Source organism: Carassius auratus, chromosome 49, assembly GCF_003368295.1.
Source record: "Carassius auratus strain Wakin chromosome 49, ASM336829v1, whole genome shotgun sequence".
Taxonomy (NCBI): domain Eukaryota; kingdom Metazoa; phylum Chordata; class Actinopteri; order Cypriniformes; family Cyprinidae; genus Carassius; species Carassius auratus.
Window position 1 is genome coordinate 5,223,166 of NC_039291.1, and position 124,124 is coordinate 5,347,289.

Genomic DNA, 124,124 nt, shown 5'->3' on the forward strand with positions numbered 1-124,124 from the left:
TGCTTCTTGTACATTTCACAGCAAAGTGAGTTCAAAGTGAAATGCCCAGTGAGTGGTGCTAAAAGCATGCTCAATTTTATTCTAAACATATGAATGTGAATCATGCAACTTTTTTATGTTGCTTGTAGAACATGGCAATTTGGAAATTAATTGTCCAGTGATTTGAGATGAAAGACTAAAATCCCCAATATACTTAAGGCAAAGTAATTTTTTGGTTTGCTGGTCTTTTTTGTTAGTAGTGGTATAATGTTGCTGATAGTGGTGTTTGAATACATACATAAATATGCAATTTTTTCTAAATAACAAAATAAATACACAACAAAAATTACAGCGGCGGGAAAACAGCAGTTAAGAAAGCATCTAATCATTGCCATGTGTTCATGTTTGCACCAGCTCTGCAATTCTGCACTCTAGTCCAGTCAAGCCACATTTATTTAGACAGCATTATATAGAACAGATTGCTTTAAAGTAAGCAGCTTTAGAGTATTAAACATGAAACAGTGTTAGTGCCACTTAGTGTCAACTTCAGTTTCTATAAAACAGCTCTTCAGTGTGTACAGTGTGTATGCTTTTACTTGCAGATATCTGACCTTGATTAACTGAACAGAAGAAATGAACCAGAGAAGATTTCTACATCAAATAAGGTGGAACCACAGGGACAAACCTACCTATTACATAATCACCATGAACCAGTGGAAGTTTGAAGGTGTTTACCATCCAGAGTGGACTTTTCTGGAAAGTTTGCTTTAGTAAGATGTTTCGAACTCCCAAAACAAACTCCAAATGAACTTCATTTTGGCCTGATTTTGTTCAGTTGATGTCACACTAGTTCGTTGTTCGATTTCTCTTGAAGCATATCCGTGCTTAAGGTGTATGTCAACTATAGCAGCAAAACTCTGCTCATAGCTGCTGAAAAAGCTAGAACTCTTTGAGGTGTGTTTGTAGCAAGTGGGTTTAATATGTATTTTTTCCACAGACTAGTGTTCATTCCATGGAGATTTATTCCTCTACTGTATTTTTCATCATGCAACTTCTGCAAAAACTGTCAGGTGAACAAACTGTACAGGAATATTATCAGGTTGTTTTAAAGTTCCTGGTTTGGCTTGTACCTGAAGATCAGTTTGGATCTGGTGACCAGTGTCTGTCTAGGAATGTACCTTCATAAAAGTTTATAGTTTTGGCATTTGGTGCAGATGATTCCGTTTGAAATTGATCGTACCAGTTCAGTTTTCAGTAGGCTTTCAAAAACATTCTTCTGAGTAATGACAATTTTTTTTATTTATTTTTTTTTATTAAATTAAATTAAATGTTGAATGTCCTGAATTATTATTTTGATTGTTAACAATTAATCATTTTCTGTTTGTTTTAATTGACCATATATCCTGTAGATTTCATATAGACAGCATATTTAAATACAATCCACCAAATAATGAAAATATTTCATAGTCACTGTGTTGTGTCAAAAACCAACACAACATTGCCTAGCATTGCAGACGTATGCTTCATTCTATTTCTGATATAAGCTACTCTAAGAGTATGTTCTACTTTTGACTACAGGACAAATGGATGAGTGAAGACTTAAGGCCAGTTCACATGATAACAATAAAGTTTAAATAATGCATCTAAACCAACAACATGTTTATTAGATCCTGTACCCACTAAATTACTGAAAGAGTTGTTACCTGTAGCCTAAGAACCGCTTCTCAATATTATTAACGTTTAAGCTGTCGGTTATTAAGCCTCTTATTGGGAAACCACAACTAGATCCTAGTGAACTGACAAATTATAGGCCTATTTCAAATCTTCCATTTATGTCTAACATTTTTGAAAATGTTGTGTCTGCTCAACTGTGCTCCTTCCTGCAAAAAAACGGATCTGTATGAAGAATTTCAGTCAGGTTTCTCAGGCCCCACCATAGCACAGAAACTGCATTTGTTAAAATTACAAATTACTTGCTTCTTGCGTCAGATCAAGGCTGCATCTCATTGCTAGTTTTATTTTATCTTAGTGCTGAGTTCGACACCATAGATCATGACATACTCATAGATCGATTACAAAACTATACAGGTATTCAAGGGCAGGTTCCAAGATGGTTTAGATCCTACATCTCCGAACACTACCATTTTGTTTATTTAAATGGGGAGTTCATCTCATTTATTACCAGTAAAACATGGAGTGCCCCAAGGATCCGTCCTAGGTCCCCTTCTATTTTCAATATACATGTTGCCCCTTGGTAATATTGACCAGTGTCTGTCTAGGAATGTACCTTCATAAAAGTTTATAGTTTTGGCATTTGGTGCAGATGATTCCGTTTGAAATTGATCGTACCAGTTCAGTTTTCAGTAGGCTTTCAAAAACATTCTTCTGAGTAATGACAATTTTTTTTTTTTTTTTTTTTTATTAAATTAAATTAAATGTTGAATGTCCTGAATTATTATTTTGATTGTTAACAATTAATCATTTTCTGTTTGTTTTAATTGACCATATATCCTGTAGATTTCATATAGACAGCATATTTAAATACAATCCACCAAATAATGAAAATATTTCATAGTCACTGTGTTGTGTCAAAAACCAACACAACATTGCCTAGCATTGCAGACGTATGCTTCATTCTATTTCTGATATAAGCTACTCTAAGAGTATGTTCTACTTTTGACTACAGGACAAATGGATGAGTGAAGACTTAAGGCCAGTTCACATGATAACAATAAAGTTTAAATAATGCATCTAAACCAACAACATGTTTATTAGATCCTGTACCCACTAAATTACTGAAAGAGTTGTTACCTGTAGCCTAAGAACCGCTTCTCAATATTATTAACGTTTAAGCTGTCGGTTATTAAGCCTCTTATTGGGAAACCACAACTAGATCCTAGTGAACTGACAAATTATAGGCCTATTTCAAATCTTCCATTTATGTCTAACATTTTTGAAAATGTTGTGTCTGCTCAACTGTGCTCCTTCCTGCAAAAAAACGGATCTGTATGAAGAATTTCAGTCAGGTTTCTCAGGCCCCACCATAGCACAGAAACTGCATTTGTTAAAATTACAAATTACTTGCTTCTTGCGTCAGATCAAGGCTGCATCTCATTGCTAGTTTTATTTTATCTTAGTGCTGAGTTCGACACCATAGATCATGACATACTCATAGATCGATTACAAAACTATACAGGTATTCAAGGGCAGGTTCCAAGATGGTTTAGATCCTACATCTCCGAACACTACCATTTTGTTTATTTAAATGGGGAGTTCATCTCATTTATTACCAGTAAAACATGGAGTGCCCCAAGGATCCGTCCTAGGTCCCCTTCTATTTTCAATATACATGTTGCCCCTTGGTAATATTGACCAGTGTCTGTCTAGGAATGTACCTTCATAAAAGTTTATAGTTTTGGCATTTGGTGCAGATGATTCCGTTTGAAATTGATCGTACCAGTTCAGTTTTCAGTAGGCTTTCAAAAACATTCTTCTGAGTAATGACAATTTTTTTTTTTTTTTTTTTTATTAAATTAAATTAAATGTTGAATGTCCTGAATTATTATTTTGATTGTTAACAATTAATCATTTTCTGTTTGTTTTAATTGACCATATATCCTGTAGATTTCATATAGACAGCATATTTAAATACAATCCACCAAATAATGAAAATATTTCATAGTCACTGTGTTGTGTCAAAAACCAACACAACATTGCCTAGCATTGCAGACGTATGCTTCATTCTATTTCTGATATAAGCTACTCTAAGAGTATGTTCTACTTTTGACTACAGGACAAATGGATGAGTGAAGACTTAAGGCCAGTTCACATGATAACAATAAAGTTTAAATAATGCATCTAAACCAACAACATGTTTATTAGATCCTGTACCCACTAAATTACTGAAAGAGTTGTTACCTGTAGCCTAAGAACCGCTTCTCAATATTATTAACGTTTAAGCTGTCGGTTATTAAGCCTCTTATTGGGAAACCACAACTAGATCCTAGTGAACTGACAAATTATAGGCCTATTTCAAATCTTCCATTTATGTCTAACATTTTTGAAAATGTTGTGTCTGCTCAACTGTGCTCCTTCCTGCAAAAAAACGGATCTGTATGAAGAATTTCAGTCAGGTTTCTCAGGCCCCACCATAGCACAGAAACTGCATTTGTTAAAATTACAAATTACTTGCTTCTTGCGTCAGATCAAGGCTGCATCTCATTGCTAGTTTTATTTTATCTTAGTGCTGAGTTCGACACCATAGATCATGACATACTCATAGATCGATTACAAAACTATACAGGTATTCAAGGGCAGGCTCCAAGATGGTTTAGATCCTACATCTCCGAACACTACCATTTTGTTTATTTAAATGGGGAGTTCATCTCATTTATTACCAGTAAAACATGGAGTGCCCCAAGGATCCGTCCTAGGTCCCCTTCTATTTTCAATATACATGTTGCCCCTTGGTAATATTATTAGAAAATACAGGATTGGTTTCCACTGTTATGCTGATAATACTCAGCTGTATATCTCAACGAGACCAGATGAAACTTGTAAATGATCTTAGCTAACAGAGTGTGTTAAAAATGTCAAATATTGGATGACCAATAATTTTCTCCAATTAAATTCGGATAAGACAGAGATATTAATTATTGGACCAAAAAACAGTACACAGAATCTAGTAGACTACAGTTTGTAACTAGACGGATGTACTGATACTTCCTCTACAGTCAAAAATCTGGGTGTTATATTAGACAGCATCTTGTCTTTTGAAAACCATATTTCCTGTGTTACAAAAACTGCATTCTTCCATCTTAGAAACATTGCCAAGCTATGAAACATGTTACTTGTTTCTAATGCAGAAAAGCTAGTTCATGCATTCATGACCTCTAGACTGGACTATTGTAATGCACTTCTAGGTGGTTGTCCTGCACCTTCAATAAACAAGTTAAAGGTAGTCCAAAATGCAGCAGCTAGAGTCCTTACCAGGTCAAGAAAATATGATCATATTACCCCAATTTTACAGTCTCTGCACTGGCTACCTATTAAGTTCCGTATCAGTTACAAATTATCATTACTTACCTATAAGGCCCTAAATGGTTTAGCTCCTGTGTGCCTAACTAGTCTTCTACCATGTTACAATCCATCATGCTCCCTAAGGTCACAAAACGCTGGACTTTTGGTAGTTCCTAGGATAGCAAAGTCCACTAAAGGAGGTAGAGCTTTTTCTCATTTGGCTCCCAAACTCTGGAATAGCCTTTCTGACAATATTCGGGGTTCAGACACACTCGCTCTGTTTAAATCTAGATTAAAAAACACATCTCTTTCACCAAGCATTTGAATAATACATCTCATAATTTGTGACTGCAAATGCATCTGATCAAATGCGTATTCTTATTCTTTAGCTTGGGTTAAACTAATTCATTTTACTTTGTTGGAACAGCAGCTACGCTAATGATGTCTCTGTTTGTTTCTCTGTTTTGCCACGGTAACTAGGATTTACACAAACTGTGTAAAGATATGATGCTGACCCCTCAGAGGACCTCAGATGATGCTAACCCTGAAACAACATACAGAACTAACAAATATTGCTACAAGTGTGATTGCATCATATAATGATTGCTGTTAATAATGTTCTTCGTCTGGTCTGATTTTTCTGAAAAATCCTGTCATATGCACATAAACTGGCAGTCACCACTTATAAGCTACTACTAAATATTGTACAATTACATTTTCTGTAAAGTTGCTTTGTAATGATTTGTATCATAAAAAAGCGCTATACAAATGAACTTGAATTGAATTGAATTTAACTATATAGCTAGTATTGTATAACTGGTATAGTTTCTTTGTGTGAATGGGCCTTTTTCATTGAGGTGATCTTTCCAGAATGTTCACTTTGATGTGTTTAATATACTCAGTGTATTATTATTAATGATTAGTGAATTTGTGCTCTGCATTTAACCCATCCAAGTGTACATACACAGTAGTAAACACACACCGTGAACACATACCTAGAGCAGTGGGCAGTCATATTTGTGGGTCGTGGTATTGAGGGTTGAAGATAGCGTCCATACAAACATGCCTGCACTGGCCCTTTACGGGGCCTTACTTGTCTGTGCAATGTCTCTCACTACTATGGCGAAGCTGAGGGTAGTTACTTCAGAAACAGAAAGAATGTGCTGTAGCTTTTCAGTTTTTCTTAATTCCAGAATGTATGCACACAATTTGTACATTTTGTGCAAGCTTGTGCGCTCTCTCCGTGTGCAGCAATGTAGCAGCACATTAGTTTAGACTGGAGATAACAAACTGTACAACTTACAACATGCTTTAGCCTCTCGCAGTCATCCATCGTCATTTTAACCTTTGTCCCAGGCCATGAGACACTTCCTGCCCAAACGCTCCAGCTCAGCCTCTGCCTCGAGTCATCCCAGGACTGCGTCGACTCAGCATCAGAGCAAGCCTGCCCTTTCTACCTCCCAGGCAGCACCCCCTAAGGAGCAGCGCCAGCCCCGCTAAGCGTGCTACCCTCCCGAGACGCCAGGACCCCCGGCCAAGGATTGTGCTGGACCCAACACCTCCAAAGTGTTCCTGACCCCTTGGGAAGAAAGAGGAAGGAGCAAAGTCATGCCACGGCCTGACCACCCCAAAAGCTCTCTCGCCTAGTTCCCCCGTCACCCCGTTCAGTTCCGGGTGTTGGGGACTAAGTGTTTGTTCTGCGACCTGGGTTCACTGTTGTTGTGCCGACGCAAAACGCCATTGTTTTGCCTTTAAGCCTCCCCAGGGACGTGCTACACACCATTGCTCAGGCAAAAGCCCCATCTACGAGACGCCTCTACACCCAGAAGTGGTCAGTCTTCGTTGACTGGTGCTCAGCATGAAACAAAGAACCTGTTGAGTGTGATGTATCTCCGATACTGTAATTTCTCCAGGAGAGTCTGGACAAGGGCCTCACCTCTTCCATACTCAAGGTATACATAGCATTCCAGAATTATATGCTCCTATCGCTAGCCAATCAGTGGGTTGAAACAGCCTCATTGTGCATTTCCCCCCATTTCCTCTCACTGTTCCCACTTGGGACCTTTCCACAGTCCTCAAAGCACTCAAAGGCCTCCCTTTGAGCTGCTTTGGTCAGCTGACCTTCGGCCCTTATTGTTCAAAACCACTCTGCTACTTGCACTAGCATTGGCAGCAGCTGTCGCTCATTACTCTCTCCCTATATATTGGCTTGTCTCACGTCTTGTGAGAACGTTGTTTCATGTCTGGTAACTGTTCTATGCTTCTGTGTTTTTCTGCGTTGGATGTCCGTGTCTTCCCCCAGAACCTCATCCACTCTTCATACCTCCACAAGCATCACCACTTACCTTCGGCTCGATTCCCCCCAGTTCCTGTGCCATCCTCTCCTGCTGCCAACTCACCATCACCATCTGGATTACTCACCGTCTCCCCACCATCTTGGATTGTCGTCTTCCCATCATTGTGTTGTACTTCTGTTTGTTTTATTTTCTTTAAATTGTTGAACTCGCACTTGTTTCCAGCTCCTCCTTCACCCAGTCGTCACAATATCGTTCTATGTTACTTCTCTATAGGCCTTGATTGCCCCATAGGAGTAAGGCCTCTTCGTGGGCCTGGTCTAGTGGTGTCTCTATAAAAAACATCTGTGAGGCAGCCGGCTGGTCCTCGCCATCCACTTTTGTCAGATTTTATAACCTGGACATTCCAACCTTACTCGGGTCCTCTCTGTATAATATGACGGCCTCTGTAGAACTCTGTCATCATGCCACTTCTAGGGCGCTAGCTCCCTCTTAGCAAGTGTAACATAAAGGGTTTGACAGGTCCGGCCTCTCACACTTGTCCCCTGCACCCCAAATGTGTCCAAGATAAGTCTAGTCGTTCCCTGTCGTTGCACGGTGTGGTTCAATTCATTCCCCATACGCAGTATGAGTGAAGTATCGAAAAGGAACATACTCGGTAATGAACATAACCACAGTTCCCTGAGATACAGAATGAGTACTGCATTCTATACTGTGCCACAAGGCTGTGGCTTCAGTGTTGTCACTTCAGCTACGCCATGCAGTCATTGGTTCAAAATGTTTTCCAGTTTGAACCAATGGCCATGCAGTTTCACTGCACTATTGAAAAAGGCTTCATCATTGAGGGAAAAGGAGCTTTTCCCCCATACACAGTACTCGTTCCGTATTTCAGGGAACCAATTTTATGTTCGTAACTGAGTACATTTTCAACAGACTTCTAACAGCTCCTCGCATTGTCAAAAAGAGTTTGCTACAACTAATAGTTTCAATAAAGAATATAGAAAATGTTCTCAATGCATCTTCCAAGGTAACAAGACAGAGCCAAAGAAACTGTACACTACAGATCATAATGATAAATTGTGCTCAGTCCTTCAAAAGGAGGTTGATGTAAACACTTAAAGTATGTAATTAAAAATGAATGTCCAGTGTTACACTGTGTCCCCTTAATTGACCATTTTGGCTTTTTCTATTTAGAGGCTTTTTAAGGCATGTTGGAAGCACTGATTATGATTGAAAATCCATCATAATTTCTGCACTTTGGTTTGGCTTATTCAACAAAAATCAATTCATATTTAACGGTTTCCATGTCTTTATATCTGTCACCCATCACTATGCCACATGACCTCATTGTCTCCAAAAACAGAGTATCACACTCCCAGTTTTCATGCTCGGCCCTCTAGCCTGCTGCATGTACTGTATGTGCTCAGCAGGTCTTGATTTAGAAAAAGCTTTCTGCGAGGGCGTATCAGCTTTTATCAAATGTCAGATAGGGTGGTTTGCTTTGAAGTCTTTCTCAATTTTCAAACAAATCATGCAGTAAGCCGTGTCTTGTTTAATGAGACGATGAAAACTTGGCTAGAAACTTAGCTAGCTCACCCAGAGATGACCATGAGAATGTTGTTTTAGACTAGTTTGGGGTTTATTCCCATCACTGTATACCAGACGTTGACCTCACATGAAAAAAAAATGCATGAGTAAGCTTATTCTTTAAGAGTAAACAAGATTGTGTGTCTGTTTGTGCCTTCTATGCTCTAGTAAATCACATCTCTCTTTATCTTAAAGCTGAATTAAAACAGTCATGCATGTTTTTTTTGTTTTTTTTTTGTTTTTAACACTGTTTATTACAATTGAACTATCGGTAAGCTCCTCCCCTCGAATGCAGACTAGCCAATGGGAGTTGAGTATCAGTTGCACGGGGAGCAGAACTCAGACAACCGTTTCAGAGTCATTGAGACACATTAGATGATCCGAAGCTTGAACTGTTTTAAAGTGGTTTATGCTTCAAAAATGGAAAAACAATATGTCTGGGGTACTTGTAACACTTATTCCAGGTATCCTAAGAGAATGGGCAATGGAATTTATTTAATTCTATTTCATAAACCCAAACAAAACAAAGCAAAATATCCATACGCATTCACCCCTTATCCCAATGAAGACAAAAAATAATAATTTTCTGGTTGTAATACTGTCATTAAGTTGAAATTATCATCTGTTCAAGCAGAACATTAATGTCATCTTGTGCTTTAGAAAGTTATCTCTGGCCAAAACTAGCTAATTTTGAAGTTGGTGAGTCCAAACTGTTGTCGTGTCTTGTACAGTGTACGGCAAAAACACATAAACGAAGGTCTACATTTCACTGTCTCTTCATATCAAACTGGTTAAATGTCAATTAATATAATCGTACCCTGTGATACATGAAGTGTCGATCCAGGATGTTCTCATCAGCGATCATCGCAACCGTAACATGAGACTTCTCCCACTTGCATTGTGATCTGTAAAACCTTGCTTCTAAATGAATACCTACAATATTTATTTTAAAATCTTTTATATCCCTCCATGGCATATTTAAGTCCCACTTAAATGGTTGTCCTTCTGTGTCCAAAATGTATCAAAAAGATATAGGGACAAGGTTTTCACACTAACAGCTGTCATTGTAAAGCCCCTTTCACACTGTGATCCCTGGAAAATACATGAATACTGTATCCCGGCAATTGGTCGATAGATTTTGCCCCATTCACACTGCCAGTGATTGCCCAGAATATGTGCATGAGTTTACACACAATCCGTAAAGATCCCATAAAGACACGTGGCATCAGGATGTTACGTGTAATGTATGAGTCGAAAACGCTAGGCACGTTAACTCTCACTGAAGCTGGTGAACGATCTCAGCATCAGCATGGAAACTGAGGAACTAACTGATCTCTGCTTCATTACAGTTTGCACATATTTTTTTTCATGCAAAAGTTGATCTGCCTTCAAAACACCTGGTGGAAGACCTGTGCGATAACATGCGTCTACGACAAATCCTTTATGGCATTAGTTCTGGCTTTTTTTCTCACATCGCTCGTTCCAGGACTGAATGTGGCAATGTGACTAGGTACCCGACCTGGGATCAATCCTGAGACATGGTTGCGTTCACACAGAAGGCGACCCGGAAATGCACCGGCAATTTTCCGGGTCCAACGCGCAGTGTGAAACGGGCTTAAGACAGTTAGCATCTCCACTTGTTTGTCTGAGTTCGCAACAGTACCCAAGGGGGGCAGGGATTACCCATAGGTCAATTCTTATGTAGTAGAATTACTCTTTGTTGTTTTTGGATTCATTTATTATTTTATTTCTAGTGTGCAGTTTAATCAACACTGTGTTGAGCAGACCAAATAAACGTAGCCACTCTAAAGAATAATTGGTTAGACATTGTGCTCTAGGGATCCACTTTTTTGGACTCAAGCAGACACACAAATATGCATCACCTCAGTCTTTGTTTTGACTGTGGTTCTACCATTGGTCAGTTTTACCCACCATTTTTCCTTTTGTTTTCATTCCCATAGCAAGCCACTTTTTTGCAACATAGACATAACCTTGTTTCCTGGAAATAAATTGGCTAGAAAATGTAAATAACTTTAAGCTCTCTTTCTGAATTTACAGAAGGTGCGTCTAGCGGTTACAGTCCCAGATACGTTTGACTTCCAACACCCTGAAGAGTAAAACCATGACATCATGTTTTACCGCATCTGCATGGTGTTTGGGTCTCGCCAAAGCACTTAACCAGAAGATTCATTTTTCCTTACATTCGACTGAAAATCAATAGTGCGTCACTGTACTGAAAATCCTGCCAGCAAGCTTTCAGTGGTTTGCTGGGCTCATCTTTTCATCTCTTCACTTCATGTGATTTTCCACAAACAGAAGACATATGGTCACTGGTGCAAACCTCACATTGAATTTCTTCAGCAGTTTTCATTTATCAGCATTCATCTGACAATCATAATTCTGTCATATTACAGACAATTATTTCAGATAATGCCAGATGAGCTGGTTATATGTAATATTGATGATAAATAAACAAGTATTGAAATTTTTTTTTAGTACAATTAAAACTCCACGAAAACGATTTTACCTCATATTTGTGTGTTTTTTGTATGCATATTGAAGTATTGTGCTATTAGCTTAGCAACATGCTGGCATCAGACTCTGTTAAAATCAATTGCAGATCATTCAAAGTCAGTCACTAATGAGGATACGTGACTTAAAATGCAGCTTTAAAAGGAAACTAGCTTTAGGAACAGAATTTCTGAAAGCATAATGCACACAGTTATTGCTTGTTTCAGTTTCATTATGTAAAAAAAGCATTGCCTCACTGTTAAGAACAAATGTAGAGGCACATCAAAGGGCATTTCCTGTGCAGTGTATTTCAATAGAATACCAACACCGTTCAGTCTTTAACCTAATGCATAAAATTGCATTTACACACATGTAAATGATGAGCACATGGAAATTTGTTCTGTTTATGGCATTAAAAGAGCCACACAGCCGGGAAATCAAAAATTACCTGTATTACAGCGTATGATGTAGCTGTCCATCAGTTTAAACAATGTGCAAAGTAATTAAACCAAAAAGTACAAGATTTATAAAGTTATTGGTTTCTAAAGTAAGGAGTCGACTCTGAAACGCTGAAACGAGTCGTTATAGATTTCAAATCTTTTGCCCATCTCTATGTACATCACTATAACACTTTGCATAATGATCTCCGCCTACCGTCTTGGGAGAAACAAAACTGGGACCTTCCCCACCCCCCACACAGATGCTCTGGTTGGTGTGATAGCATCATATCGAGGAGACAGTGTGTTTTTAATTGTAAAGGCTAGTTTGTTTTATTTTTCACTGCCAAAGAATGAAGATCAGAAGAACCAATGGCTAAAATAATTTTTACCACAATACCAGAGCAGTACAACAAATCCCTTTTGTTGTGTTCACAACATTTCACTGATGGATGCTTTTCTAATCTCGGTGAGTTTAAGGCGGGATTTTCAAAACGTTTGGCCATAAAAGATGGTTCATTACCAACTTTATTTGGACCAACAGGCATCTCCGAATCACAACCCGAAGTATGATTATGTGTTTGTTTTCTCCCGAGCATCTTATCAATTTGTGTGCTGTCTGCAGCCTGTCTGCGCTGATCATCATTTACAAACACGTCATTAAAATGAAGTGTAACTCCGTGAATACTCAACGAAGAGACATGAGAGAGATATCTATAGAAAGCTTGACATATCTACTTTAAAATTAAACTACTTTAAAACTAAACTGCTGCTAACAGATATTGTGTGATAAAGTAATCCATATGAAAACAACGCGATGTCCGTTTTTCACGTCTCCCTTCATTATATCTAATGTGACCACGCCCCCGCGCTGAACGCGCTATTCAGATTCAAACTGAAGCTCGCGGCTTGAATACACCCACACAGAAGAAAAACAGCGAGACTGTTCAAGTTTTTATTTTACTATTTGCTTCGCGGTGAGAGGAATAAGACATAATTCACCCCAAAAAGATGCTAACGCGTTGTTTTCCGTGAAGTTGTGTGCAGAACAACCAATCAAAACTGACTATGTCAGTTGACCAATCAGAACACAGTATGCTACCGAAAGGTGGGGTTTAAGGAAACTGAATCTTTTGAACAGCTTCGATTGAACCGTTTGGGGATCTCTGAGAATCCAGGTAATTTTTAAATTATATTTTGACAAAATGACATGACATTGGAAATGCACTAAAAGTTGCTTGCACTTGTTTAAATGTTGCTAAATAGCTAATGCAGTCATATTTCTAGTCTTATAGCTGTTCTGAATACAGTTAAGAGGAACTGAGAAAAATGGTAACTACTCTGACCAGTTATCATTAAATAAATTGGTCTCTGAAGTTGGTGGTCAGGACCATATCTGAAACTTTGAAATATGACTCTGCCGAAAAATATTTTAGTATTTGGTACTATAGATCTATAACTCAACTGCTTTTTTACTACTAGTGTTACATGTTGGGTTTTAAATGTTGATGACACACTTTAGATGTCTCTGTTAGGTCACCTTTTACTCCTTGACCTTGAGGTATCCCTTTGTTCTGTTAGAATGACAAACCTTTAGCTGACCTATGACCCTGAACATCAGACACTACCATAGTGAATCCAGATGGAACCACACTAAAAGAAATACACAGAAAGTCACAGTTAATGTCTTGTTTTGCCATAAACCAGTATGTTATTGTCACGGTTTTACGCTGCCTGAAGGAATACGGAGTCGAGGATAAACGGAATAAGGTTTTTAATATATCCAACACAGGGGATATCCAACATGGAGCACAGAGGTAGACACACGTAAGTAGCAAGTGCAAATGGTAATGAAGACCCGACAACACAGAACTGAAAGGACAAGGCTTAAGTACAACAGATAATTGGGGAAACACAGGTGGATGGAATCATTAAATTAACAGGGACATGGAACACATGAGGAAGATAATGGACACACCTGGGAACTAATCAACCACGGAAAGACAGAAACTGGGTCACGGGCAAAAACACATTAAATGAGTCCAGGTGTGTGACAGTACTCCCCCCTCCCGGTAGGTGCGTCCTCGCACCGTAGAAACAACAGGGGGAGGCGTAGGTGGGAACTTGGGAGGAGGTTCCGGTGGAGGACGGACTTCCAGGAGGGGGCCAGCAGACAGGGACCACAGAAGGAGGAGCCAGGGAGGAGACGACGGAGGAAGGAGCCAGGGAGGAGACAGGAGCAGGAGGAGCCAGATGGTCCACCAGAGACCAGCCAGGACGGAGATCCAAGGTGGGGTCGACGGCGGGAGGAGCCATGGTGAAGGAAGGGTCGACGACACCAGGGGGCCGACAGGCGGAGACTGCACCGGTGGGTGAGGAGCCCAAGATGGAGCAGCACAGCCGCAGAGCCAGGGTGACGACGAGGATCCGGAGGGCCTAGGTGGAGCTGAAGGCTCAGGCGACCAAGGTGGAGGCGGGGTCTCGGCAGACCGCTGTGGAGCCGGAGTGACCGAGGATGGAGGTGGAACCGGAGGGAAGGAGGAGCCTGACAGAGCCGGAGGGATGGAGTGACGAGGTGGAACCAGAGGAGTGAAGTCCCGAGGCGGCGGATGGTCGACGACTGACCAAGGTGGAGCCGGAGGGACGAGGGAGCCCGGTGGAGCAGGTGGGATGACAGGCCACGGTGGAGACGAGGGAGCTAAGAGCCAAGGCGGAGCCGCTGGGTCGAAGGACCGAGGAGGAGTCCAGGGCTCGGAGGCTGGAGGCGGAGACAGGGCCTTAACAAGCCAAGGCGGAGCTGGAGACTGGCAGTCCAGCGGCGAACCATCGCGCCCCGATGGCGCGGACTGAGGGTGAGCTGCGGGACTGACTGGCACCAGCAGGGATGACGAGGAACTGGCTGGTCTAGGAGGAGGAGAGAGGAGAAGGATGGGAGGAAGGACAGGAGGATCAGGACTGGACGGAACCAGCGAAAGAGGAGTAGAGGGACCAGCAGGTTTGAGAGGAGGCGGGAGAGGGAGGCTGGGAGGGAATACAGGAGACACAGAAGATTCAGAGCTGGGCGGAACCAGCGGAGACACAGAAGATTCAGAGCTGGGCGGAACCAGCGGAGACACAGAAGATTCAGAGCTGGGCGGAACCAGCGGAGACACAGAAGATTCAGAGCTGGGCGGAACCAGCGGAGACACAGAAGATTCAGAGCTGGGCGGAACCAGCGGAGACACAGAAGATTCAGAGCTGGGCGGAACCAGCGGAGACACAGAAGATTCAGAGCTGGGCGGAACCAGCGGAGACACAGAAGATTCAGAGCTGGGCGGAACCAGCGGAGAAACAGAAGATTCAGAGCTGGGCGGAGCCAGCGGAGATACAGGAAACTCAGGGCTGGGCGTAACCAGCGGAGAAACAGAAAACTCAGGGCTGGGCGTAACCAGCGGAGAAACAGAAAATTCAGGGCTGGGCGTAACCAGCGGAGAAACAGAAAACTCAGGGCTGGGCGTAACCAGCGGAGAAACAGAAAACTCAGGGCTGGGCGTAACCAGCGGAGAAACAGAAAACTCAGGGCTGGGCGGAACCAGCGGAGAAACAGAAAACTCAGGGCTGGGCGGAACCAGCGGAGAAACAGAAAACTCAGGGCTGGGCGGAACCAGCAGAAATGGAGCAGAGGAAATGACTGGAGGAGGTAGGAGTGGGAGACTGAGAGGGTATACAGGGGAGTCAGGGCTGGACGGAACCAGCGGGGAAACAGGAATATTAGGGATTACCTCCGTAGACCAGTCCATCAGATCCAGAACTTGCTCCATATAACTTTCAGAGACTGTATACAGCTCACCCTCAGTCGCAGAAGTGTGGGCAGGGCTTTCCTCCACGCCCTCGATCTCCACGAGGACTCCCACGATGCACGGTGTTGCCGGCTCACTCACCTGGTCAGTCGCGCTCTCGAGATCTGGCTCCCTGTCAGTGGATGGCTCGGACTCTGCGGCTGCGGTGGGCTCTGGCTCCGTGCGGCGTGATGGTGGCTGGCTGGTCTCTGGGTCGGGAGTGGGGCTGGCGAGGTCCTCTATGGGGCAGACGGTGAGAGGTGACCCATTTCTCGCCAGAGTCCACTCCACGTATGCGGCGAAATCCTCTCGAGGACCATCTTCGGACGACAACGCTCTGCATTTGGAGTTCAGGCTGGTGTTGTAGAAGGTGCAGAGCGCGCCGTCCGGGTAGCTGGTGGCATTTGCTAATAGGAGAAACCATCTGGTGTGGTCCTCGAGAGAGCGTTCTTCCTGCTTCAGCAGAAGGATGAGGAATTCGGGACGATAGAGGGGATCCATAGAAACACTAAGAAAAGAAAAGACTTTGAAAACACAAAAACAAAACGGAGGGAAGAACACGCAGTTTTCTATTTTCTCTTATTAGGTCGGGTCTTCTGTCACGGTTTTACGCTGCCTGAAGGAATACGGAGTCGAGGATAAACGGAATAAGGTTTTTAATATATCCAACACAGGGGATATCCAACATGGAGCACAGAGGTAGACACACGTAAGTAGCAAGTGCAAATGGTAATGAAGACCCGACAACACAGAACTGAAAGGACAAGGCTTAAGTACAACAGATAATTGGGGAAACACAGGTGGATGGAATCATTAAATTAACAGGGACATGGAACACATGAGGAAGATAATGGACACACCTGGGAACTAATCAACCACGGAAAGACAGAAACTGGGTCACGGGCAAAAACACATTAAATGAGTCCAGGTGTGTGACAGTTATAATGAGGATGTTGTAGAATTGTTTTTTTTTTTTTTTTTTTTTTTGAGAAACAAAATTCACAATACTACATATGCATTAAGGACTCTAACCAGCGAGGTACCTGAGAGAAAACCTACATAACAGTGCTTTAAATGCACTGGAGAAACCATTTCCCTCAATGACATTAACATAAACAGAACAGTCTGGGGAGAAATCTCTGTGAACTCGTTCCCATCATCAAATAAACTTCAGTAACTGTAGTAACTTGGACTCGGAGCCAGGAAAAGCAGACCCCAAAGCTACAAACATGGTAAAAAATAGTAGTAAAGCAAAATATTTCATCAGCTAACAAAAGATAAGAGAACGTCGTCATAGTTTGGGAAACCTCATCTGTGACTGAACACTTTCTGGCCTATGATTGTATTTATGAGGGTTCACATTGTGATGACAGAGTATAATGATGAACAAAACCATTTCTTAAAACATTTACTCATTAAATAAACAAACTCAAAAAAGGACGTAAGTCACAAAGACTTTCCCGTGAAAGAAAACAGAATTCACGAACAGCAATTATTGCATCAGCACCTACGTAATAGATACAGTGGGAGAGCTAAAAGGATTTGGTTAATTCACCATACAGAGCCTTAATTCACTTACACATATTCTTAAACAGGTCATTTAGAGATCAATAAATAAATGACATACATCCGAAGTGGAACGGAGTCCTTGAAACACTACATTTGCAGATGTATTTTCTTTTACCCATAATGAACAGATTCAACAACTGAAAGTGTGTTCGGCTGGTCATGTGATCTCAACATAGCAGCCACCATGCATTTGTAAACATATTTGTCAAAAGAACAGCTCTTTCTTAAAACTGTTCTTTAAAGCAGTTTTAAGTGAAAATAAATAATTAGTGCACCTGTAAGTTGTTTAAAAAGACATACTACTGCATGTGGTATTGGCACCTTTGATATTTGTCTTTGCCATTGTTTTGCAGATATATTTTTCCAGGTTGTGAGCCACACAAATAAATGTAACATTAAAATACCATTTTAGTGGGATGTTTAGTTGAATTAGCAATATATCAGATATACCAACGATCACACTATATAGTGGATCAGAAAGGAAAGAAAAAACCTTTAATATCTCAAATATTTCTACTGGACAGAAATGAGTTTACTTTTAGATTGAATGGAGATTTTAGCTCTAGTCTCCTGCTTCTCAAACTTGTCTCCTGAGACAAAAACTTTAACACTCTCACATTTGTCTTCTTTAATGATTTAGAAAAGATCTCAAGAACAACACAGACTGTGCTTAAATTTTTCTCCTAAACTAATGACTAATGTTTTAGAAAAGACCTCATCATCATCCCATTACTTTTTTCTGTGTTATGATAAAGGCATCAGGTACATTTCCAACAACAAAGAAGACAAATATGAGACCCCCGAAATCTTAAGCTTAAGAGAAACCTGAGCACAATGTGTGATGTTATTGAGATCTCTTCAAAACATTTGAAAATACAAGTGTGAGACATCCAGTGTCTCTAGCTAAGGAGAAAAATCTTAGCACAGTGTGTGAAAATGATGTCCCTTCTAAAACTTTAAAGGAGACAAGTGTGAGAGTTTTTGTCTCAGGAGACACGTTTGAGAAGCAGGAGACTCAAGCAAAGATCTCCATCTTAACCTCATTTCTGTCTAGGAGAAATATTTGAGATGTTAAAGAGATCTCTTTCTATTTAATTTGTTTCTCCCCTCTGGTTAACTTCAGTGTCATTTATCAACACAATTTCAATCAAACACAATACATGCATTATCATATTTGAAGTTGTTTTATGTAGAAAGTGTTTTATTCCACAAAAATTTTACAGAGGACACTATTTCTGCATGCAGGCATGCGGAAAAAATGGGCTGTACAAGACAAACTTTTTAATGTTTAAAAACAAAAAGAAAACACTGATACACTCCCTTATGAAACAAAAAATATATTGCAGTATATTGGAAAATATCATGTAATATATTAGGCATATATTCTTATATATATTTATTTTTTCCAATATATTGCAATATATTGAAAGCGGCAATCATTTGTATATTTTGCAATATATTATATAATATATGTATCATCAATATATTATTAAATGTATTCAAATATATAAAATATTAGAAAATAAAAAGGGAAAATAATATACTACAATATATCACAATATATTTTAAGAAATATATTGGTGAAAATATTTTCCTTTCGTAAGGGCTAGCAGACCTGCAACCTGGACTTGCAACACCTGCACCTCGGACAGCAGGAGTTCGAGTTCGCTAAAGGTACTTTCCTGCCCCTGTTCCCTTCTCACCTGTCCAGTAATTTCCTGTCTCTGCTCCTACTGTCTTTACCATTAAAAAAAAAAAAAAAGTAATAAAGAAAAAAAGAAAGATCGACCGCATTTCTATAACAGGGTCTTGAAAGGGATTATAACAAGACAATAAAGAGATCTCCCATGTTTCTCACAGTTCATTCTCACCTTGTATTCCTTTCTCTCAGATATTTCACGTCTCAGTTGTGTCTACTTATTTCTCCTAAGAGATGTTAGGACCACTTTCCACCACATTCTCAGTTTTTACTCCTTTTTTTTCTCCAAATATTTCTCAAGTCTCATTTGTGTCCTTTTCCTACAGAATTTTTGTGTTTTGATACTAAAATGAGCGATATGTGAGAATCTTATCTAAGTCTCTTGAGCTTAGGAAAAGCAAACACTGAGCAAATCTTTTTTCCTATGGTATATCTTGTTGAAAATGGCACATGACGTTGGCGTAAAGTTTTGGAAAAGCTCTAATCCGTTGCATAATTTTTGAAGAATTTCCTTTTAAAAATAACTGCTTAGATCATTTCAATTCACAATGGTGGTGTGACGGATTTTCAGGCTGCTCTTGCTGTTGATAACTTGCCATTTTGAAAAGACTGCTGTTAGGTGTTTCTTTCATTTAGAATTTATTTTTCTTTCTTTTGCATGGAGGAGGACAATACATTCAATTCTCACAGTTTAAAAAAAACTCTCCACTTATTATTGTGGGGGGAAAAAAGACAATAAAGTGGAAGTGGAGTTGCCGGAGACCGGGGCAGAGCCCGAAGAGCAGAAAGCCAGGGTGGAGCAGTTGGAACTGGTGCCCTTTCTGGGCTTAACTGGGGATCTTGAGCCATTCCTGGGCTTAACTGGGGATTTTGAGCCATTCCTGGGCTTAACTGGGGAACAGGGGCCCTACCTGGGTTTAACATTGGGAACAGGAGCCCTTCCTGGGCCTAACATGGGGAACAGGAGCCCTTCCTGGGCTTGACATGGGGAACATGAGCCCTTCCTGGGCTTGACATGGAGAACATGAGCCCTTCCTGGGCCTAACATGGGGAACATGAGCTCTTCCTGGGCTTAACATGGGGAACAGGAGCCCACCGTGGCAGAGTAGGTGGAGTTGGAACCCACTCCTGGGCCTGACATGGGGAACATGAGCACTTCCTGGGCCTAACATGGGGAACATGAGCTCTTCCTAGGCTTAACATGGGAAACAGGAGGCCTTCCTGGGCCTAACACGGGGAACAGGAGCCATTCCTGGGCTTAACATGGGGAACAGGAGCTCTTCCTGGGCTTAACATGGGAAACAGGAGCCCGTCCTGGGCCTAACACGGGGAACATGAGCCCTTCCTGGGCTTGACATGGGGAACATGAGCCCTTCCTGGGCCTAACATGGGGAACAAGAGCCCTTCCTGGGCTTAACATGGGGAACAAGAGCCCTTCCTGGGCTTAACATGGGGAACAGGAGCCCACCGTGGCAGAGTAGGTGGAGTTGGAACCCACTCCTGGGCCTGACATGGGGAACATGAGCACTTCCTGGGCCTAACATGGGGAACATGAGATCTTCCTAGGCTTAACATGGGAAACAGGAGGCCTTCCTGGGCCTTACACGGGGAACAGGAGCCCTTCCTGGGCTTAACATGGGGAACAGGAGCTCTTCCTGGACTTTACATGGGAAACAGGAGCCCGTCCTGGGCCTAACACGGGGAACAGGAGCCCTTCCTGGGCTTAACATGGGGAACGGGAGCCCACCGGGGCAGAGCAGGTGGAGCTGGAACCCACTAGGGGGAGAGTTGGAGCCCATCAGGGCGGACCAGGTGGAGCTGGAACCCACTCCTGGGCCTGACATGGGGAACAGGAGCCCTTCCTGGGCTTAACATGGGGAACAGGAGCTCTTCCTGGGCTTAATATGGGAAACAGGAGCCCTTCCTGGGCCTAACACGGGGAACAGGAGCTCTTCCTGGGCTTAGCATGGGAGCAGGAGCCTTTCCTGGGCTTAACATGGGGAACAGGAGCCCTTCCTGGGCTTAAAATGGGGAACAGGAGCTCTTCCTGGGCTTAACATGGGAAACAGGAGCCCTTCCTGGGCCTAACACAGGGAACAGGAGCCCTTTCTGCCCTTAACATGAGGAACAGGAGCCCACCGGGGCAGAGCAGGTGGAGCAAGAACCCACCAGGGGGAGAGCTGGAGCCCACCTGGGCGGAGCAGGTGGAGCTGGAACCCACAAGGCGGGGCAGGCAGAGCTGGAGCCCACCAGGGTGGAGCAGGTGGAGCAGGCAGAGCTGGAGCCCACCAGGGCAAAGCAAGGAGCCCCCACAGCTGAGCAGATGGGATAGAAGCTAACAAGGGCAAAGCAGGTGGAGCTGGAGCCAACCAGGGCATAGCAGGTGGAGTTGGAGCCTACCAGGGCGGAGCAGAGGAACACCACAGCCAAGCAGATGAGACAAAAGCCCCCCAGGGCAGAGCAGAGGAACACCACAGCCGAGTAGACGACCACAACAGCTGAGCAGATGAGACAGAAGCCCACCACAGTGAAGCAGAGGACCACAACAGCCAAACAGATGAGACAGAAGCCTACCAGGGAGGAGCGAGGACCACCACAGCGAAGTCGATGGCACAGGAGAGCCAGTCTGGTTAGATGGGACTGGAACAGATAACACAAACAGATTAATGGTGGCCTCTGTGGCCATGATAAGGCAGGTAGAGAGTTCACAGATGGCCTCCATAGCCATGACAGGACAGAACAAGAGTTCATAGGCAGCATTCATGGCCATGACGGGACAGGCGGGGAGTTATTGGATGGCCTCAGTGGGCATGACAGGATAGGAAAAGAGTTCATGGATGGATATTACTGACACCTCAGAAGGTTCTGCAGCAGTTGCTGCCACCTCTGGAGGTTCCACAGCAGTAACAGTCTCCTTGACAGCAACACAACAGGTGGAGAGAACATTGCTGGGTGCAACAGACATGATGTGACAAGGCTCTGGAAGTTCAGCTGAGACGTGACGAGGCTCTGGATGATCTTTTGTGGTATGATGAAGCTCTGGAAGATCTGTTGAGACGTGATGAAGTTCTGGAAGATCGGTAGTGATTTGACTGGGCTCATAAAGATCAGCGGAGACTTGACTTTGTTCACGAAGATCAACGGTGACTTGACTTTGCTCACGAAGATCAACTGTGGCTTGACTTGACTCATGAAGTTTAACTGTGGCTTTACTTGACTCATGAAGTTTAACTGTGGCTTGACTTGACTCATGAAGTTTAACTTTGGTTTTACTTGACTCATGGGTGTTAATGGTGATTTGACCTGACTCTGGACGGTCAGTGGTGACCTGACCTGACTCTGGAAGGTCAACAGGGACCTGACCTGACTCTGGAAAATCAACGGGGACCTGACCTGACTCTGGAAGGTCAATGGGGACCTGACCTGACTCCGGAAGATCAACGGGGACCTGACTTGACTCTGGAAGGTCAACTATGGCAGCCATTTTGTGCTTGTGCAGTGCCGCTGGGCTGGTGGCCATCTTGTGCAGAGGTGCTGGGCTGGCGACCATCTTATGCAGTGGCGCTGGACTGGCAGCCATCACAGGACGAGGCTCAGGAGTGGTGGATACTGCAAAAGTGCCGTGTTCCTCCACCACAACAGTCACGGTATATGCAGAGCTGCTCAGCTGAAGTGTCAGATCAATGTAAAACTGCAGAGTCCAGTGAGGATCATGCAAAGGCATGAGTGAGCCGAGCGGCTCAGATAGGCCACCATGAAAAAATATCATCAGGCATATCTCGTCCATGATAGACAAATGGGCCAACTCAACAATGTCCCTCACATAGTCCTCGATGGGCCGAATTCCTTGACATTGACACATAATTTGGGCTACTAGGTTCATGACTGACCTGGATGTACTCTTTAAGGCTGCTGGATCCTGGTTTGTCGAAGTCTTCTGTAAAGATGATTTAGAGATGTTCGGATCCATGTGCAGTACTTTATTAACAGAATGGTCAAAGAGGCAATGATCAGATATCAGCGTCAGGTATGCAGGGGACATCCAAAATCAGAGACAGTTCCAGGCAAAAGTCGGGGCAGGTGGCAGAGAATCAAAGTCGGTATACACAATCCAAAGTCAAACACAGAAGTAACAAACACTAGGAAACTAGGAACTAAACAAGACTTTGCAATGTGAGTGTGGATGAGTGCAACCTTTATAGTGTCACTGGTAGGAAACAGGTCAGGTTCAATAATTAGTTCCTAGGCAGGGGTTTATGGGAAATGAAGTCCAGGATGTACTATGTCGTATGAAAGTCTGAGTGGTGAATGAAGGGATGAGCAGTGACCGGATCATGACAGTATGTATATGGTGCCATATACCACTGTTTTTGGTGTTAATTAAAATGAATACTATTCAATCTATTTTGGTTACATTTTATTTTAAGGTGTCCTTGTTATAGTGTAATTATACATTTAAGTACTGAATAATATTACAGTACTTACTATATGGTAAGGGTTAGGATTAGGGTTTGGTTTAGGATAACTTGCTTGTAGCTATGCATAGTTAATTTTTAATAAAATAGTAAGTCACCTTAAAATAAAGTGTTACCTATTTTTTCAATTGAAATAAATCTGAAATGAAATATAATATAATAATATTGTAAAATCTATTTTCCATGAAAAAAAAAAAGACGTTTCCTTTTTCAACGTCAAATAACAGATGAATGTAAAGAGAGCGCTGGAAACACACAAGTCAGCAATATTTCTCATATATTGACATTAAAGCTGTAATCGGGCCTTAAAAGTTAGGCCCGACAGGCCAGAACCCGTTTAATGATCAAATATTTCAAATATGCGTGCACACACAGCTCTTTTGTCAAGAATGAGTCATCTATACATGTTTTAACTAGGGCCTTTAACGCGTTAATTGAGATTAATTAATTACACAAAAAATAACGCATTAACTAAGATTAATTAATTACAGAAAAAAAAATTCCTGCATTTTTAATAACTTATTTTTGCACCGCGGAACGTTTCTCACTGGATGAGTTTCAGCGGACCGATTATACTGAAGCACCAACTAGCGTTCGCATATCACTGCAGCAGCACATCGAGCCTCAAGTATAAGCTCAATGCAAAACATATAGCAGCTAGCGTGGACTTTACACTTTATGTTGAACTATGTATTATTTTGTTGGTGCAACAGTTTATGTTGAACTCTTTATTGTTTTGGCCAAGGTTATTGAGAGTTGGACTTAGTATGTTATGGCCTCTGAAGCAACAGAGAGATGTTTTCTAATAGTCAGTGTTTCTAATGTTGTATTACTTAAAAACACTTTAGAGAAGGTTCCAGCACCTATAAGCTTCCTGAATTTCTGAAATGTACTATTTCTAAATTGTTTCTAAAAATGCTATTGCTACACTTCATGGCAAAAATTGCTCTGGTCTGCTAGACTTGGTTGAACAAAAATAAACAATATTTTGTTGCTTAAGCTTATGTATTCAGTCATTATTCAATGGTATACTATAAATCCATGTGAAAAAAAAATTACTTCTCACTGTTCTCAGGTCAAATATTTATATGCGATTAAAATGCGATTAATTTCGATTAATTAATTACAAAGTCTCTAATTAATTAGATTAATTTTTTTAATCGAGTCCCGGCCCTAGTTTTAACATAATTTATTCATAACTAACGTAGACTAGGCCACTTGGAAGTTGGAATAAAGAAATAAAATAAGTCTTCTGTGACATCGTAACATCTCAGCACTCTAAATAGGAATAGGCTTATTTAGCCTATAAACCTTAGACCGTAGACCAACGCACCAATAAAACGAGTATTTTTTAACAAATTAAATTAAGATAAATTTTGAATTAAGATGGGTATTTGGCAATAACGAAATTAAGATAAAGGCTCCGCCGGATTTGCTTCGTCACTAGCAGCTGACATTTAATAAAAGAATAATGCCAAAGCGTATATACTCTGTCCACATTATGCATTTAAGATTCAATTAATATATAGTTATCATTTGAAAAATCTTAACTCACAAAGATTAGGCTAAGCTTTCATGTTTTTGTGGAGGAAAATGATTGAATCCACTGTAGATGTCTTCATTGTGTTCATGCGCTCACTGATGGTGCGTCATTATTCACTCATTATTCTCATTATAAACAGGTCAAAAGTTTTCCAAACCTCAGACTTTGCTTTAGTTGCTGGTGCAACCAAAACATGTTTGCCAGAGGCAAGCCTCCGTTTCACCTACTCAGCATACATTTTGTCATCTTTCTCGCACTAATCGAAACACATCACATGACTGCTCGTTTACCTCACAAACCGGAGCGCAAGCCCGAGCCCGGCCTGAGCCCGCGTAAGATGATATAAATAAAGCCGGAACCTAACCAAACCCAAGATCTTCAGCTCTAATTGTCATGAAGTTTCATGCAGAATAAAAAACAGCAACAGGAGTGCAACATTCTCGAAAAAAATATATATATGCAGAGGGGACTGCTGCCATAACATAAATGAAAAGCATCACTGAAGGCTTCAACCCAGCTGCATTTATGATTTAGGCAATTCAAGGCAATTAGGCTGCGCAAGGTGGGAGTATTACTGCCAATCTTTCACCACAAAAGCCGGTCGCTGTCAGTTGGCAATGGTGGCTCCTATTCATAACTCAGCATCTCCTGTAAGAGGTCGCTTTTGACGTCACTGGGTCAGGCGCGTATTTGCTGGTATTTTCTGTCTAGCTTTCGCAACGCATACTGCACTTTTGAAATTCTTTTTTTGTTGTTTTTCTGCTTGTTTGTGAGTTTTTAAATTGTTTAATTAAAAATAATAATAATAATAATAATAATAATAATAATGTACAAATTTGGTTAAAATCGATTCCCTATGTTCATTTTCGAAACTTGTTTTGGTTGGTCCGATCGATTGTGCAATCGATTTTCGAACGAAAAGTGACAGCCCTAATGCCTACCTTCACATTTTAGAATAACAGCCAAGGCCCGGTTTCCCGATAACGCTCACTCTTAGCGTGCTAAGAAGACCTCAAAAGATATATCTTACCCAAGTTGTTTATGTTCCTAAGTGTGTTCCCCGAAGTGTCCCTTAGGAAGCTCTTAGCACGCTGCCTCTTGCGTCTGACGTAACAAGAGTGCTGTCCAAAGTGAGGGTGCTGAATTAGTTGGCATCGATTGCTCAGGAATCGATTTTCCACTTCATACGATGGTGCAATACAGCGTTAAGAAAGACAACACGTTCAATGCAAATGAAATATTCCTCTAATTATTATAGTAACATTTATTTTAACATATTTTAACTTATCAGCAGAATATAGACTATAAATAAAATTATCAAATGGTCAGTAATATGTTCACACGATATGTTGTGACGGATAGACGAACCGGGTATCCCTCGCTAATCATCCATCCCGTTGTTGTGCCACTCGTGCCGCTTCTTGACATGGGTTTAACGACTAAAAAATATGTTATACACTTTTATATTAATGGTAAGGTACTTTACAATCATAATTGATTGGCAAGCAGCTGTAGTTACTTCTGTTTAATGCGGTATTGATTGCCATTGGTTAATGTTTTCAATAAAAAGCAACCTATCTACAATGAACAGAGAGAGACAGAGTTAGATACAAAATATGCTGGTGAAGCAACGTAAAAAGGGGCACCAAGCCTTTCGTCAGAGGAACTTGAAGTTTTGCTGGACATTGCCACCAGATCGGAGATCACACCCATATGGTCCACTATAACCTGCACGTTTATGGCCATGTCTCCCTTTCGCGATATGTACGGCTGATCAATCACTGAAGGATGACAGTGCTGACAGTGCTGTCATTGTATTGACAGTGCTGACAATACAATGACACGTTCGCTGCCATAGTCAATATAGTTGGTCGCTTACTGGAACCCACCATGCCATTTATAGATCTTAGCCATTTAGAGACAAATTGTTTGCCAGATTTTAATTATCCAAAAATTGTCAATTTGCTTTAATTACATTACGAAAAGGCCTAGGCTAACTACAACCACATAAAGTCAACTTCATAAATAGGTCTGTATCCATTGCGAACATAATTTATTATGAGTCTTAAAAAATAACATAAAATCATTGTTGAGCCACAACATTGTCAACATACCATAGTTTGACTTGTACTTTGCTGCGCTGATTTCTAAAGACTGCTGTACAGTAGCGTCTTGAGCTCAAACAACGCTAAGAGAGAGCTTACGAATGGTCCGGACCAACCTTACGAAAGTATAACTTACAGAAGATATACTTAGCGTACGAACGTGTCGGGAATCGTGCCATAAGGTTAAGAGAGAGGTTAAGGAATAGGTTAAGAACTACTTAGCGATAAGAATGTTTTGGGGAACCGGGCCCAAATCATTAACTAACTAAGAACAACAAACTATGAAATAACACAAATGTCCGTCAAAAACAAATCAAAAGCCAAAACAAATCAAAGCTATTTTATATTTTAGCCTCACCAAAGCTCAAAATTCAAGAGGTTTGTAGCATGGATGACTTTAAACCATATTACTAATGGAGTTCCCCTGTTAAAATAATTTTAAATACCTTATTTATAGACCTTTTATATTGCCATTCAAACTTATTTCAGGTATTTAAGTATAAGCTTATGATATTTAGATTTTTATCATCATGAGAAGCATAAAGTTAGTCACTCAAACTGGCAGTGTACCATAAACCAGGATTATAAAAACCTATGGTAATGCCCCTCGACTTTAGCTCTGATATAAATGAAGAAGAATGTGCTTCTACAGCTGTAGTGGCGTTTAACATTAGCTATATTTCCTGACAAGTCTTTATTTTTACTGGCACCTCCTGATGGAGACTTGTGCTTGTTTGATGATCTGCTCAGCAAGACTGCTATACTTCTAACAGCAATGGATATCATATGTAAAAGAGATTATCCAATAAAGATTACTTACCTTTTCCCACAATTAACAACTGAAATTGAATAGTATGGGAGGATTTATATATACCCTGGTCGTTTCATATTTCTTAATAATGGATACTTCCAACATGTGGCTTGCAATTTTATTGTGCATTGAGCACTCATCCATTAGTCTACTTCCACTGACAGAAGCAGAGAAAGAATGTAGGGCTCATCTGCAGTATAGAAAGGTCAGACTTTAGCTATGATAACATACCAATATGGTGTCCTCTTCAAGCCAATTTCAAAATAAGTCAACTACGTATGTCTACTGTACAAATGCTTATGTAACATGTTGTGCATACTTCCAAAACAATTTGTTTCCCATCTTGCCAAGTGAAACTATTACCCTTTCTAGAACGTAACTCAGAGACCATACTTTTTTTTTCTCACAGTCTTGTTATTGCAAGGCTATGCCGTTATTGCATGTCTAGTCATGTGATTTTTAGGAAGTGAGTGTCAATGAATTGACCCTTGTAATCAAGAGGCAGACAGGGAAACACTCATGTTACCCGTCCATATGTTGAGGAATACTGTGGGTGGTAGTGACGTAAAACACTGAAAGAACGTTCTATTAACCTCCAAAAAAAAAAAAAAACATTCCATTCATTCAAGGCCACTTTCATGTCCAGTTTGACATGAGTGACCAACAGCTGTGGGGTGAATGACAAAGATTATTTGAAAAACATTCATTATGAATGTATACATGAGGTTATTTATTGACATTGCTTGTCTCCTGCATGGGCATCTTCTTGTCGTTATGGTAAAGTCATTGATAAAAGGATGTTTTCTCCAATACGTACCCATGAGGCTTGTTCTCACCCCACGGGGAGCCCCTCCACCTACAGATGATGAGAAAACCAGCTGTGGCCCCAAAAGGGTAGCTAAACCTGCATTAACATAACGACTGTAGACTTTAGCAGTCTTAATGTGTTTCAGGTAAATTATTAAATGGACAGAAACATAAAAATACCCCAGAAAATGAACTGAATAAAGAATGTAAAATATATTTCTTTATATTTCAGTTTTACAGTTTGTATCTTCCATGTAAATTAAATGCACTCAAGTTTGGGGGGTTTATTTTGTAAAATGCTTTTGAAAAAAGTATCTTATACTCACCAAGGGGGCATTTAATTGATCAAAAATAGAAAGCAGTAATATTGTGCAATTTGCCAAACATTTGCCAAAAAAAATACAAAAAACAATGGTACTGATTGACATCAATCCCAAAATGCAACAGATCTGTTATTCTTGGGAAGCCGGTGGCACAGTGACACAAGCTGTCACAAAGACTTAGGCTCTAAAATGAAGCATAAAATTTTGGTTTCATTCAAGCAGTTACACAAATACACATCCTCCCAGTTCAGATTATTGCTCTCTGAAGACGTTTACACGTTTCCAAAGCTCAATTAAAATGTTTGATTGTAATAAATTAGGTCAACACACCCACTGGAGATATTTGGGGAGTTTTTCTCACAAATGCAAGTAGGTCCTAATGATAAATGGACTGATGTTGTTTGATTTATGAGCTATCCTAAGTAAGAGCCAAACTAAATGGTCATCCAGGGCTTATTATTCAGGTGTACCCTCTCCTTAAAGCCTACAAACATCTCTGTTATCTGGATAACTTCAGGGCACCCAAAGCTTAAATACAGTTAAACAGTAATTGTGATCTGAATGTAGTAATATTTTTTTTTTGTGGAACATAAAAGAAGATATTTTGAAAAACGCTTCTTCCTAAAATCGTATATAACCTACATAATAACTCTACATAAGATTTTGTCAGAAATGGGGCAGCTTTTTCATTGTGTCCTATTTTGAGGATATTAACCTAATTAATAAATGTCACAGTTGGTTTTGGTTGGTGTTCATGTTTTTTACTTAGTATCCATGCTCTTAGTCTAGTTTCCTGGTTTGTCATGTGTTTCCTGTTTCCTCATGTGTTCCTGCCATGTGCTACTCTTGTCCATGTGTCTTGTTCTCAGTGGTTGTTTTGATCATGCGGTTCTCTGTGCTGTTTTCTCATTGGTTCCTTTGTTGTATGTGTCAAGTTTTCATTGGTTGGAATATGTCAAGTGAACCCATTGTTTGATAGACAGACAGACAGACAGACAGACAGACAGAAAGATATCCATTATGTTTCATTGTCCATTGTTTAGCTTTGTTCATGTTCAAGTACTTGTTTAGTTAAGTCAAGCCAAGCCAAGCCTTGTCTTTGTTTATTATGCACTTGGTGCACTTGGGTGCTCATTCAACTAGCCTCCAGTGGACGTTCAAACAATAAGCTTAATTTCTTTTGTTTGGATGGAACAGTACAATCCTTATCATGCCCTACAGTTATCCATTAATCTTTCCAACCCAACAGGAGCAGTAGCATGTTATTTGCTGTGAACTTTAAATACTTTTGAACTGTTCTGTTGGGGAAGAGTTTATTTTATTTTCCATTATCAAGCCATTTTGCTTGTTATGATTAATGAGATCACCAATGGAATGTCTGGATATTGTATCTTTGTCATCTAAAAAAAAGGTGATTAACAAGTCTCAATAGACAAATCTATGTGTCACATTTTTAATAGGCCAAAAGCAAATGTACTGGACAGGGGATTATAGTTAAGGTCTTGTCTTTGGATGCTTCTTTTGTTGATAAAGGCAGGGGCATTTTTAGACCACAGTAACCGTGTGGGGGGGGGGGTGGTTGGGGGTGGCAGACAGGGGACACTTGTGCTTTTAGGGGGCACAATTTAAAAATTCATCTTAAACTACTTAATATCCTATTATTCATTCAGTAATTTTTGTCATTTTTAAGTCATGTATCGCTGCAAACTGGAAGTAATCTTTAACAATTTCAACTGAAATGAATGTTTCATCATGTTTCATTTATTTGACAAAATGTCCCTAATGGAAAAAAATACAATAAAACCAACACAGAAGATTTGAATGGTTTCCACAACAAAAACTATTAAAAACATTATAAACAATAAACTTTTAACCATTAAAACCATTAAAAAAAAAAATCTGTGTTTTGGTACATATTATGATTTATTGGTTTTAACAAGCCACCTATGGAAGGCAACCTATTAACAGTAGAGATGAACAGGGTCCAATACAGTTTCCAGTAAAACCAATACAAGTCCCATAGAGGAGCAATTCCAATAAGGTCCTCACACTACAGTGCTCGGGCCCTAATTATAAACAATAAAACCATTAAAAAAATCTAATGGTGTGTATTGTTTTATTCAGCAGGGGTATTATATATATATATATATATATATATTTGTATTATTTAAAAAATTCCCCAAATATATCATGAAATATCTCGATTCTCAAATATGTGCAGGTAAATGCATTTTGCACCTTTGTAGTTCTCTAGTAAAGTAGCCTTATAGTGTTATATTAACTTATATTAACTTTGCATAAAAATTGTCTATTTACTTAACACAACTGACTTTGTATTTAATGTGAATTTAACAAAAACACTGTAAGTTACTAATTAGCATAACACTTTTATTGTACAAAAAGAGAGCAAAGAAACTTTATCTTACATTTGTACATCTTCAATTTGCGTATTTCTGATTAGATAAATAGCCAGATAATTCAGTCAGCCAAAGCGTGTGGAAACAGCATGTTTCAGCGATGTCTCATATGAATGCCTCTGATTGGTCCTTGCATTCATAAACTCAACACTGTATGATATTGGTTATAATGTGCAATGCTTTAAAAACCTGTGTGTGTGTGTCTCTGGCTCTGTGCCAGCCAGCGAGCGCAGATTTGAATTTAGCAGCTTGTGATGTTTTCCCTTTTCTTATGTAGCCTATAGTTTACTGGACAAACTGCGCATTTAACACACACACACACACACACAAACTAATCCCCCCCACCAGAACCGCCCCTGAATAAAGGCTTTCTCAATTAGTCATGATAAACATTATGAACAAATAATTTTGCTAGTATTCCATGATAGGAGTTTAGACTGAATTCCCAACTTCAGTTATTGTCATTTCAATAAATGTAAAATCCCTTCACAAGTGGAGAGAATGAGGCTATTCACATTTTTGGCTTTGGCTGCAAGGTCTTGAGCCAGACGCATGGCAATATGGCTGTGGTCCATCTTTTGTTTATTGGGCTTGGGAACTGTAAACACTAAAACCTTAAAGCTGTAAATAAACAAGAGGGTATTGAGTTCATGTATTTTCCCACTGTGAATTAAATTAACATAGTAATATTTTCCTTTCAAGAGTCAAAAAGCCCTTGGCATGAGAGTGGCAATTTGAGTGAAAGAGACATTTTTTTCACTATGGGGAAAAAAGAGCTGATAGATTTGTTAATTCTATACCCAATGTTCTTTGTGAACTGATTTCCTGGAAGATATGGTATCCTATTCTAAGAGTTCAGTAACTAGATGTCCTTTAAAAGTGCACCCCCTGCACTTTCTGTAGCTTTTTGTTTGAAACATTGAATTTTCAATCAGCAGACAGTGTTATGGCAGTGTTATGGGTGCACTGGATAGATACATTGAGATTTATACAAAACAGTGAATAGTTTGAGTTGTATAGATAATGAGCCATTTTATGCAACATTTGACACCATATTCAAATTGAGGAACTTCATAGCTTTGGTGCTGCTCTATTGCACACCATTACACACCAATCTGATTGATTTAAAAGTGAAATTTAGTCAACATTAAAATGGCTGAGATGCAATCAAATCAATGAAGGTGTGCTTTACTCAGTGCAATGTAAGATCTAGTTAAACATTTCATATTTAACAACTGTTTATGTCTGATGCTTATATCCAGTGATGCAGGTTACTTCAGTGTTTTGTCAGAATTCACCATTTTGTTGTTTAATGACAAGCAAATCTTCATGGCTTCTTATGGAACTATTTTCATTGGTCAACTTTGAAATGTAAGTTAATGATTGATTTTAACTTCTTGTTTATAGAACTGCATTGAACAGAAGAATAAGGATGTGAAAACTTAAAATATCCCACTGTTAACATATCCCATACCCAATGAGGCACATTCCATGGTCAATATCTCTCTGGATTGGCTGATGATGTGTATTATGGTGCAGAATGTACTGTTTCTATGGTATATGGTGACAGTTTATATGAGGCTGTCAGAGCACATACACACAATGTGCCTGGAAGAATGCATGACCACAGTATCTCACTGAGTCTGCAATTCATCCTGTCTGAATCCTTTGTGTCTTGTCATTTTATTTGCACAGGAATCCCTCGGTTCCATACCACTCCATGCCAGATGGGAGAGTGGAGACAGTATTTGTTGTGAAATATGGTTTTTCAAGAGATTGCAGCTGGAAGAGTTGAAATATAAGAGAAATGACGAGGGCACTTTAGAGTGCAAAATAAATTAGGAAAAACACTCAACTCAACCATACTAACATAAATTAAGAGAGGACTGCAGCGTATCCAAGATGTTCTGGTAAGAGGTCACCACTGTGGACATTTCTTTCTTGAGAAACCAATCTGAAGCATGTGGCTTATCTAATGTCTGAACCAAAGACAACAAACAACTGCATTCAGAGCCAGTAATATAACATAAAACTGGGTTTTCATGACCACAGTGACTGTTCACACCGACTCTGCCCAGGAGTTTATTCTCATTACGCAAACACTCGATCCAGCGGGCTGGGAGCTATCAATGGTTACGTCAGACTTTTTCTCACCTGCATTATCTAATGAACTCCAGGACACTACATACTGTACACCCAAATCAAACATCTATTAAACACCTTTGAATATTTCCCATTTTCTGCAGTGACCCATAAAGCTGATACGTCTGGCGTGATTTTGAGATAGAAAAACACTTTTTATCTCAGACTACATCCTGTCAGTGTGATTTAAATGCAAGTTTACAGCTGAGATGTCTGCAGGGTTTTATCATCGTGATGTTTACAAAGGGTTTCTTCTGCTTTTTGTGATTAAGCCAAGTTCCCTTTCATAGGTTCCCTCAATGCTGCGTATGATGCTACGGGAAACAACACCTGTATGTCTATTGTCTGAAAGCTCTATTATCATCCTGCCAATTCATTGGCCAAAAGCGCTAGGTAATACATCACATACATTTATAAGTGTGTGCTCTCACCAATTTCTTCAGATTATTCTTCCTTCAGGAAGCATTAGCTTAGATATTTATCTGTTAGGCCTTTGGAAAGCATTTTCTTATCTTGCACCTATCTTGTACCATCTTCAGCTCCATTGTGGAAGTCATGGACTTTGCTGCTTTCTAAACCATGTAGGGTCAAGTCCATGTTAGTCAGGAAATCCTACAGTGCATGGTCTGAGGACATGCTTTGTAAGGCTCTGTCCAGCTGCAGAGCAGCTTTTTGGCCCTGACAAATTACCTAGCGATGTGGCAACATCTTCCAGGATTGTGACAATGGGTGCTTCTGGTCCCCAAAAAGGATGGTGGTTTGAATCAAATTTTTGAGATTTGTGCAGAGGCTTTCATACTCTAATGTTGAAAAAAAAAATTTTTGGCGGAGTGGCAATAGATCTGTTTACATTGAGCAAGACCGCTCATTGCCCGCTTTGGTTTTCCCTGTCTCCCTTGTCACCTCGATGACTTGATGCACTGATTTAGGAGTGGCCCAAGACCAGTCTGTATACTTTCACACAGGTTTGGCCTCTCCCGGCGGTTTTGCTCAGGGTGCGGGTGGATAGGGTAAGATTTCTGCTGCTCGTGGTCCCATTTTGGCCCTCTCAGGTATGGTTTTCGGGCGTCATCAATATGTTTGAGGGACCCCCATGGGAGATTCCCCTTAGACCCGACCCCATGCCTTAAGTGGAAACTTTTTGTTTCTCTGTGCAGTCTACTTGGTTTGCATCCAGTATACTGTGCAGTGGGTTCAGTGCTGGAGTTCCTACAAAGTAATTTCTCTGTGGAGATGGCACCAGCTTCTGAAAACAGCAGCGTACTTTATAGCATCAGTCAGCTGGCTACTGCAATTTTCCTCACTGTATATTTGTCACGCTGTCAGTCTCTGTTTTCCTGGGTGTCCACTAATGAGCTCACTTCTCCTTAGGCACTTCACCATAGGCACTATAATTCTTCTAGTCTGGTCCTGTCTTCACAGTAATTGCACTCCAGTTAATCGCACCAGGTGCAGGAAATGTATTGTCATTAGTCTCACAAAGTGGCCACCAGTCCAGTGCTACTGTGCAAGATGGCCGCCAGCTCAGCGCCAACGCCCAAGATGGCCGCCAGTCCAGCGCCACAGCACAAGGTGGCTGTCAACCCAGCACCAAGAGGCAAGATGGACGCCAGCATAGCGCCACAGCACAAAGTGGCCACCAGTCCAGCGCCACAGTGCAAGATTGCCGCCAGCTCAACGCCAACGCTCAAGATGGCAGCAGAGACGTTTTTTTATTATTTCTCCAGGCTGTCACAAATCCTAGAGATTCCCAAAACTGTTCACGTCACGTCAGCTGAGCCAGCACCACAGTATACACCAACCAAGCGCCACTGCTCAGCATGGCCGTCGCAGTTACAGTGGGTTTTTTTTCTGAGTTGCGTCAGGTTCCGGTTGACCCTCCAGAGTCGAGTCAGGTGTTCATGGACCCTCCAGAGTCAGGGTTAGTCACCGTCGACCTTCCAGAGTCAGGGTTAGTTACCGTTAACCTTCCAGAGTCAGGGCTAGTTCCAGTCGATCTTCCAGAGTCGAGCCAAATTCCAGTTGACTGTCCAGAGTCGAGTCAGGCTCCTGATGACCATCCAGAGTCGAGTCACGTTCCAGTTGATTCCCCAGAATCAAATCAGATTCCTGTTGACCTTCCAGAGTCGAGTCAGGTGCCCATTGACTTTCCAGAGTTGAGTCAGGTTCCGGTTGACCCTCCAGAGTCGAGTCAGGTGCTCATGAGTCAGGGTTGGTCACCGTCGACCTTCCAGAGTCAGGGTTAGTCACCGTCGACCTTCCAGAGTCAGGGTTAGTCACCATTGACCTTCCAGAGTCAGGGCTAGTTCCTGTTGACCTTCCAGAGTCAAGTCACATTCCAGTTGATTCCCCAGAATCAAGTCAGATTCCGGTTGACTTTCCAGAGTCGAGTCAGGTTCCGGTTGACCCTCCAGAGTCGAGTCAGGTGTTCGTGGACCCTCCAGAGTCAGGGTTAGTCACCGTTGACCCTCCAGAGTCAGGGTTAGTCACCGTTGACCTTCCGTAGTCAGGGTTAGTCACCTTTGACCTTCCAGAGTCAGGATTAGCTACCATGGACTTTCCAGAGACAAGGCTAGTTACCGTTGACCTTTCAGAGTCAAGTCAAGTCAGAGTCAAGTCACTGGTGATCTTCAAGGGCAGAGTCAAGTCACCGTTGATCTTCAAGGACTGAGTCAAGTCACCGGGAATCTTCAAGAACTGAGTCAAGTCACCGGGGATCTTCATGAACAAATGCAAGTCACCAATAATCTTGAGTCAAGTCAGCACCGATCTTCTGGAATCCAGTAGAAACACCAGAGATTTGTCCTCCCGTTGGTCTGGCCACACAGATGTGGTCGTCTTCTGCTCCGCCCTGGGGGACTTCGGCCTCGACCACATGAATATGTTGACATGCTTTAATGTAAAAACACATTATTTTTCAAATAGTGTACATTATTGTAGGTCCTCTGTGCTCGCCTCTCAAACGCATCGTTTTCTATGAAGTAAAACACACACGCACATGCACACACACACACATCCACACACACACACACACACACACACACACACGTGTTTGTTTTTGTGAAAAGTGGGGACATCCCATAGGCGTAATGGTTTTTATACTGTACAAACTGTATATTCTATGGCCCTACACCTAAACCTAACCCTCATAGGAAAATTTTTGCAATTTTTGGGGACATGGGTTATGTCCTCATAAGTCACCCTCTCCTTGTAATACCGGTGTCATACCCATGTCATTATACAACGTTGTGTCCTGATATGTCACAAAAACAAGAGCACTCACACACACACACACATGTGACGATTGGGTTTTGGGAAAAACACAAGGAGAGGGTAGATCCAAATGCAGGTAGTCTTTAATAACAAAGAGGGTAATTAAAAAAAAACAGTACTAGGAAGACAAACAAAACAAAAGTGGGAACCGGATGAAACGGGAAAATCGGAGGAATGAAAAGGTAAGGGGAAGTCTCGGGAGACGAGAACATTCGTACACATAGGATAAGGACTCCATACAGACAACAGAGAAGGACAGCTATATATAGGGAGACTAATGACAAAGGATTGTCAGCACCTGTGCGATTTAATTGGAGTGGAATTACTGTGAAGACAGGACCAGACTAGCGGAATTAAAGTGCCTGTGGTGAAGTGCCTAAGGAGAAGTGAGCTCACTAGGGAACACCCAGGAAAACAGAGACTGACAGCGTGACAACACAAAGCTCTGCATTGGAACATTCAATAGCAAATACTTAATCTTATAACAAAACATCAGGTAGCTAATTCAGAAGTGCCAGATTGTCATAGCAAAGCAAATTCTTTATTTTAATTTTATTGACAAAAACATGCTATTCCAAATTATGCCCAATGTCCTAAAAATGTGCCACCTAAATGCTGTGAAAACACACAAGTGCTTAACAATGTATTAGACCACCTGTCATAATAGAAAAACACAAGTATTTTAGGATTAAAAAAAAAAAAATTAAATCTAAAAATATTATTGTCATATATTGGGCAAATAACAAATTGAAACAACTAAATAGTGTTTATTCACATAGTATAAAAAATGGCATCCTTTGCCTTTGATAACAGCTTGCATGCATGCTGAAATTGTTTATGTACTTTTTGACTAATTGGGTATCTGAATAAAAAAAATAACAACAATAGTGCTTGACAGTTTTTTCTGCCTCTCTTTCATAGAGAACAGCAATAATTATATTATAGCATTAGAAATAGCCTACTACTGTAACTAAAGAACTTACGCATATTGAAGGACTAACCAATACAGAAGACTAAAAAATTATTTTGGTAATTGACCAACATTTGGCCAACATTGAATACTGTTAGTTAAGAGCAGCAGTGGCACAAATCTTACAAAACTGGTTATAAACCTTACAAAAATGTGTTATAATAAATTTCTTAATCACTGTAGGCAATATAGTTTAAATCTATAAATCAAACATTTAATTAATAAAGATAATTAAGATGAATAACATCACAGTAATGCTCGTTATGTGCACTTTAATCATAGTAAGTCTCCTCTGACTGTCATTTCTTATCCTGTAAAAGCGTGACATTTATATTCAGACTATTACAAGCTGCTGTCCCTTCAGTTTCTAGTGCTCTCATAAATGACTTGCACCGCATGTTGACTTTTAAACATAAATTTAATTTAATGTAATTTCAGTACAATGAATGTTTTTGCGCTGAATAGTGTCTCCCTCTCTACTGTGTACTGTGTATCTGCTTGAAGCTTAAAATAAAGGTTTCTCATGTTTTGGGCAGCCTGGATCATTTTCTTTTCCTGCAGGAGCTTCTTCTGTTTCCTCCATTATGTTTAGATGTATTATTAGATGCTTTATTCAGTGCTGTAATTTGATGTGACTGGCTGAAATTGTATGTATACTGTGGGAAGACCCGACTAATCAATAATTAGAATCATGGTTGATGATTTTCATTATCGGTAATAATCGATTTTATTATTAGTTGTTGCAGCCCTAAAATAATGCTAAATTTCTACATATGATGAAGAAATAAACTCACTTGGATGGCCTGAGGGTGAGTACATTTTCAGCAAATTTTCATTTTGGGGTGAACCATTCCTTTAACTTTATTTGAAATCACATCACTGTTTATGTAAAACTCTTAATTAATCATATAGTATATGTCTTTAAAAGGTCTTAATGTAGCATTAGTAATGCTAACACACTATTGCCATAATATCTATTCTGTAAAATGTTTTGATAGATATAAATAAACAGTAAAGAAAAGAAGTAAACACTACTCGTATACAGTAGAACTTCAAAAATGTAATTCTTCTGAAAAGTAAAGTAGTGCCATGATTGTTTTGATGCTGTATTATTAAGTGCACTATGTAGATTGTGCTTGATTTGTATTCATAGCTTGATTTTTATTCATAGCTTATTCATATTCATATTCACACAAAATATTCTCGTAATTCGCTTTGGTAAGAAAGCACTTGCCAAAAACATACAGTAAATGTAAAGGTAAATGACACAGACACTGTTGAGAGTGTGAAGGACAGTGGAAGTTGCTGAAACAGTCAAGTTTATATTGAGTAGACTTAAATTCGAATTAAATTAACTGAAAAATGAAATTAAACACTGAAAAATAGCTTGGCTTTGAGTTCACCAATGCAATGGTTTCAGCCCTTGCTAAGGCAATAGATATCCTCAGTGAATACTTTATGTCAATAAAACTTACTGCCATCTCATTTAATAGATGTATATTACAATGAATTATTTGTAATGCTTGTTCCCCAAAGGGATATACCAAACTGTTAAAAGCTGAAGTGGTAGGACATGAAGATGGTCCCACCCCAAATGCACACCGCTGTCTGAACCAATGTCACTGTCTTGATCAGGATCCTCAAAAAATGACTGATAGTGCCATATCTATGAACAACCTCACTAGCAAAAGAAAAATAAAATTAATCATGATTAATTGCACTCTTTTTGTGCACATTTATCTTGAAATTTAAGCATGCATCATTTCTCCATCATTGGTTTGCAATATATGCACACAGCTTTACATCATTCAGAATCAAAGTGCCATCTGATTTTATTTTAATAGAAATTTCCATCTACCATGGTTTCAAAATTTTATGTACTGTAAATGATGCCATTTTGTATGTTTGTTTAATTTGTGATAAATTATCTTGACCCTTTAAGGATTTTGAATAAGTAGCACATTTTAGTGCGTTTGACAGCCATTTATATATATATATATATATATATATATATATATATATATATATATATATATATATATAGTCAACTGATTCAAACAAACTGTGTTTAAATGCAATCATGTATATCACGGTTAGCTCTTATTTATAAATTAAATATTTGATGGATCACTGACACTGTTTTCCCATGCCTATTTACATGACTGTGTTTGATGTGAAGCAGGCCTCCTCATGATCATTAGCGTTATTAGTGGCCCATGAAAGCCAGTGGTCTCCTGCCAAATTCAGCAGTAATCCAAGCACACAAGGACAGGTTGGCCAAGAAACCATGGCTACTGTTATATTTGGCTGTGGCCCGATCAAACTGTATTTGTCTTTTCAGACAAAAGCTCCTCAAACAGGACCAAAATCTGCAATTAACCAAAAAAATTCAGCTGGCCTTACTACCAGGTAGTGTTTACTAATTAAAATGTGTTTCTTGAAAAGCTCTGGCAGGAGGGTCACGTTTCTAAGAATACATCCAGTGGACTGCATTCATCCAAACACACACATTTTGTGTGTATGTTTGAGTATGAATATTAAACACATTGAATGATTTCTATTCATAAATGTATTTGTTTATTTTTGTGGATGTAGGCGATTATTTCATGTATTTATGTATATATATATATATATATATTTATATATATATATATATATATATATATATATTTTTTTTTTTGTGTAATATATATATATATATATATATATATATATATATATATTACACATATAGGTTTATATGTGTAAAGCTAATAAAAAATTATTGAGGGACCTACAGGAAATATGCATAAACATCCATTCTAAGAATTTACCTTTTACATTAACTTGAATATAATCCCACTTCTCAAATAACACACATTTTGTACAAAATAATAATAATAATAATAATAATAATAATAATAATTATAATAATAATAATAATAATAATAATAATAATAATAATAATAATAATAATAATAATAATAATAATAATAATAATAAAGCATTTACACAAGCTGCACATTTCTCCTCCAAAACCCTCCAGAATGAATTCAATTGTAAATGCACTGTCACCAAATTTTTTTAGTTTGATTTTACATAGAGAGGAACATGTCAATTTAGACAATTTCCTTAACCATATAATCGTTTATAGGGTTTTCAGGAATCCAAAATGCTTATGTTTAAAAACCAGCAGAACGTTACCATGTTTACCACACCGCAGACACATGAGTGGCTTGTTTTAACACTAGCCTGTGTTTGAGCTTGGCTGTCATAATGCAAACACCACAGGGTCTGGCTGAATTCTACCTAGCACTGCAGCTCAACTCTTAGAGTCCCATGTTTTTAATGCTATGATTTACAGCAATGTATACTTCCCCATCTTTTGAGGCTGGACACAAGGTTCTGTTCATATGTGTATCTGTATATGAGAATGGGGATTGTGGGAACACATCTTATAAACTCTGCTTTCGTATTTGAAATTACCCTTGACCCCCAGACTTTTGTACCAGGATACACCATACTGTTATATTATCTCATGTGCAGTCCATTGACACTGAGCTTTGAATAAAAAGTCAATCCTTGTGAGAGGAATGTCATTTTACAATTCGGTCCAGCTTTGTCACGGCTCACTGCTGTATCTCTACAAACCATGAGCCCTCTGTATTACCTTCACATTCAGGACATTACATTTATGCATGTGACGGAGAGCATTATTAAAAAGGAATAATATTACACTCACAGACAGTATAAGCAGATTTTCTAAGCCAAAATTGGTTTCACAGTTCATATATTTTACCTCAAATATTTTTCCCTTTATGCATGATTTGGGTGAGAAAATCAACACTTGCAGTCTGACATGGAAACATTGGCTCAACTAGTGGCATGAGTTAAGGGTGGCACTATCTATTTGAAAGACCAGCATTCAATAAACTGTTTGAAAACAGTCATTACTTTTGCAGTTCCGTTTGGTGCCAGTAGTGGGCTAGAAATGACCAGTATTATTATTTGCTAAAACTAAAACTATAAAACTGGGTTTCAATCATTGAAATAAAGCTGAATTTAAAAGAAAGCATAAATATTAGAATGAAACTAGATGGATGAAACTTTTTAAACTTATAAAAATGCAATAAAAATTTGAAAGTAACAACTATACAAATAAAATTAGATGGAGGACTAAAATTACTGAAATAAAAAATAAAGCTAAATATACAAAGCACATAGCACATAACAAAATTACTAAAACTTATAATTATCAAAGAATGATAACTATAAAGATAGTTATAACGATAACTATATTCACGTCCACAGCATAGCACAGTAACGTTCTGTAAGTGCGTGCACAGTTTTGTCATCTGCTGCTTTTTTTAAAGTCGGGTAGATTTTGATTGACTTTATTGTATATCATCAATGTTTTTTCCATTCATCATTTTCCATTCATTCATTCAGTTTATAACAATAATAGTATATAATTATATAATAATATATATATAGATAATACTATAATAACACTTTTGTGTGTATTACAATCATGAAACCTGCTTTTTAAAGGTCCTGCCCCAAATGGTTAACATTATGTGAACTCTGTCTCAGATTGAAGGTCTGGAATTCATGACAGCTTTCAACCGACATATCGAGCAACCAATCACAATTCATTTTGTTCATCGTCATGTTTCGAGGCATGGAAATGTCACCACAATAAGAGACCGGTGTGTAAAATTCTCTGACATATTTTAAAGAATCTATGCCGTGTATTATTTAAATATTTCTCATGCTTTTGAAAATCCAACATTTAGTTGATCCTAGTCTCGCGTAGCGGTCTGGAATTCATGACAGCTTTCACTGGCCAAGGCCCGCCCATGAGGCCGTTTGACTGACATGTCCAACAACCAATCACAGTTCGTTTCGTTCATCATCACGTTTCAAGGCGTGAAAATTTAGCCACAACAACAGACCAGTGTGTAAAACTCTTAGACATATTTTTTTTTTACATGAAATGAGTTTGACTTTGACATGAGAGTGCAGAAAACATCTTATCTACAGTATATGATTTAAACTTTAAAGTCAATGCTTGTGCATTATTTTCAAAAGCCTTAATTATTGCATAGATTGGATGTTGAGTTCGCATTTGCATGTTTAAGTATCTACTCGGGCCTGAGATGGCTTGAGCCACTATAGATTAAAAGCTGTTAGACACTGATGGTCTTGGCATATTTGTGCAGCAAACACATCAGTATTCACAGGCTGGTGAGAGGAGACACAGACACCCAACTGGAGCATGAGACCAGAAGCACTGGCTTGGCTCAAAGCAGACTCACAATACACAAATATGAGAGCATTTAAAAAAAAAACAATGTCCATCCTAACAGACAAAAACTGGTGTATCATATGAGAGACTATATTTACACAATACAGTATTATGGTATTACACAATACAGTATTATAACTTACAAAGCCCTTGTAGTTCCTTCACAAACCCTTAGGGTCATTTTCTTGCCACTGTTTAGTCACATGACTACATTTATGGCTCATGTGATTGGTTCAAAAACACTTTAAAAAAAAAAGTGTCCATAAGATTTCTAGTAGGCCTACATTATATGTGGTTATACTCTCATTTATATGGGAAAATATGTTTTATATGTTAATGGTTTCATTTATATATATATATATATATATATATATATATATATATATATATATATATATATATATATATATATATATATATATCTCGACATTTAAAATATGTAGTATTTCATTATTTGTGACAGTTTGGACCAAAGCTGTCCAATTCCCAGCTGTGGTTATATTAAGAATTTTGCCTCACGTCAACAAGAAAGGACAAAAGCCTGAACAATGATATGTGGTCCCAAATATTGGCTTTATATAACCTTTCATTTTCATTATTAAAAAGAACTGGTATTTCAAAACAATGAGGTAGGATCATACAATCCAAACTGAAGCCATGCTTTTTTTGCAGTGGAGGCAACAAGTTCATTTCTGCACATTCAGAAAAGTAATTAAGGGTGTAAAATGAGTTGGTATGCTTCACTTGGCTCAGACATTCTCAGTGTGTAGGCTTTACAGTGCAGAGAGCCAGCAGCGATGCCTTGGCTCTCCGGGTATTGCTTGTATTCATGCAGTGCTTGTTTAAACATTTGAGGAGCACATGAACAGATGGATGACTGGTTTCATCAGGAAGTTACGATGTTCAAACTTGCAGGGGGGCCATTCTAACACTCGTGTCAACAGCCCAGGATCCAAGCAGACCAATCAGTCAATATCATAAAACAGACCCTGAAAGACATTTCGGGAAGGCAGGCTGTTTTCTGAGAATGGCTTTTGATGGGCCAACACATTTGAGAGAAATGGTCTTTCTCCTTGAGGATGAGGAGAATGTGTAATGACACCAAACAGGACTGCAAAATATTTAAAACCACGATTATTTCATAAATCGATAAATCATGTATAAATCAGTTGAGAAATGATAAACATGTGGATAAACAGAGAAAAAGAATCATCAGTTGATCATCAAAAACATTCCATTAATATATATAAAAAGACAAATTGCAACATTTAATTTAACAATAACATTGATAATTAAATTATTAATTGTACAATTATTACAAACCCCCCCCCCCCCTTTATATATTGGCCTTATATAAATTTACCACTTTGATGGAAGAGGGCGGTGCTAAACCGTCAATCATTTTCCCAGATTTTACTGTTATTAATAAACAACATGACAATACAATACATTGAAATACAATAAAGTGCAATTCAAATATAATTAAATAATTATTGTATAATCACATATTAAAATGTAAAAATACAATTCAACTAAACAACTATATAATCACATAGTAAACATTTTAAATACAATGAAAAATATAATTATATAATCGCATATAAAAAATAGTAAAAATATAATTAAAAATATAATTATACGTATAATTTCGTTAAACTATTTAAATAAAAAAATGCATTAATTTATCTGTTTTTATTAATTGTATTAATTTATTTATTTTTTTATTTTTTTATCTACTTAATCGGCTTACTGATTTCTCAGCCCCATTTACAGATTTATCAAATTAAGTATTGTGTAGCTCTTATGGGCCATCATAACACATTGCATTTTCAAGAGGCTTTAGTTATTAGTGCACATTAATGATGCTGCACCCATGGCACTGGCAGAAAGAATTACAAAAAAAGAGAAGCCAAGTGTTGACAAGGTCACTCTTATGACCTCAGTGTGATACTAATCACCTTTTGGTCTTGGTACATTTGCAAAAGCACTTGGGCAGAAAGTCAGTGCAGTGGTTTGGCCAAAAAGTCCGATTTCACACTAACCGTATGAAAGCCGTGACTTAAACACCTGACATCATATTCTGAGAATAGCAGTGGAGAAGGGTGCTGAATGGTGAGTTAGAGCATCAAGCATATATTCATGTGCCAGTAACAGACAACAGCCAGAGCCACATGAAGCAATATTTCTAAGGATCTTGCGAAGCACTCAGGAGTGTATATCACACGTGTCCATGGAAACTGGATTTTCTGCCCACCTCTAGAGTCTGTCTTTCTCTTGCACGACACAGAAAAAGCACCTTGGAAGTTTCCATCCACCCCACCCATTCGGAGACCGGGATTGCTGGCACTCCACGTTGAGCTGTGTGGGACGATATTTATCTTATACCCCAGGCCAAAATCCTCCCTTTCTCCTCCTCAGTTCTCTTTCGTCTTATTACAGTCTGTCTGATCAGAGTTTTTCCTTTTTGAGGGCAGGGCACGCTTTTGCTCCTCCTTTAAGATAAGCAGGAGAGATGTTTCAGACATGTCCTGGGCAGTCTATGGAATCAATGTGGCCAAATATGAACCATATTCAGAGATATTTATGAAGCCATTGCAGTCTTGATTACAAGTTTATGAGTCTGGAGTGAATAGAAACCACACACATGGTCAGTTCCATGAAAATGATGCCACTTTCAACCTGGTTTACCCGTATAAATTCAACAGTGCTCTAGTATTATGCTTACTTAAAAGCAACTGTTGTGTGAGCAACACAATAGTTCATACAAATTATAGTCAAACAAGTCAAGTGTGTTGTGACACTAAAGAAGTGGTGTTGGATTTCAATGTTGAGATGAAACCAGTCTTGGAATATACACTCAGAATGGGAAATGGTTCAAACAAGCACACCACGTCAGCAAAAGTGGCATGCACAAAGCCTGGAGCTTATAAAATACTTGCTAAGACATTTTGTGTATTCATAGACGAGATTCTGCTTTTCCAGATTCATTTGTTTTATGACAACCTAATGGGCTTCGGTGTAAATGTGAACTCTATGAAGTGTGAATCATCCCGATATATCTTACATTTGGCCAGAACACATTAATATGATGACATCTGTGATATTTATAAGACAGAACCACACCCGACACAAAGTGATTTTAATATCTGAAGAACTGCACTCGAAAGTCATGTCTTAAAGGGGTCATATGATGTTGCTAAAAAGAACAATATTTTGTGTATTTGGTGTAATGCAATGTGTTTATTCAGTTTAAGGTTAACAAACATTATTTTCCACATACTGTACATTATTGTTGCTCTTCTATACCCCGCTTTTATGAAACAAGTTGTATTTTACAAAGCTCATCGTTCTGAAAAGCGAGGTGTGCTCTGATTGGCCGGCTATCCAGTGCATTGTGATTGGCCGAATACCTCAAGAGTGTGACTGAAATGTTACGACCTTACCATACTGTGATGCAGTGTCTCCATGCGACGATACAAAACCAATAAAACCCATTACAAACAAGGCATTTGCTGCATCCATTGGGGACATTATTACTGATTATAATGACTTATACTGTCTTTTTACGTGTTGCGTGATACACAGTTTTATGGTTTTATAAGGAAACAACAAGCACTGCTCTACACTGCTCAAAACTTGAGTTTGAATCATCAGTGGCAAATTATTTAAGTAAACGTACTTACAGACTGAGTCAGAGGCGCCAGACTGTCCCTGTAAAGTTGCAGTTGCCCCACTTTATAGAAACAGCCTTTGTGCACAGATGGCATTGTAGTCTACTCTCCCAGGTTCAGGAAACAGTGCTACGAAAAAAGCGCTGCACACATCTGAATATTTGGGTTGAACTGTTCTGGAACACTGTTGTAAATACAACATAATCACTGATTTCTAATTGTGTCCTCTTTTGAAAGGCCAAAGTAGTTTTGCTTTCAAACGAAACACACAGTGTCTCCAAGACATGGCAGTCAGCGGCAGCAACAATTCTACAATGAGAATAAAAGTTATGCTTCTTTCTTTGTGTAAACATTTGGGCGGCGTTATGCAAATCTTCCCACACAATGACGTAGAGATGTGGTGGCGTGTATAAATGAGCCGTTTTAGGAGGGCATGGAAGAGTCTTAACTTTCATTAAGAACATCTCTTTGGGTTTGAGATTTTAGTCTTTGCAACTTTAGGGATCTTATCTATGCACAGACAGCTTGTAACACTCCAAAGAGAAAGGAAAACTTGAAATTGCATCATATTACCCCTTTAAATTTTGGAAGACGATGAAAACTTTCATTCAGTACATTCAGTAACTGAAAGACACCTGCTGAGATTTAAACAGCTGTAGCAAGATGTCGAGTCCAACCAGATGTGGAATAGCCTTGGGTTACAGTAATATATTCCTTCAGCTTTATCTCAGCCCACTAAGAGGTCACCTTTAACTTCTTATTCTTAAGTTACAGAGCAATACTGCCACCTCATGGTGATTGTGGTTCTACACAAAATTCAAATTATGCCAATGGAGAGTCCCCACAAGGATAGCACGGGTTTTTTTTTTTTTTTTTTTTTTTATGGGGGTTGGGGGGTTGGGAGGGTTGGGTTGGGTTGGGTTGAGATTGTAAAAATGTGTGATGGGTAAGTTTAGGTGTAAGGCGATAGATAATACAGTTGGTATGGTATAAAAACCATTACCCCTATAAGGATAGTGAACCAGACTCTGTGGGCATGTTTTTATCAGGACACAACTCTGTATAATGACATTGGTATGACACAGGTATTACAAGGAGAGGGTGACTCATGAGGACACCCTGTATGTACCTACTTAACCATATTTCGGGGACAAATTTGTTCCCAAAAGTGAGCTAAACCTGAACAAATCTCCAAAAACCTCACTTACAGTTTTTAAACTGTAAAAATGCAGAAAGTTTTCTGTAAGGGGTAGGTTTAGGTGTAGGGTTGGTGTAAGGCAATAGCACAAACAGGTTGTACAAAATAAAAACCATTACGCCTATGGAATGTCACTTTTAGATAACTTAGTCACAGCTTGATATATAAAACAAGTTATTTAAAGTATATAAGTTGATTTAGTTTGTATTCTAATGTTCCTATAGGCCACTATAGGATAAAAAAATAAAATTATGTAAAAAAAAAAGAGAAGTATAAAAATTGAATTAAACTAACTAAATAATAGTCTTAGACACAAATTTCTATTACTATTTCATAAAATCTATCTTAACAAACAAAAAATATAGAAATACCAAAATAATCTTTCATGATTCTGTTGAAACAATCTGATACAATGCAGTTCAACATCAGTTCAAACTAATTTACTTCAACAATATGAATCTTCCGGACTGCATCATACTTCCCTGTTTTGGGAAGATTATTAGCATTGTTGAGACATTTAGTTGAGAGCATCGGTGAAATTGAAACATCACAGCATATCACATGAAATAGGGGCTATTTCTTCCACAGAAAGTCTGCCTGAAAAATATAAAATACAGTCTTTAGTATATAATAAAAACAACAAGCCAGTGACCATATTGCTGTTCCCTACCAGCAGAGAGCACTTACAGCAAAAACCTTGACCGAAATATCATTCACACAGGATTCGTTTTTAGGATATGTGTATTTAAATTTATTGGCATTCCAAATGTTATCTGTAATGTTTATGGTCTTGTCAGGCAGAATAAGCAAAATATTGAAAAAACTGTTAAGGTTGGTGTGTGCTGCACACTGCTGACAAAGTTATTGATCCTACACAAAATGTACGTACAGTAGCCAACGTATGCAGGAAATATGTTATATCAGTTATTATAGTAAATATTACAAAACAATAAGCCTATGTTAGTATATTACACTATATTGTATTGAAATTCAAAGTTTACCGTGCAGGGTTTTGGAAATAAGCTTCATGCCCTTAGTGTATGTAGTTAGTATTGTTTCTCTAAATGCATCTCTTTGTGGTTATGAAGATATGAGCAAAAATGTCAAAGTACTTATTATAGCACCATCTATTGTCCGATCGGGGTGTGCGTCTGCAACTGAGTAGAAGGGGAGATTTGGGACCATCCTGTCAAATTTTATGTTTTTAGTACCTACTGTACGATTTTGGCCAGGCAGACACATTTAGGGCAGAAAAAGAAAAAGAAAATCAGTACAAATAAAATAGGGTTTCAACACCTTTAATGCTTGGACCACTAATAAGCAGAGGAATTCCCAGCATTAAACAAATAACCATTTACACGCTAAGGACATTTGCATTCTTTCAAAGTCTGCATCCAAGAAACCTGTGACTTTTGCTGTCCATTTAATGCACAGAAGCAGGGAAGCTTTGGCACAACACTTTGGGTGGGATGTCTAGCAAAAGACTAAGAGTGCACTCTACACATTGTACAAGTTGACCACATGAAAAATGTAGACAAGGTTGCCAATTCACCCTCAAAAAAACACTTGGTATCAGGATCAGAGGTGGACAGTAACAACATTTTTCATGTCATTACTGTACCTAAGTGTAAGTATCTACATTTTATCTGAGTATTTTCATTTCAAGAAACTTTTACTTCACCACATTGTATTGTACTTTTTACTCCACTACATTTCTTAAAATCATGATGTTCCTTGTTATTTTGAACTGTGGAAATTATCTTCCACTCTGAGACACGATACCGGTGTCCAATTCATAAACAAAACAGGCTGCGTTTCTCAAAAGCTCTGTAAGCTAAGCTGATCCTTGAGACCATTAGTGGCAGTGGATCTATGATCTACTTGGGCTCATTGTGCTTTTGGGAAATCAACATCAGTCTAGGTTTTAAGTAAAAATGAAACATGACTTAAATCAAATTTGGCCTGATGGCTTCATAGACACAAATCTTTTGACAGTATGATAATCTCTACTAAGTTGTTTGTAAAATAATTTTTCCTTCCCATATTGCATGTGAACTGACTTATTAAAGTGGAATAACCTCAAGTAGGTTTTCCATTTACCCAAGAAGACCTGGCAATCTTTTTAACAAACCTGTCTGAGATTGATACCAGTTATCTAAAAGATATGAAAACACACACAACTTTACTGTTATTACTTGCATTTATACAGTATTTATTACTGATGATTATACAGTAGTATTTTACATCCTTTGACTTATGCAGAATGATGCAGAACAGACAAATTCTCATCCTACATAAACACTTGTGTTTATGAACTTACGTTGGATTATACAAAATTGATGTAATGAAATCATAGAGTTTTGTTTCTGTAATTGATTTTACTGCAATTGTGATCAGCCATTAACACAGACATTTTAGCACAAGACAGACTGGCCATAAAGGACCTAGAGCATGAACTGAAGACATTTAAGTTGGTTTAATGACCTTATTCAATGAAAAGATGCACTGTCGGTTTCTCAAACTGCTTTGCTTCTTATTATGAAAAAAAAGTGCTTCTTGTGCAACAATCATAAAACTGTTACAGTGTATATGAGCCAAATGTGATAATAAACATACCTTATGTTGAGACAGTCCTAACAGCTGTCTCAAGACACGAGAAGTCTCCTTTTAAAATAACTGAAAGCCAGGTAAGTGGCGCCCCCTATCAAGCCAATCAATAAAGAGGCACCAACAAAGGTTGGAGCCTTTTTCTTTGCCACCCTGAATGCGGTGGGCAGCACAGCAGATATTAGGATGTTATTGACATGTCCAAGCACTCTGCGGAAAGTCGGCCGGTTCAGGACACGCTCATAATACGTCTCCAGGTTGACCCGGGTCCCATTTCCCCAGTACCGACGGGACAAACCCAAGAACTTGAGGCGGTGAAGAGTGACAGCGAGAGAGACATCAGCAATGCTAAAGAAGTCGCCACAGAGCCAAGCCTGCTGACTGCCCTCTTCTGGAAAGACGATAAGATTCCAAAATTTTATTTTGAATAAAACCTGTTATGTTCCAACATCAAACACATTTTACTTGAAAACACTTGAAAACACTTGTACAATGCACAATAAAAAATAAAATGTAGATAAATGCTTAAATTCCAAAGCTAGTTTTAAGGTTCTCTCAAATATTGTTTTATTAATTGAACTAAGTGGCACAACTTTTTTTCGGCAATTTCAATTTGTTCGATCCTTAAATACGATATGCCTCATTCAGCCAATACGTGCGTCAACACAACTAATGATTTCTTGCTCAGTAAATTTTCATTTAGTAACACTAAATTAATTAATTTTTTGATAGTGGTTAAGGACATCCAGGATATACTTTTTAATAGTTGAACATACTGTAAGCTTCAATGGTGACTACAGACCAACGCTACTTCTGCGTCATCGAAGGGTAACACCCCTTTTTGGGGGAAAACAAACGGATTCCTGATACAGAACTCGCTCCAGGGACCTTTTGTTTTTCATTGTTTCTGATGTGTACAGGCCTGACAGACACAATTACAAACAGATATTGTATAATATTTATATTGTTTAGTCCTAGCCTGCGAATATTTGAAACTTAAAATCAGTTAACAGCCAAGGTAGCATGCCTAATGAGAGCTAACGTTAATCACGTAGCTACTAGCAGCTTCGTATTTCTAACTACAACAAAACTGTCAATAGCTTAAATCAAGTGAAATATGATCCAAGTATACCACCGACTCCTCTTGACATGGCCTCATCGTCTAGTTTATCATACTGTGAGTATGTTAATTACAAAAATGGGCTACTTGGTGATTCCACGAGATAATGGTAACGTTAGATGTCCATATTTGGCCACTGCGTGGGGTTATTAATCCAGTTTTCAATCATTTCAAAGGGAAACCTCTGTAAACACCGTATCCAGTAGCTTCTTTAAATACCTCTCACGGTCCTCGGCCGGCAAAGAGAGTGTGTATGTTGTCATTTTTGCTATCAAGAAATTAGAGTGAGTTCTGTATCAGGGGAATCCGTTTGTTTCCCCCCAAAAAGGGGCGTTAACCTTCGATGACGCAAAAGTAGCGTTGGTCTATCAGCAAATGTAAAAAGATGAACTCTTTACATATACACTACACTAGTTATTTAGGCAAGTTCTGTTGGTCTGTCATGGCTGTTTATGTAGTTTCTAGAAAGTTGTCTTAGTATTTAGGTTTTGTAAATTGTAAAAAATGTAGTTGCTTTAAATATATTACACACTATACACACACACACACACACACACAATATATATATATATATATATATATATATATATATATATATATATATATATATATATACACACTGCATTTACTGTTTAACAAAAAAATTGTGATGGTCCTCACTGCAGAACACAAGATCCAGGGGGCATGGATGGTTCCAGATCCAACTCCTTCCACCTTAAATATACCTAAACCTACCCATCTTAACCCACCTGATCCCAACACCCACCCATCTCCACCCCTAGATGTGGATCCAACCACATCCTCTGGACCTTTGTTCAGCAGTAAGGGGCTACTGAAAAATTCTCCCACCTGGTGTCTCCTCAATCCTCCTCTGCAGCTCGGTCTCAACCTGATCTAGAACATTCTCCAGTTCATCCAGGAGTTTCTTCAGGTATTTCATGTTATAATGGTCAAACAATTTACTCTAGAGATTCAAACAAATAATGTTTTGTGAAATTTAGCAATCACTTTCTTGATAAACAAGCCTGTAATCTAAATGAAGTGCACATATTCAGTGAGATCAACTGTGGCCTTATGTAATGTGCTACAAAGAGCAGATGCCCAGAAAGGGTAATCATACAAATAGCTGGAACTGAACACTGCATGAATGTTTACTTACTTTCAGACGCCTCTGTTTTGCAATATAAGCATCTTTAAGATCAGGATTCTCCGCTGCTAGTTTCTTAAGCTCAGATTCCGTGTTTAAAATCTGTGCTTTAAGACAGAAATAAGACGCTGTTAAAGGAATAGTTCACCCAAAATTATTATTCTCATAATTTAATCACCCTCAGACTAGGGGTGTCCAATTCTGATTTAGGAGGGCCACTGTCCTGCAGAGCTTAGCCCTCCAGGACTGAGTTTAGAAAACCCTGTCTTTAGGCCACACAAGAATAGTTTGTTTCTTTTTCAGAACAGATTTGGAGAAATTTAGCACTGCATCACTTGCTCACCAATGGATCCTCTGCAGTGAATGGGTGCCGTCTAAACAGTTGATAAAAACATCACAATAATCCACAAGACTCCAATCCATCAATTAGCCTCTTATGTGGTGAAAAGCTGCATATTTTTTATCCATAATTATATCCACAATACATCAAGACATTTTAATACGTCTTAAACATTATATTTCTTTCTTCAATGAAAAAAGCTTTCCCTTTTGAATTGGAAGAGAAATATACAAAAATCAATCACAGTTTACAAGCATAAACAGTCCAAAACAGTTGTAAACAAATATGTCTGTAGATTTTGAGAGGACTAAAGGAGACGTTTTCACTGGAGGAAGTGATATTATGGATTATGGACTGGCATTTAGGCCAGAAGCAATATTTTAGAGTTAAAATGACTTAATGATTTGTTTCTCGTAAACATGCCGCTTTTTTTTACTTCACAAGATGTTAACTGATGGACTGGTGTCATGTGGATTACTTGTGGGTTTTTATCAGCTGTTTGGACTTTCATTGTGACGGCACCCATTCACTGCAAAGGATCCATTGGTGAGCAAGTGATGTAATGCTAATTTGCTTCAAATCTGTTCTAATGAAGAAAAAAACATCTTAGATGGCTTCAGGGTGAGTACATTTTAAATTTTGTTTCGAGTTAACTATTCCTTTAATTCATAGTATTCACAAAAAATGTAAGGTTCATTTTAAGTTATTTTGCTCGGTCCCCTTCTTACTGCGAATGTGGGTGGTGGCATAAGCTGGGATGTGGGAGTCTACGGTGATCTCTGGGTGGAGGATGCAGCCATGAGTGTATGCATCCATCTGCAGTGAGTCCAGCAGTTCTCTGTAATGCTGAACTCGATGATAATACGTGCTTCCCTCTTCTGGGATCAGCTTTGGGGTATGCTCTGATTCAAAGAAGGGCACAAAGCACATATACAATATGCTTTAGAACCCAAAAAAGGAAGCTGCTATCTACATGAGCTGATCTCCAGGGCAAATATCTTATTTTGACTCACCCTTCAGTGCCTCTCATGCTATCCAAATTTCTGCACAGGCATGGAGAACGTAAAATGGTACATGCAAACACAAATGCAACAAAATGAAAAGAAGATAACATATGCACTGAAGACAGCAAAAAAAAAAAAATAAATAAAACGCATAAGCCTGCAGTATCAAACAATTACAGCTTTTAACACATTGGAAATCAGCTGAAATCTAATACAGACATCATGAAAATTGACTTTTGTAAATGCATTTGTTAAATGTGTTTGTGTGTAAATGTGTTCAGGTGCAGGAGTTCATTTGTTTAGTCATGCATTTATTGAACCGTCTGATGCATAATTGTTTAATATTTTTGATAGAAGCCTTTTATACCCTCAATTCTGCATTTATTAGACCAAAAATACAGAAAAAAATCAATAATATCAAGTTATTTGAGTGAACTGTTTCTTATTTTAATGTATTGTAAAATGTAATTTACTTATGTGACTGTAAAATTTGATTTTTAGCAGCCAATATGCCAGTCTTTATTGTCACATGGTCCTTCAGAAATCATTCTCATATGCTGTTTTGCTGTGCAATAATATTAATTATTTTTGGCGCTCAGCTATTAATAATGGTTCTTAATATTATCAGTTTTTGCTGCTTAATTTGTTCGATCTGGTGAATCCTTGCTGAATAAAAGTATTATTGCAGCAAATCAGCATATTAAAATGATTTCTAAAAGATTACGTGACATTGAAGACTGGAGTAATGACTGCTGAAAATTCTGACATCAGTGGAATAAATTTTATTTTATTTTACATTATAATAATATTTTATAATATTACTGTTAACTGTATTTTTTATAAAATAAATACAGCCCTGGTGAGACATTTTCACAAACATTACAAAAATTGTTATTATTACAAACTTTTGACTGGTAGTCTAGAGATACTTGGTAAGCCATGTTGAACTAACTATATAAATAAACACAATAACATATACAGTTAAAGGGAAACTCATATATTATTATTATTATTATTATTATTATTATTATTATTATTATTATTATTATTATTATTGTATGTGACATCACACCGTGAAAGAATAAAAGGATTTGAAAGAAATGTGGTGAATGCCATGCATTAGAGGGTTCATCAACATTATATGCCCTTCAGTACTCTTGTATCTATAGCATTTTACACTGCAGTTCATGCATTCTGTAGTGTAAATACTATTTTACACATAACATTAACCCCAAATCCTTAATGTTTACCATCACAGAAGTTCTGCTCCAAATAGTCCATGATTTGTGTGGGATCACAGATGACATTGTCATTGTGAACCAGCACAGGAACCTCTCCGGTGGGGTTCAGGCGCATAAACCAGGGCTCATTGTGTTCACTCAGAGGCAGACTCACATCATTCTCGTCACACTGAAGACCTTTCTCAGCTATTGCCAGTCTCACCTATGACAGAAACACAACGTTCATTTGTTTGGGTGTTTCTTTAGAACATTATACCAAAGAAAAACTGAGGCAGCTATTTTGCACTCGTACTCTCATGTCGTTTAAGAAAACAACAGCAGGCCATGCTATGTTTTACAATTTTATTATACCGTTGTAATTAAGGCATCTGTGTTATGATTAAAGAAATTCAACACAGCCTGCACGCTTGCATAATTACGCATCATTAATAATGCATAATTTATGAATTATTAACATGCATGCTGTCAATCAGCAATTGTTTCATTGAGACTCCCATATGAAAAGGAATAATCAAAATATCGTACATGTAAATATCACAATCAAAACAACAGATCAGATGCTGCATCCACCCTGATGCTCTTGGCCTGCCTACACCAGAAATGTTGAATTATGGGATCTCTTACCTTCTGGGAGCTGAATGACTGAGTCCAGTGATACAAAATCAGTTTAGACTCTTTGTTTTTTGTTCTCTCGACAACCTCACCGCTGTCCTGTGACAGTGCATCCTTCTTAATAAGGATTTCCTTCTCATCCTGAGATTCACCGATGTTTTGCTCCGCCATTTTATCAGTCAGTGGCTGTCTCTCAAATCTAGTCACCTTCGACGACATGTCAGTGTATGTTACGCGCGTGTAGCATTCTTGCGCATCAAATGCCCTTGCAGTGTTTATTGAAATGACGGACGCGTGCCCGTGGATATCACTGCTACTTGAAACTGGTAGTTACACACGTATATGATTTCCACAAATGCTGTCTAGGTAGTCAGCGCACTAGGTTTTGATACACAGCCAGGGTGTTGTACAGCGCAGCCTCCAGTGGTGGTACCAAGGACACACATCCACATTCATAATCACGAAATGTAATATAAATACATATTAAATATGTATGTTTATATATTTTTTTTCTATTTCAATAAAGCAAAAATATAATTATTATTTTTTATAATAGGCTGATATAAAAACAACAGTTTTGTTAATATTAGAAATCAGGAGCGCACTTATTAAATGAGCCAACAGATGTCTCTGTAGTCTTTCTTCTCTATTAAATTACATTAAGCCGTTGATTACAAACTGGTGTAATAAAATTTTTTTTTTTTTTTTTTTCCTGTTGAAAATTTCGATTATTTCAAAATACCTTTTTTGCCTCATTTCATAAATGCTATAGTAATTTATTAACTATCACTACATGTTAAATGCACGTAGCCTAAATAAAAATTTTGATTTCGTAGACACGTGGTTTGATTATATTGTATAGGCCAATAGAATGAATCCTTCAAAATCACAGAGATGTTACATAACTAAGGGATGGCAGCAAACATATCAACTACATTTTTGAAAGTAAGCATTGACAGACATCTCTCAAAAAACAGCAACAACAACAAAAACCAATTCAGTGTTGATTAACAAAACGGGCATATGTTGTTTTTCAAAAAACGTAATATCTATATTTTATTATGTTATGGTCTTTAAAGCCCCCTGTTAATCTGTTAATATAATTACCCACAATTAGTTTTGTGATTAGAAACATTTATTTAAGGGGACAAATTAAAATTAGAACAACATTAAATTAACAAACACAATGTCATGTTGTATCTCATAGCAGTTTGTAGCTTTTTAATTAAACCTTAGATTGTTGTCATTTATTATAAAGAAATCTAAATTATCTGTCAGACCCCTTAGAAGTATGCTGAGTCCACCCAGTGGCCCATGGAGTCTCGCTGTAGAAGAACATAGCCTGATGTCACTAGTTTTAAAATTGAATGGCAGGCAAATCGTCGGAGAGTTGGGTAGTTTCAACAATCCATGCAGTATACTTTTATCACATCTGCATCCTTTTCAAACAACCTGCCAAAGCCTTCAATGCCACAAGAACAAGAGGTTTTAACACAGCGACATCATTAACAACATAGCTGCCAATAAATTATTATTATTATTATTATTAATAATAATAATAATAATAATAATAATAATAATAATAATAATAATAATAATCTAATAAATTAAATAAAAAATAAAAAAAACGTTTTCAGCAGTTTTTGTTTTAAGCTTGTTCTGAAAGTTTTGTGTAAAACACAAACACGCATTTCTATCAAACAGCCATGTTTCCTTTTAATGAGTTTCAGATCCTTCCAGAATAATCAAATATAAAAACAATGATCAAACAAATGTGAAATTGTTCTTTGACTAGTCCACCAAATTCCCAACTATCCTATATAAAATTAAGTTTAAGTCTTTCCAAAACATGTTGAGCTGGGTAAATCTTAGTATTTTGTAGGACACTTCTTTTAATTTGGTTATTAATACACAATTTGTTTTGCATTTTCCATGCTTTATTTTTCAAAAAAGACAACCAAAATCCTTCTGTAAAGGAAGAGAGAATTCGAGTAACCTGTGAACTTGCGCCCTCTGTGAGGGTGAAGAAGGCGGGGCTGTGGCGATGACGCGCGACGGTTGTCAGCGTCGTTCTGTGCCGCGCCGCGGTCTGCTTGTGTCTGCTCTGCGCAGCGCAGCGCCTGCGAGCGGAGGGAGTCGGTGAAACGTAGCGGCGGTTCCAGCGGGTGCGACTTCGGTAATGATGCACTAAACCTGCCTGCTCATTCATACTCTCACAACCCAAGCAGAAATACCAAACAACAACATCTCCATTGCGATTAATTCTTCCCGGTTTAACCGTTGCGGCTGAACTCGGCTTAGAAAAGAAGGTTTAATGAAAGAGAAAGACAAGAAGAAGCGCACGGCAACGTTACGACTGTTTATATTTTCATCCCATTCTGAATGACGGGCGGACGGTTCGACTTCGACGATGGAGGCACTTTCTGTGGTGGATGGGAGGACGGGAAAGCCCACGGACACGGCATCTGCACGGGACCCAAGGGTCAAGGCGAGTACGCCGGGTCCTGGTCGCACGGTTTTGAGATAGTCGGGGTCTACACCTGGCCCAGCGGGAATACGTACCAGGGCTACTGGTCGCAGGGCAAACGCCACGGGCTGGGTGTTGAGACCAAGGGAAAATGGGTTTATCGTGGGGAGTGGAGTCACGGGTTCAAGGGTCGCTATGGAGTTCGACAGAGCACCAATACACCTGCTAGATACGACGGGACGTGGAGCAATGGACTACAGGACGGCTATGGAGTCGAAACCTATGGGGATGGTGGTGAGTGCCACTGCAAATGTCATTTGTATGTTTAGGGATGAGAATCGTAAGCAGTTTGATTCCTGTTGTCGATTCCTTAAATGTCCCATTAGTTATTATTTTATTGTTTTTGATGAAGAAATGTTTGAAATAAGAAATTATGTGATTTAGCCTACCAAATGATCATTATTACAGCCAGGTTTAACAAATCAGGAATAGGCTACATTTTATTCTGTGTTTACAAAACTGTTAGTCCTAATACTAACTATATATTATAATTGCAAGCCTAAACATACCAAAATATGGTAACGTGTTTGGTATTCATGAATTAATTCATACATACACCAAAACTCATGTCTTTGACTACAACGCTTCATATGAACAACCAGTCAGTTACGACGCTGATTTAAGCCTTAAGTACAACAACACTGTAACAGCTGTTGCTTCGTTTCGATTCGGACATGACGAAAGTAATGATTTGCGGTTCAGCGAGTCAGATTCAATTCAGTAACCGCTCCGACTGATTCACAATCGTTTTTGATCCACTAATAAGAACCGACTCATTCGAATCATTCCTTCGGGAGTCGGACACAATTTGAAAGCACTGGATGTTTTTGATTCGCTAAAAAGAATCGGATCAAACGTGTCATTAGTCTGAAAATTTGTATAAATACATCTCTGAGAACTTTCTGGACCTCTGTGACATAAACTAGTCGCATGGGTTTTATTTTTATTTTTTTGAAATTCCATTTAAAATAGCCTACTTTGATGGCATGATTGTGTACATAGCTACATGCCAAGCATTATACACACAAATAATGACAAGAAAATGTAATTTACATTATTATAATGACAACAAAAATAGGATTAAAATAAAGTGATATGTATTGAATAAAATACAATAAAAATAAATCTCTCTTCCTCTCTGTATGTATGTTTATATATATATATATATATATATATATATATATATATATATATATATATATATATATATATATATATATCAAAACATTGACAACAAAAAATACTATAATAGGAAATGTGTATATATAGGTAGTTTATGGATAGGTTTATTATATATTCTTTAAAAAAGAACCTGATCATGAGAGTCATTCACTCAAGAACTGTACACACACCGGTCTTACTGCATGTTTTTGGTTCACTTATAAGAACCAGCTCATGAGAATCACTTGTTCGGGAATCAGACTGCACTGAACAATGTATGTGTAAAGTTCTTCCCACTGAATAATAGAATGCAATTCCATAAGAATTCAATTTTGAGAATCTTTAACATAAAAGAATGTCATAAAAAAGTCCACAGGTCATTGGCATTGGGTGCAAATATATCCCAATCTTTTCAAAGTACACTGAAGAATTGCTGGTGGCATGAGAATGAATATTTGTATAAATATAAATGTTTACCTCAGTTTAATCTATGCCTTATGGCATTGCAATGTGACATCCAACATTTACCTTATATTTTACATTTTGGAGCCTACATTAGTTTCCAAATTAATTTCAGGGTCTGTGTCATTTGTGTCAGTGATTTTAGATTAGGCTGATTCTGATGAACACTGTGAACCTAAAACACATTTGTCATGCATCACTGAAGGGGCGAGAGAATTTAATTATCCAATGTTCATCAGTTTCACACCGTTGTTTGCTTACTTGATTTACATGAGTTTAATGTTCCTTTCTGTTTCATAAGGCACGTATCAAGGCCAGTGGATGGGGGGCATGAGGCATGGCTATGGTGTGCGTCAGAGCGTGCCTTATGGAATGGCCACCATCATCCGTTCTCCGCTTCGCACCTCCCTGGCCTCCCTAAGAAGTGTGCAAAGCAATGGCGCTGTTCTGCAGGATGCGGTACCCGACACACCAGTTGGAAGCCGTGGTGGTTTCGTGCTGAATTTTCACAGCGACACCGAAGTCGTCACCGGGAAGAAGAAGGGCCTGTTCCGCCGCGGGTCCCTCTTTGGCAGTCTCCGCCAGCTACGTAAATCTGACTCCAAAACGTCCATCTCTAGCAAACGGAGCACGGCACGTAGCGACGCCACCATGAGCCGCATCAGCTCCAGCGACGCCAACTCCACCATCAGCTATGGAGACGGAGAGGTGCCTGATGAGTACACCCCCATGGAGGACCATGTGGACGCCACCACCACGGAGTCCTATATGGGCGAGTGGAAGAATGACAAACGCAATGGGTTTGGAGTCAGTGAGCGATCCAATGGGCTGAAGTACGAAGGGGAATGGATGAACAACAAGAGGCATGGATACGGATGCACAATATTCCCAGATGGAACCAAAGAGGAGGGGAAGTATAAAAATAATGTGTTGGTGCGCGGGATAAGGAAGCAGCTTATTCCTCTTAAAAACCATAAAACGAAAGAAAAAGTGGACAGGGCTGTGGAGGGGGCTCGGAGGGCATCAGCAATCGCCAGGACTAAAGTGGAAATAGCAGTGTCAAGGTAGGGCACCTTCTTTGCTGAAGATACTTTTAGAAAGCCAAAAATTTAAATTTTTAAATTCTGATGTGGTTCCAAACTCATTTGATTTTCTTGTTCAGTGGAACATGTACATACCAAGTCTTCTGAAGCCATACAATGGTATTGTGTGACAAAGCCAATTTCAAATAACTGTAATGCAGTGTTTGCCTAAAACAAAATTTCTTTAAAAAAAAAGTATGTTAATTAAATAAAACTTGTACAGTATATACACACACTCACACATAAATATGCAGTAAAAAAACAAAATGTGCCTTTGCGGCTGACTTAAATAAAATAAAAATAAATAAAAGCTAATCGTAAATAATGAAGAAAAAAAAATCACTTAAGTACATAACAAAATTAATAAAACTTAAACTAAAAAAACAAAAATAAAAGCTATTTCGAAATATTATTTAATACAACATAAATCATATTAAATTAACACTGCTCCACTGTTGCTTTTATATCTCAGTTGCTCTTCCATATTGAGATTATATATATATATATATATATATATATATATATATATATATATATATATATATATATATAAAATACAGAAAGATTTTTGGTCACATTTTGGTCTGCTATCATTTGTTTTTAAAAGACTAAGACATAATGCAGTCATGACTGCTTTCATGATACTTTAATAGTGTGTTTTTGTCCATTTTGGAGTCTAACAGCATGGATCATATGGCCAGTTCATTTTTCTCCTTTTGTAATCCATGTTAAAAAAAAAGTCAAATGTGTGTTGGAACGAAATGAAGGTGAGTAAATGATGACAGACATTACAAGAATATATGACTCACAACTGTAGAATCATCACAATTTAGTAATATCAGTCATGAGAGGTTGACTTGAAACTGCTGCGATCAAGTGCACCAGCCACATCAAGGCTTCTGTAACATTCCAGAGATTGTTACTGCTTGTGCTGTTAAGCTGTGATGTCTGCATGATTCAGTATGGCAAATGGGGGATTTATTTAGATGTCATTTATTAACCATATGTCATATTTTAAGTTGTCTTCCTCAAATAGAGTTTCAAAAGGTTGTGCAAGCAACTTTTTGAGGATTGGTGTCTATTATTTGTCCATAGCTCAGATGCACAAGGAGCAGTCATGGGGTCATGCATCTCATGTACTGTACACTATTTTGATGTTTGTTCCCGTGCCAAGAGCCATACTTGACAGACACTTTAATGGATGTGTTCTGTAAACCATTTATTCAAGGCACACAAATTCATAACATCCTTAACGGGTCTTGGGAAACTCATATGCTCATGTTCCTTCCGTTGACCAACCAAACAAATACTTTGCCCAACGTCTTAAATCTTCTTCAGTCTTCAATAGACCAAATCATGTGTGAATATAAACACACACACACTGTATGAATATAACCAGTGGACTGGAGATGTTACTTGCAGAAACTTTCAATTAGTGATTCAATGAAGGATTTTAATATAGTGAAATCTGTTCCTACTCTAATGTTGAACCCACTGGATGAGCAAGACCAAGTTCACTTATTATTGGGCTTGCAACTTCTTAATGGGCTTTAATTAGACTTTTTGAAAACATATTTTTCAATTACATAGTAGAATTAAAAGTATAGGTTTTGCTTAGAAGCAACACTGAATAAGATGTGTTTTGCAGATTTTTTTTCAACTTGTTTTTTACTGGTTTATGTTTTTAAAAATGGTGGTAAATCTTGCAAGCCAAAATAGTATGCGATTTTGCTTATTAAGTAAATTAATTAAATGTTTGAGATATTCTAAATATTTGAAAAATACTGCAGTATTGCAGAGTATGTCCAGCTCAGGTGATCAGATACAGTGAAATGAATGAGTTTTCATGTATAATATAAAAGTTTAGGGACCATAAAATCAAAAAAAAAAAAAAAAAAAAAAACTTTTATTGAATAAGGACACCTAAATTGATCAAAATTGAATATAATTCCATTTCAAATAAATGCAGAAATATTCTATATAAAACAAATAAATCCTGAAAAGAAAATATATAATGGTTTTTGCAGAAATGTTACTATTTTCGACTTTGGTAATATTAAGAAATGTTTCTTGATCACCAAATCAGCATATTAGAATGATTCTGAAGGATCATGTGACACTGAAGACTAGAGTAATGATGCTGAAAATTCAGCTTTGCATCACAGGAATAAATTACGTTTTAATATATTTAAATAGAAAATGAGTGTTTTAAATTGTAATAATATTTCATTTCACAATATTACAATTTTTACTAGCATATTTCATATAAATGCAACGTTGGTGAGCAATGCATAAGATACTTCTTTTCCAATAACATTAAAAATCCACCACAAATTTTTGAATGGTTCTGCAAATAATTTCTACATTTTCAGTCCGAATGGAAGACAACACAGAAACTAGGTGATCAGTATAAAGTAACAGAGCATGGATTCTTAGTTCCTGTGTCTCTCAAACTTGGGACTGAACCTGTTTGTGACCTTTAACCCTACCAGGCACCGATTTATATATTTTTTTATGGGTTAAAGACCACCAATAGAAGTGACTGATTGTTGGTATGTGTATATGTGCACGTCTGCCTCATATGTCTGATGACCCTGATGTTCTGACCTCATGTTAGTGATCAGCCAATCAATAAATAAATAACATGACGCAGAATATAGGCTGCACTTTTCTGCTAGTGTTCAAAGGGGTCATACAGGTTATACAGTTGGTTTGAGTGACTCTTTCAGGCTATTTACAGTTTCTTTCTTTATTTTAACATGGAGTAAGCCACATACCACATGCTGGGCACCATTAGCCGAGTATCTGGCATTTGTCCCTCTCAGGAGTGGTCTGTCTTCTGTGGTTACCTCTCCGTCAGCGAGCAGTGGGTCAGGGTTACAAGACTTACACTCCAGGGTCATTACCAGTGCTATGAAATTAAAGTAAAGCCATTCTACTATGCATTACTTGCATTTCGTTACAGCTGAGTAAGAGTATTAGCTGGCTAGCAGTGCTTTAAAAGATTGATATGGTAATACTCCTCACTATCTTCACCCCACCCTAGAGTATATTCCCTTCAAAGGGCCGTAAATATAATCCCACAGGTCGGGGGCAGGGGCAGGACTTCTGCTGCGGTCAACAGAATCTGCTGTTTTAGGAGGTAGTGTGAAAGGTTAACTAGCGTACTTGGCCTCACTGTGAAAGGAAACATGACAGATTCAGTGTCAGGACAACTACAGAATATAGCAAGTTCACTTCAGGTGTTAGCAAAGAAAATCAATGACAAGAGTGAGCTTTAACTTAGTTTAGACCTACTATTCGATCTGCAAATTTATCAGAGGCTAATGGTAATGCTAGCAGATTGTATTGCTGTTATGACCAGGTGACAATTTACCCCAAAGTCAAAGGGGGAAAAAAGTTATATTTGCATATATATATATATATATATATATATATATATATATATATATATATATATATATATATATATATATATATATATATTAATAAAATTCAGCCTGTTTTGGGAGAGTAAATTGAGAAATTCCGCCACTAATAAACATTTTAGTTTATTATATTTTCATTACTGTAATTTTTACAGTAAGAATATATATTTCTTAAGCTATATTATTTATTTTTATTAGCTTCATATTCATATTATATTTATTTCATATTACATATTATAAAGTAGTTCAACATATGCTAGGGCTGGGCGATATATCTAACGATATGATCATGCGCATCTAATCAGTAAAGCTGCTTCCGTGATTACCGCTAAATCGCCAACTCCTGCTTATAATTGGAGTGGCATTTAATAGACAGAACTGTAGATCGCTGACAGGCTACACAATATCGCGTTAATTATCCCAGATGAATCGCCTTCAATAATGCACACGATATTTCATACATTGTCAGCGATCTACGGCTCTGTCTATTAAATGCTGCTCCATTTAAAAGCAGGTGATGGCGGTTTAGTGGTAATCATTGAACCAGATTTTCTGACTAGATGTGCATGATCATATCGTTAGATATATCGCCCAGCCCTACATATGACACATGATGAATAAATACTTTAACATTTTCATTTAGGAGAATTAGGGCAGAAATTCTTGAAAATGAAGTTGTTTTGTTTTTGTTTGTTTTTTAATCATAAAGATTCTAAAAACTGTTTCGTTTTCTTTAAGAATAAAAACATTTCGTTTTTTGTTTTCGGTTTTGAAATAAAATATGAACCCTTGCAATGATTTGAAAAATGTAAGGGTCTTAAGGCATTAATATTTATTAACTCTCAAAAACGTTGGGTGGCACGAACATATTAATTCATATAAATTTCTAAATGTGGCAGAATTATGTACAAGCCCTTGCTTCCTGATTTATAATGACAGCTTTGCCTCTGGTTATGCTAGTGATTTTGAATGAGAGAATGAGTGAGGTAAAAAAAAAAGAAATTCCATTTTTCCTCCCACCTTTTCTCACCCTCTTCACCCTCGGCTCCATTTGATATTAGTCATTAACCATAAAAAGGAGGGAGTAGAGGAGCGTTTAATTGTTCAGTCAACCTACAGCACTGTGCTCTCTCTCTCTCTCTCTCTCTCTCACGCTCACTGGTGTGTCAGCAGCACAGAACTCAAGCTGACTAAATAAGGCAAGGATGGAGTCAACTTATCAGCTCTGGACAGAAATACATAAGCCAGTAGCAGTTGATACAGTAGCCCATCACTGCCTGGATGTCATCTGCCCTATGTGCCAATAGACTTCACGAATGTTTATCGTCAGACGCAACAATGACTTCATCTGCATTTGTCTGTTACCCACATGCAAGCACACAGATATAAACACAGTGACACACACACACTTTGAGCCAGTTATTTCGCCAAGAAAAACAAAAAATGATATGAAATGAATGAAAAATAATAATTAAATAGAAAAATAATAGGTTTGGGTGATATTTCTTATAGGGATGCACCGGTTGACCGGCCATAAATTGGAAATTTTTGGTCTTCTTTAGGCCGATATTTCAGGAAGTGCGGCCGCGTGCACAGACTACATTGTAATCGTTCGCTATGTCATTTGTGTGGAAGTATTTCGAAATCTGTGCGCAGGACACGGGCAGCCGTCCAGCACTGAAAATGCAAAGCTACATGTCTGAGGCACAGATAGCAGCAGGAAGCGATCAGCCGTTGGTGTACTGGCGCACAAATAAGAGTCCCTTTTCTGCGCGCACTAAAGCTGCGCGAGCTTGTTACCGGTCCGAGCCCTGAACACGAGTAGACCGTGAAGAGAGGTTCAGATCAACTCTCACGTGTTGGATGAAAAATGAAACGGACTAAACTTTTTTTTTTTTTTTTTTTTTGTAAAGTGGAACTTGCATACACATTTGAAAAGCCAGAAGTAAACGACAGTTGATTATTTTTATTTTACCTTAAAATTACATCGACTTAATTTGATTTAAAAATCACCTGCTGTAGCACACTGAGAAAAAGTGTTTCATTCAGCCAATTAAAAAAAATTAGGGTAATGATTCACATCTATATTTTTTTTACTTGCAGGGCTCCAAACAAAAAAATAGAGTAAGGAGCCATTGGCTCCTATAAGAAAAAAAACTTAGGCGCAAAATGATTTTTTTAGGTGCCACAGAATAAACATGTTTTATGTGTTTTATTTAAATTATTTATTTTACATTTTAACTTTTTAATCATACTGACATCTTTTCTTGACTTTATCAGCATTTTTATCCATCTTGTAGATGACCTGGGAATGAAGGTTCACTTAAAGTGGGAGCTAAATGTTTTTTCCAACTTGAAACATACAGTCATGCGTTGTTTATTACACAAAATCTGTACCAATATCATGGACCATAAGCAACACTTGGCCCCTGAGTATAGTTTGGGGTCCTCCTCAATGCATCCTGTAAATGTTGTCATACTCTCTTAAAGATAAAGGTGCTTCATGATACCATAGAACCTTTTTTTCCTGTCTAAATGGTTTCATAAAGAACCTTTTACATTTGAAGACAATAACAGATTATGAAAAGGTCAGAAAGAGATTGTTCTTCAAAGAGCCTTTGACTGAATGGTTTTTTGTGGAACCAAAATTGTTCTGTGAAGAACCTTTTAAGCTCCTTTATTTTTAAGAGTGCATGTCTTTCACACTTTCAGTCTGTTTTTCTTAATTAGTAAAATTAAATTTTATAGGAGGAGTTGAATCATGTAGACAACAGGTTAAGTAAAATTATTAAAATTCAATAGCTCATAAATATAGCAAAATGCTCCTCTTTATAGTTATTTTTCTAGCTGACTGATGATGGACACCGAAAGGTTACTGAGGTTAATATTACGTTGCAAAGTGTTGTACTGTAGAATCTCTTATAAAAAAGCCTGCCTTTTGATGTTAATTCATGTTCATTATGTACTCTAGTAGTAAAGAGCAAGGTATGATAGGTTCACGTGCTGCTTGAACTGAGGCACTACTCGCGATCGCGCCTGCCGCATTAGGGACCGTTCACAGGTCAAGTCTTTTGCGCGGTCATGTTCGTTATTTCAAATGTAGGCACGCGGTATGCGTGCGTGCTCATAATGGAGGCGACGCGCACGTTTTTTTCCAGCCGCGTCCGCACCGCATCGAGTTAAAAACATCTCAACTTTTCAGAATCCCGCAAGCGTACCGCAGGTCACGTGACAAGAACCATTTGGAATAATTTTAAAGCTGATACTTTGTAAGTTAAAAAGTAACAAAGCACAAAGCTTTTTGCGACGGCAAGTGCACGTCAAATAATGAAGTTCATGCATTAACAGAACACAGCATGGACTAAGATCTTGTTAAGAAGAAGCCTTATGATTATAAACGAGAACTGTTAACGATATTGCCAATATCCACACAGATGACAGCTTTACCTGTTGTAGTTTGTTCCAGTTATGAAAACACTGTTTTTCTGCACTTTCTCTTCAAGTCTCCATCATTTCTCTCTCTTGCGCGTTTATCAGGTGTGTGTCAGCGCTGCTGCGCGGCAGATGAGGACTGTTTAAAACTCTTTTTCCCACTAAAACGTCAATGCGCATACTCTCAATGCGCGAATATAACAAAAGATGTGAATGCAAAACAATCAGTAAAAAAGGCATTACATGCATTTTTTTTAACAGATAACATGTAAATACATATGCCTAGTCGCCAGTGGCGACCTCAGCAAAAACTTCACTCGCATTTTAATATTTAGGTTTTAGACGCAGTTTGGAGCCCTGACTTGAGAGAATAGTTATTTATTTTTCATTGGCTCAAGTGAAAAAATATAGATGTGACTCATTACCCTAATTTTTTTATTATTATTTGCTTTAATTATTTTACAAAAGCACAACATTTTGTTGTTTTTCCGAGTACATGAATAAACGTAGAATCTTTACAGATACAAAAGATGCATTACTCTTATCTGTATGACCAAAAATGACTTTAAGAGCAAATGATTGCACCGTAGCCTCCATCTGTCCTGCAGTAGCCCAACATGCTGTTCAGCTTCCACACTCCGCACGTGAACAGCGCACTTTTTTATAGGCTAACACATGCGGAAATGCACGTTATTCAAAACAAAACAACGGTCACTAATTAGAAATACAAAATGAGTAGGGGTGCTCCGATCACGATCGGCCGATCATTAATGCGCATCTTGTCAGTAAAGCCGGTTATTTAATCAGTGCTTAATTCCATCAGGTGCGTGATTTCACATAGAGCAGCTGTTACTACACAGAGCCGTTGTTAACTGAGAAGATGCGCCAATAAACGCTGAAAATGAAGTGGATTTGCGCATCTTCTCTATTAACAACGGCTCTGTGTAGTAACAGCTGCTCTATGTGAAATCACGCACCTGATGGAATTAACCGCTGATTAGAGAACCGGCTTTACTGACGAGATGCCCACAACGATCGGCCGATCGTGATCGGAGCACCCCTAAAAATGAGGATTTGTAAAGAAAAATATCAGGGGATTTCGATATAAGCCAAGAGGATACTGTTTTTTCTTTCCTAAATTAAGGAAACTTTGCTTCCTTTGCTCCTGTTATCAAACGCTGGTTTTCATGAGGCTCACTGGCACATGCGCAGCGATGACATCATACATCATCAGCCCTTAGCTGCTTCCGTGTACAACAGTGAGCGCAAGCTACATTAAAGTGATTATTATGTTTTGAATATGTATATTTTTCTTACAAAAGTGCATCGATTCGCTTTGTTAACCCCCCAGAGCTGTGTGAGACAATTATTTATTTATTTATTTATTTTTTTTATGGAGGGCCGCTTTTTATTTAACTTCTTTTGGACTGATGCATGCAACACCATTTGAGTGGCATTAAACAGCTTGAAAGATTAAAGACAATTTTTAATATAACTCAGATTGGATTTGTCTGAAAAAAGAAAGTAATATACACCTAGGATGACTTCAGGAATGTATGGGCTATTTTCTTTTTCGGGTGAAATAACCCTTTAAAGAGCCAGTAAGCACACATACTGATAAGACGCGCGGGAAAAAACAGACACATAACTTCATAATCATACCTCGCGTTGTGATTCGGAGATGCTCGTTGGTCTAAATAAAGTTGGTAATGAACCCTCTTTTATGGCCAAACACTTTGAAAATCCCGCTGTACTCACCGAGATTAAAAAAGCAGTCATCAGTGAAATGTTGTGAATACAACAAAAGGGATTTGTTGTACTGCTCTGTTATTGTGGTAAAAAAACTCTCAGATCAGAGTTCCGTTTCTCCCAAGATGGTAGGCGGAGATTATTATGCAAAGTGTTCCTAGTGACGTACATAGAGATGGGCAAAAGATTTGAAATCTATAATGACTCGTTTCAGTGATTCAGAATCGACTCCTTACTTTAGAAGCCAATAACTTCATAAATTGTGTACTTTTTGATTTAATTACTTTGCACATTGTTTACACTGATGTAGAGCTACATCATACACTGTAATACAGGTAATTTTTGATTTCCCATCTGTGTGGCTCTTTAATATCAGTTATCACATACATGACTGTGCAAATGTTTATGGACGGTAAGATTTTCTTGTGTTTTTAAAAGATGTCTCTCATGCTCACCTATGCTGCAGTTATTTGATCAAAAATACAGTAAAAACAATAATATTGTAAAATATCTGCTTTAATATATTTTAAAAATGTATTTTTTTCGTATAATACAAAGCTAAATTTTCAGCATTATTACGCCAGTCTTCAGTGTCAAGAGATTCTTCAGAAATCACCCTAATATTTTGATTTGCTTAACAAGATACATTTCTTTTTATCATCAATTTTGAAAACAGCTGGACTAGTATTTTTTTGTGGAAACCATGATATATTATTTTCAGGATTCTTTGATGAATAAAAGGTTCAAAAGAACAGCATTTTTATGAAATAGAAACATTTTGTTACATTATACAAATATTTTCTGTGACCTTTGATCAAGTTAATGTTTCCTAATCAAAAATATTTATTGAAAAAGTCATAAGGATCCCAAGATATTGAACTGTAGTTTTACTTAACAAAAATAATCTAGATGTGTATTATAAATATATATAAATATATATATATATATATATATATATATATATATATATATATATATATATATATATATTAGGGCTGTCAAAAATAGCGCGTTAACGGCGTTAATTAGTTGTTTGTCGTTAATTACATCAAATTTTTTAACGCATGCGCAGTGTGACAAATTATTCAGGTTAAGAAAGTCTCGTCGATCTCTGAATTCTCAAGATATTAACAAACAGCGGCGAGCGCCGCGATGAAAACACCGAAGAAGCTTAAGGTTTTACCCCATTTACTCTCAAACACATTCATGCCAAGCTCGATAAATGTGGTTTTATTAACAAAGTTCGGGAGAAGCACGATCAGATAATCATCCAATTTGGTACAGGTGCATCTCGTTTAGCTAATCATCTTATAGCACGCACGCATGTATATATATCCAGTCTTCCTACCTCCTGTCCCACGACAGTTTTTCGGCATAGACCGTCTGTCAGCATTCGGTTCGCTCTGTCAGCATTCGGTTCGCGCTGTCCGTCATCTTATCACAGGCCCAATCTTCCTTCCGACGAAGATATCTATCCGCCGAACACCAACAAGCGTCATCGCGTCAGCTGCTCTTCTCGCCAAGCCACACGTTGTGGCCAAAAGCTCGTGCAAATCCTTGAGCTCGCCTCACTCGGCAACACGATTTTCTCGCCAGGACCGGGCTCTATTATAATGCTGGATCGCAGCCGTGCTCCAGTTCTCAGCGCAGTAAACCTCTCTCGCTTTTTCAGCCGTGGCGCAGTTCGATGCTGCCTCCACTAGCGGCGAAGACCGTGCGTTGTTGTAGTGGCATGTCGTTCGTGAAAGAATCGTTTTTTCGAATGAATCTTCTAGGCGAACGAATCGTTCTCGGTTTACACTCATTCATGAAGAATTTTTCAGAGTTGTCATCCACAATGAGTATGGGAGGCCCTTTCAGCAAAAAAACCTCCCAGCGTTACTCGTCGTAATTATATTTTTACTAGTAACAATTCAATTAAAGAGCTCTATAATTTAATTTCTACTAGTAACAATTACAATTATAGAGCTCTATAATTCAATTTTTACTAGTAACAATTATGATTGTAGAGCTCTCTAATTGAATTATAGAGCTCTGCAATTGTATTCTTACTAGTAACAACTGAATTAAAGAGCTCTATAATTCAATTTTTACTAGTAACAATTCCAATTAGAGAGCTCTACAATTCATTTATTACTAGTAAGAATACAATTGCAGAGCTCTCTAATTCAGTTGTTACTAGTAATAATCCAATTGCAGAGCTCTACAATTCCACTAGAGAGCTCTCTAATTCAATTGTTACTAGTAAAAACTGAATTACAGAGCTCTCTAATTGTAATTGTTACTAGTAAAAACTGAATTAGAGAGCTCTTTAATTCAATTCTTACTAGTAACAATTCCAATTACAGAGCTCTATAATTGTATTATTACTAGTAGAAACTCCTATTCATGAGATGCAAAACAGATTGCAGATATCCCGCCTACAACAGTGCGTTTCAAAATAAAAGCCCTGTAGCGTGGTTCTAAAGTATCCTGAAATATTTTACAGACTTAGGTAACATTAATCATGTTCACATTAAAGCAAAATTAAGATGATGCCTGAGATGAATATTTACAGTGTTTAGAATTGATATGCAATAATAGAATGATTGTGTTTGTTGTTTAGTAAAATAGAAAACATTAGGCCAAATAGTCTTAAACTTTTTTATAAATTGTGACTCGAGGTTAAATCTAGCCTAAAGTTTTTTTCAAGTTTTTTTTTTTTCTTCTTCTTTTTTTCTCCAGGTTGCAATATTTTTTTATATTTTGCCTTCAAATAAGCTTATGCCTGTTGTGGTTGCATGTGTTTGTTGTTAAGTAAAATGAACAAGCGAACACTGAGGAATTCTGACTGTGCATTTAACTCTTTTGTATATATAAAAATATATATTATCGTTAGTCTCATATCATAATTGATAAAAGTTATATTTCAGTGTTTTTGGTAAACAAGAAAAAACAAATTTTTTAGAAATCACATTGTTATTTTTTATTGATATTATAACAGTACATTCAACCAGATGTGTGAACAAGTATGCAAAAAGAAAAAGATCCATAATCAATTGCCTAACCAATAAAAGTGACTTAGGCAGAATATGCCATCACTTTCTCTTACATATAAAATGCAAATATAACAAAAGTTGTTTTACTCTCCTAAATGTAACCAAGATGTGTAACTTGTGAACCCTAACCAAGTTGTTTCTTATTAATGTCTAACCTTAACCACTGTTTTCCTTTCCCACCCTTAATCGAAGTTCCACTTAGGTGCTGTGCAAACATAACCAAAGTTTTTTTATTCTCCTAAATATAACCAAGATGTGTAATTTGTCCTGACGGCAGTAATGGAATGGGACTGTAGGCAGTCCAGAGAGCCATTCTTTCAGGAAGGTCTGGTCAACATCTGATATGGGCACACATGGGCCAGTCTTGTTGATCTCGGGTTTACACGGATCAGTTTTGGATTTTAACCATGATCCGATGGTTCTGGGGGCGATGCAAAGTGTTGAACAGAAAAGATTCTTACACACAGGTAGTTTACGGCTATCTGCCAGTTGCAGGTGGTATAATAGGGACGTTGTTCTCCAAGATGCAACACCACCTTTCTTCTGTTTTATGGGCACATTTTGGACTAGAGTCTGGATATACAGCTTGCGTGTCTCCCAGAAAGGCATGGACCAGAAATTGTTGAAGATATCTGTTCCATGCTCTTCAGTCAGTTTCTCTGACTTTAAGCAGTGATGTGATGTGTAGGGTGGGCCCATGGTCTTTGGTGGTCTCTCCTGTCCCATTGGATTCTTCTAATTCTCCCCCTTAAGACGCTTCTCCTTTATCAGCTCTCGCTTCACATATCTGGCCTTGGGCGCCTATGACGTTGAACAGCAGAAGTTTCAAGTACATCTCCTGCATCTCCTTCACTGACAGCTCCTTGAGCTGTGTCTGTATCACTACCATTATCTGGGCTGTCATCTTTCTCAGGTCTATAGTCCTCATCCAAGACAGTGTCATCGATTTCACTATTTGACGATAAATCAGGATCTGATTCTGCTCTGGAGGCTTTACTGGCTGTTTCCTCTTCTATTTGTTGCCACATGTCTACGCCATTACCTTCTTTCTCAGGTCTGCTCTCATCTAAATCCTCCAACTCCACTACAGTGGTATCAACTTTATTTCCTGACATTAAAATAGAAAATGGAGTGCTGTTGAGTATTTTAACTCAGTAAATCATGTTAAATTCATAGGTCCACTGCAAAAAAAAAAAAAAAAAAAAAAATCTAAATCTTACCAAATACTTCTTATGTCTAGTCAAAATGTCTAATTTATATAAAAAACTATTTTACTTTTTTATTTTACTATTTTTACTTTTATTTGCATTTAAAATAAAAAGTAAATCCTTGAAAAATTACTTCACTTTATTTTTTCCAGCATCTTTGCATATCTGAACCCTTTCCAGAAGTGACTGTATGATTTTGAGATACATCCTTTCACATTGAGGACATTTGAGGGACTCAAACACAACTATTTAAAAAGATTCAAACATTCACTGATGCTCCAGAAGGAAACAAGATGCATTAAGAGCTGGGGGGTGAAAACTTTTGGAATTTGAAGATCAAGGTAAATTGTACTTAATTTGTGCACCGGGAAACATACAAGTATCTTCTGTTGCTTACGAAGGGCAGAACTAAATGGAAAACAATTATATTTCAACAAAATAAGAAAAATTTGGCCATATTCATCGTGTTCAAAAGTTTTCAACTCCCAGCTCTTAATGCATCTTGTTTCCTTCTGGAGCATCAGTGAATGTTTGAATCTTTTTAAATAGTTGTGTTTGAGTCCCTCAAATGTCCTCAGTGTGATAAGGTGTATCTCAAAATCATAAAGTCACTGCTGGAAAGGGTTCAAATATGCAAAGATGCTGGAAAACTGAAGAATCTGCAGGAGCTTAAAGATTTTTCTGAAGAACGCTGCTCAGTTTAACTGTTCAGAACAAACAAGGGACTCATGCACAACCATCACAAAACAGAAAGACAGTCGAGGATCATCAGGTAACAGAACACAGTACTAAGAACCAAAGGTTCCCAAACTTTTGAGTGGGGTTATTTTAATAATTTCAGGAATTATTTTGTCTTGTGGACTAAATGTTAATATCTTTTATGCACAATATCTTACTCAGGACAGTACTAAATAAAAAATAACATGCATTTAGTATGATCTCTCTTATTTTTTGAAAATTACTCATATTTTCACAGATTCTGCAAGGGGTGCCCAAACTTTCGATCCCCACTGTAAAAACATAAAAACTATCATATTGTATTATTTGTCTGATGATGTTCAATTATCAATCAATTCATCCATAACCAAGAGAATTAATAGATGATTTTCATTATCATTATTATTACTATCATCATTATCATAGATTTTGGCCTTTATCATAGACCTTTCAGTGTCCCACATCAAAAAAAATGAAATGTTGGGTTTAATTAAAAATATTATGTCACCAGGTTCAACACAATTTGTTTAACTAATCTCAACAAACAATAATTTAGTTCATTTTACAAAAGATGTTAAAGTAAACTTAAATTAACAAACCTTAGTAGAATCAACAAACAACAATTAAGTTCATTGAACATGAAAATTGTGATTAATGATGACAAAGAAAAATAACTGATTCCACTTCAGAAACACCGCCCCCTGCAGTAAGGATTTTGTAAGACTTTAACACCGAATCAGTAAACTAGAGTGCAGTCGCCCAATACAAATAAACATCATCATTGCTTCTTAATTAAGGTTCATCAAACAGACCACAAACACACGTTTGAAGTGTAATGTTACATTTCCCACAACTTATTTGTGTGATTTGTTCTAAATTACATTAGAACAAGTTCATTAACTCAACTATGATCTGTTATTACTCAGGTACCTATCTAATGGTGCTACACTTCTGCAAGAGGGTGACAGAACAACAATTACCCATAATACACTGCAAAATCCTCAGCCAATGAGATTCAAGTCTGTATTGGTTTTATTAATCTGTTACTTTTATGCAACAGTTATGTTGGCTGAACAAATCATTTTTAAGCTGACAATACACACTTTTTTGTTGAATGAACTAGACTAAATTAAGTTCACATTGTTAAAGTAAATTGGCAAAAGTGAAAGTAAATTTTTTTGAGCGTAGGAAGCACCAGATTGTTTTTAGACAACTTGCAGTAAGAGCACTAATATGTCTATAATTTCTTTTATGAATGTGTTATCTGCATTTTCTCTTTTTATTTTGTTAGGAGACGTCCTGGGGATTTAAAATGGTATTGTGTTTGAATTTAATGTTTTTGCTACAAATCGCAGATATTGCAGACTGCTCAGCCCTGCCTCTCCACCGTGTACTTCGTCCATGTCAGCTGGGGGCGCCAAAATTTCCCGCCTGCCTGTTTATATACCCCAGTTGAATATGCATAAGGCACGATTAGCATAATGATATGTCACCGATTACAGAGCTCTGTAATGCAATTGTTACTAGTAAGAATTGCTATTGTAGAGCTCTGTAATTCAATTTGAACTAGTAATATTGCAATTACAGAGCTCTCTAATTCTAATTGTTACTAGTAAGAACTGAATTATGGAGCTCTGTAACTTAATTCTTACTAGTAACAATTCAATTAGAGAGCTCTGTAATTTAATTATAGAGCTCTATAATCAAATTGTTACTAGTAACAATTGAATTAGAGAGCTCTATAATTAAATTATTACTAGTAAGAATTGCAATTAGAGAGCTCTGCAATTGAATTCTTACTAGTAATAATTTGATTATAGAGCTCTATAAATGAATTACAGAGCTCTCTAATTGAATTGTTACTAGTAACAATTATGATTAGAGAGCTCTGTAATTCAATTGTTACTAGTAACAATTACGATTAGAGAGCTCTCTAATTCAATTGTTACTAGTAACAATTGAATTAGAGAGCTCTGTAATTCAATTAGAGAGCTCTGCAATTACACATATCTTTAATGTGTATTTTTACTAGTAATAAATCAATTGAAGAGCTCTGTAATTCAATTGTTACTAGTAAGAATTCAATTAGAGAGCTCTATAATGGTAATTGTTACTAGTAATAATTCAATTAGAGAGCTCTATAATTGTAATTGTTACTAGTAAGAATTCAATTAGAGAGCTCTATAATCATAATTGTTACTAGTAACAATTGAATTAGAGAGCTCTATAATTGTAATTGTTACTAGTAACAATTCAATTAGAGAGCTCTATAATCCGAATTGTTACTAGTAACAATTGAATTGCAGAGCTCTATAATTAAAAATGAATGGAAGTCAATGGAGACATATGACTAGTAATAAATGAATTGTAGAGCTCTCTAATTGGAATTGTTACTAGTAACAATTGAATTAGAGAGCTCTATAATCATAATTGTTACTAGTAAAAATTCAATTAGAGAGCTCTATAATTGTAATTGTTACTAGTAAGAATTCAATTAGAGAGCTCTATAATCATAATTGTTACTAGTAATAATTGAATTATAGAGCTCTATAATTGTAATTGTTACTAGTACAAATTAAATTATAGAGCTCTTTAATTGAATTGTTACTAGTAAAAATATAATTACGACGAGTAACGCTGGGACGTTTTTATGCTGAAAGGGCCTCCCATACAATGAGCGAGTTTCATATGAGTCTCAGAGATCAAGAGCTCTCATTCGTGAACGAAAGGACTAAACCGGTATACATGTCGAGTTGATTAAACAGATACATGTCGTTCGTAAACGCAAGGAACTCTTATCAATTTTGTTAAGATGAGAGTAAACCGGGTCAGTTAGCCATTTAGCATGTCAATCTTGCAAAATGTAAAGCGCAGTTATAGGTACTGTGCACATATTGTTTACATATTTAGCATACAAAAGATAAATTCCACGTTTAATCCCCGATTTATGAACGCGAATATATAGATCAATATATGAACCGTCTGACCAAACAATTAAAATGCTAATCATGCAAGAAAACCTCGTGATTTGCTCATCTGAACAATTTAAATAGACGTTATATATAGAATGCGCTTATGAAGACGCCAAAATTTGTTAAACGGCGTTATGACTTAACTTTGTCCGATGACGATGCCACTTTTTAACCACGAAGCAAAGGCTTTTTGCAGAGTTGTCATCCACACCGAAATGTCTAAAGACATTACATTTGCTTTACTGTGCATGTTTAAACCTCACTGAGATGAGACAGACATAAGTTTCATGCAATTATTCCGGCAGGATCAATTATTTAAGGACATATTTCACCATTTACTGGCATGATTATTCAGAATTTTTCACGTTACTGCCTCGTGTTTGGCTGCAGAACAACAAGTGTGAGTAAATTTTCTATCGTCTTTTTAGGACTGTTATATGAAAAGCATGCAAAGTAAATGTCTTTAGAAACGGCTTGAATTTGAATTACTGCAATTAACGTTACTGCTATAGACATGTCTATTGGTACAATGGTTTATAAAACTAAACATGCTACATTGTTTCAAAGCCTCTATTTTCACAGTCCATACTACAACAGGAAAACAGCATCCCAAATTTATCTGCTCCGGAGGCTGTTTAAAAGGGCCCAAAGGCCAAAACAAGAGGAAAAGATGCTTTTCCAACAGGACTGTATTAATTCAGACAAGGTTTGAGCAATTGTCAAATCAGCCAACAACTACAGCAGCCAAAGCAAGCATGAAGCTACTTTTACTTGCAACACGGGCCTGCACATCTCAGTATTTCCATCCTGTTACTTCTGCTAGCAGTGCAGGCTACACAGGTTCTTCAAGACATCACACACCCCAGCCCCTTCCCACGACCCACAGCTACAGCAGCTGAAGCAAACGTGAGGCCGCCTCCATTCGTAAACGCGCCCTCAACTCTTCCGCTCCCTCATGCTACTAACCATTTTTCTGTTCAGTGGCCTCCAGCTCCAGATTTGCCAGAAGGCAGAGGGTACCAAGACCTATTATTGGTCAGGCCGATTATTTTATTTATTTATATATCTATCTCGAACCCTCTTCAGCCAACCCCTCTAACGCCAGCTCATCCCCTTTCACTAAAACTCCTAATCTACCATAGCTAACTCTCCTAACATGCCCTATCTATCTGTAATGGTCAATCCTCACTTCAGCCATCCTTCCGCAGGAGCTTTCTCTGTATCTCCCCACCGCCGCAGCATTGACCGCTCCCGCAGGAGCCTTTTCTGTTTTTTCCTCACTGCCGCAGCAGTCTCCGCTTCCGCAGGAGCCTCTACCTATATTTCACCACTGCCGCAGCAGTGTCTGCTCCCGCAGGAGCCTCTACCTATATTTCACCACTGCCATAGCAGTGTCTGCTCCCGCAGGAGCCCTTTCCATCCTTCCCTACTGCCGCAATTCTCGCTGCCGCAAGAGCCTCAAAAATAAATAAATAAATAAATAAATAAATAAAAATATATATTTTATGTCCATTCTCCAATTCAACCTCATCAGGCTCGCTTTTGTCTAACTCCGGAACGCCCAATCTAAATTCACGATGGACCCTCATTTCATCAACGACTCTGGTATTAAAAAAAAAAAAAAAAAAAAAAAAATTAATCGAGTAACAAAATGTGTTGTTGCTTAATTATACTGATGTGCGCATGCACAGTAAATCTGATGGGTAGGATAAAATGTCAGGACCCCGGACCTTTATTTAGTCGGGTTGACGTACCTTTTCAGTTCTGTGTATGTGATGTGACGCTAGTTTTACTTAAAGTCAAATGCTCATGAACTGACTGTCAGAGCAGTTCTGGAGATGTTGTTCATGTGTTCAAGTCCTCATTTAGTGAGACAGCAGACGCAGAAATTACCGTGAGAGTAATGCGCGCTTCAGTGTGTGTGTGAAAAAGGAAGTCGCGCTCCTGCTCCATTCATTAACAGAGACACACAGAACATGCAGGATTTACATTTAAACACTGTTCCGTCTTAATATTTAGAGATATTAATTCGTGAATCGGATGTAAGTGCAATTACCTATTTTGATTAATTCATTCAAAAAAAAAAAAAAAAATTTCATTGCGAAAGAACCCGACGTGAGATTTAGAATAAATTAAAAGAGGCTTCGAAGCAGAGGAATTTGCCTACATCATTTTTTGTAATCGCGTTACTCGAGGAATCGTTTCAGCCCTAATCTTAAGCAGCTCAAAAGGGGCCTCTCACATAATCCGATAGATGCCCTCGGTTGTTGTTCATCAGACATTTAAAAAAAAAAAAAAAAAAAAAAAAAATGTTATATATTCCTCCTTAAATCATGTTGTGTACTTGAATAATAGAAGCCTCTCAGTTATCGTTTCTTCGGCCAAAGTAAGGGCCCTCCAGCCATCGTTACAATCTCCTTGCCTATTTCAGCATCGGACAGGGCTCTCCCTTCCGGTGCAGCTGGGCAGTGGCTCCCTTCAGTCGCAGTGTGAGCCTTTCATCTGTCATTGAGTTGCGCTGCGCGCTCAGCGGCAGATGGGGGTATCCCTCCCGGTGCAGCAGAGCCACAGGCCCCCTTCGGTCGTTGTGACAGCCCTCCATCCGATGCATCAAATTAAGCCGCTTATACAGTCGCAAGGGGGACTCTCCCTTCCGGTGCAGCAGAGCCGCAGCTCCCTTCGGACGCAGCGAGAGTCCCTCCATCAGTCGCGTTTTCTTGCCTACTCCGTATCGGACGGGGCTCCCCTACCGGTGCAGCAGACCCACGGCTCCCTTCGGTCGCAGGGTGAACCCCCCGTCTGAGTTATGTTGCATGCTCAAGGGCGGACCGGGATCTCCCTCCCGGGGGAACACAGCCGCTGGCTCCCTTCGGTCGCAGCAGGAGCCCTCCATCCGATGCATCAAACCGTTCCTCGAATCTTCTTGCCTATTCTGCATCTGATGGGGCTCTCCCTTCCGGTGCAGCAGACCCACGGCTCCCTTCGGTCGCAGGGTGAACCCCCCGTCTGAGTTATGTTGCATGCTCAAGGGCGGATAGGGTTCTCCCTCCCGGGGGAATAGAGCTGCTGGCTCCCTTCGGTCGCAGTGAGAGCCCTCCATCAGACGCATCAAGCCATGCCTCGCTTCGCAAGGGGGACTCGCCTTTCCGGTGCAGCAGAGCCGCAGCTCCCTTCGGACGCAGCAAAAGTCCCTCCAACAGTCGTATTCTAGTTAGCGTCAATCAGGGCTCTCCCCTCCGGGGCAGCACTCCTGCTGCAGAGTTGCGAACCCCCTACGGAGGCTGGGAGAACCCTCAGAGGCAAAAAACCGTGCCTCCATAAACCCGCAATGGGGGACTCCCCCTTCCGGTGCAGCAGAGCCGCAGCTCCCTTCGGATGCAGCGGGAGTCCCTCCAACAGTCGCGTCTCTTTGCCTTCTCAGCATCGGACTAGGGCTCCTCTTCCGGTGCAGCAGACCCACAGCTCCCTTCGGTCGCAGTGTGAACCCCCCATCTGAGTTATGTTGCATGCTCCACGATGGCTAGGGATCTCCCTCCCGATGGGGTACAGCCGCTGGCTCCCTTCGGTTGCATTAGGAGCCCTTCATCCGACGCGCCAAACCGCGGCTCCAATCTCATTGCCTATTTAGCATCTGACGGGGCTCTCCCTTCTGGTGCAGCAGACCCACGGCTCCCTTCGGTCGCAGTGTGAACCCCCCGTCCGAGTTATGTTGCATACTCTATGGCGGCCAGGGATCTCCCTCCCGATGGGATACAGTCGCTGGCTCCCTTCAGTCGCAGTGAGAGCCCTCCATCAGATGCAACAAACCGCGCCTCGTACTCAGCCGCAAGAGGGACTCTCCCTTCCGGTGCAGCAGAGCCGCAGCTCCCTTCGGAGGCAGCAAGAGTCCCTCATTTCTTGATATCTGGCATTGTGCTCCTCCCATAAGCGGCATGGAGGGCTCGCTGGTAAGACGTTGCGAGCCGCAGCTCTCGTCGAACACTGCACGGGCTCTCCAGGTCGCTCTGCATTTTCTTCCCAACACGCATATTTTGGGGGGCAACTAAATTTTATCTCTCTGGCTGCTGTCCTATGGCTTTAAGCTTCTTTTGGGGAGTTATTTGGGTTCGGGCTATGCTCCGGGCCCGGACCCCTCCCCCAGGACAGCACGCCAAAATATGCCTACTATTTGCCTTCAGATTAGATGTAAGGGTGAACTCGTGAAATGTGGTTTTATTAACAAAGTTCGGGAGAAGCACGATCAGATAATCATCCAATTTGGTACAGGTGCATCTCGTTTAGCTAATCATCTTATAGCACGCACGCGTATATATATCCAGTCTTCCTACCTCCTGTCCCACGACAGTTTTTCGGCAACCCTCCTCCACCCCAACTCCTCACTTCTAATCTATTTATCCCAAATTGGGATAGGGGGAGTTATTTGGGTTCGGGCTATGCTCCGGGCCCGGACCCCTCCCCCAGGACAGCACGCCAAAATATGCCTACTATTTGCCTTCAGATTAGATGTAAGGGTGAACTCGTGAAACAGAGACGACTTTGGTAGTTGATACGCTGGAGCTTCTTCTTTCTGTTATAGCAGTGATCCTCATCTGGCTCGCGAGTTTCCTGCAGAGTTTAGCGCAGACTCCAATTAAACACACCTGCCTGTGATTTACTAATGATCCTAAAGACACTGATTAGCAAACTCATGCGTGATTGATTAGGGTTAGAGCTAAACTTCGCAGGAAAGTGGATCTCGCGAGCCAGATTTGAGGATCACTGTGTTATAGCGTCCTGTGCATGCGCAAAACGCCTACATGCAATGCAGCGAAAATTACAGCTGTTTGGGAAAGCATATGCATTTTTACTTGGTTTTACTGGCACTTGAAGCCTTCAGAACGTGAAAATATCGATCCTAAAGTATTGTGGCAGAGCAAATGAACACCTCCCAAAAACAAGAGTGCCCAGAGTGCTGCTTATGTGATTGTGGCGCATGTTTTTGTTTCTGAGTTCATTCTTTCGAGTTTCTCTATCCATAATTTCATAGATATGTGGCTATATTTAACCACTGGTTCACCTAAAACTCTTACACTATCTGTAGTTAAATGGCATGGTTTGATATAGTGCTCAGGTAAATTTGATCTAAGTAAATGTTAAACTTTTGAAATTCAGAAAAAAAGAACCACATGATGAAACAATACATGAAAATTATGTATCTGTGTCCTGTTATTTATCTTTTGGTATGCATTTCAGAAAAAAAATGGTTAGGATTCAGGTGTAGTTGCAAATAGTGATTAATCATGATTAATCCACCGAAAATTCTGATTAATTTGATTAAAAATTTTAATCATTTGACAGCCCTAATATATATATATATATATATACATATATATATATATATATATATATATATATATATATATATATATATATATATATATATATATATATTAGTGCTGTCAAAATTAGCGCGTTAACGCATTCGATTATTTTGAAATATTTAACGCGTTAAAAAAAAATAACGCAATTAACGCGGTTGCAGTTTTTTTATTTCCAGTTGTGGCCTATGTGTGTTCAACGTGCAAAGAAATATGGATAAGACCAAGGAAGGACTTTTAGACGGAAAGTTTCAGTATAAAACTCTGCCGGATTACTCTTCAGTCTGCCACAAGAAACAGCAACATTAAAATCATGAACTCAAATGTCATTGTTTAAAAAAAAAAACAAAAAAACAATGACTGTAACAGTGCGTAAATCAGACCTTTCTGTAACGCTAACGTTAATAAGCTTAAACGAAAATAACAAAATAATTGTGTAGCGGAGTATTTTTTGTACACAGTGCCGCGAACTGTCAATCACTCCTGTACGCGTGCATCACTGTCCTCCTCAGCTGCAGCAACTTGCGCTCTCTCTCTTCATCCAGCTTTAAAACAAAAAGGGGACAAAAAGATCATATTGTTTTTGTGCATAGGCTATAGATTAATTAGATAAATGAATATCTAAATTTGTGCCTTGCCGTCTACGGTATTTTTTTATAACTTAGAAAAAAGATGCTGCAGCCAATGAACAGCCAGCGGGGGCTGCAGGACGACTCAACCTCCGCAGACAGTTTTTAATGTTTATCAGACAATAAATACTCAAGATTTTGCTTTAGTATAACTCACAACGAGTTTCACACACCTTCTCCGGCCACGTTGAGTTGTTGACACTTAACAGTGGGAAAAGCGACACATGCGCTATTCACTTGTATAACTTAAGGGTGAATGGGTAATGTAGTTTCTGCTCTGGGTGGGATGAATTAGGAAGCTTGCATTGTGAAGGGCGCTCTGAAAATCGGCAGTGCAGGTAAAAGATTAAAACCTCTATTAAAACAGATGTCCAAATGAGCATACCGGTACGCTACAAGCACGTTCTGGGCACGCGGAGAGGTGGCGGTAAGCTCAAGAGCTATATTTGGAAGTGGCGGTACTGAGTACCGGTGCGGTACCGGCCCACTTAAAGCACTGGCAATGACTATACTTTGGAATTTTTTTGCAGTCCACTTAGAATTCAACATGGAAATCATTTTTGTTTTTTATTGGCATTGATTGTTTTGAAATTCAAATGGTACTTACATGCCTGTGTTTTTATTTCTGTAATAAATATGGCTTTCAAGCCAACAGTTAATTTGGAGGATATTGATGGTTTATTGCAGGTATGTTGTTTACATGAGAAAATCTGTGTTACAAGTTAAACAAAAATTCCAATAAACAATCATATTTTGAATTTAAATAGTTTCTTTGTCTTGAGTTTACATTAATTATTTACATTTTACATTTACATATCCAAAAAGTTTCAGTCTTTTAATTGCGATTAATCGCGATTAATCGCGATTAATTTTAAAAAATTGTGCGATTAATTAGTTAATTTTTTTTTAATCGATTGACAGCACTAATATATATATATATATATATATATATATATATATATATATATATATATATATATATATATATATATATATTATACATAATATATATATTATGTATCGGACGCCGATATTTATTGGCCAATTTTTCCTCAACTCACAACCATCGGCATATCGGCTATACCAGGAAAAAGGCCAATATAACAAACCTATGGTTGATTAATTAACTGTGTGAAGGCATTGAGCTGTATAATATCTGTTCCATATTTGTAGCACTGCTGTCTGCAGATCAAACAACAAAAGATTGCACACTGTTATTGACTAAGTAACTTTTGTAACTTTCTTAAAGGTACAATTTGTAAGATATTTGCAGTTAAATATCAAAAAACCACTAGGCTAGTGTTATATATTTTGTCCAGCTGATTACTAACAATATCTCTAATGTTTTCAACTACTTGTAAATTATGAGAAAATTCCTAGTTGGCAGTGCAGTCGCCTGTCAATGATGTTAGTTACCCTTTGTTACCGCCTTTACTGACATAGAAACCAAATGACAAAAATGTCGTGGACAAATGCAGAAGTAGTGTCTAGCGTTATCTACTACTACTTGCACATTTTATGGTGGATTGTGTTACTTATTTATGGAACATAATTACTGTTTACAGTCTGTCGCTGGTTCTGTCGATAAGGACAGCTCCCGTAAACATAAGCATACAGGTCAACCAAACAAACCAAGAAGAGTTTGGGACAAGAGGAGAGAAAGAGCGAGGATTAATAAAATGTATGCTATTATAACGATCAACAAGATAAGTATTATGGGGCATACACGCCAAACGCGGGGGCATCGTGTCTCTAGACCCGCGCGAGGACGCGTCTGATCCATAGTCTGATCGCGTCTTTGCATTGAATTTGTTTGTAATCTACTTGCGCAATTGTTGAACTCGCGTTTTAAAATTATGACATAAAACACAAAATTTATTAAACTGTACCTCATCCATTAAATCCATGATTTATCTTTTCGTCTGATCTGTCAGCGGTTGGGTAGAAGACAACAAATCCCATCATTCCAAGCTCCTTCTTAGTAGGGATGCACCGATCATGATTTTTCATGGCTGGTTCCGATACCGATTTTTTACAAACAAACTGGCCGATTCCGATTTCATTTTTTTTTTTTTTTTTTTTTTTTTCTTTAAGCAACAAACAAGAAAGAAGGAAAGTGTGCATAAACAAGATGTTTATTTGGTATTTAATAGGCCAAACTGGCTTTTAGCTATTGAAAACAATAACTGCAACAGTCTGAAATTAACAGCTACATTACAGACATCAGCATTTAGCTTTTGTTTTTGAATTGGGTTGAAACTAAAGAGAACTGGCCTTAAATTTAAAGATTAACTGTAACCATGTTAAATTAAAGGCAATAATTGCATAGTTCTACAATCCAAACAACACACAATTCAATAAGATGTTTCTTGATCAGCATTCAGTATTTTAGTTTTTAAATTTGGTTTTAAATAAAAAAAGGTCTTTACCAGTGTCTTTATTTACAGACTAAATAAAAGTATGCTATATAAATAGATTATTCCCAAATGGTAAAATCAATAATGTTGGTGTGAATAAAATAAAGATGCAAAGTGTTTTCATTCATCCAAAAATAAAAAAATTAGGGTAATGATTCACATCTATATTTTTTTCACTTGAGCCAATGAAAAATAAATAACTATTCTCTCAAGTAAAAAAATGTAGATGTGGATCATTACCCTAATTTTTTTTTAATAGGCTGAATGAAACACTTTTTCTCAGTGTGCAACAGCAGGTGATTTTTAAATCAAATTAAGTCGATGTAATTTTAAGGTAAAATAAAAATAATCAACTGTCGTTTACTTCTGGCTTTTCAAACGTGAAACGTCAAAAATATTTTCGTCAAAGTTTAGTCCGTTTCGTTTCTCATCCAACACGTGAAAAGTTGATCTGAACATCTCTTCATGGTCTACTCGTGTTCAGGGCTCGGGCCGGTAACAGTAAGCTCGCGCAGCTTTAGTGCGCACAGAAAAGGGACTCTTATTTGTGCGTCAGTACACCAGCGGCTGATCGCTTCCTGCTGCTATCTGTGCCTCAGACATGTAGCTCTGCATTTCCAGTACTGTTTGGCTGCCCGTGTCCTGAGGTCCTGCGCACAGATTTCGAAATACTTCCACACAAATGACATAGCGAACGATTACAATGTAGTCTGTGCACGTGGCCGAACTTCCGGAAAAATCGGCCTAAATAAGACCAAAAACCCGATTTATGGCCGACAACCGGTGCATCACTACTTCTTAGCATCATTAAACCACGCAATTTTTATTGTTTTGGTAGTGCGCCCCCTCTCGTGGCAGGTCCTACAACCTGTACCTTTAAGTGTAGTAAACCTTATCTGAATGATGACCAAAACTTTACTAATGTTTTAAGTTTATTGCGTAATTTTTTTACTCCAAAAACACTTTACTTAAAATAAACACAGCACGAGACTTGCACATTAAGCTCTCTCTCTCGATTGGATTATCATCAACATTCAGTGAATTACACAAAACACCTATTACTAACTAGTAAACAACAGTAAAAAAAACCTCTGTGTGTTTTGGGGGGTGCTTAATAAACTGACAAACTTTAAATCTGAAGAACTGCATGCTTTCATTATCCATATAGCTCTGTAGACTAGAGTCCATATCTCATACATACTTATACTTAAAATATTCAAAAATAAAATAATAATCAAATGTATACAAAAACAAATTAGAAGATTAATCATAATAAAGTCTCTCACAATAAAGGATTAATATGCATTTAATTTATACAGTGAAGTGTTATTTTACATTAGTTTACTTCATTTCTGTACCTGAAAACTGTTAAACCTAACTAAAAAGCAGTTTATTTAATATGTATCTTTATTCTGTTGTATTCATGCAAACCTGCTGAATGTTAAATGGATCCAATCCATGTTCATTAGAAATTATTTGATGATGCAGCAACAAAAAACTACTAGTATAAAATGAATTTTTAAAAAAATTTTTACTTTGCTGATTTAAAACATGGTCAAAATACTATCTGTTATAATGCCGAAATTTTAAATAAGAGAGGAAGTGACAAATATCGGTATCGGAATGGGCCAATAAGTGTTAGAATCGATATCGGTATTGCACCCCCAAAAAATCAATTCGGTGCATCCCTAATATATAAATATATATATTGGTCAATCTTTCCAAACAAGTCTAAGAAATAAACAAGACTCAAAGTTGCATGAGCCAATGTTCCAACAATTGAATATAATGTGGACTTAGAGCATTAATGTTAGGGTGTGCTTTTGGAGAAAGCACACAACCATCTCTGAAAGTTGTTTTACAGTGTGTGAAAAATCCACTTACAGGAAAAGACAAACACTGATTGGTTCAAGAAGCTGTTCATTACCTGAGCTACCCAATCCCTCTCAAAATGCTGTGAAGGGATTACTTCATGTTGACAGGATATGAGTGAAGAGCCTTTCCACATCCAGCTCAACGCAGGCCCACGTGAGAGCCATCATACCCTCCAGCACAGCGCGACCACTAAAATTAAATATGCTGATGCTGTACTCCAGACAAGTCTTCTGACTAGAGCTTAATATGAGCAACACATAAAAAGAATGATAGACGCAGCCATCGTATTTTTAATCAATGTGTTCTGGAATGAGGACACATAAATTAAAGCTGTGGTGAAAATGGAAAGCATGCTCAATCCCATCTCAGTTTCACTCAAAATGCTGCCATAATTAGTTTGTACAGTCGCAAAGTCCATTACAGGAAAAGTAGAATGACAGTTCTAATTTAATTTAGGCAAATTTTTAAAAATGGAAGTGAAATGTGATTATTAAAGCACTTGCATAATTTATGTTAATATCTAATGATCCACATCTATAGTGATTGATATTAGCAATTGTTTTAAAGCCAAGATGAGTTCATCACTGTCAGGCAAAACATTTGTCATGTGGCCTAACCCTTCCCTTTCAAACCATCACATGGTATTAACAACTGAAAGATTTCTGTGTACAGTAAATATTAAGAACTGACCAACCCCATGTCAAAGACCTTTGTTTTTGTTAGTATCCATGAGCCTCACAATCTCTGGCTGTTCACTAATCACAATGCATCTCTCTGTAATTCCCAGTGCTATATCTCTGGCCTTTGCTCAGTGCCACCACCATATCCTAAGCTTATTATTTAACGTTCTCATCAGAGAGCCTATGGAACTCTATATGATCCAGTATGGATATAAGAATTGTTATAGTGCCATACTGCAAAAAATCAGTATCTTACTCCGTGCAAGGCGGTAAAACAATTTAAATGTCCTCAAAATGAGCTGTGTTTTTTTTTTCTCTTTTAAAAAAAAAAAATATAAATGATAAAAAAGGATGTACTGTATATAGTTTACAATGTAATTTATTCCTGTGATAAGTACTTTGTGCTGCTGGAGTTGTCCGTTTTGGCCGAATGGATTTGTTTCCATGTGAATAAAAACAGTGAAGTGGGAGACGTGCCCACTTCACCTGCTTCTTTCGACCGCATGCTCGTGAATGGAAGGAGAGGAAGCAGAGGGCAGAAAACAGTTTTGCCCTAATTAAAATTGCAGCTGGAGCTCAATGCAGTCTGTTGCCAGGTGATGTGACCTTTCCTCTAACAGGGTGCCGCGAACGCTGTACAAGAGACATCAAGTGATTGTGGTTTTTCATGATTGTGTGTGTGTTTAAGCTCCCAAAGCTTTCGCTTGAATTCACAATGTGTAATATATCCCATCCTGCTGGAAGAAGCATGTTTGTATTCTCCAGTATTTGATCCTGTATGCGTGCCATAGCCGTAAAGTCCTTATTCCGCTTGGTTTGTAAAGCTCTTGTTATTTGTTAACACAGGGCCAGATGATGTGTAGAAGCACCTGCCTGAGTGCTGTAGGGTTGCCATGGCGATTGCATCCAGTCATCCTGTCAGCCATGCACTGCTTTTTTCTACAGTAGAAGTGTTACTGTGAGGGAGGCAGATGGTTCGCTTCTACTTCCTGTTTATTTATTTATCTCATTAATTTAATAAAGAGCGAAAATTAGATGGCTATGTGACCATTATGTAATGATCACAAGATTAAAAACGGGATGCAGATCTCACTGAACGGATGCAGAGATTTCAAGATCTTGCTAAAACATGGCAGATATATAAAGGGTTCGCTAAGGGATGAACACTTGGACTTCTTTGATAATCACTGATACATTCTCAACCTTAAAGATGCCATGAAATTAAAATACATTTAAAAAATCCAGTGGAGCGCTGCAGTGATGGGATGGCATATATATATTTTAAGCCAAAAAAAAAAAAAAAAAAAAGCATCACCCTGCTTCCCTTAACAGAAACCCAATGGGACTTTGGTTTTTGGATTATTGTAAACTCTTTGACAAATAAAGGTTTATGAGTCTTATACATTTTGTTCATCAGGACAATCTTCACAAATGAACAAATACAGTCGCCGGAAGTTAAAAGATAAATGTAGGCATTAACAAATGACATCATGGTCACATGACTTCATCTGCACGACCATTGAGCCTCAGAAAACTCTTTGAGTCTTTATTTAAAAATAAATTAAATAAAAGATTTAATCTCGGCATGATGAAGTTTAATGTCCCTGACAATCTCTGTAGTTTCATTGAGTCATTTAGCAACTGTCTTTTTCAAGACAAGTAAAAAAAACTTTTTAAAAAGCACTCCATGTACATTTTACTATAACTTGAGGCCATAGGAGAGAATTTGTGAATGGCGGTGAAGCAACTCAACTGATGTTTTTGGTTACATAACAATGACAAACGAAGTATGACCAGATTACATTTATACTAAATAGAAGGACCTTTTTAACAGTCACAAGTAAGTACTTATTTAAAAGAAGTAGGTACTCACAGAGTATGATTTTTGAAAATGGAAAATTATATTCAAAATAGAATACTTGCTGCACAATATAAACTGCATAATGAATAAGTGATTAATGTCTTGATGCAAATATCTTAAAGGGATACTCCACCTCAAAATGAAAATGTTGTCATTAATCACTTACCCCCATGTTGTTCCAAACCAATAAAAGCTTTGTTCATATTCGGAACACAATTTAAGATGTTTTGGAGGCTTGAGACTGTCCCATAGACTGCCAAGTAAGTTAAACTGCCAGCATCATCAGAATAGTCCATCTGCCATCAGTGGTTCAACTGGAATGTTATTAAGTGACAAGAATACTTTTTGTACACAAAGAAAACAAAAATAACGACTTTATTCATCAATTCCTCTCCTCTGTCTTTCCCCACATCACCACGGCTTCATAACATTACCGTTGATCCACTGATGGCAGATGGACTATTCTTCTATTTTTCTGGACTTTGACAGCGTAACTTACTTGGCAGTCTATGGGACAGTCTCAAGCCTTCCAGTTTTCATCCAAAATATCTTAAATTGTTTTTCCGAAGACGAACAAAGCTTTTACGGGTTTGGAACGACATGGGGGTAAGTGATTTATGACAAAATGTTTATTTTGGGGTGGAGTATCCCTTTAAAATGTGGCAGCCCGAGTAAGTGAATCAAGATGAACAAAAGATATTCATTTTGCCGTTGACATTACTTCCAGTTCGTCACATGTAAATGGAAGATCAAGTCAAGCACATTGCATTATACAATACACTATTCCACCCAATCAGCTCTTTTTTGGCAAATATAAAAGCTCATCTGCGTTATTCTGTTCATAAAGGAAATGTGTGTACTGTGCAAAGTATACATACCATCTACTGCAGATGTAGCAAGAGCACAGACTGGTGTTCTGCTTTTTCAAACACAGCTCATGCACTATGGTTATGATGAAGCTAAAGACTATTAACTATCCATCAAGTGACTTTAAGGGCTTTTTAAGGAGATCAAATAATGCTCACTTTAGTGGATGTATTTGTGAAGTGATGTGCTGAAATGCCTCTGGACAACTCAGGAAAGCAGTCTATAGGCACAAAAGCAATACTTTTTACAGTGTAGTTTCTTTGATTTTGGCATGTGAATATTTTGTTCTGGGCATTATTTTCAAAGAAAACTACATGTTCTAAAGATTCTACAGATGTCAGAAAAACTATAAGCTACTTCCACTTTCTCATATTAACACGTAGAACATCACCTGAGGTTTGCTTCGAGTAAAATCTCAAGTAATATTCGTCTTATGTGGCCTTTTTGGGCTTTGCTGTCACATTAATACTCAGACAAGCACAAGTATCCAGGATGATTGTGAGCAGGTGATATCTGGAATACTTGAAATTGTCAATGACCGCCACTCTAAGTATGTCAAAAAGAGATTAAAAACCTAATCCAGGCAGAAATGCCCATGCACTGGGTATTTTCTGTTTAATCAAAGCTGATTTTGACTATTCTCACTGCCAAGCATCTGTCTATGTTTTAGTAATGGATGCTGAAGTGCAGTGTTCCCTCTAAGCTGCGCACTTCTTACATCGCAACTCAGAAGAAGAATATGCGGCGCACAGGACAGACGCAAAAAAAAAAAAACAAGTTGGGAAAGCCATTTGATTGAATTCTAGTAAATGCGAAATAATTGCAGTGGTCGGGCAAACCGATATAGACTGGTGTCATAGAAAGAGAATGATGTGTGTCAAATGAAGTGTTGTTAGAAATCGAATACTTCAATGGCTGCAGATCAAATAGCTTAACACGAGAGCAAATGCAAAGATGTGAAATAAAACGTCATGTTTGAAAGAAGAATGGTTTGATTAAGTGGTGGAAATAGTGGATGATTGGCGCAGAATGGTTACAAGACATTTACAGTCACACAAGTGTAGTAGTGTGCAAACTCTACTCTAAACTTGGTAACTATATAAAAAATTTTCTTTTTTTGTTGAAAATATTTAGCAGACAGATCTCAGTTTAAATGCTTCAGTTGTTCTATTCTATTCTATTCTAATCTTTTCTATCAGTTTAAATGCTTCAGTTTGTTTCTATATTATATTATATACCTAATAAATAATTTAAAAAAATTTCAATTATTAATATCTGCTTAATTTTTTTGTTTTTGTATTATATTATTTCAAAGAATTTAACTGTTCTGATTTTTTAAATGATTTTTTTATTATTATTTTTATATATATATATATATATATATATATATATATATAGAGAGAGAGAGAGAGAGAGAGAGAGAGAGAGAGAGAGAGAGAGAATTTATTGCAAAAAGCACCTTAAAAAGTTTTCTCAGGTAAGCTAAAATGTGCATTATTTACATCAAAGGTCAAATCAAATATAAATAGTACATTATAGTTTAAAGTAACACATTTTTTGTGTGTGCAGTACAGGTCTGGTATAATAATTTGTTTTTTTGTTTTTGCTGAAGTGGCTGAAATTAGTTGGAACATTGCTGAAGAGATGTTGCCGCTTTAGACTTTTTGGTATATCTACGCATTAAACAGCTCAGTATCCTGAGTATGAACTTGCCTGCAACTGAAAAGCAGGTTTCTTTTCTTATTTCAGCCGTGTCGGAAACTCTGAAATTTGCAAATTTATTCCGCCCCTGTATCAGAATTTGAGTGACAAGCTGGATGAGATGGAATATGTGATTCACCATTATTTAATTATTTTTTCTTATTTTTGCTCAAACCAAGAATGTTTATCTGCATAAATTATTATTGTAAACCTAGTGTATATTTCTTTGCAAATGTTGAAAGATGGTCTATATAAAAAAAACCGTGGAGTGGATCAGTGCAGTGATGTCAAGAGTGTGTCGCTTCTTTGGTTGTGCCAACTATCTGCTTTTTTCAAGTATAAAGCACAGCTTCATGTTTATATTGCTCGGTGCCAATGCCTTTATCACATCCTTAAAGTCTTCTCTCATTTTATACTAGAGAAATATCAGGGTCTGTTTTTGTGCTGTTTGAATATCCTCACATTTTGTTAGCTGACCTAGAATCAGTAAGATAACAGAATACCACAGCATTATCATCTTCGTGATTACAATGGCTGGCTGTATTTTTGTCATCATTGTTTTATGTACGTTGCTGCGCTTATGTTCAACATACCATTTTGTTCCCCAACTCATTTGCAGATCAACACAGCTTGGATAAATTATTATGCTTTGTTGTTTATTTTAGCAAGCCATTAATTATGTCAGCGTAATTCCACATTCCGGCATTAGACATTGCATGCATATAAAAGCATTGTTATAATTGTATACAATTTAAAGCATGCTAAACGATACCTTTAAACTGACTGATTATTTGAAGTGACTTGAAGAGGATGAATAAATATTTCAATGATTTTTATATTTGGGAACTATCCCTTTTAGGTACTGTTTATCCAATGCTCCATCAGCCCTTTTCATAGACTAAAGCATTTGTTATTCAAAGTGATGTAACCAAAACCTCCTCTTTATTAGCTATTCAAATGCACAATACTACTCGAGTCTTTGTTATGATTCATCTCTGAGACCCAGAGTTTGATTTATGTCTGTGTACTACGTAAAAATCTTAGAGGGCAGATTTTGGCTCGTTTAACAAAATGCAAATATCTCCCGTATAACTGAAGAAATGTGGGAAGGAGAAGGTCACTAAGAGAGAGAGGGAGAGAGAGAGAGGCGGGCACATATTCCACAAATAGCTCCGGGTTCAAATGGACCTTTTGCTGTGATCTGGAGGCAGCCTGTGCTACCAGAATCCTAATCTTGAGCATTATATGAAAACTTTCAAAACTGATCCCAGATAAGCCATGTTAGCTCTTCTCGATGTGGGCCAATGGCCTGAAGGGGGACCAGCCGATCCCACAGGCATGTAGATGCTCATTTGTCTCGGCCCTGGCCTGAAAGGAGGTCACAGAGAGGGGGTGAAATTCAAGTGCACCATCAAAATTAGAGGGGTGCAGAGATGCATACCGGGGTTTTAAATACCCAGAGATCTTGAACTAGGTACACACAGAAACTAATGCATTTTCATGAGGTGGAGTAGATATAGAGAGAGATTTTTAGTTGTTAGTCTCTCATTCATATTTTATAATGCTTCATATGTTATTGTATACACATTATAAACCATTGAGACAACAGAAAATCTGGGATTTAAATTGGCAAATAATACAATTAATATGATATAAATGGTAATATAAAAAATATTTGATGAAAGTTATATAAAAATAATAAACCTAAGTTTTAGGTTTTTATAAAAGGTAAAACAAAGAAGCATTAAGATTCTTAAATGTATACCAAATACCGAAACATGCAAAAATTATTTTCAGTTAATTTATGCAGATGTGGAAAATTGTATTAAATTCTTCAATAAATGTGAAATAGAAGCAGTTTTAGTAGTAGTGTGAGACTTTTGGACTCCATTATAAACTACATTCAAACGTTAAGTTTGGTCATTGACGCTGCATTTATTTGATTCATTTATTTATTTTAAAACAAACAAAATACAGTAAAAATATACGGTAATACTGTGAATATTTAACTGTGATTGTGATAAAAACTACAGCAAAAACAATAATATCGTGATATATTATCACAATTTAAATTAACTGTCTTCTATTTAAATACATTTTAAAATCAAATTTATTTCTGAAAAAAAGTGAAAGTGACATCACATGACCAAATATGATGTCCAGTACTTGGAATTTGTGCTCTGAATTCATCCCATCCAAGTGCACACACAGAGCAGTGAGTAGTGAACACACACACTCACACACACACACACATACACACACACACACACCATGAACACAGTGGGCAGCCATTTTGGTGGGGCTCGCAGGGGGGGCAGTTGGGGGTTTGGTGCCTTGCTCAAGGGTTTCAGTCATGGTATTGAAGGTGAAAGAGTGTGCACCCCCCACCCCCCTCACCCCCACCTACAATCCCTGCTGGTAAAGAATCTGAATCTTCAGCATCTTTATTCCAGTCTGATGAGTAATGATGTCCTTCAGAAATCATTCTAATTTGCTGATTTGCTGCTCAGGAAACTGTTCTTATTATCAGTGTTGGAAAGAGTTGTTCCCGTTTTTATATTTTTGTGGAAACCTTGGATCATTCATTTTTTCAGAATTCTTCAAAATTCCAAAGAACAGTATTTCTTTGAAACTGAAATCTTGCTACCTCATAAATATCTTTATTGTCACTTTTGATCAATTTAAACATTATTGCTGAAAGATATTATTAATTCCTTTTAAATTAAAAAACTTAATCCATACTTTTGTAAATATACAGTATTTCAGGCACCATTAAAATGTTATTGTTAAGAGTAAAAAAAAAAAAAATGTTTCATGGCTCTGTTTATTGAGACTTATAGTGGGCTGTAAGGTGATACCAGGGACTGGCCTTCACAACCCCACAGTCTGTCTTGTACCCCAAATAGATGTGTCTAGAACTCACACTTCATCACTTCCTTTGCACGCTTTTGCATGAGGATTCTACATTGATTGTCATTATGTGACTATCAGAAATTGAGGCCCGTATGCGTCAGAATCTGAAGCTGGGCAGAAAGTACTTCTTTGTCCCTTAATGATGAGCTATTTTAAAACTGGCAGCCAGACTGTCCCAAAGCATCTGGCCTCTTGCATTTTAAATATGGTTAATGATTAAAACAGATGTCCACTTTGTCTAAGAAGGGTTTAACGAAGCCGTAAACATCTCGATCCATCATAGTCACAGGAAGGAACTGATTGATACTTTATAAGGAACTAAAAGCTTTTATTTCTATGCAAAGCACTTTAAGATTCCTTTCAGACATCACATTCTTCTGGTGCATCTTGATTTGACTCGTATTTAGAGGTAGCTGAAGCACCAAGCTTGGACTAATCTGAGTGTTTATCTTGTGCTTTTGATGCTAGGTTGCGTAATGGTTATAGTAATAACACTTAACTGACAGGAAAAATCCCTGACGCCTAATGCATACAGACTCAATCTGGCTGTTCCGTGAGAAGATGAAAACAGTGTGTGTTGCAGCGCGTCAGGGCTTTTGAAGGGATTTGAGAAGCAGGTCACCACCTCGATTCCTGTCCACAAGCTTGTGTTTCAGAATGATGCAGGCTTCATTAAAGCCACCCAGAGGCCAAGCTTATCATGATCCCAACACACCATAAACCTTCCTGTTTTTTTTTCTTCTTTTTTTTTCTTTTTTTTTGTGATGTAAACTAGCACATAAAAAGTATATAAAAAGTATTATATTATATTATATTATAATATAAAGGAAATTTTTATTGAAATATTTAAATATATATTATAAAAATAATAAAATATGGTAAATATTGTGAGCAAATTATATTTTACTAGTTTAATGTAATAAAATTTTAGTATTTTAAATTAGGTTTTTTTGGGGGTTTTTTCACCAGTGATCAAAATAATAAAGCAGAGGCAGGGATACATAACCCCCAACCCCCCACCACCCCATGCACCCACCCAACAAATTGCACTCTGGTTGTAAATATTAGTATTTTATATTATTTATATGTAAAAAAATATATTTTAATAAAAACAATGTGGGTTTTTGTAAATAAATTTGATAAAATATTTCAATTAAAATTAAAATAAAGTACTGATAAATATTATATATATATATATAGATAGATACATATAACATTTATCTATATATAACATTAAAATGCAGATCTTACATTCTTTCTGAAATTAGATTCTGAAAGCCCCATTTTGCAAGCTTATGTTTTCTTAAAAGCAGCAGGACTGTGAAGTGACACTATATCTGTACATAATATGTATAATACATTTTTCCAAAATAGCAATATATTTTTCTTTATTTATTTTTGAATACAGGTCTTAGTTTTCTCGCCATGCATGTTTTCTGCTGAGTAACAGAGATGTGCCCTCTGACCGGATTAAATGCTCTGTCCCCATCCATTTGTAAAAGCAGGATTTGGATTTGACAAAAACGGGATCAGCACACCCTATAGTACGATTTAGGCATCTCCTCCACCCTCCATATACACGCATGCATCGAGCACACATGTGCACATACATACAGATCCCCTCTCCCCTCCTCCTCCATATACACAGCTAAAGGCAGACCACATCAATACATACGTTAATGCATCCTCATTTCAATAACTCAAGCACAAGCATTCAATGAAGCATTTAACAAAGAATTTCATGACCTTTATTAGAATGTATTTACATTATTTATATTTCAGAATTTAAAATATATACATAGCACAAGCGCTTTCACAGCAAAACACTTCTTTAAATGAATTTAAATGATCATATTTCATAAAACTTTCCCTGTCGTGTGTGTACAGGACGTCCCACGCAAGGACTAAGAGTGAAGCAGCAGACCAGGCCGCACTTGCAGCATGTCAGGAATCAGACTTAGCCAGAGCTGTGGCTCATGAACTATCTCCAAACTTCCATCAGCCAGGTAAGTTATAGAAGAAATAGATAGTTTTCCTTTCCCACACACAACACACACACACACCCATGATGAAAGCCACCAGATTATAACCACACACCCTCATTCACATTCCTGGCAACAAGTGCCTTCTCTCCAAAAAAACCTAGCTCAGTGGAGTTTTGCTGAAGGTACAGGACAGAAAGACATGAATGATTTTCCCCTGGCTAATAAAGTTGATTTAGGTTTTTTCCAGGCTGTCTCTCACCCTTTGTTGATCAGGCTGTTTTGCTGCTTTACCTTAAGGTTTTCTGACCTCTGTCATTATTGTGTGACCTCTGCATGTCAGCATCATTTTTCACTTTCATTTTTGAAAATTATATGTGAAAAGTGAAAGTTGTGACATTTGCCAAGTATGGTAGCCCATACTCGGAATTGGTGCTCTGCATTTAACCCATCCAAGTGCACACACACAGAAGTGAGAAGTGAACACACCATTCACACACACCCGGAGCAGTGGGCAGCTATAGATCCAGCGCCCGGGGAGCAACTGGGGGTCAGCGCCTTGCTCAAGGGCACTTCAGCCATGGGTGTTGAGGGTGGAAGAGAGCGCTGTTCATTCACTCCCTCCCACCTACAACTCCTGCCAGCACCGAGACTCAAACCTGTGACCTTCTGGTAACTAGTCCGGCTCTCTTACCATTAGGCCACAGCTGTCCCCCATATGTAAATATTACTAGAAGTTTTTTTAGTGTACTCATGGTCATGAGAGTGTTGTAATGTAAAAAATAAATAAATAAATAAATTATATATATATATATATATATATATATATGTATATATATATATATATATATATATATATATATATATATATATATATATATATATATTATTTTCGTACAAACCTTGTGGATTTTTGTAATGTAAATACATAAAATATTACATAAAATATTGAAATTTAAATTTAAAACACTAGCACTCTTACTCTAATTCTATTCTTTTAAAAAATGGCCCCTTTTAGACTTGCTCTCTATTAATTTACTGTTTGTTTAATTTGCACTAGCTTCTGTAATGTTTTTGTATTCTGTCTGTTTTCTTTTTATTTATTATACAATAAATATTATACAATAAAAAAAGGTCTCTACTAGTTTGCTCTATTTTCTTTCTATTCTATCTGTTGTCTTTTTATTTATTATATAATTAAAACAATGACAACAAAAAGCCTTGTTACGTGTACTGCGTTAAGCTAACTGACACTTGTTACAGCACTTGCATATCATTGCTCTCTTGTTGATTTTGATTGCTTTCATTGTAGAGCTGAAGATCTTTGCCCGAACCCGATGGGTTCGGTCGGGTTCGGGCTTAATTTCTATCATTTTACACGGGCTCGGGCCGGGATCGGGCTTGCGCTCCGGTTTGCGAGGTAAACGAGCGGTCATGTGATGTGTTTCGATTAGCGCGAGAAAGATGCGAAAATGAATGCTGAGCAGGTTTAACGGAGGCTTGCCTCTGGTGATTAGGCTACGTTTTGGTTGCACCAGTAACTAAAGCAAACTCTGAGGTGTGGAAAAGTTTTCACCATGGTTATAATGAGAATAACGAGTGAATAATGACGCACCATCAGTGAGCGCAGGAACGCGCAGAAGACATCTAAAGTGGATTCAGTCACTTTCCTCCACAAAAACATGTAGACCTAGCCTAATCTCTGTGAGTAATATTTTTTCAAATGATAAATATTCATTGAGTCTTAAATGCATAATGTTGACAGAGTATTTACGCTAATGTTGGCATTATTCTTTAATTAAATATCATCTGCTAGTGCGAAGCAAATCTGGCGGAGCCTTTATCTTAATTTCGCCAAATAACCATCTTAATTTAAAATTTATCTTAATTAAAATTTGTTTAAATGACTCGTTTTTATTGGTGCGTTGGTCTATGTATAGGTTAAATGAGCGTATGTCTAGAATGCTGAGATGTTACGATGTCACAGAGGACTTATTTTATTTCTTTATTCCAACTTTCTAAGTGGTTTAGTCTACGTTAGTTATGAGTAAATTATGTTAAAATATGAATAAATGACTCATTGTTGACAAAAAGCAAAAGAGCTGTGTGCATTCGCACATTTGAATAATGTCGGGCTGTAAACGGGTTCGGGCTTTTAAAAAGCTGTCAATCAAAATGTACTTGTTGGGCTCGGGCGAAACCTGTCGGGCTCGGGTCCTGTCGGGCCTAACTTTTAAGGCCCGATTACAGCTCTATTTCATTGTCCTCATTTGTAAGTCACTTTGGATAGAAGCATCTGCTCAATGACTAAATGTAAATGTAAAAATAAAATAAAGATAATTGTTATACTATGTATCCAATGATTCCTCTAAGCTATTTCCCAGCTAAAAATTAGCTGGGAAAGCCATTTAATTTGAATTCTGGTAAATGCAAAATAATTTATTTGTTCAGGCAAAACATTGCAGGGCCCTATTTTAATATTTTAATTTGATTTAAGTGCATGGCCTAAAGCGCACAGCGCAATTGCACTTAAGGTATGTCCGAATCCACTTTCGCTAGTTTAAGGACAGGAGAAATGGTTGGCTTGTCCGGCACGTAGTCTAATCGGGTTGTCCCTGTGAAAACTGAATTCTATTAAATTCTAGTGGTTGACCGATATATCACCAATGCCGATAAGTTTGTCTGCTTGGCCGATGTGTTTGAGGCAGGACTTTTATTTTGACGGCACTGAGAAAGGCAGCGCCTGAGCACACAGTGCTCACAGTCTCTCTCTTGTTGTTCGCTGTCGTCAACAGTTGATCAAATAGAACGGTTTAACAAAGGAATTAATGTAAACAAAAGGTATTATAACAATTGCTTTTATATTATTAGTAATACAAAGGCAAACATTATAATACTTTATCGTTTGCTGTCACCATTGAGCAAATATATGGATTTATGTCATTTAATCAAATCTTTGAATGACTAATGAACATTTAATATCACAAACTAATTTAATCCAGCTGTGAGATCTTGTGAAGTGTGCATTTTTATGCAGCATGATCACGTGTTCTCTGTGCTACGGTCGGTGAGTGTTATTTGAATGCTTCACACTTTAAAGTCATTTCAAATTATTCTGCGCTTTATGCATTTGACCACTGTCATATTCATGTCATTTTCTTTGTGTGTTGTATGTAAAATGACTGTAACCCTGCCTTCATTTGAAAAATATGATTCCCAATGCACACAAACTTCTCAGAATACTGAGTGCTCTGTTGATTACAGTGTTCACTTCCTTTTGAATTATTTGTAATAAATATATATTTATTTGTGAAAATACTTTGTCATCTGAAGTATAAGTATGTTTATTTTTAAATATTATTTTACAAATATTTTTTTTATCCGTTGTAAAATTATTTCAGATTTCTTAAATATAAATTAAAATGTAAATAAAAAATTACATCGGCTATCGGCCCCCCTGCTTTCCAAGATGTCAACATTAGCATCAGCTGTCAAAAAAATCATATCTGTCAACCACTATTCACTATTCTATTCAGTTCAAATCTATTTGAGTCGATTCGATTCTATCAGTTTAAATGCTTCAGTTTGTTTTTATATTATATTATATAAATAATTGAACTGTTCTGTAATTTATTTTAAACATGATTTTTTTGAGAATTTATTGGTAGCATAACACTGTAAAAATGTTTTCTCAGGTTACCTACAATGTGCATAATTTAGTTACATCAAGGGTCTAATCAAATATAAATAGCAAATTCAGGTTAAAAGTTACACTTTTTTTGTGTGTGCCCAGTACAGGTCTGATATAAAGAATCATGTTTTGCTCAAGTGGCCAAAAGCAAGAAAATTTATTTTTTGCTCAGCAAGAAAATAAAAATAGAATATTGTATGTATCTATTTAAAATATTTATATATATATATATATATATATATAACATTTAATTATTTATATTTATTTTTAAGGGAAACAACAGTTTTGCAAGCTTAATTTTCTTAAATGCGGTGGGACTTGGAAGTGATGGTAAATATCAGAAGATCTCTACATGATACATTTAAAAAAAACAATTATTATATTTATGCATTTGTCAGACAGTTTTATCTAAAGGAACCTCCATTTTGTTTGTTCATGTTTTAAGCTACAGGAATGTGTTTTCCTCAAAACTAACCCTTTAAACTTTGCACATGCAGATTCACATATAGTTTTAATGATGATGTTATAGCGGATTAGTAACATTTTTTTATGTTTATAATAATTGTTATCATTAATTGTGCACAATGAGCATATTACACTCCACAAAATTACTTTCTTACTCATTTTTTTAATTTGTTTTATACTAATATTTAAACATTTTTAAATCAAGATACATTTACTTGGGAAGTAACAGTACTTAAGTTTGGTTTTCTAAACAAATGACCAAAATTAAGTGAGTTTATAATAATACAATATATGTAAGTGGGTTAAGAAAAATTTTACGTTTGAGGCTTAATGTCATTTCATTTAAATTTATTTCTCAGAAAACAACATTATATATATTTTTAGGTAATTTTGCTTTTCAATGTATCGTGATTTTAAGAATCTTTCAATATTTTAGTAAAAAACAAGACAAAAATACTTATTATATGCAGTGTACATTGACCGTCCTTTTTAAAACAAATGAAGTTTATTGCTCAAAATTACAAAGCAGTAGTATTAGTAGTCTTTTCCTCTGTGATTGTTCCAGTTCCCTTTGGAAATACTGACAGCAGCCAAAGAATGTCGTCCATATCAAACCGAGAATGTTCTCTGGATGAGGAATTTTAGGCTTGTTGAGTGTGTTGTGCGTATGGCACATTGCTCTCAGTAAGCAGATTCAGATAAGAAGTGGGCATGTCAAGTTACAGCTCTATTGTGCCGCTCACCTCTCATGGAAAAGGTTCCAGAAACACTTCTCAGTTTTCAGAAGCAAACCCCACCCAAACTACACTCTAAACTCCTGTCAGCTGAGCACAGGGAGGTCAAGGGAGAAAGGTCGAACTCACAAGGGGCTTGGTACATAACCTTCAGAAGATCTATAACTGGAAATCACTTTCAAAAGGAGACGCTCATGTTGGACAGGATATAACTGTGCAAATGAATCATGTCTTATAGATACTTGTGAAATCTTAGTAAGAGCTGCTAGGGAGATAAAATCTTAAATAAATGAAGCTGTTACAGGAGAACTGTTGATCTGATTTTCTTAGAACTCACTTTTTTCCTACCATTTGTTTTTACTCTCTTAGTGACCTGATTTACCCTTTTGTCTAAACTCCATTATTTGTGAAATCTAATGCCATATTGTTTAACACCACCTCATTCCGGCTTGTTCAGTGATGAAGCAAAACTGGTTTTGTAAGAATTTGTAATGTAAGACTGTGCCTATTTAAGACAAACTGCACTGAAAATACAAAGAGAACACTTACATAACTGTTACGTTTGGGGTTCTTATGCTCATCAGTTCTGCATTTATAATGAAAAATACAGTCAACAGTAAAATTGTAAAAATTTAGTTACAATTTAATTTTCTATTTTTCTATATTTTAAAATGTAATTTATAGTGCCTGACCAATATGGTTTTTGGGGGGGCAGATACTGATACCTATATTAGGGTGTAAAAAAACTCTGATACCGATATATCGGCCTATATTCTTTGTGTATATTATAGTACAGTACCATTCAAAAGTTTATACAGTATATACATAAACAGAATATATATACATAAACAAATTTTTTGCAATGATCACACCAGTGTGGTGATCAAACACTTATAATGATGTGACAGAGATATGTAATGTAATTCAACTTCAATTCAATTCCATTCAACTTTATTCCATTGAAGTTTGTTTCATTTTGGAACATTCATTCACGGATTTGTTTTAACATAAAAATAATTTTACCATAGTAAAATCTAAATTCTGGTATAAAAAAAATTAATTTTAATTATACAAATCTGCTATTATGACATTAGTCATGTAATTTACACTATTTACCTTAATTGTCCTGAAAAACAGCTAGAAACAGGTGAATAAAGACTGAAAGTCAATGTTTAATGTTAAGAAATTATTATTTTAAGACATGTAAAGCATTTTTGTTCATTTATATGGGCCATCCCAAGCATTTGTTGTTAAACTCCAAAATCAGTTTATTTTTAATTAATAAAAAAATGACATTATTTTATTTGACAAAAAATATATATATATTAACAAAATATTTTAGTATGCATTTGATCAGATAAGTTTTAAGCTGTCATTAGGTCAATTTACAACGTGCCCCTCGGATGTTACAATGTTCTCCACCCACAGGGCTTGTTATCACATTTAACTTCCTTTTTTTTTGAGGGTAAAAGAAAAACGTATACACTGTAATTATGAAACAAAGTGACATATTTGTACTAGTCAAGTGTAAAATTAGTGTGATAAAAAATATTCTGAACCCCATGTGGATTTACACAAACTAAGTCAAAATGTATTACTTTGTGCCTCACTCTCCCCTACCGCTGTAAATAAATACAATATAAATTCACATCTTGCTTCCCTGTGAATGTACAGAGTAAATTTTCCCTTGGAACTGGAATCATGGTGCAATTTCATGTGGAGTCCACTTCGCAGGGCACCTACGGTGGAATAAGACAACGCTTGAATGCTGCCGCCTGAATAAGAGACCGCCTTACTGAAGTGAAAGTGTTGACTGGTGTAACTGTCTTGTGAATGCACCAGCGGAGCCCTTAAGGAGCCCTCCCAAACACCACCGTACGAGCGTCGGTAGCCCCCGGGATCACTAGATCAGTCGGCGCCAGACCGTGAATTTAACCGCCTGCAACTCCTGAATCCCAGAGGCTAAAGTTGCGGGGGTGGTCTCATTCGAAAGAGGGCCTCTAGATGTACACTCAATATGCATTAAAGAGGGTTCCTCAAGCTGAAGGGAGTCACCGAAATTGATGTGGATTCGCCACGCCGTTACGGAGATATGGTTGTTCAAATTTTCAGTGGTTTTCCATAGACATAGCTTTAAAGCATTTCATCCAGGTCGCCAGTAGCAAGCAATGGAGCGCATTCTGCTGGACAAACCAAGTAATTACACCATTTCAAGCATTTTATCTGCGTAATATGTTCTGTAAAAAAAATTATAATAATTCATATGTCTGCATCATATTCACCGATACCGAAATATCGGCGACAGGCTCATATCGGCCGATAATATCGGCAAAACTATATATCGGTCAAGCTCTAGTAATTTGTTCCTGTGATGGCAAAGCTGAATTCTCAGCATCCATTACTCTAGTCTTCAGTGTCACATGATCTTTGAAAAAAACCATCTTAATATCCTGAGTTGGTGCTGAATAAAAAGTTTAAAAGAACAGCATTTATTTGAAATATTTTGTAACATTACAAAATGTCTTTACTGTCAAGTTTGGTAATTAAATGCATCTTGAATGCTAAATTTCTTTAAAAAAATGTACTGATCCCATTTGAATGGTAGTATATATGCATTTGCAAATAATAGTACAGTTTTGTTGATAAATTGGATCCAGTGGGCATGATGTGTTATTCAAATAGACAGGTTCATTTTGATAGTAGTCCTTCTGATGGTTCAGATTAATCCAAGGGAGGATATCATTTGTTAATGAGAATATAATTAGTGCCACTAGATTTAATGACTAACACACTTGAGGTCACAACGGACATGTGATTATTTAATATGATACATTTTCAGTACATACCCTGCATACTAAAACTGGCCAGACATTCACATTTCAAGTGTAAGCACTTATCTGTTTATTTATTTAGGCAAATTTTTTACTGGACTCACATGCAATATGCTGTCCATATGTTTCTATGTTAATTAGAAATTCCTGGTCATATCCTGGTCCCGTTCGCTCATTTGCAATGCCTAGACTTTACAGACATTGTTTAACGAAGGCAATAGCCCTCATATCATGATCTTCTTTCCAAATAGTAACAGCTGCACACAGCGTCTGTTTGAACAAACACTGCAACCAGTTAAGCAACACTTTCATCGTCATGTGACACTGAAGTCTGGAGTAGTGGCTGCTGAAAATTCAGCTTTGCCATCAGAGGAATAAATTACATTTTAAAATGTAAACAAAAATGTTTTCGTTTTATATAATGATTTTTTCAAAGCAGGAACAAACCTACTTCAATTTGAAGTGTCGTATGAAAACAAAGTGGCTTTCTGAAATGATCTGGCCTGATCCCCAGCGTTGCCTGGTTCTCCCACTAGCTCTCAAACATCGCGTTCAGAAAAGTAAACACTAGCACTCGTAGTTGACATTTCTGGCTTATGGCAGATTAGTGCAGAGGTTAAGTATGCCTTTGTAACACATCAGGAAAAAAACGCTACACTGTCGCCATGGTTGTCTTTAGGCCCTATTTGAAATGGTCCACCCGACGAGGTTTATAGAGTGACGTTAATTGCGCTATATTTGGAGCGAGTGTGTCCTTTTACATGGAGCTAACAGAGGGATAGTTGGAATGGCAGGACAGCGAGCAGGGCTCTAACTGCAGCTGTCCATTCCTTCAGTCAGACATTTTGAGCCCTGACTGCACCTCCTCTCCCCTCCTTCCTTTAAATCACTCAGTCACTACACCTCCTCAATGCAAGGTGCACAGAAAGCAGGTGCTGTCCTGACCTTATGATCCCCAACAATTCATCTCTCCTTTTCTCCGTTAATTTAAGCCATTTCAGTACAACCTTGATCGCTCAGATTTTGACATCTATAATTATAAATAATGTGTAATGTATTCATTTATCTTACAATTGGGACTGTTTGTTTTATGTAAATAAACAAGTACACACACACACACACACACAACTACACATTCTTAATATGTTATATTTATTTACTTTTGTGTATATACATAAACACATACATACATAGTCACAATTAAGACAATTAAATACACAAATGTATATATTTTAATTATTATAATTAAAGAAGGCCAAGAACATGTATTTAGAATTAAATAAATGATTAATATATGTATTCATTTTCATTTATTGTTTTTTTTTTTTTACTAACGCATTTTATTAAAAGTCACAATTACTTAAAATCAAAAAATTGTGAATAATTTTATTATTCTCACAGTTGCAACTGATTCCCGTAACAAACAAACAACACAAACGAAATATAGTATTTTATTTTAATATATATGAATGTATATTTTTTTTATTTTATTCATTTAATTGCAAAAGGTCAGTATTGACAGACTGATAGTAAAATGGTGGAGAGAAGAAAGGTCCTCGAGGCGGGACTCAAATTCCATTCACCAGAGGTACAACTAATTAATTATTATTTTTATTTTAGAAGAAAGCTTAGTACATAGATTGACTATAAGTCCGTTATTATTAGTCCATCAGAATGTATGATATAGATTTTGGCATTTTTCATAAATACCCACGAAACTCCACTGGCATGAATGTATGAAGTGCTTAATAAATATCACATGCTCCTTATATTATATTAATATTCTTCACAATGTAGATAATAAACTAAATGTTAAGGTTGATTGCACAGACCGAATGTGTATGTTTGTCATGCCTCTGGTTGGCTGTGTTGTAGCGTCTCTGAATTTGATCTGTTGCATGTTCAGACAATGGTACCGCTTCAGTGCCATCCGCCTTCATGTCAGGGGAAATTGAGTTGTGTCTCTTAACTGTGGGTGAAAAGATTTCATAATCCTTCTCATGTCATAAGAGAGGCCTTTGGATCTTTGTCAAATGCCTTATGCTGACTGTGAGGTTGTGTAGCCACCACTTATATTTGGAGTTGAATTTCACATGACAACATGACAGTTCTGATTATACATCTTGATGCCTCATCATGTTGTGAGATCTTCTTTTAAGGTAACGAGTATTTTCCAATATTTTGTTATTTAATTACTAAGTAGCACTGGTTTTTGTGTTGTTACACAAAAGCAATAAAAAAAAATTCAATTTTTTTTTCTTTGTCTTTAGTTAAAAATAATTCACTTAATTTTTAAGTTTAGTTTAGTTTTATGCTTTTTAATAATTCATGTTAATGTTCGAGAACTTCATTCAAGATATCTTCTCTGAAAACAAGTCTTATTTAATGATGTTTAGATTATTTAGTTTATTATTATTATTGAAAATTTGATTAAGAAAATGATTTTTTTCATAGACTCGCGTAGCCAGACTGAAGGTCTGGAATTAATGGCAGCTTTCATTGGCCAAGGCCCGCCCATTAGGGCCGTTTGACTGACATGTCATACAACCAATCACAGTTAGTTTCGTTCACGTCACGTTTCGAGGCGTGGAATTGTCGTCACAATAACAGCAATGTGTAAACCTCTCAGACATATTTAAAAAGTTATGTGCCGCGAGCTTTAAATATTTCACAAACTTTTGAAAATCCAGCGTTTAGTTGATCCTGATAAGCAACCTTAGAAAATGAGGCCTTTCCGTCACATCAGCTATCAAATGAATACCTCTCTCGTTATTGGTGCGAGGGTCAAATTTAAGGTCGGCGAGGGTGTACTGCTCCAGAGGACTTAAACAGACCCACCACATAGGCCTGTCTAGTGGTGCTGGAATATGGCCAAGATTATCCATTATAACCGTCATGGATAATACAAGAACAATATTATCCTTACTAACCTATGTAGATTTTATATTACATTTCATTACTTCATTACACAGTTTCCTACATTCTGCGCTTGTAATTCATTTGTAGTGATTTGGTGTATGCATTATCATTATGCATATAATGTTGATATATTACAATATTCCCCATTCACAGAAAATGCAGAACCCTATGCTTATGCATTCAGTATATTACTGTTGTGCCATCCCAGGGTAGCAGTCTTCCACTTGAGGATTACAGGGAGATCAAAGCAATCTTAGAGCATTATGTGGACTTTATTTTTAAGTTGCTCCGCAGCTACAAGATTAACAGTTCTTGCCATTGGTTAGAGAAGAACATTCTACACAAAGGCTTGTAACATTAGACATCATATGATCAAAATGACTTTTAAGAACAATTAACTTAGTTAATAGCAGGTCAGATAAGTATGTAAGTGTCTTTTGTAAATGATAGAACAGGCTTGGGTGTTCGGCAGTGAATTATGCCTGAGCCAGCGTGTTCCCTTTAGACCAGTAAATCACAAAAACAATGCCGGGAACTTGTGACAGGAGTTCTGTTCAGACAGAAAGAAACAGAATGAGCATGAGCTCTTATCAAGTTATTATGAGAAATTATCTTCAGAGGATACTTTAAGCCATTTGAACATTAAGAATGTCGTCGCACTGTTTGAAGTCGGTCATCATGGATGCCAGAGATGTCAAGTGAATTAAACTGCAGTTAAATTGTTTGGGCTCAAGCCAGTTGGAGCCGTATGATTTTCCCGGAAAGCTCTATTATGCAGACTCAGCATTGCGTCATTCATGGTTTCGCCATTATACCCTTTACAGAGTTTTGCTTGAGTTAATTGATCTAGATTGGACGGAGAGTTTTCATTGACCAGGCAAACCATGTTTCAAGAATTACAACAATTTAAAAAAAGTGTATTTTATTTTACAGATTAGACTTGAGAAGACTTGAGAAGTGAAACACAAAATTGCATTTATGTAACAATATTCCTTTAAGAACCAGAGTGACGTGTCTGTTACAGCTTGGTGAATTTACATTTATCATAATTTTTTAAATCTTCTAAATTTATACATAATTTCACTGAGTAAAATGTTTTGTGTGTGTGTGTGTGTGTGTGTGTGTGTGTTTATATATATGTATATATATATATATATGTATATATATATATATATATATATATATATATATATATTAATTATATGAAAAACATAAAATTAAATTAATATAGTATAGTAATAAGTATAATTTGATAAATATTTTACACAAATAATATAAAAAAACTTTAGATATTAATTTTTATATGCATTTATTATATATTTGAATGCATGTATATATTTGTTATTTACTTTATATTATTTTATTTTTACAGTATATATAAATTGTGTTTTATAGACAAAAAAAAAATTATCTTTTAAATCCCGATGACCTGCGATTTGGCTACAATGTATGAAGTTTATTGTACCTTATGATAGATAGATAGATAGATAGATAGATAGATAGATAGATAGATAGATAGATAGATAGATAGATAGATAGATTCTTCATGTTTGGCAGACCTGTTTTGGGCTACCTTTTGTGGTTTTGTCATTTCTGTGATGTACTCCAACATTTGATCCCTTTCTTACAGGGCTTGACTACATCAAACAGAAGTTCAGCGATTCGGTGGAGGAGATTAAGGAGGAAGCACCTAAAGAGGAGAAGGAAAAGGAGAAGCCTTCTGGCAGCCCTTTCTATCGGCGCGGCACGACTCCAAGCCACTCTCCTGTCCAAAGCCCGACCCCATCACCTCCTCTCTCCCCTCATCAGAGCCAGCCACCCAACCCCAGCGCCAGCCGGAAGATCAGCAAAGACAACAGCAGCGTAGCCCGAAAGATAAGCAAGGACAGTAGTACCGTCGCTCGAAAGATAAGCAAAGAAGAGAGAGCCACGATTGTGGCAGAGATCACCAAGGTATCCACCCCTCCTCCTGTACCGGCCATCAAGCTACAGGACGTGCCCCCACCAAAGCCCCCCAAGGCCCCTGAAGCCCAGCCCAAACCTGCCAGCACAGGTAATGGACAGCTACACGCTGCTTATCACAGTTACTATGTGAAGCCGATGAGGAAGTTGCCTCCACCAGAGGAAACAGAAGATGAAGAGCCTGAGATGACACAGTCTAGTCTGGCCAGGATGCCTCTACCACCCAAACTGGTCAGGACGTCCACTCCCAAACCAGAGCCCAAGATCAGGAAACAAGAGTCTATCAGACCAAAGAGCTTCGCTGAAACCAAGAAAGCCAGCCTAGATTTGGCCAATGAAACCGTAGCCGAAGAATCTGTAAGTGCTTGGGGGCTTTAAATGTTTCGTTTATACGTTCTGATGTGTGTTTTATGGACTGTTGCTGGAATCGTTACATCATGTGTCTCTTTACCCAGGGTCCTAACTCAATTTTGGTTGCCATGGTGATGCTTTTGAATATTGGATTGGCAATTATTTTTGTCCATTTCCTTACATGAAACACTACCATCTCGGGTAAGCTTACTTATCTTTATACGTTATACTTGAGTTTTCAAAGTTGTAAATGAAAAAAAAAAAAACATTTTGAAGTAGATTTAATTAGAAAATACTATTTCAGTTTTTCGACTTCAAAATTTACTTCCTGTGTAATTGTTTGTGAAATTTACAAGCAGTTTCTGAGTGAAAATCGTTTTTTAGTGTACCGTTTAAAGTTTTGAGTTTTTTTTTTTTTTTTTTTTTTTTTTTTTTGGGAGGGGGGGTTAATTACATTAAATGATAAATTCGATAAAAGATACATTTATAGCAAAAGATTTCTATCTTAAATGCTGTTCGTTCTTATCATCAAAGAATCCTGGAAAAAAAATTAATGCTTTCCACAAATTATTAAGCAACACAACTGTTTTTAACGTTGATAATAATAAGAAATGTTTCTTGAGCAGCAAATCAGCATATTAGAATGGTTTCTGAAGGATCATGTGACACTGAAGACTGGAGGAATGATGCTGAAAATTTTGCTTTGCATCACAGGAATAAATAACATTTTAAAATTTATTAAAATAGAAAACATTTTTGGATCAAATAAATGCAGCCTTAGTGAACATAAGAGACTTCTTTTAGAAACATTTTTAAAATCTTACTGACCTCAAACTTTCGAACAGTAAATATAGTTACAATATGTTAATAGCAACATGAATTATCACTAGAAACATGTTGCATCTCCATAAAATGAAATATTTCTGAGTGAAATAAGTATTCAACCAAGAAAAATGAGAACGGGACTGGAGTCTGATATTATCATGTTGCAGTAAATGACTCGCAAAACATATAATTATTGGGTGAAATCATAGTTTTGGGTAGAATTGTTGTGCATTGGCATAAATATACTAAATAATAGCTTTTTTTTTTTTTGGAAGGGGGGTGTAAGTTGTCAGAGCCTGGTGTCAAAAAGCCTACTATAGACTTTTCAGCAAAAAAAGGGTTGATATAGTTTTCCTACAGCAATAAAATTAAATATGTAAAAGCAAAATAAAAATGTGATCAATTTTACCTGAAATAATCTTACCAAAAAAACTTAATTCTAAGTTCAACCTTTGAGCTGAAATCTTCAATCATTATATAGTTATTTATTTTAATTTTTTTAGCCAACAGCTATTATGAATATTGGAAAATATATGATAAAAAAATTGTTGTACCAACTTAAAGGCAGGGTAGCCCTTGATGCCTTCAGTGTGACTCTACAATTTTCATGAAAATAAAGAAAACTCTTTGAATGTGTCCAAACTTTTGGTCTGTACTGTATGTATTTGCATAGCTCGTTTGCACAGATATGATACATCATCCAGTACACTATTGCAGGCCGAGCAAGAAATGAAAGGTGTTAATATTAAATTATGAACTTTGTACTGTATCTTTTTCTCACTATAAGTTGACCTTAATTGTTTATGTCTACTTTCTTCATTCCATAGAATTTTATTTTAAAGTGGTTTACAGTTTTGTTTGAAGCCAACATCCAAAACAGCTGCTAGCTACAGCCTCCGTGACAACTAGCCCCTTCTGCATTTTTTATGGATGTACAGTAACTTTTAACGTATATGTACTACTGTATTACGTTTCTTCCTTTTAGTGTTGGATGGCGACCCACACAGTGTCAATGACCTTTCTGAAATCCACATGGCACCAGGCAGTGTCCAGAGGGCAGAGGGAGCTGAAGAATCAACATATGGGAGTTTGAGACCCAGAGCATCATCCTTGAGAATGGCGTGGTCTAATATCATGCGGCTCTGCCAAAAGAGAGGAAAATAGTAATAGAGGGGAAAAATTAAAGTACCGTTGAAATGGAAACCAAAGAAGGGAATGCAGTGTAACGTGACTCTTACCTGCTGATGGAAAGCCTTAATATCAGCCACTCCATAGGTTTCTGGCAGAGACTTAACTAGAAATGTTTGATGATGCACTTTTGCATGATGGGCAAGAGCAGCTGCCTTACTCATTTACCATCTGACGTGTAACTGGGAGATGTGCTCGCAGTGCCAGAGGAATGCGTTCAGGGGGCTTTGCTGCAGCCAGCCTGGCCCGAGGCAGCCGACCGCGCACACCAGTCTTACACCCTTTACCGAACCCACTGCAGTTCTTCTCGGAAGCTCTTGAATCGATGCTCCCCTACTGTTCTCATCACCTTTCATTTTTTGTTTTCATGTACCGTTCTTTCTTTCCTTTACATTTGTTAACTACCGTATTTTCCGTACTATAAGTCGCACTTTTTTTCATAGTTTGGCTGGTCCTGCGACTTATAGTCAGGTGCGACTTATTTATAAAAATTAATTTGACATGAACCAAGAGAAATGAACCAAGCGAAAACATTACCGTCTACAGCCACCAGAGGGCGCTCTATGCTGCTCAGTGCTCCTGAGCGCCCTCTCGCGGCTGTAGACGGTAATGTTTTCTCTTGGATCTTGGTTCTAAATAAATGCGATTTATCGTCCACGTGTGACTTATGTTTTTTTCCTCATCATGACGTATTTTTGGACTGATGCGACTTATACTCAGGTGCGACTTATAGTCCGAAAAATACGGTACATTGAAAATCGTGTTTGAATTTAATGCGAAGCAAAATCACTCCTACTTTTTTGTGAGTGTTTCTAATCCAGACGAGGGAAAATATTCTATTATTTATTGAAAATGTGCAATATGATTTATTTTTACACTTACAGAGTTGAATTGCTCATCAATCAGGGACACTGTAGTTGTGTCCCATTTATTCTAGTATTTAACGGAAGGAAAAAATTTAAAAGAATTGATGCGTTTAGAGTTACAGGGACACGTGGTTTCCCACTTGCTGATCACGTCCACTCAAATAATGGTAAAAGCAATCAAAAAGTCTTATGAAGTGTGTTGTTTATTGGCTGTTTGTCGTGTTTTGTAAATTAAGCCTATGCCATTGTGCATGTGATGTTGTGCAAGAGTTACTGTGCTCCAGATGTCAGGTTTGACATGTGACAGCAGCTAAGATGTTTTGAAAAAAAAAAAAAAGGCTTGCTTGCATGTTTGTGACCTTGGATGCTTTCGGTATCAAAAGTCAGGTAGTGCCACAGTCGCGTGGTGCTAGAGGAAGTAGGACATTGCCTTTAAGAGTCTTTAACACTACTTCAGTTTACCTCAAACAACATAGAAATATAAAAAAGCATCGTAAGAGATGAGGTCTTTGTCTTAAATCTGTAGTATGCAAATTCTGACTGACAGAGTCATTGGGAATTCATTTGAAATGTGCCACTAAAGTGCAGAATTAGTTTTTTGGTACATCCTGAAATGTACCTTTTATTTATTATTCTAATGTGCAGTTTCCCTCTTCAGAAGGTTTATTAATGATATATATATATATATATATATATATATATATATATATATATATATATATATATATATATATATATATATAATTCTAGATATTGTTTCTAGTGTTTGGTGAGTGTTAAAGGGCTTGGAAAACTCAGTGTCTCTCCTTTAAACCCTCATTTGCTTTTAGTTTTTGTTTGCATGTGGTCTTTAAATGCATTAACGCCTGTATATTTGATTCAAAACAACTAGTCTGAGGTCAAATATGTTTAAGGCATAAAAATGTACTCTTGAAGGACTTGTTTCATTTGGTTGGATTTCGGTTCTGTGCAACAATGCAGTGCAATGTGTACGGCTCTTTTATATGTTTTCTGGAGAGTTATGAGAACAGGGCAGGACATGGAATTATTTTTCTAAAAACAAATGTTGCACAAACAGAAAAAAAAAACATTTATATTCTATATAAGGTTTATTCTATTTATAAGCATTTTTACAGAGCACAGCCATTACGGTATGAATTCTAAGATATTTTTCTATAGAAATGCACAGTTGTATTTTGTCAGAAGTAGAATAGCTCCTTTATTTCAAGCATTGCATCTCGCACATCATCAGGTTTAAGACTCGAAACCTATATATGATTCAATGTGATTTGAAATGCTGAGGATGCAGGAATCCTTTTTGAACCCTTGAATGCAAAAAAAAAACGTATCTCTTTCATTTCAAGCCCATAGAGCCCCACGTATTTCTGTCATTTGAAAAGTTATGGTATTTATCTGCATAATAAAATATTATGCCTTGTAAGTCTGATTTCTCCATGACTCTTTACTGATTCTAGGACTAGTTATTGATTCACTGATTCTGAATTGTCCATTTTGTTTTTCCTTTATTTTTGTTGGGAAATATTGGACAATACTAATTATTTCCATGTTATGTCAGAAAACCGATAAATGGCTAATTTTACACTTCTAATAAATGAATAAAACAAGACACTCAAACCTACAATCAAATGTTTTAAATGTGTCTTAAACTATTTTGTTCTTAAATGTTAACATTACAAATAGCCAACATAGAGAAAATTAGCATGAACAGTTAAATATCCGATATCAACCGATATCCGATATCGCAAATAAAGCAAATAGCGCTATTTTACTATACATTTATCCATTTTTGTTGGGTTATTCTACACTAGGCAGTATAGTAGTACAGTGCATGTTGCGCTGAACCCTCTGACCGTTTAAAATACTTTCAGCGTTTCACTTTTGCATGACTAAATGTAGACATGCATAGCGTAAGCACTGTGCTCCACACTAAAGAATCAGTTTCACATGTGTAATCTTAAACGTCTTCAGAGGCCAAAGCTCTTCCAGCTTCTAAACCATGAATGTAAAGTGTTGCTGAAATTGGATTAAGACTAGTAAGCAGTGAAGGGGTATGGCTAGTTGTGTGTTTTCTTAAAACAGTGTCACTAAGACGTTAACGTAAGCAAAATGATATTTCTGTGTATAGCTTAGCCCCACTGGAATAACTGGTTTCTACTTAGTAGACAATATAAAGGATTATACATAGTAAATCACTCTTGCGCCCTTAGTCGTAAGCACTTTAAGAAAATCAACATCTGAGTGTAGCGTACTTGGTAAATGACTCGCATACTGGTAGTCTAAACAAACCTGGGCTCTGCTTTCCTGACATAAACAGCTGTCATACTTCTATCTAGATTGTTTCTTACAATAAACAGCATTCCACATTCAGCTTGACCACAGTTTACAAATTCAATTAGGCCAAAGAAATGTTGATGTATGGATCTCAGACACAAACATTTCTCCGTTTATTTTGTATCGACCATTGGATGTTTTTAGCGCTATTTAATTCTTAGGAATTTGCCGTAAGACACTGTTAATTAAAACGTGGAATTTTGGTAAAAAAAAATATGTTTTTGTAGAATCAAAAATTTGATTTATAAGCCATACCTGGAGGAATCATCAGTTTAAGACAAATGAAATATGGCTTAACCTTTAGTTTACTGTTGATACATAAGAAGAAGAGACTTGAGATCTAAAGTCCTTGGGTCACTGGTTTCTTTAGATATGCACACATGTGAAATGTGAAGTGACAGAACTGTTCCAGAACCTTGGATGTTGCTTTAGGCTCAAGAGGAGTGTGATGATGAATCAGACATGACGTGTTGCTTTTCCTTTTAGAGAGAAAACCCATAATTACCTTCCATACTGTACCTAAAACCTACTGACTGAAATAAATGTTGCCAGTAGTTTTCTGTAAGGGGTAGGTTTGGGTGAAGTGTAAGGCAATAGAAAATCCAGTTTGTACAGTATAAAAACCATTACGCCTATGGAGAGTCCCCGTGAACCACAAATGCAAGTGTGTGTGTGTGTGACTGACTGACTGAAGTCACAGGCTCTGCCAAAGCCAAACCAAAATAGTGTAAAGCAGCTGCTGTAAGAGGAGTCAAATGTGAGAACTTTCAAAGCAACAGCGCCATGTGGCTTCATTTGATCACCTGTGTAAGTGTTATAGATGACAGGAAGGTCACTGATTGTTTGGACAGAGAGAAAGACGGGTGTTTGTGAGACTGTGAGAACTTGGGTTTGAATGGATGCATGTGGGATTGGAAGTAGATAAACAAATTTGAATGCGAAAAATACACCTCTGTCACCCGGTTCCCATCTGAAGGGTCTTCAGAAATAATGGCATTTTAATTGCATCCTTTCAAACCTTGAACAATGGCTTTCTTTCATTACTATAAAAACCCAAAACAAAGAAGAGAGATGGACTGTCTAGAGAAAAGAGTTATTTTTTCTCAGGGATGTTTATATAAAATAACAGAAACCTGAAAGGCCTGATGTGGGGAAGACGAAACCTGGAGATACTTGCACTTTAAAGCGGGTTCACAGCGTCATATTTCACCTCTCCTAATATTTCCTCATAAAAGTCTTCACTCCACACTTAAGCTGAAAATAAACAGCTCTTGCATCGCTCCACCACACCAGCTCTTGTTTATTTCAGCCTTGCATGTGAGCGTTCATGACCTTCCCTGTCGTGTTTACCTTGCTAGTTACTTTTTATATATTTACAGTAAATTTTATTTATATATATATTTATATAATTGCATATTAAAATTGTTCATGCACCACATAAAAACACTATTACTGCTTCAAAATAAAATAGTCCTTTTTAAATAATAATAATAAAAAAAAAATTCAAGATTTTTTAATATCAAGACACTTTATCCTTGATATGTTCAAATCTGTTTACTTCAGAGATATATCTGAAATATGTATTTATGAATTAGTGTGATATAGATATATATCATTAGGATAATTTTAGTCATCTGTAATTCTGTTCAATACTGATTACCCAAAAGCCTGTTGTTATGACAGATCCGAATGAACTTGTCAATGGTTCTGCGCTAACTGCTGGCACGCTGCACATAACAAACATAGCAGCGCCCTCTGCTGAGCAAACGTTGAATTTTACAACGACACACCAGCCAATTTAGGTCAAAGCCAGCATTACTATCAGAATAAAAGCATCTGCAATGTTTAATATTTTTATATAAGGCATGATTCTGTTGGTGAAACAATCTAACACATCAAAATTTATATGCAACTCAACAAATTTAGTGCAAATTAAGTAAAGAGTTGTTACTAATTGCTATCTCATTGTATGTATGTATGTATATATATATATATATATATATATATATATATATATATATATATATATATATATATATATATAATTTTTTTATTTGATTTTTTAACCATTTATATATATAAATAAATAAATGTATGCATTTAGCAGACACTTTTATCCTAACATTTTTTACCTAACAAGATAAGATATATGATTAACTGACCCAAACTGACATGATATATACCTATATACTATATATTTTGAAATTGCTTCTTTTTCTGTATTAATCTTTACCTCAACTAAACACAGTATAGCCTATTTATTAATCATAATACACTATAAAATATGTTACCAGTGCTTATTTTTAAGGATGAATCCAAACTTAAACTACAATTTAAAAACTACAAATTATATGTTACACTAGAGATTCCTCATAAAATATGTGCATTAAGAAACTTTGCATAGTGTTAAGGTCGATATCTTCTAAGATATTCCTCTCACAACTTATACCAGTGGAGACAGACAACAACAACAAAACTATATGATCAAGTGATGTGAAAAGAGGTTTGTGCAACATAATTTTTCTGTAATTCTAAAGCGATTATTAATAAGTAATAAATGTTAATATATGTTTTAGTCAGGGTGTATTAAGCAGCAGATATCAACCCTTCTCAGCCAGGGTTATGTTTAAATAAAACTAAAACCATCGTTATTTGAAATAAAATAAATGTTAGCAGAAATAAAATAAAATAATGTTTTTTTTTATTATTATTGTATTTAGTTTAACTTGGTAAAACTAAAACGGGAATAAAAATAAATAAAATGTACATAGACATATATTAAACCTTAGCCAAAAATGACAAAAACACAAAAAAAAAATTATGAAAGCTGAAAACATACATATAAAAACTAAATCAAACTATTAATAAAAACTATAAGAATCTCGGTTATACTATAGTAACGCTGGTCTTAGCAAAATCAAGTGGCATCAAATGAACTTCTGCAGAGCTGGATTCATGTCACCTCGATTTCTCCCACACAATATTCGAGATCAGCCTTGTACAGATCCAGCCGCACTCTGTCTTGAACTCGGCAAAACAGACCAGATTGAGATCATTTAGCCACTTTGTGTCATCTGCTGAGCAGATCTCTATGTCCTCATCTTCTGTGACTTTGTCCATTTGTTCTCTTTGTGAGGAATTCGATTCACTCCCTTCAGCAGCCTGATTGAATCAGAGGGAAACTGGTTATCTCTCTGTTTTCTGTACAAGGGTTTCAGTGTCACTGTCAGGTGCAGCTCCTAAAACTGCAGGGCGTTTCAACTCCCACAATCCCTCTCTGCAGAAATCAGCCATGCAGAAATCTTTTACTGTGAGGATGAAATCTGGTCTCGGAGCTGCCGCTGACCAATGCATTTAGCTGTACAGAGATAAAAATATATCCTTAATATAAAAAAATTTTACATAACGTAGTTAATACTGTTGCTTGTTACTCCAGGATTCTGTATAATAATAAGTATAAGTATAATATGTGTGTGCATGTAAAGCATAAATGATTCATTTTGATAATGAGAAGATCTGAACACGTCCAATATCTTGTAGTTTCCCCCTAATTTCTGCACCATATCACATCACTGCATCGAATTTCAACCTTTAAAGTCATTTTGTTCTATAAAAAATAAAAATCAGTGCAAGAAAGTTGAATATTGGCATGTTGCCTGTTAATTAAAGACTGTAGTAATGGACAATCCGTGATGTAAAGTACCAAATCAAATCAGGTCTGTGTCTCAAAACCAAGTGAGCTGTCTAGTAAGTTTTTCCGTTTTCTTGAATGACTAAAGATGATGTCTAGGTAGGCACCTCATTATGTTTTATATAACACAGCCAATAGTAAATATTGCCCGGAACCTTGTAACAGGTTAATAAATTGTTAGCACAGTAATTATATTGCCTACTACTCCTGGGGTTAAAATCCAGCTTAGACAGTAATTCCGACACAATGAAAACAGACTATCAAACAGAAACAAGTAGACCTAATGATCAATCAGTATAATGAGGACAGACGCATAGACAGTAAAAGAAATCAGACAGACGCGGAATCGGGGTCCTGTGCAGTTTTTCCGTTCAGGCATATTTACGGACCGCCTAATATCTGCGCGTCATTAAGCGCACAGCATAAGCACATAACCCACATGGGACAGAATGATTATAAGCGGACCGTTCCTGGGATTCGGTAACGTTTCAGTTCCTCAGACTTTTTAAACTGGTGCTTCACCAAAAGGAAGTGTTAAACGCGTTTTGTAAAAACGTAAATAAATAATAACAAAAGGTGCAGTGTCTATAATTTTGGTAATAATGTAGCCATTTATTTGTATTTCCTCCTTGAGGAAAATATTTTTTTCTGGAAAAAAAGCGAAAATTTATATATATATATATATATATATATATATATATATATATATATATATATATATATATATATATATAAAAGATTATAAAGTTAATGTCCCTCAGACTGAACTCAACCCCATCACACTAACCATTCTACCTACGCCCATAATCATTTAGACTCCACCTTTATGTGACATAGTTTACCAGAAATGACATTATTCAGGTCTCTTTAATAGTGGGGCAGAAAATGGTAAGTATAATACTTTTTATTCTTATATTTTGAGGCGTATTATATTTATGGCGTACACCACAAATTTTTTTAATGGAAAATTATTATCTTTCAACTTTTTCTTTTAGCCTACTTATTTTATTGCTGTCATGCATGGTCTATACAAACAAACACACACACACACACCGGGTTGAGTTATTTACTACATTTCTTAATAATTTTAATAATAAAATAGATCATAGTCATAGTTTCAGTAAATATACTTACCAAAATAATGACAACTCATATTTTTGTTTTAAATAGAATAGAAATAGAACAATATATCCAAAATTAAACTTCTTCTACACCGTCACACTGTCACATAAAAAAATGGAGGGGGAGGGGGGGCAATTAAGAATAAAAGCATCTCTTGCTGATAATCTGACATGTAAATGGTTCATGATATGAGAAACCAAATTTCCATTGATGATGTCTTTGTATGCTTAACACATTCGCAAGTTTCATAACTTAAAATGTCCCCATCGTCATCAAAAATAGCATTATGTAATAACCCTCAGAAAACGGCTCGCTTGGATCCGAGGTGTAGGGTGACGTCATGGGGGAGCAGGAGTTTGCATGACCTCTCGAGCGCAAGACAACTCCGCCTAAATTTCCATCCTCGCATCATTACGCCCACAGGTGTCCAGTAGACCTGCAGCCATTGGGTCTGACTGATGAAGTTGCTGTTTACAATAAGACTGTGATGCCACGCAGACGATGTGCCGCTCCTGGCTGTGGACAAACAACATGTTTGAATACGCTGCCGAAGGATCCAGACGTCAGGGAACAATGGATTCAGTTTATTTTTAGTGCATTTCACCGTTGACTCTTTTTAGAACAAATCACAGTATGATGCTGGCTTTGCCCAGAATACTTTTGCTCAAAGATCAGGCTGTTCTGAACCCAACAACGACGCCCCAAACTGCAAGTAACGTGGTTATTTAATGTAAAAACTATTTTTAAAACGGTAATGCATAAGCAATGATCTGCAAGAGCTGGCGCTCTCTGGCAGTGGCAGGTCGCAGCGCCACTTCCGGTGTCATCTGCCAAAGTTATTGGCAGCTGCTACTAAGTTAGTCGTTAAGGGCAGCTGTCAGAGTCTTTCTCGCTGTTTTTGCGGTTTGTTCTCAGTGGTGCCTGGAGTCATGATCGTTTGCCACGTTTCTCCTATAAACTACAGGATTTTTTTTTTTTTTTTATAAAATATTTGATGATGCATATTATTTACCAGCAAGCAGATGTGAGCAGAATATGAACCAAAAAAGTTAAACGGCATAAGAATTTTCCCATAATTAACTTTTTTAAATCATCTCCAGGTAATAAATAAAGTATATGTTAGGATTCTGGACTGTTCTGTGTCTAATTTTGCCCGTTTCTGTTCCTGTTTGTCCTTATTTAGTTGTGTTCCTGTCCTAGTTTATTTAATTAGTCATTCTGTACACTAGGGATGCACGATATTGGATTTTGGCCGATATTCGATATGCCGATATTTTCAAAATAATTTTGGCCGATGCCGATACCGATATCGATATATATACAAATATATACTGATATATTTAAACTTTAATTTTACTGAAGAGAAATCCATGTATCTCTTCTGTACTGATTCTACCATAAATTTATTATTTTACAAATGTAGACAGACATTCACATCTGAAAAACAGGTCAATTATTTCACTTGGAGAATATCGGTTTGGCTCATCGGCAGAAATATTCATATCGGCCGATACCGATAATGGTCATTTTAAGCTTTTATCGGCCGATACCGATATTGTGCCGATATTATCGTGCATCCCTACTGTACACCTGTGTTTCTCCAATTACGCCTTGCATTTAAGTTCGAGTCTGTGCTGTCTGTCTTTGTCCGAGATTGTTTGTCAACTCTGGTGTTACCTGGCTCTTATCGTCCCTTGTGTATTTCCTTGGATGTTGGATTAAAAAGACTATTGTGTCCATTTATGCTTTGTCTCCTCGTTCATTCCCAGAGTGAGCATCAGAGCTGAGGCAATCGAATGCACCCTCAAGTGTTCACTCCTCCAGAGCTCTATCCTGTTCCGATGTTCAGCCTAGAGAGGGCTCCTGATCCGGAGTGTAGCCCCGACTGCATGGAGGCTAACAAATACCCGTCCTCCTGCCTCCACCTCTGTCATCTGGCAGCCCCTTTTCTTGCCCTCAGCCCACCATCTATGCGGTGTGAGCTCCGTGGGACTGCCATCGTCCAGCTTCGCCGTGGCTGGAGTCTCCCTGGACTCTGCCTCAGCCCGTTGACTCTTTGGCTCCTAGCTCCCTCCTCTCTGCCGTGGCCCAGCAGTACACAAGTTCGACCAGGCTCCCCTATTCCTCTGGCCCTCCTTGGTCTCGCATCGACCATCCTGCGTCCCAGGACTCCACTCCTCTGACTTCGACTCGTCTCTCCGCCAGGATCCTTCATCAGATTCCTCCTCGGTCCTTGGTCGCTCCGTCTCCACCGTGGCCTCCCGGATCCACATTTTCGTGTCAGTCACCAGTGCCATCAGTTTCGCCTAGAGCCTCCAGATCCTCCCCGTCACCCTGGCTCATCAGTTCTCCATCTGCACCTCGGGCACCTGCTTCGCTGTTGGTCGGCACCCTAGAGTCGTCGGCCATTCCTCCTCCATGGTTCCTCACTCGGTCGGCTCCACTGTATGCTAACATTATGGCTGTGGCCTGGGTCATGATGGGCTCTTCCTGCTCCAAGCCCCTCCTGTCTCCTCCCTGGCTCCTCCCTCCATTGTCTCCTCCCTGGATTCTGTCTGCCGGCACCCTACTGGGTGTCCATCCTCCCCCGGAGCCGCCTCCATAGTTCCCACCCATTTCCCCTTCATTTGTTGTTCTATGGAGTGAGGACGCACCTTCCAGGAAGGGGGCGATATGTCAGTATTCTGGACCGTTCTGTGTGGTGTTTTGCCTCTGTTCCTATTTGTCCTTAATTAGGACAGGAACATGACCAAATATAGTTAATTAGTCATTCTGTACACCAGTGTTCCTCAAATTATCCCTTGCATTTAAGTTTGAGTCTGTGGGATGCCATGGAAGTGGCAGGATTTGCACTTGCTCTCTCTCTGATGTTAGCTAAAAGTGGGCGGTTACACTGACCTCTTAAAGGGAAAACACATGAAAACTGACTGTTTAAAGGGTGAAAAAAAGGAAAAAAGGTCATAATCACTAAATTTTGAATGTTTTTCATCCAAAACTTTAGTAATATTATAATTACACCTCAGTGAACGTAATAATAAAAAAAAGAGCGAGAGAAACGTCATG

At 37.5% G+C, this 124,124-nt stretch overlaps 2 protein-coding genes across 3 annotated transcripts; one reads left to right on the forward strand and one right to left on the reverse strand.

Moving 5' to 3' along the window:
- Nucleotides 1–49,225: 49,225 nt before the first annotated feature.
- On the reverse strand, nucleotides 49,226–56,413 carry LOC113066072 (ganglioside-induced differentiation-associated protein 1-like). The gene is made up of 6 exons (XM_026237678.1): nucleotides 56,019–56,413; nucleotides 55,404–55,596; nucleotides 53,878–54,051; nucleotides 52,822–52,916; nucleotides 52,512–52,626; nucleotides 49,226–50,933 (listed from the first exon to the last, which is right to left on the reverse strand). The coding sequence occupies exons 1-6, from the start codon at nucleotides 56,223–56,225 to the stop codon at nucleotides 50,581–50,583; spliced, it is 1,137 nt and encodes a 378-aa protein (XP_026093463.1). The 5' UTR covers nucleotides 56,226–56,413; the 3' UTR covers nucleotides 49,226–50,580.
- Nucleotides 56,414–58,075: 1,662 nt separating this feature from the next.
- On the forward strand, nucleotides 58,076–115,337 carry LOC113066073 (junctophilin-1-like). 2 transcript variants are annotated; one of them, XR_003279118.1, is made up of 7 exons: nucleotides 58,076–58,767; nucleotides 60,458–61,220; nucleotides 97,970–98,088; nucleotides 110,335–111,023; nucleotides 111,122–111,218; nucleotides 112,828–112,936; nucleotides 112,973–115,337. XR_003279118.1 is itself a non-coding variant. In XM_026237679.1 (6 exons), the coding sequence occupies exons 1-5, from the start codon at nucleotides 58,389–58,391 to the stop codon at nucleotides 111,200–111,202; spliced, it is 2,031 nt and encodes a 676-aa protein (XP_026093464.1). In that variant the 5' UTR covers nucleotides 58,076–58,388; the 3' UTR covers nucleotides 111,203–111,218; nucleotides 112,828–115,337. The 2 variants fall into 2 exon arrangements, 1 of the variants encoding a protein (XP_026093464.1); XM_026237679.1 differs by having other exon boundaries at nucleotides 112,828–115,337.
- The last annotated feature ends 8,787 nt before the right edge of the window (nucleotides 115,338–124,124 follow it).

Coding starts and splice junctions, on each gene's coding strand:
- LOC113066072 (XM_026237678.1), bottom strand. CDS start 56,225: ATGTCGTCGAAGGTGACTAGATTTGAGAGACAGCCACTGACTGATAAA. Junction 55,597..56,018: donor AGTCATTCAGCTCCCAGAAG/GTAAGAGATCCC, acceptor TTTCTGTCATAG/GTGAGACTGGCAATAGCTGA. Junction 54,052..55,403: donor GGAGCAGAACTTCTGTGATG/GTAAACATTAAG, acceptor TCTTTGAATCAG/AGCATACCCCAAAGCTGATC.
- LOC113066073 (XM_026237679.1), top strand. CDS start 58,389: ATGACGGGCGGACGGTTCGACTTCGACGATGGAGGCACTTTCTGTGGT. Junction 58,768..60,457: donor CGAAACCTATGGGGATGGTG/GTGAGTGCCACT, acceptor CTGTTTCATAAG/GCACGTATCAAGGCCAGTGG. Junction 111,024..111,121: donor AAACCGTAGCCGAAGAATCT/GTAAGTGCTTGG, acceptor CTCTTTACCCAG/GGTCCTAACTCAATTTTGGT.